This window comes from Sphaerodactylus townsendi, linkage group LG09 (genome assembly GCF_021028975.2).
Source record: "Sphaerodactylus townsendi isolate TG3544 linkage group LG09, MPM_Stown_v2.3, whole genome shotgun sequence".
Classification (NCBI taxonomy): Eukaryota; Metazoa; Chordata; class Lepidosauria; order Squamata; family Sphaerodactylidae; genus Sphaerodactylus; species Sphaerodactylus townsendi.
The window spans coordinates 36,123,307-36,267,485 of NC_059433.1; the positions used below are offsets into that span (position 1 = coordinate 36,123,307).

A 144,179-nucleotide genomic window follows, 5' to 3' on the forward strand; every position below is an offset into this window, starting at 1 on the left:
CCAATGTCTGGGCACTGTCTGGGATGCCCAGCCATGACACCCAGCTCTCCATCAGTGCTCTCATGCTACCCTGAGCTGCACCAGGGCTTCCACCACCTGTTTAGCCCCCTTACATTGGTGGGCCCAGGCTCTGAGATATGCCATGTTTTCCATGGCATATCTTTGCTTTTCCCTATGGGGGATTTTCAGATAGGGTTTTTGAAAAACTTTTTGGGCTTTTCATGCTGTGAGAAAGCCCCTTGGTGGGGGAAGGCAGTGCTGGAATAGTGCTGTCCCTGCCTACCTACCCAGTCTGGATTGGACTGCCCATCTTGTTTGCTACTAGTGAATAGCAGAGGTCACAGTTTAGAATTTTTACTGATGCTTGATACCAGTGCAAGACTTTATATTACTTTGTAATCTCTAGAAAAGGAAAGGGGGAGAAGCTTCTGATGAGGGGGATCTTCAGAATGAAATATGAATTAAATTGATGCTAAGACTTGTTAAGCCATTTTAATAGATTTAATTAAGCAGTCAAGAACAAAGAAAAGGGCTATTGACATAGAAAGAAAAATAAGTTGTCCAACAAAGAGCCTATATAATTGCAGTGATTGATGTTGGCAATACATGAAAAAGTCATATAGCTATAACAGCGCAACATTTCAAACACTGGAAAAGAAACACAATCCAGTGCTGCACCAATCTTTTCTCTGGAATGCAGAGAAATAAATTTGGGACATCTTACTATAAGTAATTAATGAATAACATATTCTTTGAAACTCTGTTGGTGCTTGTTGTCACACCTTTCAAACCACTGATGAAAACAATATTTCGTTATGATCATTTCACCATTTAGTAACAACTAGCGTGGCCCGGCCACGCGTTGCTGTGGCTTATTGTGGTGAAATGGGAAAGGAACAGTAGCAGCAAATCAATTGCAGAGGCCAGCAGTACGTGCTCATGCAAACACGTAGCCTGATACTGTGCAATGCCATTGATGTGTGTGCCTGCATTCCTTGGGGGTGGGGGATGGAAAGGAACCCCTTCCACACATCTAGGCTGGCTGGTCATGATCCTTTACCTGGAAGTAAGTTTGGTTGGTGGCAATGGGTGTCGCTTCTGAGGAAACCCTCTGAGGGGGCCGACACAGCCATTCAAAGTATGTCACGGTTGCTGTACCGAGCTTACTCCTGAGTCATGCGTGCCTGGTTTCATAACTGTAACCACAGTATTCAGGGAATCTAGGATGCCTGGCCCCTCCCTCCCATCCCTTGCATGTCACCCCTCACTCTCTTCCCTCCCTCACTTCTCTTCCCTTGCATGCCACCCCTCCCCCTCCCTCCCTTCCCTTTCCCTCCACTAGGGTGGGTGTGTCATATCAAGATGCTGGGTCCCCTGACTCCCTTCCCTTGCATGACACCCCTCACTCTCTCCCCTCTCTCACTTCTCTTCCCTTGCATGCCTCCCCCTCCATCCCTTTCCTCTCCCTCCATCTCTTCCCTTGCATGCCACCCCTCCCTCTCCCTCCCTTCCCTCTCACATACACTCAAGTGTATGTGAGTTATACTATCATTAACAAAAACACTGTTAGCTTTTTATATAGAGAGATGGCAAGAGCTGCTAGTTTAATTATGACTATTAATAATTATATTAATCATCCCATAAATGGAATTTGGGTTAGTGAGCAAGGATCAATGATTAACATATGGGCATATGGTTCAAGGAATTGTTACTCAAATTGGTCCCCATTTCAAGGCTATCACATGAACAGCGCCCTTGCTTTCTATTGTTTTTACCACAGAGTTTGGGGGGATTCCTATAGTGTTGTTGATGCCATAGTTTCACTTCTGGGTACGTATCCAGAAGTAACATCATAGCATTATGCATGTTAATCACCACCTCATTTTTTTTGCTATCACTACTACATTAAGTTAGAAAGGAGGCTGAAGCATGGGGATGGGAGATTGCCAGCTCTGGTAGGCAAGTGGATTACCCTAGTTGCATATAGAGTTCTGATTTTATCATGATAAATGTCCAGAGGAAAAAAAACACAAGAAAGGAGATGGATATTTAACCATAAAGTATGTTTACTGGCATAAACAACATACAGAATACAAAGACGTGGAAGCAAAATAGAAGCAATACAAGACAGCAGGATTAACTATTCAGTAACAACAATGCGATAGCAATTTACTTGTGACAATCCCATTAAAAACATTGACTTTTATGCAGAAGTGCATGGGGGGAAAATGGCGCCTGGAGACAACTCCTTCTCTGCACATCCCCCTGCACTTGGGGTGTAGCTCAGGGATGTTGCCCTGCCCACGAACTCCACCCTTCAGGGGAGCCTGGGGAGAGCAGGAGCAGAGCTGCAGGGAGTTTGGGAGGGGGCACTGTGGGGGGTGGGCGCATGCCATTTCATCACAGTGTCCCCATGTCTCTAGGCTAGCACATCCCTATTTTTTTGTAACCCTACTTTTAATCATTTTACATTAAGCTAAATTAAAGACCAAGATAGGCTTGCACTCCCCTCTGAAGGAACAGATTCATAGCTTTGGTATGCTGCTGGATCCTGACCCATAGTTTGAGGCCCATGCTCCCCTCTGTGGCATGCATTTTATCTTTTTCAGTTGATAACACCAACTATTAACCTTCCTCAAAAAGCATGGTCTGGACATAGTGATCCATGTTCTGATTACATCCAGGTTAGATTACGGGAATAGACTGTATGTACAGACTAGTCTGGAAATTTCATCTGGTTCAAATGCAGCAGCCAGGAATTCACAGGGCTCTTATCTCTCTGGTGCTGAAAGAGCTTCACTGGCGACCCATTTGTTTTGGGCCACAATGCAAAATGCTGGTTTTTACTTTTAAAACTGTAAATTACATGGGACCTGGATACTTGAAGGACTTCTTCCTCCCATGTAGTCCAGTCCAACTGCTTCACAAGCCCTGCTCTTTATGTTCCTTGTTCAGAGATGAACAAATACAGAGTTTTTTCTAGCATTGGCATCTACTTTCCCCTTGATGCTTGCCTGGCACTGATGTTGCTCTTTTTGAGACACCAGACCAAAAACTGATGCTCACCAGGGCTGTTAATTAAAGGGTTCAGTGTTGTCATGGCTGAGATGCTTCCAATGTTACCCAAGGTGGAGACACAGTCTCTCAATAATGTAGGGAAATTAGCTTAGAGCAGGCTGCTTATTTGCAAGAGGCTTGGGTAAGGAATCTTTAGTTCCAGTGTATCTGAAGATCAGCTCTCAGAAGAAAATCCACAGAGAGGAATGTGATACAAATTTGACAGGCTTTATTGTAGGGAGAATCGGTTCACAAGTATCTGATTCAATTCAGCAAACATGCTCACACAGAGTTCCTAAGATACAGATTGGCTGAAAAAATTGATTTTGGAATAGAAATATGGTATGGAGGATTTTTTTCAGGCTTCCAAATCAATCAGTGTTTATTAGCCTTAGGCCATACACACATAAAGAGGTACTTCAGCCAAAGCCCTACTCCCCACAGTTTACAAAAAGTATAAATGGTATGGAGTATATGGGTGATTAGTGAAGTGAGGGAATAGTGAAGTGAACCTGATAGTGAAGTGAAGAAGATGCAGGGTTCAGAAGATGCCAGCCACAGAAGTGTACACTTCTCTCTGTGATACATCTCTGAAGATGCTAGCCACAGATGCAGGCGAAATGCTAGGAACAAGATCTACCAAACCACAGCCACACAGCCCGTAAAGCCCACAACAACCAGTTGAGTCTGGCCATGAAAGCCTTTGACAATACACTGCTAGAGAAACCAGGAATACCACCAGGATCCTAGCATTTGGTTAATATGAGCCCTTCAGGGATTGGGTAGGATATAAATCCAACAAACAAACAAACAAACAAATAAATAATATTTCTCATTAGTTCTCTATTTAAATAAAGGTGACTTAAACATTAAAACTGGTGTTTTTCAAATATGTCCCATGCATTAAACTTCATTTTTAGATGCAGGTGAATCTGAATTAACTGGAATATGATGCAATGTGTCTTAGAACCATGTGTCTTACAATTTTGCACAAACAAAAATGCATCACTAATTTGAAGAGAAATATTGTTGGAGAATTACTGACAGCAAGAGTGTTGAGAATCATTAACAATCTGGTGCTTATTTTTGAACAGGTGTACAATTTCATTATCAAAGCCAATGGGTAATATCAATGCCAATTTCGGAGGAGCAAAATGCTGCTTGAGATCCTGAGCCAATGTGTTAATTTTTTGCTATTTAAGCCAAACAATTTAGCTTAATAAGAGAAGTCTACAGTTCTGGGGAAAATATTGTAGACATGGTATGAGACAGAGGGATCTTTTGTCCATAAGGGCAGAAAGGGACACCTATTTACAAAGCAGTGTTATCATTAGCTATCAAAGTAATTTCTGAACATGAACAGTATATCTCTATCTAGAACAGGGGTAGGGAACCTGCGGCTCTCCAGATGTTCAGGAACTACAATTCCCATCAGCCCCTACCAGCATGGCCAATTGGCTATGCTGACAGAGGCTGATGGGAATTGTAGTTCCTGAACATCTGGAGAGCCGCAGGTTCCCTACCCCTGATCTAGAACCTCATCTAGGGAAAGGAAGTTCAACACTTTGTTCCTTATGTGGATCCTGACCCTGCAAGCTTATCCTGACTTTTATGATTCTATTCACATCACTTGAGATGACATTTCCAAGTTTCTTTCCATTTTACTAGCCACAATCGAGTTTCTCTGGATCAGAATCACTTTCTTTACAGGTTTCCATTAAAATTATTTTATTTTACATTAACGAGTGCTAGTGTACAGATTCTAGACTATTTCAAGCAGCAGGGTTTTTTTTTACAATAGAGGAAATTGGATCCAGAATCTCTCATCTGAATTTATGGTATATTTAATAGTTTCCTCTTTGAAATATAGTCCTTTTTAAGTTCTGGCAATTATGTAGTTTCCTCTTTCTTCTTAATAATTCAGGCTGTATCTTACAGAACAAGGAAATTGTACTAGCTGATGTTTTGTAAGGAATCTTATTTCATTATATTTAGGGAGAATACCAAGTATACACACACACAGTTACTTTGTGGTGAGAAAATTGCTTCCTTTGGAGGAAGAATGTGTGGCCCCTTCCGCACACGCAAAATAATGTGTTTTCAAACCACTTTCACAACTGTTTGCAAGTGGATTTTGCTATTCCGCACAGCTTCAGAGAGCACTGAAAGCAGTTTGAAAGTGTATTATTCTGTATGTGCGGAATATGTGTTCCTAATGGATTAAAGCCTCTGTCCTGTGATGGTCTCCTTCAGCCAATAGAATATTGCTTCCTTGGAAGATGAGAACCAATGGATCCAACTCAGACTGACTTCAACCATCTGCATTAGTCCACTCCAGAGCCTTGTGGGCAGCAGCTATTCTTCTTAATAATTCAGGCTGTATCTTACAGAACAAGGAAATTGTACTAGCTGATGTTTTGTAAGGAATCTTATTTCATTATATTTAGGGAGAATACCAAGTATACACACACACAGATACTTTGTGGTGAGAAAATTGCTTCCTTTGGAGGAAGAATGTGTGGCCCCTTCCGCACACGCAAAATAATGTGTTTTCAAACCACTTTCACAACTGTTTGCAAGTGGATTTTGCTATTCCGCACAGCTTCAGAGAGCACTGAAAGCAGTTTGAAAGTGTATTATTCTGTATGTGCGGAATATGTGTTCCTAATGGATTAAAGCCTCTGTCCTGTGATGGTCTCCTTCAGCCAATAGAATATTGCTTCCTTGGAAGATGAGAACCAATGGATCCAACTCAGACTGACTTCAACCATCTGCATTAGTCCACTCCAGAGCCTTGTGGGCAGCAGCTTAGCTCGTCCAAGCAGGTTCCTACTAGCAAAATCCCAGTGCTGAATTTGGACAGTTGTCATATGTGGGGAGATGTTTGAAATCTTTCCTCTGTGCATACAAGATTGGATCCTTTAGTTGCATGAGCAACTGCTCTTACTCAAGGGTGAGAAAAGGTGCTATTGCCAGATTCTGCTGCTTCACTGGCTACCCCAAATACTATGGCTGCTGAGAAAAGAGGGAGACAGGAAAGTCCTTCTACTTGCACAACCATAGGCCAACTCAAGCATCTTGTCTAACATTTTTTATGCAGACACTTGTTTTCTGTGTACATCTCTTTTGCTTGACATGTGCTTAAAACTTAAACATTTGAAAAAATTGGCTAGATGTAAATGTAAACAAGGACACCTGGATACTGTAGACTACTGAAGCAGTGTATCATGTGTTATATTTACAATGAACAACAACACACAGAGTAGCAATGCAATTTTTTATTGAATATATTGAACAAAACACATAATATATTGAACAAAGCACATTCACCAGCTTCTTAAGTTTCCCACTAAAGTGAAAAAGGTAGAGTGTTAAACTTTGGCAATGTCATACCTAATGACATGAAATTATAATCACAAGGGAAATGCAAAAATATAATTTTGAGGTAACAAGCGTAAGCAGTTGTAAATAATGGAACTTTAGAACCAAATCTCTTCTAGCTTATTATTTCTTCCAGATATCTTTCTTTGCCGTAGGTATTCTTCTTTCTATATTTACCTGCAAACCACCTCTGTTCATTTCATCTTTTTATTCTTGTCAGTGTTACACCTTAAGCCAATTCCATCCTTCTTCATGTATTTTGCATCTAGCAAGAAACAATGGGTTGACTCTAAAGATATGCCACCATTTTGTGTGGAAAATTAGGCTATAAATGTCCATTCTTGTAGAATTGGTCTTTCCATGTTTTCTGCAGACCTCTATACCCCTGAGTTCCTGGCACAGGAACCTGAACAAAGCACAGGAGCTATATCCAAAAGGTAGTATCTGTGGAAATGGGGACTGAATTATTATTGAATATCACAAGTGCATGAAATGGCATGTGGAATCATCTCAAGCTGAGCAAATTTTGCTGTTTTGAAAAGAGTCAAAGTAGAAGAAGAAGGTTAGTCACAGAAGAGTTAGAAGAAGGAGAGTTAAATTCAAGTTAATTAGCATCTTAGAGACAATGATTTTGGACGTACAAATCTAACATTAAAAATCACCACTCAGTGCAAGTGGGGGAACATTTTAATTTTCCAGAACGTTCCATTGACCTAAGAGTGGCAATCCTCAACAAAAAAAGCTTCAAAGGTTTATTGCAATGTGAGATTGCTGAATTTAAGAGCATTCACAAAGGACACCCCAGGGCTGAATAGGGACATAGGATTCGAATCCCATTTCAAATGCAAATTTCCTGCCCTAAGCATTACTTCTCTGCTCTAATAATTCCCTTCTTTGTACCCCCCCCCCAAAAAAAAAAAAACTTATGTAGTCCCCATATCTCCCTCAAAGATTCTGTTGAGGGTCAGAGTGCCTGGGAGAAAATTACAGAACAGGGGACATCTTAGGTGGAAAATGTGCAGAACTCATGGACCCTCCAGGTATAGATGGAAGTGCGTTCTTTCATTCAACCTAAGGCTCTTTAGAATGGAACCCAAGATTAAGGTATTTTAAGACTGCTATCCTAGACAAACTTTACAGGAAGTTAATTTTGCTGAATTCAGAAGGATTAACTTCAAAGTAAGCAAACTTACAAATGTGCTGTAGATGCAAATAAACTAAGGAAATGCAAAATTAAGCAATTAATGTCTCTAACAAGGAGTACAACTGTTTACTCTGTGCTGAAAGCTGAATTGGCAACAATTGAAGATTCAGTATCAGATTCCCAGCTTCCATTGAAAAGAATCAAGAACAGTATCAGCTGAATTGTTTGCATCATCAACATTCCTTTAAAATATGTTATCTCTATCTAGAATTACTTTTACTTTGGTATTGTTTCATTGTTTCATTCATTGTTAACTATTAACTAATGATTAAGAGTTACAACAACTATTATTTTAAAATCACATTCTGTTGTGAGATACATGTCTATGATTGATTTGGTGAAAATGTCAAAGGAGTAAATTCCATAATATATTTTTCCAGAGATGCTTGGAGTACACAAAGTAAGAACCATTGCCTCTCATTTCAAAATTGAGAAAAAGTAACTACAACCCTGAACATTCTTTTTTTAAAGATTGTTTTTGTTGTTTTTACAATCTAAATCCTATTTTATTCTTTCTTGAATGTCCCATCCTATTAATTGAATTGACTCACTCTGTGTAATTCTCCTAGCATCCTAATGAGAAAGAAGAACTATAAATAATATAAATAAATAAAAATTGAGAACTATTCCTGAATTTATTGCCAACATCTTCAGCAAGGGCCCATGAATTCTAGTATTATAGTTCTAGTTCTAGAATTATAGTATGTCTAGTTCTAGTCTAGTTCTAGTTCTGGAATTATAGTATGTCTAGTTCAGGGGTCTGCAACCTGTGGCTCTCCAGATGTTCACAGACTACAATTCCCATCAGCCCCTTCCAGTATGGCCAATTGGCAGGGGCTGATGGGAATTGTAGTCCATGAACATCTGGAGAGCTGCAGGTTGCAGACCCCTGGTCTAGTTATAGTATTGGTAAAACTAGACTATTGGTTTCCTTCAAACTATCTTTTTTCATATTCAACCTTGCAGTGGTTGTAGCACTGTAACTTTAAGACAGCGATCTTCGGACGCCAAGTTTGTTTGGGAGCAGCAGCTTCTGATTTAGAAGGCCAGACCTTTACCCTGGTTGCATAGGTTGCTGTATCTATGTGGGGATATCATTCTTCATTAAGCAAGACACTGCCATATTTGCCTGTGTGAGAGAGGAATAAAGAGTTTTATCAGGTTGCTTTCCCAACTATTTAGCATGCTCCCATCCGTTAAACTTGATACAAACATTTCTGGTACCGATATAAGAACCAGGTACTCGGAAGCAGCAGCAGGAGGAGGCCATTGCTTTCATATCCTGTGAGCTCCCAAAGGCATCTGGTGGGCCGCTGCAAGTAGCGGAGTGCTGGACTAGATGGACTCTGGTCTGATCCAGCAGGCTCTTTCTTATGTTCTTAAGAATGAAAACACACAAAAAAATTCAAAGCAGTCTAATAGCACAAGCATGTGATCCCAAATGTATATAACCAGAGCAACTTTTAGAAACCTGGTCACACACTTGGATGTTTGCATTAATCAGCACTATACCAGGAACTTTTCTTCCTTCTTGAAAAATAGCAGTCTTGTCAAACTTCAAAGCAATAACCTCTCTGACTTAACCAATAATAGTATTATATGGTAAGGGCAACATCAGCCTTGAAAACATCATCAGTCAAGTTGGCAATGCAATACAGAAGTGGAAAACCTATTACAGCAAAAGAAAGAGGCATCCTCTTGAAAGCTGCAGCCTTTTACCTAGGAAAATCTTCACTTGCGTTTCTCTTGGGAACTGCTGTGAGAAAACCACAGAAAGGCTGAGCAGGCAAGTGTCTTTGGATATCAACAACTAGCAAAATGGTTATCTCCCCTATCCACAGCTATCTGCATGATTAGAAAATCCTAACGATATATAGGGCTGGCTTTGCAATGAAGTGTGGTGATAGTCTTGGGCAGTGGATTCTGAGAGACAGCAAAAATAGGCTGACTACTCCTGAAATACTGGTATGTTGCACTGGTGAAACAGTCTCTTCACAGGGAAGCAGAGAACAAGCAGGAGTCTGGTGTGAGGCAAGGAGGCTGTAGAGCAGTGGTGGCGAACCTATGGCACGGGTGCCAAAGGTGGCACTCAGAGCCCTCTCTGTGGGCACAAAGAGTTTGTCGTGGGGGGGAATTGCCCCCCACACTTACACGCATCTAGGCTGGTGTGGGATGCTGGGCTCGATGTGTGCGCACCTCAGTGAGCAGGAAGGATTCGGCTGGCGAGCCTGGTGCCTGTGCTCTGGGTGGCTGCTGCCCGTGGGGGGGTGGGGGCAGAGGCGGCAGAGATGCTAGAGAGGTCTTTGCTAGAACTGCTTGTATTTTTCTGTTGCTGTTGCATTTTTGTGGGAAGTCAACTGCTGTGATTACACGTGAAGGAAAAACTGCAGATCAGATGGCTGCTCTACCATTTAGCTTTCCTGAAGTTATCCCACCCCTCGCACAGCATTCTTGCTTAGGATTGCCTTCCTTTACTGCCTTTTTACTTCTATTTTGTGGTGGGGAGTTTATTGGGTTTCAGAAAGTGAATATGTTACTTCCCTTTCCCTGCACATACCTCCCCCTTTCCCCACCAAGCTCCCATTGTGATAATAGTGTAATTATTTCAGGGAGATTATTAGCATTAAACCTAAGATCTAGTTTTGGGGAAGCAGTGCAGGTAACCCTGTTAAGCACTGTTAAACCCCACTGATTTTCATGGGAAGAACTAAAGTGCAATCCTTTACCTGGGAGTAAGCTCGGTTACTGGCAATGGGGCTTGCTTCTGAGTAAACCCTCCTAGGGTCGTGATTCACTCATTCAAAGAGTTGCATGGTTGCTTCAAAGCAAATCCACTGACTACCACCAAGCTTACTCCAAAGTAACACGCACCTCAGAGCCAATAATTTTTTCTGAACTAAAACCTCAGTATTCAGGTTAAATTGCCGTGTTGGCACTTTGCGATAAATAAGTGGGTTTTGGGTTGCAATTTGGGCCCTCGGTCTCGAAAAGGTTCACCATCACTGCTGTAGAGCTTATACTTGCATGGCAAAGTACAAAAGTTCCTTGAGGCAAGGCAGTACTTGGAATATGGAGGCAGTATTGGAATGAATGAAGGTTAATAAGCTAAAACTTAATCTTGACAAAATGGAGGTGCTACTAGTGGGAAGGGAAGGTCTGACCTAGGACATGGTTCTGGATGAGGTTGCAGGAGGAGCAGGTTCACAGTTTATGGGTATTCCTGGATCCAAGCCTTCTGTTGGGTAAACAGGTAGCTGCAGTTATCAGGGGTGTCTTTCACCAGCTTTGGCTGGTGCACCAGCTGTGTCCCTTCATGAGCAGAAAAGGGCTTACTACTTTGGCATATGCCCTGGTAACATTTACATTAGATTACTGCAATGTGCTTTACCTGGGACTGCCCCTGAAGGTTGCCCAGAAGCTGCAGTTGGTAAAAAATGCTACAGTCAAAGTATTGATTGAGATCATATCATTCCAGTCTTGTTTCATTTATCTATGACCTGGGACCAACTTAACTTAAGGACCATCTTCTCCTGTATGACCTACCCATTCACTCCAGTCATCTTTGGAGGCCCTGCTTAGGCTGACCCTGCCATATGAGGCTAGATCAGGGGTCGGCAACCTTTAACACCCAAAGATCCATTTGGACCCATTTTCCACGGGAAAAAAAACACTTGTAGCTGCAAATACTTTTTGACATCTAAAATGAAGATAACACTGTATATATTCTCATGCAGGGAGCAGTTCCCTTCTTTGGGGCCCATTTTTACCCATCAAAGCAAGAAAAAAAAGGGGGGGGAGCCTGTTGTTTTGTACATGATTCAAATGACCAGCAATAGAACCCCCATTTCACACATTTCTCTTTTCTTGTGTTGAAAGACACTGATTATGCCCCCCAAAGAACCCCCCTCAAATTCCACTTGGATGGTGGATCAAAACTGGTGCCTTTAATGGGGTTGTCAATATATATAAGATTAGACACAGCCAGAGTGCAATGTGTGTATTTTTGAGTTTATTTGGGCTAATGTTGACATTGCACTCTTAAAGATAAGGGTGGACTCGACAGCCATATTCCTCACTGAGCATGGCCCCCGCCCTGGTCCCAAAAGCCACAGCTTCTGAGAATCTACCCTCAAATGTCCTGGGATTTGCCCACCGGGAGTTGGCAACCCATGACAACCATGGCTGAGGATGATCCTGACCTTCCTCCCTTCCATGATCTACAATCTTACCCTCCCCTGGCTTACTCTGAAGTAAACTTTCCAAGATCCACATGCCAGGCTTTCCCCATGCGCTCCTGCCCTCCTTGGCAATGCAGAAGCAAACAATTCCCACCCACCCCCACCTCCCCATCAAACAGCCCCAATGAGTGCAACCTTGCAGGGCTGCAGGTAATATCTCCTTTTTAAAAGTTGACATAGTATTTCTCACCTGGACACAGCCAGGCTGCCATCTGCCAGGAAAGCCCCTGGAGCTCAGTGGGGCTGCTGGTGGGTCTGCAACCCAAGTTGGGCCCCCAAGAAGGACCCAGGGGAGGGGGAAATGAGGCCACCCAAAGCAGAGTTGACCCCTGACCCCCCCATTCAAGGGGGGCAGGACTGAGGTTAGGATTGCGCTGAAAATCTGTGCTCCTGCAACTCCCTCCCATTTCCTGCCCTTCGCTGCTCACCTGTTCAAGAGGATCCACCAGCGGTGCTCTGCCCTTGCACCGCACCAGCATCACTGGCATCAGCCAACCAGGCAGCTGGGACAGGGAAGCCGGAAGTGGCTTGGGATAGCCATCTTGGGCTGTGCCACTCTAGGAATGGGGACTCTTTCCCAATCACCCTTAGGGCAATTCTCCGAAGGAGGCTGCCCAAGCCACACAGAGCTGCAGTGCAAGGACGAAAGAGACACATTCGGCTCCAGAGCCGCAGCTTACAGACCCCTGGGCTAGATAAATGGTGACCCAAGAAAGGGCCTTCTTGGTTGAAAGCACCAAAACTTTGACCCTCCCTCTCAGTGCTGGTATCTTTCACTAGTGAATGAAGACTTTTTTGTTTGTTTGGCATATTCCCAATAGTGATCATTAACTTCCCTTTCTGCTCCCATCTCCATTCCCACTGAGCGAGATTCTGGGCAAACAGAGACCCATCTGGGTTCCTGTAGTGCTCTGGGTTGGCCAGAGGTGCCAAGGAGGTGCAGATTTCCTCAGGGTTTTTTTCTGGGCAGTTAAAACCCTAGGGATGGAGACCAGGTTTAGTTGTTCAGGATGGACTACAGAGTCTGCCTGTGAAACATTAGGAGATGACTGTGTTATGGTCATCTTGAGGCTGAAGGGAGACCCCTCTTCATTCAAGTAGTCAATATCAGCAGATGTCCATTGCTTTTATTACTGCTGCTTTGCCACCCCACTACTTCCACTTCACCCTTCTCTACTTCACTACTTTCACTTCATCCTTCTCTAGCTGAAAACAAACTCACTAAAGCTTTCCCCATTCTTGTTCCCTGATATCTCTAAATACAGTGTGCATGGCCAGAACTCTTGAGACATATTATGAGAGTTTTGGAAGTCTTATTGGACTTAGGTGGCTTGCCAGCAGTCAGGCATAGTGAAGAGAGTGGAAGGAAAAATGGAAGAAATATGAGGTCTCAAGTGGCATCCCTTGTTGAGCAGCTACTAAAGTTGCATTCAACTGGGCAAGATAGTGAAGAAATAGGGCACAGCAGACAAAGGCAGCAAAAACATTAATCAGTAAGAAGGCCATTAAAAGAATCTAATAAGAGATCAAGAAAATATTTATCCCATTTAACTCAGTTCACATCTTATCAGCATTGTTTTTTTTCTGGAATTGTTAGGGTATATAATTAAGTTGCCTTTCAGTAAAATATAAAATAAGTGCCTACATATTAGTCTTGAGGAAAAAAAATCAGTAAAATCTGGGGCTAATTCTGCATGGGCCAAAAAAAGCGGTGCGAAAATGGTGTGAAAACCCTTTAACACCATGTTAAACACTTTTACACCATTTTCACACCATTTTCACACTGCTGTTTTTAGCCCATGCGGAATCAGCCTATGTTTTTTTTCCCAGCTTGAAATTATCAGTAAAGCCACCCCCAATACCTGTATCAGTAAACCTGAACTAATACATGTCCATTTTGTGTTATGGGAAATTTGGGGAGTTTCTTTTAGATTTAGAGACCTTTATTAGGCATATACAACATGAGGACAAAAGGAAAAAGGAAAAAGCAAATCTAATGGGGAACAGTGAAAAATAATGTGAACAGAAGCCAAGGGAACCTAGTTCATAGTGCACAGCAAAAATCTGACTACAATTTCCATTATTTCACCCTCAGGATTATTGAACAGAAGAATCATCTTTGCATTGGTAGAGAGATCTGAGAACCCAGTCGAGGTTAAGGCAGAGAAGTCAGGCCTAAAGCTGTTATACTTGGCAGAAGAGCAAGATGTGTTCAAGGGAATCAGTATAGGAAAGGCAGAAAGAATAATGTCTATCATGTCAAGGGATGTTTGAGAACCGACCTTGAACTAAAGATGATGGAAAGGAATTGCATCTTGCTCTTGAAAGTGCCCATCTAAGTTTATGGTTTGGGATTTGGTTCAGATAGTGGGCAACACAGAGCTTTCGAGGAGTGATCCCGAAGTACAAGGGTGGACGTTGTGCCTTGCTCAAAAGGTATTGAAATTCCTGATCAAATAATTTATTTTTTAATTGGTAAAGAACCTCGTTGGCAGTGGACATCAGGAGGAAGTCCCAGGCAAGGCCCAATGAGGAGGGGTTTCTATCCATAGAGGAGTATTTTTCAAGGTAGAAGTATCAAACTTTCAGGCTGGCTTCGGAAAATTATCCTGAGAAAAACAAGTCAAATTTGGTGAAGTCTGGTTCAGAAATAAGTAGAAAGAATGAGAGATGGTGACCTCCTTTGGAAGGCAGATATCATTGGACCCCCTGAACCAAAAGTCACCAAACCTGGGTGCTCTTCTCAGGAGTCTCCCAAAGCCACCCTGCAAGTTTGGTCTTTCTACCTTGATAAATATTCCCTGTAGGCTACAATGGAGCTAAAAGTTCCCAATTTTCACATGACAAAAGGTTCCCAATTTTCTCACCATATGCTTACATGGGGCTTGCTATTGTGCTTTAAATGCATTGTGTTGAACATTTTGTGGTGGCTTGGGTGAAAATGTTGTACCAGGTGGGGACACCAAGTTTGCCACACAGCTGCTGGGGATTCTCCTCATAGGAACCACCCAAGGTTGGTGAAGTTTGGGTGGGGGTCCGATTCTTTGTGTCCAAGTGACAACAGCTTATCAAACTGTTAAAGTGGGTTTTACAGCCTATCTCCTAATTTGCATGGAGCATAATGGGCACAACTCTTGCCTATTATGGTTTTGATTAATAAGATGAACTATTCATTTGCATTATGCCATACTGGCATTGTCACTATGTTACTGGTCACATGCTGCATGCATGAGGACACCCCTAAAAAAATCTGAAAAATTCCCCCTGACAAAGCTGCATACAATACATGTAGGGCTCGTTTCATTCATTTCTCTCAGCAGTGTCAGCAACATTTGTTTCCTTGACTTTGTTTTGCCCTGGTGCAGCTCCTTCTATTCCCCACTCAGTAAGGCAAAATGTTCTGCTGTGCTTTCCCATCCAGAATAGATACACAAATCTTTCCATCTATCTATCTGCTTTAAATAATAGCTCCTTTTCAACCACAATGGCTGAGACCTGGTACAATTATTAGAGGCTAGACTGGCAAAGGATGACAGTTTGACCAAAATATGTAAGACAGCTCCCCCATGGTGAGCATTTGAAACTATTGTTTCATATTACAGTTAGCTGTTGAGAAGGATCTGAAGATTCACAATGTAATGGTCTGATCCGTGTAGTGTGTGCTGTTAACCTTTGCTGGGAGTGAAGATGATTTGGCATAGGGAGGCTATTCCTGGCAGCATATCCATAACAACCCTAATGTGGTCTCCAGCCCTTCATGTCAAATCGTGTGTGTGTTATGATGTTTTTATTTTATTTTAAAAATCAATATTTTCTCCTACTGATTCTCAAGTTAGCTTGCTTGAAAAACTGGTCAATAGGTGTTTTGCCTCTTAAAAACCTCCTTCATTTCCCAAGTCAAATCAGTCTCAGGTTAAATCCATCACAAATGTCTTTCCCCTCTTACATGTGCTTTGCTTAAATGAACATCTTCCACAATTCCTCGTCTCTTTATTACATATTTGCATTTAAATTACTCTTTTAAAAAATGGGAAACTCATCCTTATTTAACTTTTTCCTTTTATGAAAATCTATCGCTATCAGTATTCAATTACTATACTTCCTTTGCTATTAGCACAGCTGTACAGTGAGTTGATTAGTCATATTAATAAAATGTGAATATTTCTTAAAATATAATTGTTAAATGGAAATGTATGGCCTAACAGAAAAATATTAGCTTTTCCCTCTCTTGAAATTAATTTTGAACTAGATTTGTCTCTATAAAAGACTATTAGACACCTTCAATTTTCTCATAGTTTATTGCAATTTTAATGTCAATCTTAAAATGCAATAGTTTCCTAACTATGCTTTAAATAATGAAAAAAGCCATCGAAGAGGAAAAACACTTTGGTTTTGAAGTTCACTCAGTCTAGAAATATATGTATGATTTGATACTTGTGCTATTCTATTTTTATTATGATACACTGAAAATGAGTGAAAAATAGTGCTAGTTTTATTCAGCATCAAGATTGAGATTGGGAGTAAAAGCAAATGGGTTGAAGTAATTGCTTTTCATTGGAATGAAGGAATTGGATAGAATAACAGGATAAGCATCAAGGAAGAAAAATAGCTATTCCTTTGAGAATTAACACATTTCTATAGGTAGAGAACACTAGAACTTATGAAAATAACGAAGTATTGTAAAAATATGTGGATAAATCCAAACTTACATGAACCAAAAGAGTTCATGTAAGTGAATTTTCCCAGACCTCCCATTTCCCTTAGCAACTCATTGTGCCCCTCCCAATTACTGCAGAATGCTGGGTGACCTTTATGATTAACATTTGAGAACATCAGAAAGAAGTGGAAATGGAGAATTTTTTTTGTTCCCTATGATGAAAGCACAGCTGCTCTGGAGCTAAGCTTCTGTTGGTGGAAATTTAGATCCAGTCACGGTTTCCATTTGATCCTCTTCCTTTTCCTTGCAAAGTCTACCCCATTCAGTTCAGAGAGCAAAAGAGCTGTGGGCACAAAAAACAAATGACTAGGGAAACTCACATAATCCACATATGCATGTGGACTGGAGTCATGATCCTTTAGAGGAAAATATTTAGGTTTATCTACATAAGCAGCAGATTGCAAGGATAGCCGTTCTTGGACTCCTTCACTTCAGTCTGTTTGATTGGACTGAAGCTATAATTTGGAAATAATCTCCTGCCTCAGTGATCATCATAGACAGGTTGATTGGAACATATAGATCAAGGCTGAAGGAGAAGACAAGGTGGCTTCCCCCTGCCCCCATATTGCAGTTTTCCTACCTTTCTGACCCAACCCACTGCCTCTCACGGGATAGAAGAGAGTTGTTGTATGTGAACATCTCACTCATGCTGTGGCATTAGGTTGTTGCATAGATTCACTGGGCTTGTCCTAGATGCAAAGTTGCTGATAGTGAATGTGAAGTGGATGGATCTAATCTGGCTTTTCCTTTATCGGGTCAATATAACAGGTAAAATGTTAAGAGTCCCCAAGTATAATAAAAAGTATAATAAAAATGAGATGGGCTTCACTGCATACCTTACTTGTTACTTTTACTAAGAAATCATTAACATTCTATTTTTTTGCTGCTATGAATGTGACAGCTTATTAATAATAAAAATGATTAATGAAGAGAGCTGCATGAAAGAAAATTTCCAATGCAGCTGAGAAAGGGGAGGAAAAAAATACATACTTGGACTTGTAGAAAGCCAAAGATTTTCTTAGGGAGTACTATTAGGAGTTCATTCCTTGAAAGGTCATACAGGAAATAAAATTTCACAAATGATCTTTTATGACCACATGAAAAGATCAGATGGCAAAACCAAGGTGGGCTTCACAGGCAGACCTGAGGGTAGATGAAAGCCACTTCGCATCAGCAACTGAAGTAAACAATAATTTAATTAAGGGAATAGCTTGTCATTAGAAAGTGACAGTAAAAAGTACAATGAAGTAGAAGCACTTTTCATTTGCAGAGGCAGTTGTACTGTCTAGTCTCATTCACCAGTACTAATTATTATGTGTGAATTGTGATTGCAAAAAGATGCAGCCAAGGAAGTGGTAAAATAATGCCAATAATGCCAATGGCTGCAACTAATAAGATGGCTTGCCAGCTTAAAAAAGAAGGCCAGAGGGCAGGTTATAAGCCTTGATGATTAGCACTGATTTCCACACTCCACCTCATTGCATAGGAGCTTGTACATACAAATAAACCACCACTAGTTAAATTTTCCACAACGCTTTTGACACAGCCTTTTAATTACCCTTCCCCACTGTAAGTAAGCCAATTATCAATGAGGATGATTGCATATTGTTCTCCATGTTTATCTCTGCTGGGATTTTCCTCCCTTTCTTTTGTTATTTTCTCACATAAAATTTTAGATTGTAAGCACTTCTAGGTGGAGAACTGAAAGGGCCTAGAGTGTTACATATATGAATGTCATCAATATTGCTGATCCTAAGTTCTTCAGCATTATCATCATAAGTATCACAGATTAAATTAATATCGGTTAAATGTCATCCTTCCAATATCCCAGGTGCAATGCACGCTTGACTGTCAGTACACCCACCCACACACCCACATACACACAAATGTAGGGCAGGGCACACATTTGAATAAATAAATAAATGAAGAGCAAGATTAAAGTCCAGTAAAAGACCAACAAGATTTCTGGGTAGAAGCTTTTGAAAGTCAACGTTCTTTCATCTGATGAAACCTGGACATCTTGTTTGTCTTAAGGTGCTACTGGAGCCAAATCTTGCTTGTGTACTAAGAACCATCTGGGAAAATGGAGTAATGAAAATGCATGTTTGTATCTAAATCCTCAGGGAGACATATCCCACAGGTTTCATGTTTGGCAATGTTTACTGCTGTGAATATTTGGTTTGGAACATTCTTTCTGATCCTTCTGTGGGCTTCCTTACATACAATGAACAGGGACAGCTCATAAGACAGTAGCTGGGAGTTATTACCCCTTGAAAAACAGCTGTTAAGTGTCAAGCGAACAATGTTTTCTTCAGATGCTACCACAGAGCCAGATTGTGTAAGCTTCTGCCAGCTTTCCTAATTCCATCATTTTCCCGGTATAATGCATTTTAACTGACAGCACTCGCTAATGTATTAAGGTAACTAGGCAACACATCAGTCTTCTGTCATTAGACATTCTTCTACTTTGAAGACTGTCATCCACTATTACAATCCATTACCTTTCCTTTCCAGATCTTTCACTGATATTTTCTTGTTTCCATAGGTATTATTGACCTGTTGTTGCAGCTTGTGGACAAAAGGGGCACTTTATGTTTTACCCTTTATCATTTATTCCTTTATTCCTTGGGGTTAAAGTTGGGTGGAAAGGTAGCATAAAGGTGTGCTCCCCCCCATCTATGGATATCTAAAACTTTGAATTGGGGACCACACTTATATTAAACAGATTTCCTGCAAACTGGGGGATCCCTCATGTTTGCAAATAATAATAATAATCTGAAATCTTTTAAAAAACCTATTCTGGGGTTTTACAGTTAGAGCTTCATAGCAGAGTCTGGGAGACCCACGTTCAAATTTCCATCACATGGTGATTTTGGCCAAGTCACATACGTTCAGCCGACCCTTCCTGGAAGGTTTGCTATGAAGAGCATATGATGTTGTGGGGGCATATGATGTGCCCCCACACGTCCTTGAGGATTCACAACTGGGTCATAACTGTCCTAAGTAGAGACTGCTGAGGGAAGAACTGAAGACAAAAGAGCAGGTAAAGATAGGTTGCTATTAAGTGGAAAGGACAGAAGGGAGCAAGAGGATATGGGAGCTTTCAGGGAAGAGAAAGGAAACATTGGGAGAGGGGAAAGTGAGAGGTCCCCCTACCAACAGGGTGAAGTGGTTAACAGCAATGTACTCTAATCTGGAGAACAGGGGTTGTTACGTCAACTTCCACATGAAGCCTGCTGGATGACAGTCAGAGTTTTCTCAGAACTCTGTCAACCCATCTACTTCCCAAGGTGCCTATTGGGGAAACAGGAAGGGATTGTGATTGTAAGCCACTTTGAGACTCCTTAAGGTAGAGAAAAGTGGGTATAAAAGTCAGCTCTTTTTCTTCTTCTTCTAGGTTTCCACTTGTAAAAAACAAAATAGATTCCTTTTATGCATATGTGTGTGCATGTGTAGGTACATACCTTTTACTACTTCTAGTGATATTTCTTTCTTGTTTGCATCAATGATGTCTGAGCAAGAGCTGATTCTTCATGTTTCCAATTACTCCTAATGCTTATTTTGGGGGAGAATTGAAGCTCAGGCCGTTTCCGCAAGGGGAGAAAATGATGGCCTGGAGACGGTAAAAATGCCGTCTCCAGGCCGCCATTCACACGGGGGGCGCAGCTGCAGCGCAGCCGCGCCGCCCTCGCGCCGCCCGCCCAGCCTGAAGCCGGCGTTTCCCCAGAGCACTTCCCAGCGCTCTTTTTGGGGAAACGCCGCAGTGAAGCCGCTGCCGCTGCCGCTGCCGAGGCGCGCAGGGCCAGGGGGGCATGTCCCCAGGCCTCGGCGATGCGCCGGAGGCCCGGGGACATGCCGGGTCGGCCGGGCGCCAGTGCGAGGGCGGCGCCGGCTGCCTGGCTGTTCCCAGGACCGTCCATGCGGATGGTCCCAGCGTCTTCGGGTCGGCGTCATAAACACCGACCCGGCTGTTTCCGCCTTCGTGCGGAAACGGCCTCATATAGGCAATTAGTGTCTCAGTAAGTGGCAGATGCTATTGTCATACCAAGGATCCAAATTCTCTCTCTTTCTTTCTTTCTTTCTTTCTCTCTCTCTCTGTATGTGTGTGTGTGTGTGTGTGTGTGTGTGTGTGTGTGTGTGTGTATGAAGTGCCATCAAGTCACTTCTAACTTATGGTGATGCATCAATTAATGATCTCCAAAACATCAAATAATTAACAGTCTTGCAAACTGAGGACTGTGACTTCCTCTTTTCCTGCTGCCTTCTCAAGAGATTTCATCGTTGATCTTATATAGAACCCACTTCTTTGTTTTTAGCAACCTACAGTATCTGTAAAAATCTCCTCCAACACCTCATTTCAAATTAATCAACTCTGTTCTTATCAGCTTTACTGTCCAGCTTTCACAACCATAAATGGTAATGGCAGTGACGAAGGGAGGGGGAACTGCGCCCAGGGCATGAACTGCTCGCATTCGCCTGCCCACCCCCAAAATGCCCCCAAATACCCCACCCTGCCTCAAAACACCCCCAACATGTCCCTGTCTTTGCCTCCCCATGTTACTGCAATGTCACCGCCTTGGACAAGCCACCCCAGATGTCCCTATTGCAGCTATGTGCCTGGGCAATGGGAAATACTATAGCATGATTTATCTACATCTTGGTTACCAGAGACATATAGTTACACTTCAGAATATTTCCTAGTTCTTTGAGAAGTCATTGAGAAGTGTGTTGTAAGTGTCGTTGTAATTTTTTTGTCTGCTTGTTCTTTGGGGGAGCAGGGACTGTGTGTGGGGATTGGGGTGCTTTTGGTTGGTGGGCTCAGTTTTTTGTTTGGGAGGGGGTAGGATGTGCTGGGGGTTTGGGAAGGTGATCATTTGTTTTGGGATTTGGGAGGGAGAGTGTCCACGGGGGTTTGGGGAGGCTTTTTGTTGGGGGCCTGGGTTTTCTTTTGTTTGGGAAGGGATAGGGCATGCTGGGAGTTCAGGAGGGTGGTTGCTTGGTCTGGAGGTTGGGAAGGAGAATGTGCATGGGAGATTGAGGTGCTTTTCATCAGCAGGTCAGGTTTTTTTGGTTTGGGAGGGGGTGGGGCGTGTTTGCAGTTAAAGGGATGATTGTTTTGGGTTTGGAGAGGGGACTGCACATGGGGGATTGGAGAAGCTTTTCATCAACATGCCAGGATGTTTTTGTTTGGGAGGGGGTAGGGTGTGCTGGGGGGTTGGGAATGTGGTTGCTTGGCATTGAGGTTGGGAAATGGAGTCCACATGGGGATTGGAGAGTCTTTTCATTGGTAGGCTGGTTCTTTGTTTGGGAGAGGGTAGGGCATGCTGGGGAAGGTGGTTGCTTGGTCTCGTGGTGGGGAGAGGGAGTGTGCACAAGCGGGGGGATGACCAATGGCAGAAACTGAACCAATGGGTTAGCAGGAGTCCTATGCATCCATTGGTTGAGGGTTCATGGTCGAATGTTCCAAACCCTTAGTCAATTATACAGTTTAAGATAAGATTACAAATACAATGTTCAAATGCCTTTAAAATCTACTCCAATATCTTCCCTGGGACAGAGGTAAGACTGACTGGCCTGCAGTTTTTTGGGTCATAAGTCACATAAGTTGCAGTTGATTTATGGCAACCCTGTACAGTTTTCAAGGCAAGAGACATTTATAGGTGGTTTGCCATTACCTGCCTCCATGTGGGCTGAAAGAGTTCTGAGAAAAGTGTCACTAGCCCAAGGTCCTCCAGCAGTCTTCATGTGGAAGAATGGGGAACTGAACCCAGTTCTCCAGATCAGAGTCTCCTGCTCTTAACTACTATACCATGCTGGCTCTTAACCTCTTAATCTTACTGTGTGCTTCACAGTTGCAGCAAAAGGAGCCACTTGCAGGCAAGGTGTGTATTTCTGCATACTCTGGAGATTCTCCAGGTGCTGCAAAATCAATTGGTTTGTAAATTAATAAGATTCTTCCCCCACCCAATAAAACCTGATGATGACTAAGCATATTGACCTTGGAATGCTGACAACAGACAAGAGTCTTTTAAAGAAAATCTCAAGAAAACAAAGGGAGATGGAAAAGTGACCTGCTCAGTTTTCCAAGTCCTTATGTTATCATAGAGAGATTTAGGGTTGGATCACACTCCAGTCTGAACTATTACTAATAGTAAATTCTAAACCCACAAACATATGAATCAATCCTATGGCAATCACAAAAATGTATTTAATTTAGAAATACTATGATCCTAGCCACAAAGTTCATTTCTAAAATAGCATGCAGCAAAATTGCAGATATCTAAAATATGAAAACAGTAAAGCAGATGAAAAGTGTATTTGTTAACCATATTAGCAGCATTTCACCAGTATTCTAATTATCCTCATGGGTCATGCCAATGTAAGACCTAAGTCACAGCAACACCAATTCTAAAATATTTCATTACAATTTAAGAGGGGGGGGGGCAATTAAGAGTTAATGTTCAGACTCCTTGCACATTCACGAGACTTGATTAATTTAAATTCTTTTATGACATGAAGGACTTGAGCAGCAGATCATTGAAAGTTTATCTACAATTTAGTATCAAATAACTTGAGCAATGAAAATTGGAGTTATTTTGTCATTGCATGGATTGATACTTCAGCAATGATGTGGAATGGTGACCTTGGAATAATGTCCAATTTTTAAGTTGTCCAAAATAATTGCATCCAAAGCTGCCTAAAATGGTCAATAGGCTATAATAAAAAAATCATTATTCAACCTTCATCTAGTGGCCATTCCTTTTCTGGTATTTATTAGCCGCTCTGTTGGAGCGCATGAGTGCCTGGGAGATGCTCGAGTACGGGGGCACACCCCCAGAAAAGGGTATTCCACACTCCCCCGACTGACCTCTCCTTCCAAAATGTGGATTCGGAGAAACCGCTGAGGTTGCAAGACCTCCTAGCTCCAATGTGTACGTGCAACTTCCAAATCCCCGGCCCAAATCCCCCTGCGCCCTTTGCTCTGTTCATTGTCTTGTATCCAACCCCTACCTGCCTTGTTTGTTTTTCCTCTTGTAAACTGTCAATAAAAGGGCTTGGGGAGAAACGGGACAGCAGAGTTGCCCCCTGCATCTCTCACTTGCCAAAACGACATGCTGTCTCCATTGCTGTAAGACTACACCGCTCCACCAATTACATATAGCAGCAATTAGAATAATACAGGACTGGGAAAATGTATGCTGAATTGGTGGTGTTGTGAGTATAAATTTAAACAGAAATTTTGTGCCAAATAACTGTTCTGGAAATCTTTGGAACTGCTATTTTAAAAATACATATGAATCTTTGGACACTGAGAAACAAATCAAATGATTGAGTCTCCAGTGCATCATGTTTACATTTACACAAGTATATCCTGATATGGGTCTCCATTTGGTAACAGTGTGGTTTTTCTGTTTTCCCCATGCAACTTTCCCTGAATCATATGGCCAGTGAGCAACTGTTTGCCCCAATGTTTGTATGTTTTACTCTGTAAGGCAAATAGCAGCTACAGAGGTGTTACAGACTGGAAACTGGTGCAGAGGCAATTACATTCTCCCCGTGCCACAGGTCTGATTCAAATTAGGGGGATCTGTTACTGTAAACCTGAGACAGAGACCTGATTACAAATCTTTCAGCATCTTGTCTGGTATGAAGCCTGGGAAAGACTGACAATCAACTAGACTTCTGTTTCTCTCTTCACTGACTCCCTGCAGAGGAGACAGCTGCATACTTAACTACTCCCTTGGGAAAGAAAGCCAAAGACAGCACTCCCGACTTGTACTTTTTCACTGGCCCTTGAAGATAAACAGGGAAAAAAATGTGTGTACCACAATTCTTGTAATGCACTGTCTGTCATTTTTCCTGCTAGCTCCACTGCATGGATGGTAAGTCAGGACAGGTAGCTCAATGCATGACATCATACTCAGGTGAGTTTATATAATGGCAGATAGGGAAGAAGCCAGATGGACTGTACAATAAAATGGTGCACATGGAAATGGATCTGGGAAAACACTCCCCAAAACAACAAAAATATTCGCTTGAGGAACATGGCCAGTTCTTATATATTTAAGTCATCCTAGAATTTGTGCCAAAAGAAATCAATTTTCAATGATCTGCAACAAAACAAAATAAAGAAACCTACTGTGTTTTATTCTAAACAGGAAATGTTTATTTTACCTTTATATTATTTAGATCATGACAAATTTTTAGGCTTATGGAGAGCTTGAGCTGCAATCCAGTTAAATTCAAATACTTGCTGTTTAAGCAAGTTCTCCCACTGACCCATGGTTAGTTGCTGGAATATTATTGTCCCTGATACAACCCTTTGTTTCCTGTCTGAGCCATGCATGCCAGCAGTTTTTTATTATTATTTTGTACTATGGTCCTGAGTTAAAGGAAGACTAATACTCCAAAGACCACTTCCAAAAAATAAATAAATGTTTGGTTATTATACAAATGTCAGGCTAGCTGGCAGAACACTACCTTAAAGAGAAAATGAACTGGCAAGGATTTAGGATGATTTATGGTCTATGTCCTTTCTGAAGTGAGATAAAATGCCCAGGGAGATAAGCAAGCCACTTGCTGACCTTGCAGAGATATGTCAGAAGAGCAACAGGCATGTGAAGCAAACTTGTAAATGACAAAGAATAACTTGTTTATGATCTGTCAGCCTTCTTTACTGGACAGTGCTTAACCAACAATATTGTCCTTGCTTACCAATGCAGACTGGACACATCATTCACGCCATAAGTAATCTATGCTGTTGATACATGAACACACACAATATTTGGTATATGTCATTTTACAGAGAATGATCAGATAACAGCATGTTTAATTTTAGCGAACTTATTTCTTTACCATGAAATACAGTTTATATGATTTGGTAAAGAACATAGAAGATACACATCATTCTTTGATAATCCATTATTGAAGCATTAGGTTTTGCTTTAGTTTAACCTGATTTCTTCACATGAATGGAGCAAAAAAGAAGTATGTATCGTAGATGAGAAAATAAATATACTTTGAAATTTTGTTTTTCTTCCCAATTCCAGTAATTCTTTTGCTACCAGAAAATTCTAGGCATTTATAACAGTTGATTAAGCACTTTTCCGTATCTTTAAAGCCTGTTCAGAAGAGGATATGCCAAACATGATTTACCTGTGAACTCCCTTTCAGTGTCATTAGATATTTCCTTTATTCTTACATATATTTTTGAGTTTTGTGTAATGTAAATCATTTACAGCCATAACATTAGAAAATCAGAAGTTTTTTTTCCAATTTCTTAGTCTTTATGCATCCTTCCCTCCTCATATTTTAATATGGGATGTAGTAAGGTGGGGAAGGCTGTAAAGCAATGTTCCCTTTAACTGTGGTAGGGAACTGCATGGAAGTTCCCTAAATCTGTGCAGAAGTGAGCCACAAGAGCAGCTGATATTTATGCTAAGTGAAGAAATCCAGTGCTACTTTCTGCCTATCCAATTTTGTAAACTGTTCTAGCCACATAACATTCTGAATGTTTATTTTCTGCTAGCACATGCACTAGAAATAAGTGAAAGGGCAACTATTTAGTATTCTGAAAATGCTTCCATGGACCATTTCACACATTATTTTCTCTGTATTATGGCTGCAGTTTCTAAAGTCCCTGCTTGTCTTGTTCAGATTGCTGTTAACTTTGGCAGCTATGCAGCAACTTCTGTTGGAAAAGCTGCTTTGTACAGTTGCGCAGACACGATTAGGCAAGTTTTCTCAAGACTGTTTGGTTTCATAATATATTCTTATGCTCCTAATCATTTGCTGCAATGTACAGATGGCAAAAGCACAGTATTTCCAACAAACAAATCACAAGTGAATACCCACTGCTTAGCAAAGGTAGGCAGTTAAACCTAGCCAAAAACATTGGCGCTCAAAATAACTTCAGAATCATTTTCCCTTGGTAACAGGCATATGGAATGTAAGATGGTATTTATAGTACCAATAGCTGTAGTCATCTACCCAAATATATTCAGAAGCAAGCAACCTAGTTACACTGAAGATTATCATATATACAGCAGTGACAATATACAAAGAATATTCTCATATTTTGAAGAGCGACAAGAATTGTTCCATATATATGCCGACATTGAAAAAGTCTCATGGTTTATAAATATTACCTTCATTAATTATTAGTAAAAAATAAGGTATGCTGTGCCTTGTTAAAATGATAGTAGATTCAACAATGTTGAGTGAGAAGGGGAAGTTTGTAAGATTCTTGAGTGAGGAGGGAGAAGTTTGTAAGATTTCTTTCTTTAATGTACATGAGGCCTTGTCTAGTAAGGATATCAAAATAACATATAAGTGAGCACAGAGTATATTTATGGTACAAGATATGATAATACAATTGAGTATGCTTTATCAGGTTCAAAAGAGTAAAAGCTGTGACACTTGGAGACTATCAGGCAATGCTACACAGTTCATATTGCCCACATAGTCTTGAGCAGCATGATGAAGGCAAAGTTGGTTTCTACCTTTTATACCTATGGGGAAAAAAAACAAGGTATGATTAGCCAGTAATTTAGTTTTTTGACTATAACAAAAGAAAAAAACTAAATGAGAAAATATGGCATACAATGAGATGGGAAGATAGAAATAGTAATGTCAGCACAGTCAAGTCAATTACAGTATAGCAATATATAGTATGTGTGCTATAAATTATAGCTATTGTATTAATGAGTCTTCCCTTTGAAATGTATTTTCATTCCATTTTTAGTTCACAAAACCATTTATTTTTATGTGGTCTCAAAATAATAAAACTCTATTATTGTAGTGTTAGTGTGCTAGACTAACATGGAAAAGACTCTAGTTCAAACCTGTGTTACCTACAGTGGTGGGAAGTCTCTCCCTTTTAGACTGAGGAATTAGCAGGAGCAAACTGTTGGCTTTAGCTAGAGGATGGGCATTGCAAGTCCTTGATTGTCTATGTATATGAGAGTCGGATTTCACAAGAAACTCAAAGGAGAGTCAATAAAGTTTAACAATTTTTATTAATGGGGGTACACAAGCACACAATAAAAATCAAAGCAGTAGAACGCACACACACAGTCCTGGGATATAATCAGTTGTGAAGGGATAGGTCAGTAATAGATGAGAAATACTGCCAAGGGGGTAATAAGAGTTATAGTCATCTGATCTTGGAGTGGAATGGTCTTATGAACGGAACTAAATGACCCATGATTAGTTCTGGAGGAACAGCACACTGTGGAACAATATCACAGACAGAGAGGTGTCCAGATATATTGAACACTGACTATTGGGATAGATGGCTACTTATAGGGAAAAATGGACCCTCAGGGTTATACAGAGTGATCCTGAATCTCCCAAGACAAAGAGATTTCCTGCCTTTCTGGGGAAAAACAGGAGACAGACATCAACCTTAATGGTTGAGTCATTGATCTAATGAGTTGAGACATCAGTCTGATGTTCCAGGCTCAGAAGTGTCTCCAAGGGGGAAGCTAGCTGATGAAATTACAGCTGTCAAAACAATGACAATGTAAATGAGGTGGTTGTTAAAGGGATTAGTCAGAGGAAGAAACATTAGTTAGTGCAATACTGGGCAGGTAAGCACATTAACACATCCACAGTCTTCACCGAGGTGTGTGGTCCAGTGCTGAAGATGAGAACTCTCTCCAGAGTGAGGTCTTTATGTTCACTTAACCCATTCAGGAAGGGTGTGAGAGAATCATTGTGGAAGCCAGTTTGGAAGGAGACAAATCTATTGTTCTTTCTCCTTAGAATGCAGTGAGTCAATGCATGGAATGGGCTCCCCATTTTGGCACTTCACTGCTAGGTTCCCTCAAGGGTCTGCTGAGTAGGGTAGAGATGCCACTGCCTTTTAAACAGGGTCCCCTTGGTTCATTACAGATCAGTATGGCACAATCACAAGTTTTGGGGTAAATTTGGGTCATTCACTCTTTATCAGTCCATCCTATCTTACAGAGTTGTTGTCAGGATAAAATATAGGAAAAGCATGACTGGTACTCTCAGCTTTTGAGAGGAAGGATGGGAAAAATTATAATAAGTAGGACCTTGTACAACAGGCCATTAATATTCCTATTATGTTATGGGGGAACCAAATGATTAGTTTTTAAGACTCCATAAAGCACAAGGTTGAACACTAATGCGAACTTAGTTTTTCTGGAGTCACATCCATTTTTATATCTGCAGGGGTATGTGCTTCTGACAGAAGGTAAAAGAGTACTGTCTGTGGATCAGGCTGCAAATCAATCAAAGCACAACTTTAGTTTTCACACTGAAGAACATAAGAACTACCCTGCTGGATCAAATCAGTGGTTCATCTAGTTTAGCAACCAGTAACTCTGGATGACCAACAACAGGACATATAGCTTTCCTGAGGTTGCTTCCTGGCACTGGTATTGAGCCTCTGAATGTGTTGGTTAGGTCACCAGGATTAGTAGGCACTTATAGATATATCCTCCATGAATCTGTCTAATCCCCCTTTAAAGCTGTTTATGCCTGTGACTGAGTAAAAGTATACTTAAGGGAAGGGAGAGGCATTATCTCACACATCAACACTATGTATAAACCACATTCTTAAAGAACTTCTGTATCTCAGTTCACCACTACTGGTCATTCTAATGATTGTTAAGTGGGCCTGTATACTAAGTACGAATATCGAAATCACATATCTCTCAAAATGTTCATCCTGCACAAATATTACTTTGGTCATTAAAAGTGACAAAGAAAATAACTGTAGCAAATGTCATTTATATTCATAACAGCTTTTCTCAACAATCTTGACCATCAGAAGAGCTGTAAACCTCCCAACTGCTAAGTTCTCTTTCAACTGATTAGTAACAAGAGATACTGTATTTTTCTGGAGCTGATTTTTGGCAAGCTGGTCTCCCAGGGGTTGAATGCATATGACTGGTATAATGGGCCATTGTTGGTGCATGAAAACTAATAAATTAGAATTTGATCAGTAATATGGCTGCATGCTTCAACTCCAGCTGGAAAATTCTGGCAAAAGCAGGAGTACAATACTTCAGAGTCTATTGTACTTAATCCTACAACATTTTTACCGTGATGTCAGTGTAGGCATTATTGAAAGTATGCCTTTTGTAGCTTTTAATGACTAAATGTCTGATTTTGCTTCTCTGCTTTATGGAAAACCTAACAATAATTTTAGAAATTGTTACAGAATTGCCATCATTTTTCTCCTGCATACCTGCTTTCTCTTATATTTGGATATTTTTGTGTAGTTGAGTTTAGAATGAGAAGGGCAGCTGCTGGTTTTATTATCTAATGAAAATGCTTATATTGCCATGACACAATGAGATTTTTCTGGCCTTTCACAGTGTAGTGTATGAAATATCCATTACTGCCAAGAGCATGCCATTAGGTTTATCAGAATAAATTTTACATTTAAAAGCAAGCACTTGAATTTTATGGAGATAGTCCACCAGTACCTCATCAAATGCATTACTGGAGACAATGGGACTCCAATATAACATTTTGTCTCACAATAAACATTGTTAATTACAATTCAAGATCATGTAAAGGGAAGCTAATTCTCGAAGGATTTCAAGCATGTTCCCTAATGGCTTCCATTGCTTACAGAATGATTTTGAACTACACAATGACTGGGAGGTCTACCACTCATGCTGTTGTAGAGCTCTACCTCTGCATGAAAATGGCCCCAAATTCACTCCCTGGTACATCCATTGAAAAGCTCCTGGTTAGGAACACAAGAAAAATAGTTCAGTCTCAGGGATTTATGGAAGTTAAGTACAATGCAAATGTTCCATGAAGTGTGACACCAACAAATTATGCCTAGGAGCTGTTTCAAAAATGAAAAGAGATTCAAAAATTGCATGTCTGTTAAAAAAGATGATTGCCAAGCTTCATAGGTAAACAATTTTAAAAATAAAACATATATAATAGCATAACCCTAAAGAGAAGTAGTTGGGCCGTGGCTGGACAGTCATGGCACAGTCACACCACCTTCAAAGAGGCTTGCTGCACCATGGACAGCAAGCCTAAAATGGTGCTGCCCCTTCTCTAAGTGGTCTATCAGCTCAATGGTTTGGGCCACTCATTTTGCTTGCATTGGCAAATGGAAGCATTCCTGGGCTGAAAGGGCTCAGGAGGTTGACAAAAGCTGGTCCCACCCCAGGAACACCTTCTCAAAGCCAGTGTGGGCTCCTATGCGAGAGGAGCATGGCTGTTCTGGTGCCTGGGTATTACACTGCTTCACAGCCCTTCAACACTAGTGCCTCTGTGGTGCAAGTGGCAAATTTGCTAGCACTAGGGTTATGCAACCTCAAGAGCAGTTCTGCCCCCACCACAGGATTACACTGTAAGCTACTCAGAAAAAACTCTTAATAAACAGCCCCAATACTATCATCTCTTTGGGATGCTGGATCTCTGATATGCTGCAGTGTGCCTTGTGTTTAAGAGTATGTAAATGCACATGCTTTTGAAGTGAATATTGCTATGGAAGAGATCCATACATGTATCACAGAAGGAATATGCTTCTAGACCTTTAGACAAAGGCATCAAACAGCACGGAATACAGTGAAATGCAACTACAAGGTGTCAGATTCTTCACTTAGGCAGATTCTGCATGGTCGAAAAACAGTGACCTTGGAACAGTAAAAACACCATTCCAGGTGTGCTGTTTGCACCGTTGCCACTTCTGAATTGAGGCAGCACTGTGCTTTCCCCTCCTGGCACCATGCAAACAGCACTGGAATGGAGGCGCCAGTTTTCGGCGCCTCCATTTTCCCCCACACTCACCTTCTCTCCTTGCTGAGCTCTGCAGTGATGGGGAGGCATGCCTACCCTGCCCTGCAACTGCCAGGGATCGGTGGGCAGCATGGGTGTGGCTCCCCATCACTGTGGAGCTCTGCAAGAAGAAAAGGTGAGTGTGGGGAAAGGAAATGGAGGTGCCTCCTTGGGCAGCAGCTGCTCTGGGGCCGCTCACACTTCAGCGTGCAAATGGCCCTGGGGCTCCATTGGCAAAGTACAAGGCAAATAATTAGAAAAGCAATGATCTCATCATGAATTAAAAGCCCTTCAACTATAAAAACATGGAGTGGTATCTAACGATAGTAAATACATTTTAACAAACGTCCCAACAGAAATAATCATGGCGGCATTCAGTTTCATGGGTCACAAATTGTGCAAGCTTGCATTAGAGTGATTGCTTAGGACTTTCCTTTGCCTTCCCTGACTAGAATAGTTTTTTTTCTGGGAGCCTCAAAAAGTAATGAACAATGGTCCTTTCTGCACAAACCTTTTAAAATGTTTTGAGGCAGGAAATAAAATGTTTTCTCCATGGATTTCTGCATTCTTCCTTTGGTTCTGAAAACATTTCATTTCCAACCTCAAAATCTTTTCAGTGAATCCCCTTTTTAAAACAAGTATTTGGTTGAAACGTTTTCAAAACTGATTCACTTGTGCAATCTTTTTACTACATTTCCCATGCCTCTGTGCTGTCCTGAATTTCCTCCTCAGCACCGTGCTGAGCTGTGCTGACCTCGCCCCTCTTCTGTTTATTTTCAATATTTCTATTTGTTTTTTTTAATTTTGGGGGGCTTAATCTTCGAAACATCAATTATACAGGGTGCAGAGAATCAAAACTATGAAATGCTGAAGAATCGATTCAATGATTAACTAAAAAAATGTTATGGCAGCCATGAATCATTTCAAGGGGGTGAGTGCAGACATACATTGTGGTAAAGGTGGGGGAGGGGGTTGAAAACATTTTACAAACATGTTAGGTGATTTATGTGGAAAAGGTCTGTACTTAACAGCTTGATTTGACTTCTTTCCCAGTTATGCCAAATGTCGTTTATTAGTGAAAGTATGTTCTTACCCTCTTCATTGTCAAGCTATTCTGCTTGAATAGTAGAAGAAAATTCTCATAAGGACATAATTCCAGATATTAAAATACCCCATATCTTTTGGACATTTTTAAAGAGCTGGAGCACAGAATCATTTTCTCTGGATGAAGTTTCTAAAATGATGAACAGCTCAATGTAAAACACAGTTAAACAGATAGGAATTTAATGAGGTTATTTAGCTCATGAGATATTCAGTCATCTTCCAAAATACATTTATGGCTGCAAACAGATGATTGTTTAAAAGTAGTACAAGACTGCTGTTGGAGCCTGCAATATATGCATTTTTTCTGTTGTAGTATTGGATATTGTGCTATCATATTACTATACTAGTCATTTACTTCCAGAACTCTTTAAACAAACGAACATCCAGTTAACTAATGACTGCTGCAGAACATCACACTTAAGGGGTCAGTGCTATCAGTCACAGACCAGGAAAGGGATTTGGGCGTCTTAGTTGATAGTTCCATGGGAATGTCAACTCAATGCATGGCAGCTTTGAAAAAGGCAAACTCTATGCTGGGGATAATTAGGAAAGGAATTGATAATAAAACTGCAAAGATTGTCATGCCCTTATATAAAGCAGTGGTGCGACTGCACTTGGAGTACTGTGTTCGGTTCTGGTCGCCACATCTCAAAAAGGATATCGAAGAGATAGAAAAAGTGCAGAGAAGGGCAACGAGGACGATTGAGGGACTGGAGCACCTTCCTTATGAGGAGAGGCTGCAGAGTTTGGGACTCTTTAGTTTGCAGAGGAGACATCTGAGGGGGGATATGATTGAAGTCTATAAAATTATGCATGGGGTAGAAAATGTTGACAGAGAGAATTTTTTCTCTCTTTCTCACAATACTAGAACCAGGGGGCATACATTGAAAATGCTGGGGGGAAGAATTAAGACTAATAAAAGGAAACACTTCTTCACGCAATGTGTGATTGGTGTTTGGAATATGCTGCCACAGAAGGTGGTGATGGCCACTAACCTGGATAGCTTTAAAAGGGGGTTGGACAGATTTATGGAGGAGAAGACGATTTATGGCTACCAATCTTGATCCTCTTTGATCTGAGATTGCAAATGCCTTACCAGACCAGGTGCTCGGGAGTAACAGCCACAGAAGGCCATTGCACTCATATCCTGCATGTGAGCTCCCAATGGCACCTGGTGGGCCACTGCGAGTAGCAGAGAGCTGGACTAGATGGACTCTGGTCTGATCCAGCTGGCTTGTTCTTATGTTCTTATGACAATGATGTGTGGGTGCAGTCATAGTTTATGGTCCAACACATCTTGTAGATCCTATAGTTCTACCCCACCCCTGCAACCACAAACTCACTTAAACAAAACAAAGAAAAGAAGGAAGAAAGCACAAACCAATAATGATTCTATGATACTGTTTTCATATTGTTGAAAAAATTACCTGTACACAGCATAACCTAAAACGATTCTGTTGGCTTGTAGATCTCTGTATTTTCTCATATATTTTCTGTATTGTCACATATATTTGACTAGTTTGGAGGGAAATAGCAGCAGACCTGTGGCGAATCTCATTAGCTACCATTTTAACAAGTTTACGGTCACAAAAGCTTAGAAAAATACAGCATTGTTAGTAGAGTCCCTAAGAAATAATAAAACATTCCTCAGCCAGATGGCTCAGTCACACTAAAGGAGCTGAGAGAGTAGAGCTCTACAAAGTGAAATAATTAACAGAACTGCCAATGGGCACACTACCTTTCCTGTTTGTGACCTCTCCAATCCCTCAGGTTATGGAAAGAATTTATTGAGGATGTATGTCTAAATGGCAGAGGGAGAGATTCTGCTTTTAGATATGCATCCATAACCCCATTCAATTTAATCTAAAATATCACATGGAAAGGATAATTCCAGCATTCATTTCTATGGAAATATATTCATAAAGCATGGCTTGGCCACAGTTGAGTAAAAATAAGGGCCCTTTCCGCACGGGCACTGAGCAGGGGCGTGTCAGCATAGTTCATGCTGGCACACCCCCTGGGACCGTTCGCACAAACTGCGCTGTCCCCAAACAGCTCCTCACCTTCTGCTGTCCTCCAAAACTCTGTGGAGGCCAGGGGACACGCCCCATAGCCAGAGCAATGGCTGCAGCGATGGAGGCAGGAGGTGTGTCCCGTCTCCTCCACAGAGCGCTGGAAGACAGCAGATGATAAGGAGCCATTTGGCGTAAATGGTGGATTCCACCCGCTGCCTTTAGCATGGCAGCAGGTGGAAGACAGTGCTTTTGAAAAACCTCGCTCAGGGAGCGAGGTTCAAAAGGCGTGTCTTCGTGCCGCTTGGGGGTGGCGAGACCAGCGCTGCTGCGATGCAGCAGCACCAGCCATGCGAACTCCTCCCCAGGGATGCAGTTTTTAGCGTCCCTGGGGCGCTGTATTCCGCCTGTGTGGAAACAGCCAAGGATTCTATACAAAAATCCTATGAATGTTCTGAGTTCAAGCTTCACAATTAGTCAACAAAAAAGAACATTAATAGATTTATACATTTAAAGGAGTATTGTTGATTTCAATTTAGTGTATTGGGTACAAAGACTTGTTTTGAGACATCTATTATGCCGGTGTCTTCTAGCCATATATGAATTTAACAATAAAATTTTAAAGAAAGTCAGCAGCCTGAAAATAATCGGATTCATTGGATGATTGATCAGCTTGAACAGATCACATCTAAGCTATTTGTAAAGTCAAATATTTCTTAATTTATAAAGTCTAATAATACAACAGAATGTGATTTGGTATGATGACAGGATCTTTCAATGTCTAACCATTTAAGTTTGCATTAAAACAGTATGATCAGACTTAATGCATATCTTAAACTTTAGCACACATGAATCTCATAGAACACTGTTTTAAATGGATTATGTTATTATTTATTTATTTATTATTTATTTATTATTTAGATTTTTATACCGCCCTATCCCATGGATTTGTAGACAGCTAGGAAAGTCAAAATGGAGATCTATTAAAAATGCAAGAGGCATGAGGTGCCTTGATTTTTTGTTATCTATTGTTGCTTTTTGAGTGGTTTTCCTGTGTAATCACATAAGGATTTGTACATGTGTAATGATAGATGATTTGGGCTATTCCTTCCACTGGGAACAATTTTTTGGACTTCATCAGAGAAGGGTTATGGCAATCCCATCAGTCACATATTGTGTCTCAATTAGTGGATTACTCACAGTTCTGCAAGAGAGGGCCAGGAAGTAAAAGGAAACCCCACTTATTTGTCTGAATCTTCCTTGCTTATCTTGGAAGCTTAAGACTATCAAGCTAAAGTAAAGATTTTTATACATGCTTTACTTTTGTGTTTTATTCTGCTGATCCAAGGAAGTAATGAATGATACATGTTTTTATTTGTAGTTTTAACTGATTTTACGATCAGTTAATAGTTGATAGTAATAGTTGATAGTAGATTGTGACTGTGTAATAGTAGGGATAGTAGACTGTGTAATAGTTGATAGTGGACTCATGAAGCAAAAAACTATGCAAGTTAGTTTTTCACTGTAAAGGTAAAAGAAGTTCCCTGTGCAAACACTGTGTAATTACAGATCACTATACCTGAAAAAAAGTCTCCTCTTTCTAGCTGTAAAAGATAAAGGGTATTCATGTTGAGCTAACCCAACCCTTTGTCTGTGGTAGTTTAACCAAAAATTGATTATGGTAAGTAAAAGGGGAGGACTACCTCACAGAGTGTTCTAGAAAATATTTGTCATCCATCTGTGTGCCTACAAAAGTACAAAATAGGATTGGACTGAATTAAAATGTTTGATAAAATTAGCAGAATTAAATTTTAAAAGGTAAAGTTTTCCCTTCAGTTGTGTTCGACCGTGGGGTACCACTGCGAGCAGTGATTTTATAGGTAAACCTCTTTGTGGGGTAGTTTGCCATTGCTTTCCCTGGCTATTCTTTACCCCCTAGCTATGAGCTAGGTCAGGGGTCTTCAAACTATGGCCCTCCAGATGGTCATAGACTACAATTCCCATGAGCCCTACCACTTGGCCATGCTGGCAGGGGTTGATGGGAATTGTAGTCCATGAACATCTGGAGGGCCATAGTTTGAAGACCCCTGAGCTAGGTACTCATTTACCGACCAAGAAATGGATGGATTGCTGAGTTGACCATGAGCCAGCTCCCAGGATATCTGACCCACAGGGGGCTCGAACTCCTGACCGTGTGAGTGGCAGTGCAAACACTTAACCACTATGCCACGCAGCTCCCAGAATTAAATTACCCAGGTTGAAATTAAGCAAGATTCTGCCCTCAATTAAAACAGTATGACCCCCATTAAAATGAATGGACAGAATTTGGCAAGAGGTTGGTCAAACCTTTAATACCATGGGATTTAATAGCTAAGAGTGGTCAGGACCTCAGTTTTGTGTACCATCCAAAGACATATTAATGCACTTCACATTATAAAAAACAATCAATATATTATCTTCAAAAGCTGACCACTATAGAATTGCTTCCAATTTTTCTAAATTCAAAGAAACAAGAATCTTTATACTCAAATATATGTCCTGCCCTACTGGCCAAATACCAATTGCCTGACTTTCTTTTTATGGCCCTTCATGCTGCCATGGAACAGAACTTTATTGGTATACCAGTGGTTTAACTGGTTTTTTTCCATTGGTATTATAGAGTACAATCCTGTCCAACTCCATTTAACTCCCATTCATTTCAGTTCTGAGTGAATGAAACTGAAATTGACAGAAATCATGGAACCTACTTTTCTTAAGATGAACAAAGAGCAACATTTTTTTACTTCAGAGTGATGCTTTATTGTAAAATCCTAACCCATTTTTTCGTTCCTCCACTGAAAGGGAGGAAGGGGTTATATAATTATGCTTATGACATTTTCAATGAAATAACTTGTCAGTAGTTATTTTATTTCTTGGTAATGCACTACTAAGTGCCACCCATGCAATTTCCCAAGTATATATATCTTTAGTGCCTCCAGTTATAAAATTGTACTGGTAATTTACTGCCATATCTAATTGGGACAGCAACAAAAAATTCAAGTACCTCTAATTATCTTATATATTGGTCTTGCTATTAGCTGTATAGATTTTGAAGGCTTTGGGGATTCTAGGGCTACCTAGCTTGACCATAAACCATTACCTATTTTCCCCCTTTGAAAACCAATTTAAGTGAAGATGCAGACTGTGCCCACAGGCCAACAAAACAGAATTAATGAGCTTTAAATGAGTTCCTTAAAAAAAAACAAGTTCTGAGGCATGCCAAGTTGTAAGCTATAGAAAGCCCCAAAACAATTTTACTCTCAGCTTGGAAGTATGTGAGTTATATAAAGTCCTGGTCACTCCAACAATCCATTTAAAAGGAACTGCAACAAGTTTAGCAGAAAATAGGGTTTCTAGAAGACAGTAGTCTCACTTCAAAGAGATTTTGCTAATGTTGTTGTTGCGTTTGATGGGATTTATATACTGCACAGATTGGAATGTTTAAAGTCTTTCAGGATAAAAATGAATGTGTAATCATAAGGGAGATTCAAGAAGGACTGCCACTTTTTTTTCTGGAAGGCTTTGTGTTTTAAAGCTGCTTAACTGTCAGAAATGCAATAGGAAAGGCTTTTCTGGCTCTAAGAAGCAGTGATGGGAAAGCTTCCCATCTGTTGCCAAGACTCCTGGGACAAAGCAAAGTTCTTGTGGAGCAGGATAGAAGATGGTAGCCAGGGGATTGTCACAATCAGTTTGGCTGGACTCAAGCAGCAGGATCTCAAGACAGCTCCAAACTTGACAAACTAAGATTAAAGTCTTAAAGACTCAGGTACTGCCACCCCACCCCAGAGAAAGTAATGCCCATTAAGGGGTCTTGAGCATGGCGCTTTGAGCTGCTGAAACATTCTGTCAAAAGACCCTCTCATGTCTCCAGGCCAGTCTTCAGAGGATCTCTCTGTTTGACAGCTGCATGAGTTTGCATGTTTTGGAGGTCAAGAAACATAAGTAGCACTTCTGGTTCTTGTGTAAGATGTATGTTTCAAAGGGAAGAAACATGACCAAAGGTACACAAATGGTTTTTGCTTGAACTTATACATCTTTTCATCCCAATGGCTTTGAAATATCACACAGCTTCATTTGAAACCATGGACGTAGGTAAGGGGAGGCTTCTCGGGTTTGAACCCCCCATTCATGTCCAAAGCTCCGCCCCTCCGTTTGTGGGTTTTAAAAACATTTTAGTGCTTTTTCAGTTTGTGGCCTGCAGGGGGTGCATTGTTTAGGCTAGCAGTACCAAACTTTCAGCGATTTTTGGGGGAACTCTCCAGATGATACTACCCAGGTTTGGTGAGGTTTGGTTCAGGGGGTCCAAAGTTATGGACTCCCAAAGGGGGTGCCCCCATCCTCCATTGTTTCCTATGGGAGCTAATAGAAGATGGGGGCTACACCTTTGAGGGTCCATAACTTTTGACATCCTGAACCAAACTTCACCAAACCTGGGATGTACTATAAGAAGAGTCTCTTATTGACACCACCCAGGTTTTGTGAAGTTTGATCCGGGGGTCCAAAGTTATGGACTCCCAAAGGGGGTGCCCCCATCCCCCATTGTTTCCAATGGGAGCTAATAGGAGATGGGGGCTACACTTTTGAGTATCATTGGTATCATTAGGAGAGACTCCTGAAAGTTTGGTGCTGCTAGCTTAACAATTGCACCCCTGACAGCAGGCACCCCCCAAAATTTCCCCAGATTCTCCTTTTAAATCCACCCCCTTCGGCATGGATTTAAAGGGAGAATCTGAGGTCCTCAGTTTAGAAGAAGAAGAAGAGTTTGGATTTATATTCCCCCTTTCTCTCCTGTAGAAGATTCAAAGGGGCTTACAATCTCCTTGCCCTTGCTCCCTCACAACAAACACCCTGTGAGGTGGGTGGGGCTGAGAGAGCTCCGAAAAGCTGTGACTAGCCCAAGGTCACCCAGCTGGTGTGGGAGTGCACAGGCTAATCTGAATTCTCCAGATAAGCCTCCACAGCTCAAGTGGCAGAGCAGGGAATCAAACCCGGTTCCTTCAGATTAGAATGCACCTGCTCTTAACCACTATGCCACATTGAAAGTGATGCTGTTTCACAGTGGGGGATAATCCACCCCAAAACAGCATCACTTTCAATGTTGTTTAACTAGGGACCCCAGATTCTCCCTTTAAGGTAGATTTAAAAGGAGAATTTGGGCCCTCTAGTTTAAACACCATTGAAAGTGATGCTGTTTGGGGGTGGATTCCAGCATCACAGTGGCTGCCCGGGGGTGTGTGTGTGTGTGTGTGTGTGTGCAAAACTCAGATTTTGCACCAGGCTCCATTTTCCCTCAATGCCTCTGCCCAGAGAGGAGGGGCAGGGGAGGGCAGGGCAGAGAAGTCTGCCATCCCCGACCTCGGAGAGCTGCTTTTATAAGCGCTAGGCCAGGGGTGGGGCTTGGGGAGGTGTGGCCATGCCCTAGGGGCAGGTGGGGGTGTGGCCCCACTCGAACCCCCCCATAAAAAATCTATACCTACGTCCCTGTTTGAAACACTTCACATTTACCCTGTCTGGCTGTTGAGTCCTAATAAAGTCTTCTGATGGGAGTTGTTTGAGTAAAAAATAAATACTAGTTAAAAATAAGCTTTCATTGGAGGCACTTCTAGTTGAAAGTGACTACCTTATCTGCTTTCCTGGAATATTTTGGTGAATTAAGAAGCTCCCTTGGCAAAGGAAAACAGATGTAGCTCCGTGCAGGAGGAACGATGGGGCCTTTATTCCAGTGGAGGGGCAAATCTGCTGACAAGTAGCTGCTGTGACCCCCAGAACACCCAGACAAGGCACTGAGGTTTGTGTCAGTGACCCACAGTAGCAGAGGTACTCCAGAGGTGTGGCCAGGGGCAGAACTGACATTAGTCGGCTCCCATCCTGGCTTTGCCTCAGGATACACCACAGCCCTAGGCTCTGAACTATGCCACCCTTTTGGATGGGACCCTTTTCAGTCCATGGAGCCATATGGAGGGCTTTTCAGTGGCAGGGTTTTTTAATTTTTTGTCTTGTGTTGCCACTGAAAAGCCCTTTGGAGGCAGCAGGGTGGCACAGCAGCAGTGCTGTCCCAACCTGCCTGGGTCTCTAGATTGAGCTGTCAGAATCAATGCTTAGATGTTTTGGAGCTACAGCTTGTACATATTTGATTACTGGAGCTCAGTAAACAAGTGCCTACTTGTTTAGTAACATTGATCAAATGTATATCCGATAACAATATCAGCATTTATTTCCAACCATAAAAGCATTTGTCAATTATAACCCAAGTACCTTGTCTTCTACTTGCTTTAATTTTCTTCTCAGATCTTCAACTCTAATGCTCAGCTCCTTTGCTTCTGCCTTATGCTGTTCTACCCTCTTTCTTGTGTGCACAAGTTCTGCCAATATATCTTGCTCTTGCTTGTAGACTACACTGTCACTGAGTTGCAGATCCATAAAGTCCTTTTAACAAACCAACAGATCCTATTAAAGCAACAATCATGTACAATTAGTATGAAATTAAAACAGTATACAGTCACCTGTGATGCAATATGACAGCTGCTAACACATGGGAAGTCTCTCTCTCTCTAAAATTGTTTACAGCATGGGGACGGAGAGATTTCATTGCATGTTGAAGTATATCTTAAAGGGAAGATTTTGGTAGAATTATAAAAATCATCTCAAAATCACAGTGATCCATTGCATTCAGTGACTTGCCACATATTTGCAACACTCACATTATTTAAAAGTACCATTTCCACATTTAGCTATGTACACACACTTGATGATAAGAGTGCCACTGAAATTTCACCAAAAATAAATTTGGGATTCTTCAGTTTAAACATCTGTTTTGAGGGAAAATAAAATAGTTTAATAAAACAAATGAAATCTCTTAAGGGACATCTTTTAATAAATGTGGTATTTTACTGCAAGAAAAAAAATCAAAGTGAATTCTCCTCCTCTAGCAAAATATCCAAAGAATTTCTAGGGATGCTATTTTTTTTTTTAAAAAAATACTAATTAAGTTTTTGAAGGGGATAGTGGTGCTTCACGTTCCTACTTGAGATGAAACATGGAATCATTACTTATGGACTATTCAGAAGTATGGTTCTTGAAGAGAACCCTTGTGAAGGAAAATATCATGATACTTTATCTTGGCATTGGGGTAGTTCTGATGGTTAGAAAGAAAATAGCTCCATTGATGTATAGTCTGTAGGGAAATGTCAGAGTCATGTATGATAATGTCAGGAGTACAGCTGTGGAAAATTAAATGACATTTTAAACAAGAGTCTTAAGACCTGTTTTAGTTAAACTGGAGACTCTTTCAGTTCATGCATTTCTTGTTTCAAGACAAACACAACTGCTTTATTTCTGCTTCTAGAACATTTCACTACATGGAAATCAGTGCACATTGGTTTCTTTAGCCAACTGCTCATTTAAGTAAAATATTTTCTATTAATAACAATTTTATCATATAGCAGAAAATCAAGTCTAGTTTATTTTCCTGCTGATTTAAGTAGCAGCACTTTACTCTTGATAAAATCAGGTGAGATATTGAATTGTCCACTAGTGGAAGCAAAACACTTATGGAACTTTTTTTAAAAACAAAAACCTCATTGAAACAGGAACTTGGAGATAAGGAAAAAGAATGCAAAAACGCCCCTAGACTTATCATGCTGGGGGACTTCAATATTTGTTCCTCAGATACCTTGCCAGGGCTAGCCCAGGATTCTATAGCTTCTTTGACTGCCTATAGTTGCTCCCAAATTATAACTCTGAGCTGAATGTCAATTGTAACACAGAAACACTAGAAGAAAGTTGTAATACACCATCTGTTTTTTTGTTCCAGTTTCTGTGATGGATGTTGACAAGATTCTGGGATCCATGAAGCTACTACTTGTACTCTGGATCCTTGCTCATCCTGGCTGCTAAAATCATGTAAGAACCACATCAACAAACCCTTAGTACCTACAATAAATCAGTCACCAACTAAATAATCTTCCCTTAGTCACTCCATCAGCTGCTTAAAAAAAATTCCTACAGAAAAATGACGTGGCAATTATCATCCAGTCTCTATATTTTCTGGCAAAATTTTAGAGAACCATTGCCAACCATTTAGAGATCCAAGCTTTCTTTGATAACTTATCTGCTCTAGAGCTTTGTTTGTCTCGTTTCAGACACGGCACTACTAGCTTTAGTTAATGACCTCTATCTGAATGTAGACAAGGGCCTCGCATACCTTTATCCAAATCCACTGGTGAGGTGGTAAAGGTGCTGAGTAGCTTCCTGGATGCTATGGTTAGATGCTAAAAGTGAACAAGTTGAAACTAAACTCTGAAAAGACAGAGGTAACGCTGGTTGGGATGGGGAATGTCTTGAAGGACATGGTTGGGTTTAACTGTCCCTTGCTGGCTCTTTTTAAAGCTTTGGGGTTATACTGAATCCAACTTTAATACTAGAAAAGAAAGTTAATTCCACTGCAAAAAAAAAAACACTTTCTACCAATTCAGCCTAGCCTGTTAGATAACATCTTACTTTGATATAACTAATCTGGCCACTTGGATCCATGTCGCAGTAACATCAAGATTATATCACTGTAATGTCCTGTATACTGGTTTCCTCTCAAAATCAATTTGGGAAATCCAACTGGTACAGAATCTACAGCTCAGATATTATCAGGAACTAAATTGAGAATGCTCATTTCTCCCATTCTGCAGACTCTTCATTGGCTGCTTATTTGTTACTAAACTCAGTTCAAGGTATTGGCTATCACATACTAAGCCCTCATGGCCTAGGTCCCCCTTGGCTATGAAACTGCTGCTTTTCCTGTGTTTCACCATGACAGATTCACTTACTTCAGCAGAGGGTGCCAACCTACAAATGGGCAAAATGAACAACTGTCCATAAATGTGCTGTCTCCACTGTGGCTTCCATTTTAAGGAATGACTGCACAAGGAGGTCACGAGAGCTCCCATTACAGATCCAGGATTAGCCCACTAATTGAAAACCAGCCTCAAGGATTTACAAGGTAACAATTAGGATAGCATGAGAAGTCCTACCAAGAGGGGGGGGGGGGTTAGAACATGGGCAGGGCCAAGTGGGGCTTTAGGACTTCTGACTGGCTGGAAGATTTTTGAAAAAAAAAAAACCTTTAGTGGCAGCTGCTGCTGCTTCAACACAAGGATCTTTGGTTTGTGACTGAAGGCAAGCTATGTGTAAGCAAGAAAATGTTTTGTAAAGAATATGTTCATTTAATAAGGCTTTCTATTAGGCAGAACATATTCCTGAAATGTTGAATATTTACTATTATAATTATATATAACCTCACTCCCTGACATTTTATGGCTGGCTTTGTCTCCTGTGACAATCATTTTGTGTTGCACCCACTGTTCTGTGTCAGTATACTACAGGTTCCTACAGGCTAAAAAAAGGCTTGGAGCCCTAGCATAGGGCAAAGCAAACAGCATAGTTCTAAAACCCATATGTTAGATTGTAGGTCATGCAAATTCCTATAAAGCAAATTAATATGGGAGTGAAATCACAGCAAAAGCAGGAAAAAATGCTGAATCATTTACCTCTTTCTTCTACCCTTTAAAAAAGGTGCTTTCTATGGTTGTCTCCTGTGGAGGTTTCAGTTAAATAGGCTGTAGAACATTTCCATACTACTGGAATTCAACAGTGACCTATTTCTAATGGGTCGTAGTTGCTCCTGTGATTCAGGTAGAAGCCTACTCAAGGAAACAGTGAATATGTTGGCTGGAGGACTGATGGATGTAGTTCTTACAAGAAACAGAAGGACTTGAACGTTAATGCACAGTTGAGATAGCTCATAACAAGGTGCTGGAGGGCTATTCAAGATGAGCTGCAAAGATCAAGGGTGGGACAAAGACAGATAGAAGGTGACCTTAAAAGATATCCAAATAGTCACAGGACAAGTTCACTAAGTCAGTATTCCCATCCCTGTAGAAAAAAAAAGTTGGATGTATTTGCCCTAAAATTTGAATATTGCTTTGTAACATCTGACTCAGATAGGAAACTATTCCCAGATAGAAAGATGTTCAGGCCTATAGCTACAGGGGAATTAAATGAAAAATACCCCTTAGAAAAATATCATGCCCCCTTTCTGAATCCTCAGGCTTCATTTTTTAATGTAAAACTCTATCCTTTTTTTTGCAAAAAGCCTCAGAATTATGCACACAGTTTGTGTCTACCATGACAACAGTTTGAAGAAGGAAACTTTGATTCCTGAAAGCCTGTACTCCAGAAATTTTGTTGGTCTCTAAGGTGCTACTGGACTCCAGTCTCTTTTTTTGTCTCAGTTTCTTGAAAAGGAGATATTATGCTCGGGCAGGGTTAAATCCAGAACTTCTTACTACAAAAAATGAATCCCTGCAAAAGATCGAAGCACCGTGGAAGCATAATATCTAGACAGTCTTTGACTCTACCACTTCCCACTACAGAAAATAAGATATTTTAGAAGATTGAAATAGTTTAGATTCAGGAATAATTTCTGTTCCGAATGTGAAGATCATAAACATACTGCTCATGTGTTTTTTCCCTGTCTCAGTTCACATAACCTAGTAGTAGTATTAGAGAATACATTTCTAGATTGAAGACAACGATTTGCAGGAAAATATAAGGATTTTTCCATTTGAGTAATGAAAACATTAATTAATTGACATTTTCTTCATCAGCTTCTCCAACACAGTTTAGAATCCTACCTCAGTCTTTGTCCTGCAACTTCTATCGAAATAATACAGACTCACCAATTAAATGAACAAAAGACTCAAACAGAAGAAAAGACTCATCAGCAGATTTACTGAGTTAAGTCTCATTTATTTCATTGGGAATTACTCCCAGGAAAGTTCTCTCAGGATTGCAGACATAGTATGATTATGAGCATGTCACTTTTTCTCTAGATGATAATGTAATATAACAGATATACTATCTTTTAAATTACTTCATAGCTATATACTCTACAAACCAGAGAAATTGCTTGATAGTATAATGGGCTGTCCAATCCAGATGGGGTGCTGCTGAATGGGCTGTGGGATCAGCAGAGGGCAGCACTAATGCATTTGCCACCTCTGCCAGCGCAAGGCAGTGCTGCCAGCAGAGAGGCTAAAGGCACTGGTGGCTGGGCAGCCCTCAGCTCCATGGTGATGGAATCCAGAAGTTGGGGCCACCAGAGAGTAATGGTGGTATCTGATCAAATGCCAGCTTGGGGGGCGGGAACAGGAAATTCATAGGGGTGGGGGTGGGGCTCAGAATTACACCACCCAAAAGGGTGGCATAACTCTATTAAGCTGTATGGAGAGATTCTAGGCAGTGGGCTTTTTTTTCTCTTTTGGCTGCCTCCCCAGCCACCTGAGGGATTTGGATTGGACTGTTAATATTAGGTATTGCTAGCCCTCCTCTCTTTTTCTCACCTGGTAAAACTTTAAATATAATTCTTGGCTTTTTTGCCCTTCTATATAAATTTGTTTATCTGTCTCAGCCATTCCTTCAGGGTTTTTTTTTTCTTGTATAAGAGTTGGTAACATTTGAAATGTTTTAAAAATAATGTTTGCAGTACATTCATTTTTATGTTAGAAATAGTTGGGGTTTTTTTTTAGTTTGGACCATTTTTGCATGTCTCTCTGTCCTGTACTCTGAAAATATTATTGTACCATTCTACTAGGTGATATTCCCAAGAAACTTTGATCGTTTATGGTACAGATTCCTAGGCTAGAGCATACGTCACTGTTTTACAGCTGGAAAATAAGACTTCACATGGCCATGAAATATAAGAGCCAGAGAAAGAATGAAAAAAATGCGTTTGTTTTGAATTGGGCTCAGTGACCTGGTTCATACAAACTAAAATTCTCCATGTGGAGCAATTCTAAGCCATAGCAGTAGGAGGAGTAATATATGAGCTGAGGGGACTGCAGCTTCCTGGTGACAATTTCTGAACACAGCAGACATTTTTTATCCATTGTAATTGCCAGCTGGAAACTGCATGACACTATGGCTCATCCATTATTTCTACCCTGTGAATGCAGCACAGAGCTGCTCCAAATGGGAGAATCATTGTTCAATTGAGGGTCTACAAAAGTTTGCTCATGTTACAGAAAATTCCCTGGAACTCTGTATTTGAAAACAAAAGGCTGAAACAGGGCAATTAAAAAGTTCACACAAAACTTTCATTCAATCAAAACAAACAGCTGATTGGAAGGGAATTAAATATATATATATATGGAATCTGTCTGCTTTTGGTATGAAAACTCTTTAAAAGATGAGTTCATTTTTGCTCTAAAAATTTCTTCAGCAATATTCATTGAGCCATAATTGCTGCAGCTCCCTCTGTAGTTACAATCAGTGTTAATTGTACTGTTTTTACAAAGGCAACACACAGTCAGAAGACAAATAATAGTCCACAGTTCAGTGAAGGCGATAGAACAACTACGTTGCTATAACTGGAAACTGTTTGATTGCCTCATGCTGCTAAGTCTTGTTAAATTCCAGCTGCATTTAATAGGGCCACTCAGAAGAACAGTTATTCTTACATGGAAACAAGTTGACTTGAGTACACTATTTATTGACACTATAATTCAATCTATTTATTTCAAAAAGAAAAGTAGCTCAAGTCATCAATTTCTGCCCCATCTACCCTCTCCATTCTCTTAAGCAACAACAGCAACATGTAAACAGGAAACACTGTGGAAGAAATGCTATGCATGGGATGACCCTGTAATTTTCTGTGGGTACTTGGGCTGACAGATGGAAGATATGTAGCCAAGACTACTGGAATTAGCATCAAGTGGCATTCCAAAACTGACATAATAAAACAGAAAACAATATATTTTATTCTCCATTTTTTTCTCCAAAAATGAAGGGAACTTAAAAGGGCACTTGAGGATAAAAATACACTTTGCCAAACATCATATCTCTGTTTTATTGCATTTAAAACCTACAAATGGTGGATTTTCTTTGCTCTCTCACTTCCAGAGCCATTGCAGCTAACAACAGCTGGCAGGGGGCCTGTCTGTAGGATGAATTACAAATGGTGAAATAACCATTTAATAACAAGCCTCTCTGCCCATGAGCAGCAGCAAGAAAGTGTGTGTGGGGGGGGGGGCAGGAGGAGAATACCAGTTCTAGGAAATGGTCCCCTTCTTCAGCAGAATGTGGTCCAGGGAATTGCTTTGTCTCTTTGGGTTTTTTTTGGGGGGGGGGGTTATTTTCAGAAAAGGGCTACAATATCAGTATAACTGCAATTTAAAGGGCATTAGCAAATCCAGCAATCTTGCAACTACTGGGTGTGATGAGATTTAAGAGTGAATTGATGGGTGGAGTTAAGAGAACCAGGGAAAGCAGAGGCTGGAGAGAATTCAGCAAGTAAGCTTTGGAGTAAGCAGTGAGTGTTTCCTAATGTGTAAACAGAGAAATGTGAAGAGGACCCACTGCAGCCCCACTGTGCAGCTAAGAGCCCCAAGGTAAACATTCCATGCATAATGGGCCATAGTTTTAAGAACCCTTCTGAATTCTTGAGCTTTGGGGTGTCTGGGATTGCAGGAGAGCCAGGGTTTCATATTAAAGCAGAGGCATTAAGTTTAGATTATGTTTGTTTGTTTGTTTGTTTGTTTGTTTGTTTGTTTGTTTGTTTATTGATTGATTGATTGATTGATTGATTGATTGATTGATTGATTGATTGATTGATTGATTGTTTGGACTTTTATACCGCCCCATCCCCAAAGGGCTCTGGGCGGTGTACAGTATAAAATATTAATATAGGTAAATAACTAAAACCTTTAAAACAGCTATGCTACCAAGATGATGCTGCATAAGGAAATAACCAATTTTCCTGAGGACTGATACTCACAGGACTTTCTGGGACTATCCAGGAATCTACCTCACAATGTAGACTTCTCTGGAAACCTAATCAAAAGCAATGCCAGAGTCACAAATCTCTGCCTTTTATTTATTTATTGTTTAAATTTGTATCCAGCCATATCTATAAAGACTCAAGGCGGCTCACAACAAGCATACATAATAATTATAATAAATATATAAAACATCATAAATAATATAATTTAAAACAACAATTACAAAAAAGATGGCATGAAAATGGAGTCTAACGAGGTAGCACAGAAAGGAAAGGATGCATGCACTGTAACTAAACGAGGACCGGAGATGATTTAGTAAGAAAAGGGATGTCCAGCCCGTTTGGCAGAGAAGGCCTGGTGGAACAATTCTGTTTTACAGGCCCTGAAGAACTGAAACAGACTCCACAGGAAGAGTGTTCCACCAGGCCGAGGCCAGAGCAGTGGAAGCCATGATCCATGTCAAAGCCAGCCAAACATCCTTGGCTCTCCATTGTCAGAATGAGTTGTCATCTGCATATTGATGGCAACTCAACCCAAAGCTCCACACCAACTGGGTCAAGAGCTGCATGTAGGTAGTAAACAACATTGGGGAAATGACAGCCCCCTATGGCACCCCACATAGAATGGGGCACCACCCAGAGACCTCCTCCCCAACACAACATGTTGCCCATGGTCTTGAAGACACAAGGTCATCCAGCTCAAGGCTGTCCTTCGAACTCCCGCATTAGTGAGGCTGTGGACCAGCAACTCATGGTCCACCATATCTAACGCAGCAGTATGATCTAACAACACCAGCAGCTCCGCCCTACCCCGATCAAACTGGAGGAAGAGCTCATCCACAATGGTGACCAGCACAGAAGCTGGATTACACTTTAGCTTCATCCAGGAAAGACTGAAGCTGCTCCACAACCACTCTCTCAATTACCTTTCCCAAAAACAAAAGATTCAAAATCAGGCAGTAATTGGCCAGATCAGATTGATCCAAAGTTGGTCTTTTCAAGAGCAGGTGGACCACTGCCTCTTTCAGCCACCCTAGAAATACTCCTTGCTCAAGGAAGAGACGTATAATTTTCAACAGGAGGTCCCATATCACATCCCTGCTCACTTTCACCAGTCAGGAGGGACATGGATCAAGAGAACAAGTGGTTGCTCAAACTGCAGTCAGTATCCTGTCAACTTTAGTGGAATCAAGCAGGCTGACGTGGTCCAAACATGGACCAGAAGACAAACAAGGGGCCTCTAGTTCACTTACTGTATCAATAGTGGCAGGCAGGTCATAGCGGAGAGACAAGATTTTGTCAGCAAAGCAGCTTGCGAAAGCCTTGGCATTAAAAGCCAATTCCTGCATTTTTGGACCTATAGAAGAGGTCATAAGAGTCCAACTTACCCGAAACAATTGTGCCAGGTGTGAGCTCACAGAGGCAATGGAGGCGGCATAGAATTTCTTCTTAGCCTCCTTCATTGCCTTCTCCTAGGCCTTCACAAACGTCCTATACAAGTGTCTCATCTCTTCGCCATGACACCGCTGCCACATTTGCTCAATCCGTTATTCAGGTAAATCAATCATCTCATCCAGGTCTATCTCATTGCCACATTGCTTCATTAATACCAGCATGTTGCACAAAGAAAAGTTTGAATTTGCCCATAGGAAACAAATTATTTCGCCATTCAGAGAGCAATCCAAATTCCTCCAGAAACATGCAGAATTCTAAAAAATGGCCTGCCTGTGAAAAAGTGGAATTGGAGCATTGTTTACTAGTATCCTGTATGTTGTCCAGGTCGGTTATGATAGACCATTCTTTATCACCCTCTAATTCTGATACCAGAATTGTTTTTGATACTATTTAGATGTTGTCTTGTTCTACATAGCTGAGATTATGTAGCAACTAATTTTGTTTGCTGGCTACTTCAGGATAGACTTGGTGACAAAAATATAAAACCTAGTATACCACTGCATCCTCAGAAGTATAGTATTCTTGCAGCTATACTGTTGGGAAGATGGTAACTATTTAATAGTGCACTGTTCACTTGTATGCTTAGCAAATAGTGGCTACCTGTCAATTCACTTAGCCAATGTAGTGGAAATATTTCTTGAGTTGTAGATAGCAGAAATAAGTATCCACATCACAGCAGAACTTGACTGACTGTGGAGTTGTGATAAGGCAGAAGGACAGTCCTGGGAAAAGAACAGAATCTTCTGCCTGGTCCAGCAATTATTAGGATACTCTTGCAAACCTGAAAATGGAACTTCAGAAGAATTCCAATGTGGAGTTGTTCCATTAGAATTTTCAATACATTTAATTATACAAACAAGGGCTTACCCAATGATTACAACTTTCTTAGCCACTAAAGGTATTTCAATGCTTAACGGAACTAGGAAGATTTATGATCACCAGCTATGGTTTTAATAGTCACTGTGTTCATCACATGTATTAAGGTTTGCATAAAAATGCTACAGGTTATGTCTCTTGCGTTTTCCCCAGCCTTTAGACCCAATATTTTTTTTCTCCTTTGTGCATGCAGATTACATGTTGGACCCCCCCCCCAAAGATTTTCAGGTGTGCAAATAATCTATGCACAAATGGACCAGCTAAAATCACGTCTTGCTGTCTCCTCCTGCTTAGTAAAAGGAATTGTCTTCTTGCTATCTTTTCTGCATGCACAAAGGTGAATTTTCCTTTCCTCTCAAACACCACTGGATTCAACCCTCAGACTTCATTTCAGGTATTCAATAGAGTGGGCTGAACCTCACAAAAGCTTGTGCTTCCATAAATCAGTTGGTATGTAAGGTACCACAAGATCCTTTTTTCTGCTTTTTGCTGAATAACTATCATAGTTTACCTTACTAGAATCCATTAAAAAAAGATTGCTTTGAAGACAAACAGATATAAGAGGTCATTGTAACATATACAGTTAGGATGGCCAACCTCCAGGCGGAATTTGGAAATCTCCCAGAATTACAACTGAACTCCAGATAACAGATGACAAAAGTAATGACTATGGAGAGATTACACAATTTTAAGGATGGCAATGAAGAAACTGACATTGCTAAAGATTTTTACTCCTTGGTTTAAGCATAAAACAAAAACTTGCAACCAAGAAAACAAGAGACTAAGGACATGTATACATGCACTACTTATCCCATGGCTGATTCTCTAATTTTGCCCATGGCTTTTGTGTTTACACAGGTTATCTTCCAGCAAAATATCCCTAGCCAAGCTGATTCACCATATTGCCTGCCCATCCACCTCCTTGCTGTTTCCATCCAACCTCCATTTGGGGAGATTGCCTACTACCTTTTATGGGGGTGGGGGGTTGCTGCTGTATTTGGTCTAGCATTACTTTGCTACAATTTCACTAGGTTCACTGCTCAGTGACAGACCTTTATCAATCAATTAATAAAAGAGAACCCCTTCTGATTGTCCTGAAATGGTAGCCCAAAGAGTGGGAAGAACTACTATAGTCTGGTAGAGGGAGGCAGGGAGGAGTGAGAAAACTTGAGGATAGCTAAATGCATGGTGAACATTTCATGCCTTGGAAACACCATGAAGTTACCATAAATCAGCTGTGACTTGGCAGCAAAAAAAATCATAAGGTCAGCATAAGTCAAAAGTGATTGAGTGGTACATAACACACACAATATAAATATTGAAATTTACTTCTATTTAAATGTGCAGCACTAATAATTTTAATGGAAAAGTCAGACATAGGATTAGACTACTAGTAATATAATGCAAACTATCTTATGACTTTATTCCAAGCCTATTAAATGTATTAATATGTTCCAAGCCATATTACAATTACCATTTCCAAAGATAAATGTAAAGGAGCTATTAAGCTTTCAACATGCTTCTTTTTAATGGCTACCATGTGACACTTAAAGCTATTTACAGTGTTCAGTATGAAACCATTTTCTCTTAACTTCTTGATATCGCCACAGATGTACAATACATTAAATGAACAAGTTTTGATCCAAGCAAACAGTCTTTGGTAATATGTATATGCACTGTTTAGTTCATTGTCAGCTGAAGAGGTCATTTTGTACTGATATAAATTTTCATCAATTTATGGAAGCCCTTAGATCCCTGAGCAATTCATTGAAATGACCTACCCTCTGAGTTGCAATTAGGGGAAAGATAACTGATGTGAAAGAGTTAGTAACACATTTCAAATCAATAATCTTACCATGATTACTAGGACAAAATATTTAGTAGAACCCATGCCAAAGATCCAAGCAATCTTTTAATATAATTAATATTGCAGTCTTGAATCATAAACCAATTCTGTAAATCTAATTGATTTGCTTCTATTTAAATTGCTATTCAATTAGGTGCCTTTTACACATTCTTCAAGTCTTGTGGCAGCCATTTATCTACGAATATCTCCTAGATGGATGGGAAAAGTTGAAATAACCCAGACACATGAAATGGGGAGAATTGATAATGTTCCATCTTTTGCAGTTTACTGACATGTGTTAGTTTGGATATGTGCTTGACAAAAATGGTACTTTTTAGATTCAGATTTTGGGGAGGGTATCCTACTGATCTAGATGACTGTTCAGATATTTTTCTCCAGGATTCTGAAACCTTTTGGGTCTCCACAAAAAGTTCTCCACAAAAGTTTCTTTCTTGGGGCTTGGAGTGTTTGGACTTGAGCTGTGGGGGAAGAGATAGCCAAAATGCTTTTTAAGGCTTTGGTTGTTTAGCTCTGCCCAGATAGCCAGGTTTTTTTGTGGGGGGGGGGGAGTGATTAAAAAAACATAAAAAGCTTAATTGTATTTTTCCAAGGGAAGGAATGGTCAGCTTGGTCTGGCCTCTGTTGTACATGCCCTGATTACCTGATTAGATTACTGCAATACACTGTATATGGGCCTGCCGATGGAATGTGTTAGAATACTTCAGTTGGCACAGAATTCAGCAGCCAGAATGTTGATTGAGTGGAATCATATTACTTCAATCTTGGCCCATCTCCACTGGCTCCCAATTTGGACTCCCAGTCTGTTTTCTGGCACAATTCAAAGGACTAGCGCTGAACTACCACATTAATACAGTCATCTTGGGAGGCCTGCTTTAGATTTCCCTACTTTCTGATATTAAATAATTGACAATGTGATCATGACAGTAAAACTCTGGAACTCTGTCTCCAGGGAGACTTGCCTGTCCCCTTTTGTTTGCAATCTTCCACCAGCTGGTGAAGACTTCTTGGGTTTCTTTTGGCATTCCCTAAGTGATCCCTCATTCCTGTATAATATTTTAATTGCTTTTTAATGTATTGTTGAAGGCTTTCACAGCTGGAATCATTGGGGTGTTGTGTGGTTTCCGGGATTTATGACCATGTTTTAGTAGCATTTGCTCCTGACTGGCATCTTCAGAGGATGATTTTTAATGCTTTTGTATTTGTTCTAACACTGATTTTAATTGTTTTAGCAGTGTGTTTCTTGTTGGTTTTAAATGTTGTCTTATTATGTGATTTTATTGTTAGCTGCTTTGGTGACCCTTATGAGGGCAGATAGCCACAATATAAATTTTGTTTAATAAATAAAAGTAAATTACATAAAAGTAAATTATGCCAAAATATTATCCATGATTCATGAAACTTTCTACCTCAGCTATTTGACAATTTAAAAGTAGTATCTCATGTCTGATTTTCTGGTTCAGTTCCCCAGAGTTATGCTGGTATGCATGTCCAGAGCCATAGTGAGGGGGAACTGTGACCGGGGCATGTGTGTGCCTTGCACCCCTAACCATACCCCTATCCACCCCGGCCATGCCCCGGAATGCTCCCAGAATGTCCCCTGGGCACTATGCCACAGTGCATGTCTCCTTCCCAGGTCAGTGAATATAAAGTGTTAAATCAAAATCTGTATAGATATATTTCTTTACATTAGGAAATATTATTTGGGAAGATAATATTATGATGGTTGAAAACCCAATTCACTTGAAAAATCATTATTATACTAGAAATTAGTGATGCTGACTACATGAAAGCAAATACTGGTTTATAATTGCACCAATGTTTAAACAAGCTATTGGCTTTGCTGGTTTATGCATTTCTGTTTCAATCTCAGCTTCAATCTCATTTATAAAACTTTGTGTAGGCAGACAGATCAATATTACCACTTTAATCAATAAATATAGTCAGTATTGTAATTTGAAATGGCAATGTTCTCAGCCTGAAATCATTATGGAGAAGTAGTTACAGTAAATCGGTGTAATACCACTAGAGTTAAAATGGCTGTCTTCTGAAACTTAGGTACTGAACTAACCAATATGTGGATCACAATATATGAATATAAGTTTGCTATAATGTATACAGAATTCTACTGGAGAAAAACTACTTATAACTATTTCTATCATGCTAAGTAGAACACTAAAATAAATGCTCCTCCATCCTTCCTACTAAAAGAAAGTGTCTTAGATATGGTCAGAATATAGAAATAGAAATATAGAAAATATAGAAAAAATAGAAATATAACTCTGTGCACAGCCTGGCCTATCAGTGAAACATGCCAACTAGAGAGCATACAGATCCAGAACAGAATTGCCTTGCAGAGGGTCAAGAAACAAAATAGTACAAACTTATAATATACCTTTGTATAGTTTTGAAGCCACCTAATTATATCAATAGATATTAAATTTGTTGAGGTTCAAGTGTAGAATTGTCTGAGTATGCCAGAAACATGCAATATCACTAAAATAAATCACTAAAATTAAGTATACAGCTTCACTGAAATCATCTTTGAACAGTCAGGCAGAGGAGGAGATGCTCCACATGGGGGAAGGTGAATTGATGAGGAACTTCTTCTCAGAAGGGGGGGGGTGTCCTTGCCTGTTACCTGGTTATTTTGGGGGTAGGATACTTTTTGGTCTCAAGTTTCTGTTGCAAACCTGAGATGGATTATGGAAAAGGCAAGGAAGTACCAGAAGAAGCTCTACTTATGCTTCATTGACAACACCAAGGCTTTTGATTGTGTTGAACACAACAAGCTCTGGGAAGCATTGAAAGTGGTAGGAGTGCCTACACACCTAATCAAGTTGATCAAATCATTGTATGACAACCAAGAAACTACAGTGTGAACCAGTGTGAACCAGTGTGAACAGATCAAAAAGGGACTAGACATGGATGCATCCTCTCTTCTTTTCTGTTTGGCCTTCATGCAGAAGTCATCATGAGGAAGCTGGACTTAAATATTGGGGTGAAAATAGGTGGAAGAATCATCAGCAACCTGAGGTATGCAGATGATACAATCCTACTGGCTAAGGCCCTTTCTGCACGGGCCAAATACAGTGTCCCAGGGACGGCAGAAACACCATCCCTGGGAGAGCGTTCACACAGGATGCATTGCTGCTGTGCAGCAGCGCTGTCCTGGCTTTCCCCAGATGGCATGAAGCCGCCCCTGAAAACCTCGCTCAATGAGCGAGGTTATTGATAAACAGGGTCTTCCCGGCGGTGTGGTGTGAACCGCACCGCCAGGAAGTCACTGCTTTCTCCGTTGGCTCCACTCACCTTCTTGTGCAGCGTCCCTCTGGAGGGCTGCAGAGACCCGCCCACGCTGCCCTGCGACCTCTGGAGGTCGCAGGGCAGCATGGGCGGGTCTCTGCAGTCCTCCAGAGGGATGCTGCACAAGAAGGTGAGTAGAGGGGGACCACTGAGAGGCGGCTCTGCACGGAGCCGCCTCTCCAGCTGCAGGGGATGTCAGGGCTGCATGCACGCTAGCGTGCGAACGGTCCCTGAGCCTCCACCGGCATACTTCATGCCAGTGGAGTTGCATTTCCGCACATGTGCGGAAAGGGCCTAAGAGTGAGAAGGACCTGAAGAAACTGGTACTGGAACTAGAAGAAGAAAGCAAAAATATGGGACTTCTCCTAAACATCAAAAAGACCAAGATCATGACCACTGCCAACAAAGAAGTCCATATTAAAATCAATAACAAAGAAATAGAAGTGGTTGACAGCTTCATTTTCCTTGGATCCCTCATTCATCTTAATGGCGGCTGGACAGCAGAGCTCAGGCAATGCTTAGCCTTTGGGTGCACAGCCATGGAAGTGCAAAGATGTCTCAATTACCACCAAAGATTGATAACAGCCGTTGTGTTCTCAATCATGACATATGGTTATGAGACATGGACACTGTCAAAAACAGATAGAAGAAAAGTGGATGCCTTTGAGCTGTGGTGTTGGAGAAGACTTTTACAAATCCCATGGACAGCTAGAGTCACCAACAAAACTGTCCTGGAGCGTATTAACCCAGAGATGTCCCTGGAGGGCAAAATGACTAGACAGAAGCTGACCTACTTTGGACATGCAATGAGGGCAAATTCACAGGAAAAAGAGATGCTACTTGGAATGGTTAGTGGTAAACGGAAACAGGGTAGGCCAATGACTCATTGGTTGGAAATCATTAAGAGGGACATGGGCATGAACATCAACCAATTGAAAGAAGTTGTGGCAAACAGGGAAGCATGGAGGGGACTGGCTTAGAGTATCCAAGAGTCAGACACGACTAAATGGATAAAGAAGAAGTACTTAATATGTACATACTCATAGATGATAAATATCTTCCCAGACAACTTAAACAACACCGCTGCACCACAGAAGCCAACACCGGTGCCGAAGGAGGCATTCCCAGGGCAGAGCCAGTTGTAGTCAGCTTCCTGAGCCCTTTTGGCCTAGTAATGCCCCCCACCCTGGATTGCATTGTGACCCTACAGTCACAGCTTGATGCCATTTAATCATAGCAGTAGATCTGGAAAATGATTTTTTTGCCATTAAGTCATAGCTGACTTATGTCAACCCTTAACAGTTTTCAAGACAAGAGACACTGATAAATGGTTTGCCATTGCCTGTCTTTGCACAACCACCTGGTATTCCATTCAAATACTGACCAGGGCTAACCCTGCTTTTCGTTTATTCCAAGATCTAATTTGATCAGGCTAGACTGTGCCATCTAGGTCAAGGGACTAATACTAATTATTAGCTTAATGAAATTAAATACTAATACTAGGGACCGTAGTCTAATTAAAAGGTATAAACCTAACCTATAGTAGCATATTCTGAATTAATTTGCTTTCATTCCATTATGACTGAACCATATTGCCTCAAGGTGTACGTGTTTGATACTATATTATACATGACTTTACCGCAATACTCAGACTTGCTGACATTATTCAAATGTTTAAGAGAAAATGTACCAACAGCTGTATCAGCAGGACAGCATCAGCATAAATGCTCAATGTTCAAAATTTCACACTATGGCCGTTTCCGCACGGCCTCCCTGTCGCCTCCACACCGGCGAGAATTCCGCCGGCGTGGAGGCGAAGGCCGTTCGCATGCACGCATGCGGACGGCCTCAGCAGAGGCCGGCAAACGGCAGGCGGCTCCGCACGGGTCGCCTCTTCCTACCCGCGTCCCACTCACCTTGTCCCGTGTCGTCAAGCCTGCTGGCGTCGAAGCCCATGCTTCCACGCTGCCCTCTGACCTCCAGGGTCGGAGGACAGCGTGGGGCTTCGATAACCAGCAGGCCATGACGGACAAGGTTCGTAGTGGGACGGGGCAGGAGATACAGCGTCTTCCCAGCGGCGCGGTGCGCACCGCGCCGCCGGGAAGACGCTTTCCCCCCAACAACAACCCTTTAAAGGGTTGTTGTTTAGGGCGGCCTGACGCCGTCCTGGGGGAGGGGGAGGGCAGTCAGGTCGGCGCTGCTGCGTTGCAGCAGTGCCCCCTGTGCGAACGGCGGCCTGGGGGCGGCATTTTTACCGCCCCCAGGCCGTCGTTTTTGGCCCATGCGGAAAGGGCCTATGATTCTTCTCATAATGCATCAGACTCACCCTGACAATGAATGTGTTTTTAATTTCCAAGGTATTTTCAATATTAAAACCATATCTGCTATGGAACAAAGTAACTAATTCAGCTAATCAGCAGCACACATTAAGAAATAGCCTTCAGCCAATGTCATCAATATTACTCAAAAAAGTAAACAGATCTGCAATTGTTCGATTTATCCCAAATCTCCTTTAACTTTTTAAAAATTATTCAATGAGAATAAATTTCCACAGAGGAGCTACACTTGGTGGTACAACACTGATTTGGCATGCACAAATTTCCAGGTTCAGTCCCAGGCATCTCCTCTTAAAAGATCTTTAGCAGATGATGTGAAAGACTTTTGGCTGAGAACTTGGAGAGTTAACCCACTGATACCTCTGATCTAGTCCGGTGGTTGACTCCTAGATAAATAAAATATTTCTTCTCTTCCTGCAGTTACATGGCAATGGATATTAATATTACAGCTGATGAGTTCGGCAAAAGAACACAAATGAGAAGAAATACATTCAGAGCTAAATTATTCTAGTAATTTGTGCATAGAGTGCATTTGTTCTGATTAATACTTTATAGTGATCTGTGATGTATTCATTCTTAATTTATGTAATCAAGATCTGCTTCACATAATTTGCTTTTGTCTTTTTGGCTCCTGGACTTTAGTCTCACCCCTTTTCTAGATTTGCTCCATTGTCTGGGAAACTGAGTAGTCTACACCCCTCTATCTCATTAAGATCTGGGATGTCTATTAACATAGAGGCTTCCTGTCCAACAAGAAATCAAGGTGGTCTATTGGAAAGAGTGCTGGACTCATGCTATGGTGACATACATTTGGAATATCTTCACTGATGTCCTGGGCGTTGATCTGGCAAAACTTTATTCCCTAAAGGGTGCTGTGTGGTTTCCGGGCTGTATGGCCGTGTTCTAGCAGCATTCTCTCTTTATTCCCTAAACTTTTTTCCCCCTAAAATGTAAATATATTCATGTTTTGTGCTCCACACTACCCAAATGCTAGGAAGTGCCAGGGAGGCAGAATTGTGCATGCTCATTTTCCAGCTGAGAGTACTTCTCAGTTCAAGATCATCCCTCTAGTTGGCTGGCTCTGCAACACTGATCCTGTGCCTATTATATCATAAAATTATCTGAATGCTTGGAAGTAGAAAGCTTGAAATTATTTCCTAAACAGTTTAGAGCTATCTTGAATCCCTACTAATACATCAGTATTCTGCAGATCTTAAAAAAGGTATCTCATTGATCTATAGAAGCTAAACAACACATACAGTTCAGCAGCAAATACAACAAGCTTTTGTGGTACAACTACAGCAAGATGAATAACCTTACAATTGTGCAAAACTGGACACAGCAGGAGCCTTTTTCCAGCAATTCTGATTGACTGAAAGGAAAAAGAAGCCAAAACATTTCCTCACACAGCAAATGTGATTGCACTGACATTTTTCATTAAAGCTTGTGTAGTCAGCATATTCTAGCAGGAAGCATTTACTGATAGCAATAAGCTTTGATCGACTCACAGGGGAAAGTGAAGTCTTTGGAACTTGAATGAGATCAAAATGGATGAAGTAGTTTTACAATCAACAGGGTCGTAAAGAAGGAACACAGTATGAAAAAGAAGCAACAGATTTCAATTAGGTGAATCGGAGACATTCCATATATTACCACCCACCGCCCACCGCCACAAGCACACACACACACTTCAGATAGATTCTAAGCAAAGAACTTAAGAGCTCTGAAGATCCCTCAGCATCGTAAGATCTTAATGTGCTGACATATGCCTATAATATTTATTCAGGCCCTTTTTGCTACTCCTAAAAAAATTTCATGATTACTTTATATCTGGAAGGAAACAGCAGAGCTCTATATGAGATATGGATTATAAATATTCAAAATTTGAAGGTGAACTGGTAGTTGGAGAAGGAAACTGAAGAACAACAAAACAGAATAGTAAGGGCTGTTTTAGTTTTATCTTCTCCAAACTTAAAAAAAATTTATCTAAGGTAGTCTCCACACAGATGTTTGCCCTGTCTTGGGGTCCTTACAGTAGCAGTTTACTGGAGCATCCACATGATGCCATGGGCCGATCTGTCCTGTTTCTCTGGGCTTTTATGCCCATGTTGTCTCCTTCGCTTTGAGTGTACATTCCCTCCAGGTTTGATTCTTGGTTATACACACATTTTGCCCTCTTAGGAAGTCACCCCACCCTCAGATCAGAGAACCCCTGGGGTTTCCAAAAGCTCTTAAAGTGTGACTTTTTCTCTCCCTTCACAGGGAAAGTGAAGGAGATCACCATGTGCTAAGATTGCATCAGGTTTTCTCACTCATCCCCTCCTTCCTCCACCCACACCACAGCAGTTCCTCTTACTCTTCAGGCCACCATTTCAGAATGATCAGAAGAGCTTTATTTTTAAAATTATTTGAATACTGAAAGTCTGTCGCTGGAGCAATGAACCCTGTGAACCCCTATGCAATTGATAAAGTCTAGCAAAATACTGCTAGACCAAAGATGCTCCCCCAAAAGCAGGCAACTTCCCCAAATAGAGGTTTCATGGAAACAACAAGGAAGTGGTAGGTGGACAAAATGGCAGATTGGATCACCTAGGATTACTTTGCAAGAGAAGAATCTGTGTAAACAAAAACAAAAACAAAACCTCACAGGAAAATCGCACTGTGAAGAAATCAACTGCAGGGTAAGTCATGCATGTATAAATGTCCTCTCAGAACAGGCACCCACCTCAGCAGCACACCACCACCTAATTCAGTAGCTAGAATATTAGTTATATCTCTATAATGTAACTACTTTCTAAGCTTCTGTTATCTGACCTACATTTTCTAAGCAATGCCTTTGTTTGGCATGAGTACCTTTGGCATGTCGACCAACAAAAGCAAGTAAAACAACCTGTCCTCTTTTTGAAAACAATGTCATTGTCAAAGTAGAAAGAGAACTCTATACCATCAGTCTTGCTTTTGAGTAGCTTACTGACTAATTTTTTTTCTGCAAGATGTTAGTTTGTTGATGACAATATTAAAAAAGACATTTTGATTTAATATGCTCCAAGTTGGTGCATATCCATTCACATACATACTAATTATCTCCACGTTTGCACATTTTCAGCTCAATCATTTTTCAAAAGAATGTTCACAGGAATCCATTTTCTAGGTATTCTTATTATAAATGGAAACCAATGAGCCTGAATATCAAAGAAATAGAAAGGCAGCAACAGAGCAGATAGAATAATGAAATGATATTTACCATGGCAACTGTGCAAGTTAATAATTACCTGTATGATACCTTCATTAAAATATTTCATTGGTTAAAAATATTTTATGAAATATCATGTTCCTGATATGTTAGAAATAAAAAGGCGCTTTCCCTAAACAGAAAATCTAAACAAAGAAAAATATATGTAAATGCCACTTGAAAGTGGTTCATATGTTTCAGTAACGCAGTATATTTTTACCTATTGATTACCAAACAGTGAGCTAAGAAATGAAACAACCAAGGCATCCCTCTGTAAAATAATGCTCATAACACTCTGGCTGCTTCCACATGGCCACGCTGGGGGTTGGGTCGGCGTACATGACGCCGACCCAACCCCCCCCAGGACCGTTTCTACGAACGGTCCCGGGAACGACAGGAAAGATGGCACCGCAGAGTGCTGTCGCCCGATGGACGTATCTTCCCTGCGACCGTCCGACATGTCGCTGAGGCCAGGGAACACGCCCCCCTGCCCTGCGCGACCATTCCAGAGTTGCAGGGCAGGGAGGACATGTCCCCAGGCCTCGGTGACGCGTTGGATGGTCGCAGGAAAGGTAAGTCGAACAAGAAAGGGGGGAGGGATGGCGCCTTTCAGCTGCTGCCGTTCGTACGGCAGCAGCTGGAAGCCGCCGTTTTCCAAAAACCTCACAAGGGAGTGAGGTGGGAAAATGGCGGCTTCGCGCCACTGGGGAGGAGCGAGGGTGCCGCGGCTGTGAAGCAGCTGTGCCCCCATGTGAACAGCTCCCTAGGGATGACGTTTTTGCGGTCCCTATGGCGCTGTATACGCCCCATGCGGAAAGGGCCTCTATGTGTACCATGTGTGATGTTTTTGCCCCAAAATAAATTTTGGGAATCAGCTTATGACAGAAATGTACAGAGCCTCATGTTTTTGGTGTTGTGGCTCAGTACCTCAGTTATGATATGAATGGCACATATCAGGCTGCAAAAAATCCCAAATAAACAAACACAGTGTGTGAGAAACCATGATGTTGTAAAGTATACCAATAACCAGCAGGATTTTTGGGACCTTTTGATTCTAAAAAAGCATGCAATCTAGACAAAGCCATGAACCTTGGGAAGTGGCCCTGGGGTGTGTGTGTCTAAAACCAAACCCTCTGTTAAGTTAGAACATAAGACAATAAATTTTACAAAAGGAAAAATTCTTCCTAGAACTCAACAAAAAATTATAGACAGAGTCTATGAAGGAGGAAGGGAGAAAAAATGATCTGACACTTTCCCCAACTTTCCAGTCCCTATTTCCAAATTTGGAAAGATTATCTCTTAACAGGCATTATCCCCAGAGGTTTGAACTATCCCTTTGGTTTAATGGTGGCTGATCCTTCAGCAGTTCCTCCTGACTGGATTGGAGTACAGAGCAGGAGCACCAAAAGCTCACGAACTGATTATAACAACAACCTACCGTGTTTCTCCGAAAATAAGACAGTGTCTTATATTAATTTTTGCGCTATGTCTTATTTTTCCGCTCCACAGCTGCATGCTCTGGTGTTCTGTTCGACGGGCATGCTTCCAAACAAAAACTTTGCTACATCTTACTTTTGGGGGATGTTTTATATTTAGCACTTCAGCAAAACCTCTACTACGTCTTATTCTCAGGGGATGTCTTATTTTCTGAGAAACAGGGGCGTAGAACTGGAGAGAATAGCTATTATGGTTTACAGTAGTTAAGGCTGTAATTAAATTTTTAAAAGCAAGGCTTTTTGCAGGGCGTGACAATGAGACATTCTATCAATTTAACATCAAATCCAGCTTCAAAAATACACATTTCTATATCTCCAAAGAGCACATTTCTGTATTTTGTATCAACCATCTCAGTTACATTTATATACATTGTCCCACTACTGAAACACTAACTAGCATATCTAAATGGTCCTGTGTGCCAGCTGTATTGTTCCCACTGTTCTTAGCGCTACATAGTTTTAGAAGGTTTGCCATGTTCATAACGTGTGTTCCTTCACAAATTCGTTCCTCCATGGCTGAATGGGGCCATAGGATTCATAGGATTCTTATCTCATTACAGATGCTAATTTTCTGCTTCTAGCATTTTCCCCTGCTCTAATCAAATTGATTACATTTTGCACTGCATTCTGACTTCTTTTTTTGCAACACCCATTCCACCTATTAAGCTTAAGGAATCTCCTTTCCAACTTATATATGGTGAAGGGAACTTTGGTTCTCAAAAGCTTATACCCTGAACATGTAGTTGGACTTTAAGCTGCTACTGGACTGAAATCTAGGTCTTTGTGCTACAGAGCATTGCCAAGTTTATGTACAGCCTGAGTTCTGATTTCAAGAAAGAACTTCAAAGGGGTACTGTTTTTGTTTAAAGTTGATGTAGACTTACAATGGAAAGTGGACAGCTTATTCTAATAGGGTGACTTTTTATTTTTAATATGCATATAATATGAAATATACGTTTGCATATATTTCAGGGACATTTTTCTATTTTTTCCAGGAGGAAAGGTAAGTTAGAAATATACATATAGAATACAATAGTATCACAATCCAGGGAGCCTGGTTATCACAATAAACAAAAGCAGTTTCATGTTATTTCTGAAATGTTACATGTCAAGAGGTCCAATTTATCTTTTTAATTTTGATTAACATTTTGATTTAGAGGCTGCCCTTTTCTATAACTGGCTCAGGGCAGCTTGGAAGCATAGGTTATAATTAAAACAAACCAATTCCTATCAATAGTGTGCCACCACAATAATCACTAACTAAGGGGAGTGAATTAAATGGGAAGAGGAGGGAGAGGGAAAGGAGGAGAAAGGAGAGAAGGAAAGGGGGATGGGAAGAGAGACAAATCATGTTGGACATGATTACTGAGCTCAACTATAGGCCAGGTGGAATAGCTCTGACCAGTGGTGGGATCCAAAAATCTTAATAACAGGTTCCGATGGTGATGGGATTCAAACAGTGGCGCCGCCGCACACACGCACCTCCAGTCCCTATTGGGCAGGGTGGTTGCTTTAGTAACCCCTTCTCGGCACTCAGAAAAAATTAGTAACCACTTCTAGAGAAGTGGTGAGAACTGGTTGGATCCCACCTCTGGCTCTGACTTGCTGGCCCTGTGCTGCTGTGATAGATCTGGTAGGGCCCAGGTGTCATTCAACAGAGTGTTCCACCAGTAACCACAGCACTTTGGGCCTTCAGTTCTGTTGTTAGTCCTCAGTGCAAGCTAGTCAGTATACCACAGAAGCTGAAGACTTTTCATTCTTTTTTCAATAGATCTTCTCACCTTAATTTCTTAAGTATTTGCTGTGTATCAGGGCTGTTAATAGTATTAATATTATGGATTCATTGGCCCCACAGGCCACTACTGGTTAAGGCTGAAGATTATCTAGCTAATGAGGGGATGGTGAATAGCATTATAGAGAGCCATGCCTCCGCCTACACATACTTTTATTGCTGCCACTGACCCACCCATGCTCCTGTGGGATATTTTGCTGTCAATTCACAGCTGGCAACCATGTGGGGTTTTCAAAGCAAGGGGTGTTCAGGGGTGGTTTATTATTGCCTACCTCTATGTAGCAACATTGGACTTCTCTAGTGGTCTTCCCTCCACATACTAACCAGGACTGACACTGTTTAGGTTCTGAAATCTGATGAGCTCAGGCTAGCCCGGGTCACCCACATTAGGGCATCAAAAGATTAGCTGGTTGCTTTTATAGGGGCAAGAAGGAATTTTTGAGATTTCACTAGACAGATCTGAGGTGAAGGCTTTTTTCCCTGCTTGCTCTGAAATGTTCCTGAAAAAGGGTTGTTTAGCTAAACAGGGCTGGCCTCAGACTAGTTAAATCACAATTAATTGGAGAAACAGGACAGATTGCAGAAGGTAGTTGGGGATAATTGGGAAACATGATGAGGCAGTGGACATGATGGAAGTCATGTCTTGAACAGGTCATCACACAGCTTATAGTGCAGTGGGCTGGGATAGAAAGGTGCTGAGTAGCATCTTTCCAAATCTGGTGGGGGCCTTATGGCACAAGGATTGGCACCTAATGGCACATACTGCATACACAGTCAAGTATAAACAAGGCCATTGGAAGCAATTGTCAAGTTTGGGGCAAGAGTGGACCTCCGCAAAAGGCATCCACATTTGGAGGCCTAAGGCAGCTCTCTCTCAAATAGGCAGCTTGTTTAAGTAAGCAGCAAGTTAGATCAGCCACTTTGGATAAATAAGTAAAAACTAATTGAACTCGTGGAGGTGAAAGGGTAAACGATGGTCCATATGGCTAAGATTTTATTTAGCTAGTCCCTTCAACTTTTGTTTGATTGTCATATAATCTTCCACTTTCTGAAATGTAGCACTCTGTGATTTTTCCACATGGGGTTCATTGGCTCTTACAAAATGACAAAATTTAAAACAGCAATATGCTTGTGCATTTCATTCAACATGCATTTTTTAAGGCTGCATCAGTTGTTCACTTGCTTGCATTTAGATGCTGCTAAGCCTTACATACACTCTGAAATGTCTCCTTGCAAGCATCCTGTGTGCTGTGACCATATATTTGGGTCACTAGTAATAAATCCTTGATAATTTATTTATAAGATGGGTCTTTTGATCTGTAACATTTCAGAAATAGCAAGCACCTCCATGGAGATTGATATTGAGGTAGGTAATAACAAAAACTGTGAAAGGCAGTCTTGGAATTTTAAACGTCTCAGCTGACTGCCTTCCTACATTAACCTTTTGTACACCCCAATCTTGTAGAGGCAGAGAACTACATTTTGTCTACCTAGCTTTTTGTTTCTGCTTACCCACATGAGACATCTCTCGCCTATCATAATGGATCTTCCTAAGTGTGCAAGCCCATCTTTTTCTCATGTTGCATTACAGATTCATTGGTTAGATCCTATAATGAGTTTCTAGTTTATTTACTGATGTGATATACATTGAATCCTAGAAGAACTAATCTTTGGGCATAATATTGTGTTGTCAGGAAAGAATCATAACCAAGACTCAGTTAAATAGCAGGACAATAATGGGCATACTGTAGAACAACCATTTCCAACTTAGAACAATCGAGCACACTGTTACATTGTTTTCTTGAAAAAATATTTTACCCAGGTATCTAGATTAATCCTGATTACCAAAGACCACAAAAGTGTGATCATAATCCTAGACATATTTTATGCTTCAAAAAGGAAAGGCACAAATTGATAATGCTAGAAAAAAACCAAATTGATTGACAGGTGAGTAACTGCTAGATCTGTATGGGATAGCAATAACATCTCAACTAATTTGTAAAGGAACAGATGGCATACATGGGTGAAAAGCCACACATTGGTCTGTTCCGCACAGCTGAAATAAAGCATCTGGAGGATGCAAAAAAGGTGTCCTTGGAAGGCACTCCTCACAGCCTTTCCCCCAAGACATCCTTAGGATGCATTATTTCTGCTCAAAATGTCTTACACATATGGAAGAAGGAAATACTTTTTTCCAAGTGTGCATGCAAAAGACACATGATTCCGCATTTATTATATAAACAATCTTCAAGGTAGTCAGAACTAACCTTGGCTCTCTGCCATGTGGGGGGAAATTCACTTCCTGCTCTAAAATTTAATTCAGTGACTGAGGAACTTGAATAAGGCATAAATGTCTATTGACATGGATCTGAAACAGGAGTTTGGCAAAACTGTGTGGGGATCTTCGCTGAGTTCCAGTAGTACAAATACTACAGCACAATTAGAAAGATCATGAAGATATATTTAATGTCAACCGTAGTTCTTCAGATATTTAAATACAAAAACAGGCATTCACTTGGAATTAGATTAGTGCTTCTGTGGGCACAAAGATTTCTACTCACACAGCATATTTTCTCAGCCTACTTCCCACTGTAGTGCCAAATGCTGCTACAACCCAAGGAACAGGGATGGGGATGGGGGGCTGCTACAAGAGAGGAGAGGAAAGTCATGTCATGTGGCAATGATCCTTGCACCTATGGAAAGGCAAATCAGAACTAAGCTCTTGTCTATTCAGCTTTTAAAAATTTGTTTCTTATCCTTTGCACAAGTTTGACCCAGCTAGTTAATAACAAGCAATGGACTAAAACCTACTAAGAGCTTGGTACCCTTTATGCTGTTTGCAATCCCAAGCAAAGGGAGGGAAAAACCCTAGATTTCTCAAGCAAATGGATGGCCTTTTCACATGGGTGTTGGTCTGTGCACATCTTGATAGATCAGGAATCTTCTTGAATCAAATGGCAGAATTAAGTCAGCTAAGTTTTAAGGCTAATCATACATTGTTTTAAAAAGTTCACAACCTAATTCCATTGTAATTCTTCTACACATCTTATTCATCTACACTATTGTTGTACCTGATATACTCAGACTTGAACACAAGTTTAACAGTCCAGTCCAGAGCCTGAGGTGGCCAAGGACAGCACTGCTGCCACACCCCATGCCACCTCCAGAGAGCTTCCAGACAGCAGGGGAGGCAATTAAAAGAACACCCTCCCCCCAAGCTGCCTGAAAGCCCTTCATAGGGCTTAATCTGCCCTTTTGGGTGGCACAAGTCCAAAGTCCTGGCTGCAGCATTCCTGGCCCTAAAGTCCAGGAAGATACTAACTAAATTGCCCTTGGGAATGCCCCAGCTGTTCCTTCCCCTGTGCTGGCATCCAGTCAGATGTAGCTCTGTGGCAATATCCATTTCTGGGTTTTTCAGCCATGGAGCTGAGGGGCACCTGGTTGTTTGTGCCTTTGCCCTCTCTATTGGCAGGGGTGCCCCTTACACTGGCAGTCAGGGCAAACATGTCAGCACAGCCCAGTGCTGCTCCCACAGCCCATTCATCCCCACATCTGCATTGGGCTGTAAGTAGCATCTACTTTAAGGAAAAAACTCTATAAAGTTTTACAAGAATTACTAAATGTTCCACCAAAAATTAATGGCCATGTACTACAATACAATACAATACTTATTGTGAAAGGGCACCATTATATGAGCACATAATTCTGTTGTACTATAGGAATTTCTTCAACATTTATGACAAATACCTTGAGGCAAAATTGTATCATTGTATGCTCCAATAAGCTATATTATTAAAATCAGTTATGAACCATTATCTAACAGGAATCAACTACCTGTACTATAAACCAATTTGACTGTAAACACAGCATAGTAATGTAAAGAGGACTGTGCATTCGGCTCTTGCTTTTCCTATCTTATTTTACCAGGCTAAGGCATCCCATTGCACTCAACGCGGCTGGCCGCGAGTCATTTCCAAATCCAGGCCCGGCTGCTGAGGCATCCACGGCGTGCAGCCGCTTCTCCTGCTCCCGCACCTCGAACTGGACCAGGACCTGCATCCCTGGGAACTCACCCACCTCCAGGAGGTGGCCTGCCGATTTTTAAAAGGCCCCGGTCAATGCCGCGGGCCAACAAGCGGCAAATCTGCCGCTAACAGAGCCTTCCCGCCCCCACCAGCCTCAATCTGAGCGATCGTTGTCTGGCTGTGTAGGGTGCCGGGAGACCCTGCTCTGCTGCTTGGGGCTTTCCCCCCACTCCTCAAGGCCCACCCGTGCTGTTCCCACGCCCGAGCAATGCCTCGGGCCTAACCAGCTGCAAGCCGGAGCAACCGCTCCACTTGCTGGCAGCCTTGTAAGGAGGCTGGGCTGAACTGGGCATGGGCTTAAATAGCCTGCACGGCTCCCTCGTCACGTGATGGTTCCCACCCCCGTCACGTGACCCGTTGATCCGATGACAGGGAGGTGAGCTAATCGCTCCTTCCTCCCCTGCCGCAATGGCGCCCAGGGTAAGTCCTGGTGCGCTTTTTCTGTTGCTACATTTCTTTTAATGGACAACATTCAGCATTAAGGTTCCCATCATAAATACAGCATGACCTGGAGGGGCCTTGGCAATTTGTATGGAAGAAATACAATGCATAGTAGCTTCATATTGCACTTAGCAATAATTTTATTCTGATCTATTACATTCAAGCCCTTGAAAAACCATGATACATGGATCAGAGCTACTTAGTGCTCTCTTTACTTGCTTGCTTGTTTTCTACTAATTTAGCATTTTTGTTTATTTTGTCTTAAAAAATCTCTCTGCTAACATGAAGGCTATGAATTTGACCTCAGGCACATTTTCTCAATGTTCTTTTATGAAGGAAAGCATATTTAATGTTAAATCAAAAACATGTAATGTTTCCCAACAAACACATTAAAGGTAATTGTACAGGAAACACACCATTGATATATCATTCTGTTCACTGCAATAGATACTTTCTTCATTCAGATAAAAATATACATGGTTTGAAATTACACATAATACTGGGATTATCTGCCTCTTCTTATGTAATGTACTCAACTGTGCCTTTCTTTAAGATTTCACTCCAGTTTTCAAAGGGTCAGTCACAGACAGAAGGCAGCAAATGGCCAAGCATTATTTCATTGTGCCTTCATCCAATGCCAGCTGAAAGTCACATCAATATATCTGACTTACAAGGTGGTCTAGTCTGTGGATATTTAAATTAAAAATCCAAATATGAAACATGCAAAATAGAGAAAAGGTCAGTAGCCCCTACTTTCATGCTATTAAAAGCAAAAACATTAAACTAGAAAATGAAATGGTTTTGCAGTCTTTCCTAAAATGTCCTAGATGTAGTGCCACCACTTCTTTAGGAAAGCCACTGCATATAGTTGAAGCTATGATCTGATAGATATCAGGCATGCTACCTTAAGTAGGGGAACAAGCCAGTACGTGGCATCTTGAAGATCATAGCTGGCATATGGGACCTCTGGGAAGAGAAAATCCTTTAAATATGTGAGTATCAAGTCACGAAAGGCTTTGGAGGTCATAACCTAGAAACAAACTGTTAGTCAATGCAACTGATTTAAGGTCGATATGTTTCCATCACATAACTTCTAACAATAATCAGATTGACACATCCTGAATTAGTTGCACTTTCTAGATTGCATTCGTAGGCAGCACGCTACGGTAATCTAACTGCAAGATTACAAAAGCTTGCTTATAGAAAACTTGTGGACAAGAGCTATCAACTTTACATGCAGAAAAAGAACGAAGGAGAGAAATTTTACTACTAAAAAGTTCTGTGACAGGAAAATATTAATCTACGCCTTTATTCTTAATCATATTCCTGCAGCAATACAGTCATCATCCTGATTTGCTTCATGAAAAATGCTCATTCAGCAAATTATAAAGCGTGCATTTATCCCAACTTTGAATATTGGGACATGAGCTGAATAAATGATGATGTGGCTTTGAGCACTATGTAAAACATTTAGAAAAACAATGTCAAAATAACAGGTATAGTATCAATAACAAACAGCAATAATGACATCTTATACCCAGGTTACAGTCTCTACTCATAGACTCATGAGTGCCAACTATATGCATATACGTTTTTATTGTAACATCCTATTTATAATATGTCTATTCATAATTTCATAATTATTTTTGAGCCTACTCATATATAAAGATTTGGTATTTTTGTCACGATACTGATGATTATAGATAGGATGTTACAATAAAAAGTATATGGATATAGTTGGCACTCATGAATTTATGAATAGGGATTGTAGCCCAGGTATAGCATTTTGTTACTGTTAGAAGAACAATATGACATTGAGTTACTACTGACTCATGGTGACCCCCCATCCACAGAGTGTCCAGGCAAGAGACAAGAAGAAAGGTTGTTATTGCCTACCACCCCTGTCTTCCTTGGTTGCTGTCATCCAGATTAGCTGAGGTAGGTTATTTTGACTGCAGTAAAATGTTTAAGAAATTCTTAAAATATAGGTTCCTTTGCATTAGAAGTATAAATGAGTATTAAATGTATGTGTTCTTTGTTATATTTTCTTTTTCAATTGTGCATCTTAAACAGACTGTGAACACATTTTTTGTTCAATATTGTGTGATTCACAGTCAGATTCCCCATGGCAGATTCTGCCTTGCCCTTGCCCCACTCTAATGCAGAAGTCGCACAAGGAGTGCTCTCTCTTTCTGCAGGAAAAGCAAGAAATGCAGGCAGGACAAGAGAAGAAGAAAGAAGAAGAAAGAAGAAGAAGAAGAAGAAGAAGAAGAAGAAGAAGAAGAAGAAGAAGAAGAAGAAGAAGAAGAAGAAGAAGAAGAGGAGGAGGAGGAGGAGAGGAGTAGGAGGAGGAGGAGGAGGAGGAGTAGGAGGAGGAGTTTGGATTTATATCCCCCCTTTCTTTCTTGTAGGAGACTCAAAGGGGCTTACAATCTCCTTGCCCTTCCCCCCTCACAACAAACACCCTGTGAGGTGGGTAGGGCTTAGAGAGCTCTGAAAAGCTGTGACTAGCCCAAGGTCACCCAGCTGGCATGTGTGGGAGTGCACAGGCTAATCTGAATTCCCCATATAAGCCTCCACAGCTCAAGCGGCAAAGCGGAGAATCAAACCGGGTTCATCCAGACTAGAATGCACCTGCTCTTAACCACTACACCACTGCTGCTTCTTGCCCTGATGCGCTTCCTCTATCAGCACACCACAGGGAGGAAAAATGTTGGGACAAGATCCCCCCCCCAGATGCTTCCACTCCCAGTGTGTGCCCGGAAGAAAGCTTGTCAGGAAAGATTTCTTGTCTGATACACTCCAGCTGCCAGTGTATGGCAGCTGCCCGGTGGGTTATCACCCACAGTGTCTTACTAAAATTATATGAATCCCATTTTTTTTAAAAAAAACTTTCTTTTGCTTAGCTGTTCAGTACTTCACATATTATAAAACCTACATTTGTTAATAAAAGACTTGTAAGAATATAACCCATTACTGAGGTTACATCAAAGATCAGAATTATGGGTAAGATTTCACTTAAGTACATTAAAGTGAACTCTCGAATGAAACCGTAGTTAAAGCTTTGGTCCTCACAGAATTTTTGGTAATGAAAAATTTAAATAATGAGAAATTGTATCTTTCCTAATGAGAATTCATTAGTTTGTACATCACAGGCTAGTTTTCAGAGATTTTTGAGGGGCAAATTTATATATAATCAAAGAGTTAGGAGGCATTTCATGTAATGAAGCATGAAATAATGTTGGCTCTCCCAAGATTAATTTTCCCTGCATACACTGCGGCCCATTAATGTAAAGAAACAGACTGTGCATAATGACAGAGTCATCTGTAGAAGAGGTTTCATCTGTCACACAGAAAAATGGAGTGAATTTTTTGCTATGCTTGCCATAAATTTGGGAAATCTCACACAAAATGACTGCAGCATTTTTTAAAACTGAAATACCAGAAATCACTTTCTCTTTTGTCTTAGAAAGACAAAGATTTTACCTGTCACAGGGAAAGGATGCTAATGAATGAAGAAGGAAAAATGTATAGGATTTCTGGGAGATACTTGCATATTAGTAGCTAATATTATGCAGTTCCTTGATCAAAATTCAGACATACTGGAACGTTCTGGATTCCTATGATTTTACATCCTCTCCGATTACAAAATGAACATGAATTAGCAGGCTTCGCCTACACAACCACTCAATGGTTTAAATCTAATGAATGTAGAAGTTTGAAGTTAGGAATGTATCACCTTGTATTTATTAGTTATACATGTTTGTCATAAGGCAACCTCACCATCAGAAGCAAGTAGTGAGTGATGCCCTTAAAGGCTTCTGTGTTGGAGAGAAAAGAAGCTGCATGTAAACCAGAGAAACTGGGGAGGCTTCTGAGGAATACTGTGCTTTCATTCTCTGTTACGTTTTTTAGTCCACAAGAGGGATTTATATTGGGCGTACGAGGCAGACAAAGCACAAGCTAAAGTGTCACTTTGGTGTAAGAAGCTATGTCAGGAGTCTTTCTCAGCCTTTTAAAGCCTGAAGATACCTTTGAAATTCTGAAAGAGGATGATGAACCCAACCACAAAATGACTGACGTAGAAAGTGGAACCAAACCTAGGGACGGAGGGAGAGGGGAGGGAGGGGTGACATGCAAGGGAAGGGGAGTGAGTGAGGGGTGGCATGCAAGGGAGGGGAGGAAAGGGGAGGGGACCCGGCATCTGAACCTGGCCCACCCACCCTAGCGGAGGGAGAGGGGAGAGAGGGGTGGCATGCAAGGGAAGGGGAGGGAGTGAGGGGTGGCATGCAAAGGAGGGGAGAAAAAGGGAGGGGACCCAGCATCTGGACCTGGCCCACCCTAGCAAAGGGAGGGAGAGGGGAGGGAGGGGTAGCATGCGAGGGAAAGTGGAGGGAGTGAGGGGTGGCATGCAAGGGAGGGGAGGGGAGGGGAGGGAACAAACCAAAAATGTTGAGCAGTGAGATGATACATGACTCTAATAGTAATTCTTCTGCATTCTAGAATGAAGCTGTACTTAGCCGGATGCTTTTAAATAGAATGTATTGTTTTAAAATAAATCTGTATACATTCAGTTTACCTTCACTCTCTCAGTGAAGCTCCTTTACTGTTGTGCCAGATGCTGCTAAAGCAATTTTTTAAAAAGTGAATAGCCAATCAGATCTCTAGTGGCCAATCAGAAATTTTGCTGGGCGAAAGCCCCACCTGGCCCTGCTAATTTTCTTTAAAAAAAACATTTGGTGGATGCTAATAAAGGTACTCATGGGTGTCATGACACCCATGGGTGCAATACTGGGGACTCCTGAGCTCCATCAACAGGCAACACAGACAGTCAGCTGTACAAAAAAGAACTCATGTGGCAAAATTACATCACAATGTATCTACAAAATTACATCCTTATGTTATCTATACAAACATTATAATTTATAGAATTTTAGAGATTTTAATTATATTTAATTTTCTTCAATACAGTTCTTGAGAGAAACCTGCAGAAGGCACACACCACTGAATTAATAAGTCCAGAGGGATAACCATGTCAGCTGCAGCAAAACAAAACAAAAAATACCCCACAGGAATCTAGCAGGCTGACAGCATTTTAGTGCTGCACAAACTTTTACAGATTTTTGTAGGACAAACAAAACAAAGTTTAGTTAGTCTTTATGGCTAGATTTGAGTCTAGTAGTTGTTTGACTGCAGACTAACATGATGATCCTCTGCAATTAGTCTTTACAGTGCCATTAGGCTTCTGTTTATATTACAGGCAGGTCAAAGACAGGGAGTACTGCAGCAGGAGTACTGCAGCGCCATCTCCAAAGGGGGAACTGGTGGTGTGAGTGTCTGAGAAGAGGGAGAAAATACTCACCTCTCCCCAGGTAGTCCACTCTCCTGAATGACTTATGCCATGCTTTCTGCATGCTAAGTCTGTGCTGCAAAAGGGGGTGTTCTTGTGCTGAAACTGGGTGCTGACTAAAGTTGGTTTTGCCTTTGGAAACACCTCCAGTATGCCCTCTTGGTTTTGGGTGCAGGCCTGAATGGTGCAGAAATGGCAGTGTCCAGCCTGACTTCTGGGTCTGGGTGCTGCACTGCTGCACCACTACCCTGTACTGGCCTGTGTCCCTTGGTGTTGGCATCGATGCCACTAGTGCCATGCAAACACAAAGCATGATGCTGGGGTCATGCCACTTCCAATGCAGCATTGCCTCCCCACTTTGAATAGCACTTTAAGAGTATAACCCAAAAATCACTTTCTTGGGATTAAGACCATTGAGTAAAAGGGAACTTAGTATTGAGCAGATCTGCTTTGGATTGCTTCCTGCAGGATATATTTATACACCAGAAAATATTAACTCACTTATGGACATGAAAAACAGTACTAGCGTATACAGGAGAGAATAAAAACATTTGTTTGGGGGTCAAATGTTATTGGCCCCCATCTTTTCCTCCAAATGTAATTGGCCCCCAACCCAATTTTTATGAAACTCAGGGTTTTGTGTAAGCAGAGGCACAAGCAGCTATGCTGCAAATTGAATACCTTTACCTTTAAGATGAGGATGGGAGGTAACCCTGAAGAACCAGTGAAATAGCAAGAAAGGGAGACAAGCAGCAGAGAAAATAGGCAAGGAATTAGTCCCTTTCCCTTTATAGCCCCCCAGGTGGAACAGGTGGAATGGAATTAAATACAGGTCAAGTGGAGGTGGGGCCAGAAAATCCCATAAAAGAGAAGGTACCACAATGGGCTGAGGAGGAAAGAAAGGGCCAACCTACAGAGGCAGCTGAGAGATAAGGAGCCAAGAGGAAGTCTGTCTTGGGAAGAAGGAGAATTTGGGGGGTATAATCCCTTATTTTCATTCTGAGGCCTCAGGAGGTGGCCTGACTGACCCCAAACAGAATGACAGATGGTAGAAAGTCCACAGCAGGGCTTGAGGGGGCTCACAGCCAAATAACTTCTCTTTGAACTGTTTGGCTTCTGCTACTGGATATATTTTGTATCATGCAACAAAACATGTTTACTCCTTTTGCCTTCTAGATAATCCTTGCCTCAGTAATCTCCCACTCTATTGCTTTCGAACTTCTCGCTTGTTCCTACTCTCTTATCTTGCCTTTCTTATTTAATATAGCCTCCTTTTGCTTCCTGCATGGGTATTAGTTTGTGGTTATTGTACAATTTCCATTTGACCTATTAATACTTCAGGTCAATATGTTCTAAGAATAAATGCTAGCACAATCTGATTAAAATCTGAAATGGAATTGTGTAGAAAAGTGTACACTGCAAAGGTGAAATTGGACACAATGTAAATTTTTCATTCACATTTGTGGAGTTAAGAATCCTCTTAGTTGAATATTGGTGGATTCTGCACAGGGCAAATATAATGGGTGTAGGATTCTACATAATCCATTTGTGGGGGAGACTTTACAGGTCTTGCTACAGTGAACTAATGAAACACATGGGGGGAAAGGTGAATGAATGACCATTGATCAGTTCTCGATCTGATTTTGGATCAAGCCTGGTTTGTCTCTATTAAAAAGCCATTTGTATAAATATAGGCAATCATACTTATGTCCAAGAAATCTCAAAACATGGAAAATAAGCATGGCTTTAACATTTTCAACAGAACATATTAATTAATTATCAGAATGCCCTCAGCATCCTTCTGAATATCCGTGTCCCAATCTCTAGAATATAAATGTCATTTATAAAGTACAATCTCATTTTCATGTCTAAAAGGCTTTTAAAATTAAAATATTCTCTCTCTATATATATATATTTCAGAAGATTTAAATGTAAATGTAATGGGGCCATCCCGAAATGAAATTTCTTCTGAAGTTCTTGAAATAGGCATTCTAAAAGGTTCATTCAGCTACTAAAATTGATATTTCCATAGTTTCCCTTAACTGATTTAATCACAAACACTCAAGTAAATGACACCGCAATTATGACAATTGGGTGCATAAAACATTTTTGCCATGGCAAAACATAAGGCTGTGGTAAAATGAATATAAAGTGTGGAATAATGTATAAATGCATTTAGTATAATTACTAGCAAATGAATCTGTTATCCATTTGTCCAAATGTTTGACAATTACAATCTAATTGTAATTAATCTGTCTGTTTCCTAAGTGTGTATCACTTTCAGTCAATTCTTCTTCCATCTCCATCTTTTTCATTTTTGATTGGTTAATGGCAAAAATAAAGAAATGACTGACTCCTCTGGTTGATGCCAGCAGAAGCAAAAAAGGGACAATGTCCAGGGCCCATGGGAGTTAAAAAAGGACCATTCAGCTCAAATTTCAAACTCAGAACAATCCACTCCATTTCATTATTTGACACTGTCTTCCCTACTGTGCTTCAAGCATTTTAAAGGAGAGAAGTGTGTCATTTCATGGGTATTTTCTCCATTGAAATGTTAATAGCAGAGCAGGGGAGCCAGTTTTAAATAAAGGAAGTGAGCTGAAGCTGAAGAGTTAAATCTTCCCTCCCTAACCTGCAAAGCCCTGAAGCAAATTGGGACTACATGAACCAGAAATTTGTACCTGACAATTTGTTGGTATTTGACAAGTGCCAGTCACACAATCCAGTAATGAAGGAGTTAATGTTGTGCATGCTAATTAGTGAAATCAGAAGTAAGTGACCAGGTAATTGACCCCTATTAGTCAGTCAGGCTGGCATGAGATACATGTTGGTCCACATGTAGGAGATTTCCTTTCCTTTGTATATGTCCTTTGTTCACTCTCTGCACATGCTCTCTAGTAGCTTATTAGCCATGTGATAGCCAAGCAGAAGCTAGCTAATGGAGCTAACCAGTTAGAAAGATATTTTCTTGTTTTATATCCAAGGCTGATTCTGCATGGGCCAAAAACAGCAGTGTGAAAACGGTGTGGAAATGGTGTGAAAGGGTTTATACTGTTTTCACACCGTTTTCTCACCGCTGTTTTTGGCCCATGCGGAATCAGCCCAAGTTTAAGAACATAAGAACGAGCCTGCTGGAACAGACCAGAGTCCATCGAGTCCAGCACTCTGCTACTCACAGTGGCCCACCAGATGCCTTTGGGAGCTCACATGCAGGATGTGAAGTTTCCCCTTTCCTACTTTTATAGTTAGTAAACATTGTTTACTGAAAGCAGCTGCCTTTACTTCTTTATTTGTGCAACTTCTACATTTATGTGATATAATAATCACAACTGAGATTTACAGCAGAAATACATGTGAGGTGATCTTTGTCTTTTCAGTCTGAGCCCCAATAGTGAGGAGAACCTGGTTCAAATCCCTGCTAACTATAAAACTTGCTAGGCAACTTTGGGCCTGTCATTCTAACAGTGCAATCCAGTTACTCTCAAAAGCCATTGAAATGAATGAGTTTAGACTGGAGTAACCCTCCTTGAGATTACACTGTTACTGAGAGCCTGCACGATGTAGTGGTGGACTCTAAACTGGAGAACTGAGTTTGATTCCCCACTCCTCCACAGGAGTGGTAGCCTCTTATCTGGTGAAGCAGACTTGTTTCCCCACTCCTATATTCCTGCAGGGTAACCTTGGGCTACTCACAGTTCTTCAGAACTCTCTCAGGCCCCGTCTTCATGGGCCAATAAACATGAATGTAGGACAGTAAAAAACCATTGGGGGGGGGACTTTGCACAAATCCTGCCCCTAAAACGAGTCTACCCCATGTTATTTCCTCAGAACTGTTTTTTTGAAAATCACACTATTTGAGAGTCTTTTCAAAAATCCTGGTTGGAACCATGAACGAACGAACGGCGGGGCAGATGGTGCTTTATTTGCCTCCATTTCCCTTTTCTTTATTTTGCGGCTTACATCTGTATTGCTACGCAGGTTCAGATGGTCATATCATGAGACATCAGCATGGCTGTGGGGGTAGGTAGCTATGCATGGGTAGGAAATAAAAAAGATATGTGCCCCCTGCAGGCCAAAACCAGAAAAAAACACAAAAATATCCCCCAAAATCAGATGGACTCAAATTATTTGGGATACCTGAATATATTCGGGTATACTCCATATGAAATTCAGCTGATTTAGGTATACAGATTATTTTACACCCGAATAAAGCTGAATCTGAATTTTACCAAACAGTTTCAGTATTGCTCAACCCTAGTTCATTTATCCCAACAACAACCAGTTATACATTTGCTGTGTGGAAAGGGCCTCAGTCTCACCTAAGCTATCTTGAGTCTCATTACAGGGGAGGAAAGTGGGGTATAAATTCAAACTCTTCTTCTTCTAACTTAAAAATTTGATGTGAATGTAAAAGGGAGATGTGGACAACCCTGTATACCATACGTGTCAAACTCGCAGCCCTCCAGATGTTATGGACTACAGTTCCAATTATCCCCTGCCAGCATGATGCTGGCAGGGGATGATGGGAACTGTAGTCCATAACATCTGGAGGGTCACGAGTTCGACACCTATGCTGTATACAGTCCTGGTCTCCCTTGGTAGAAAGTTTGTATAAAGAAAAATATAATAAATAAACTGGTTATTTCCTCACTGGCAGATTAACTAAAGGGTACTGAATAATTCTAGCCTAGACTATTATTTCTCCAACGATTTACCTAAATCTAAAGTAAAGTTCCTGTTATTTTTTTATTCTTGACATGAAAAATCTAGCAAACAATGAATGCATTTAGAAATAATCTAAGAAGTGCCATGACTGCAAATACCATTTCAGGATATGTTTTTGAACACAGACACGACTCAGACAATATATTCCCTTCCTTCCCAGGCCTGCTTTCAAACTGTCAAAGGAATATTTGAAAGCTGAGTTCATAAAACTTGTATGGGCCACATAAAACATTTTGATTCCCGTGTTTTATATCTCTAGTAAAATATAGTAAATGCTCCACTTTCTACAGCCTTTTATAATGCATTTGGAAGAAATAACATGGTGGCATTTCTTTAAAAGTTTTGAGTACAGTGAAGATTATTTTTGATATAAGCTTAGATTTGACATCTTTCATATAAGCAAGGCAGCTGTCTGAAGAACCTGGCAGTAGAACCGAAGGGAAATATGATATATACCAGTCACAGAACTGTAGATGGAAAGGTAGAAAAGCAATAATGTATTATTCTTTCATAGTAAGAGGGTCAAGATAAAGGCCTTGTGAAAAAGTATTTGTTGTCAGTGTGATCTGAGAGTCTCATGTAACTGAAGTCTCTCTAAGGATGCAAAACACACTGTTGATCCCAATTCAAATATAACTTTACCTTCCCATTCACTCCAAAGTCAAGATGTTTATATAGCTCAGGAGAACTGCAAGCATATGACTTCCTCAAAGGTATCTATTAAAAAATTTGAAGATACATGCATGTACCAGAAGAATGCACAGACATTTTATTCAGGTATGTTTGGTTCATTTGTTCATTTTTACTACATTTATACCTGGGTTTCATTTTCCTTCTTTTTTATTTGCTTCTATGAGTTTCTCAAGAAACACATTTCTGCTGTAATTCTCTCCTGCTCCCTTCCTGTTGGGATGAACCATTCAGGAATGGCATCCCTCACCCAAAGGGGTCCTCTCTGCTAACTATCCTCACTTTCAGAGCAGGAACACTAAAGTGCTGGCTTTTCCTTCTTTCCTGAGTTTTTCATCCTTTTAAAATCAAAGTGAAAATAGTGTGAGAAGATGTTAAATTTGCTCTAGTCTTTATTTCCCCACCACCCATATATTCCTGCCTGTCTGTCAGCCAGCTACTGCAAGTGAAATGTCATGCCCTCCTGGGCAGGTGCTAGGGTTGCCAGCTGCAGATTGGGAAATACCTGGAGATTTTAGGGAAGGAGACTGAGGAAGATGGGGTTTTAGGAGTGACTTTAATGGGGGTATAAAGCCATAGATTTTGCCTTCCAAAGCAGTCAGTTTCTCTAGGGCTGATTCCACATGGGCCAAAAATAGTGGTGTGAAAACGGTGTGAAAATGGTATAAACCCTTTTACACTGTTAGGCCACTTCCGCACTGCCACGCTGGGGGTACGCCAATCCAACCCCACTGGGACCGTTTGCACGAATGGTCCTGGGAACGACAGGGAAGACGGCGCTGCGGAGCGCCGTCACTCGATCAACGTATCTTCCCTGCGACCGTCTGGTGCATCGCCGAGGCCAGGGAACACGCCCCCGCCCTGCACAACTGCTCCGGAGTCGCAGGGCAGGGGGGCGTGTCCCCAGGCCTCAGCGATGCACCGGACGGTTGCAGGGAAGGTAAGTCGATCGGGAAAGGGGGGCGGGATGGCACCTTCCAGCTGCTGCCATTCGCACGGTAGTGGCTGGAAGCTGTCGTTTTCCAAAAACCTCGCTTGGTGAGCGAGGTGGGAAAATGGTGGCTTTGCGCCGCTGGGGAGGAGCGAGGGTGGCGCGGCTGCAAAGCAGCTGCGCCCCCCATGCGAACAGCTCCCTAGGGATGGCGTTTTTGCCGTCCCTAGGGCACTGTAAAAGGCCCGTGAAGAAAGGGCCTTACAAACCCTTTTATACCATTTTCACACCATTTTCACACCACTGTTTTTGGCCCATGCGAAATAAACCTAGGTGAACTAATCTTTGGAGCTTGGCAACCCCAGCAGGGGGACTGGCTATTGCTTGGGCAACAGAGCTTAGATATTTACATCTATTCTGTCTATGAAACTCTGTCAGAAAATATATTTGTGTCTTTTACCCTCTGAAGGGTGGGCCTGCTACCTATCAATGGGAATGCAAGGAATAGGCACTTTTATTTTTTCCATACACACACATAGGTAGTTGACACAGCCCTGCCATGTACAACCAAAGCTCTGCCCAAACCTAGCCGGCACACCTAGAAAGCATAAATTGCTCATGTAAAGAGGGGCAAGGTTATGTAGAGAGAACGCTCAAGGGGAGAACATTTGAAGGTCACACTAATAAATTAGCTAAAGCTGGCAGCTCTTTTATTTTAGATATTTATTCTTCTGTGAATAGCAAAAATGTTTCATATCCAAACAAAAATTTGCTATATTTTGGAATTGCCATAAACTTGATGATTGTTCTGATCTGATGGTTATTCTGATACTTCAGTGTCTGATTTCAGGTCATGGGAAGCAGTAGTTGGGAGAGGCTGACACACTGAGAGACTAGAATGCAGTGATATATACATTATCAATGATTTATACATTAACATACACTAAAATATATTAAAACACAAATACTGTGTATCTAATTCTTTATACCAAAAGAAATTTGAGAGCATTTGGAATTACTACAAAACTGTGATGCATTAAAAAAAAAAGCTGGGTGTGTATACAATGGTTGTGCTATGCTGTTAAGAATCATACCTTGTTTTTTCCCAGAGGTTCAGTTTGTGTTGCCTGGGGATCTTCACACAAATTAATTGCAGACAGTTTTCTGTCAAGGAGATATTGAAGATCTTTCACATGGATCTTCAGTTTTCTGTTTTCTCTGTCCAAATCTTCATTTTCTGTTTCAAGCATTTTTCTTCTTCCCCACTCTGAGGCATTCTCAGACTGAAGTCTCGCTATCTGAAAATTAAATTTATTTGTTTACAAACTTAATACTCCTCCTTTCTACTGTCATCAAAGTGGCTGACAGATTAAAAGCATACATAATAAAAACATATCTTAAAAACCAACAAAATTACATAATTCAATCAATTAAAAGCAAGTTAAAGCACACATGTGGTACAATGCAATATACATACATACTTAAGAACACTTAAGGACAACAAAGGAAGGAGGATCTCTGAGAGAATTGCTAAAGAAACAAAAAAGTATTCATCCACTGGCAGAAGATGGCAGCAGAAGGGTACAAGTGAGTCTTTCTGAAGAGAAAGTTCTAGTGTTTTGGTGCCACAACTGAGAAGGCCATCTTTTGTTAGCCACTTGGCTAATCTTAGAAGGTGGTGGCTAATCTTAGAAGGTGCTGGTACCTGAAGAAGGGCTTTGGAAGATGACTGTAGCACATAGATTTTATTTATTTACTTTGGATGTATATCCCGCCCCATCTCTGAAGGGCTCTGGGAGGGTCACAACACAATTCAGATATTCTACAATTTAAAAATATAAATCCACATCTAAAATCAACATTTTAAACAATCTAAAACAATTTAAAATAGTGCTATGATGGTAGTAATATGGTTTATCTTTCCCGTTGTCCCTCCTTCCCTCCTCCTTCCGGAGACCAAAAGGATGTTATAATAAGTTCAGACAATCCAGCTGGCTAGTTGGAAAAGGCCCTGGTGGAACAACCATGTCTTGCAGTCCCTGCAGAATTGACATAGTTCCTAATGTGATAGGTTTGTGAGCACCCCTTTTTAGTCTGACTCCACAGTTTTTTTGTGTGTGAACTGCCTCCCTTTTATCCCTCTCAGAAGGGTCCCTCCCTTCTGGGAGCTCCTGTTCCAGCCTACTAGTGGCCAGTGGGCTGTCTATAGAGCCCTGTCAGTCAGGAATTGGCCCTTCCGTTTTCCTGTCCCTTCCCCTTGAATTCAGCCTGGTTGGGGTTGTGCCAGCTGGTCCCTGCTCTTGCTGGTGAATCTGAGGGTGGGGCTGCTGGTTGTGAGGTGTCCTGCAGTCCCTGGGTGGGCATCTATGATGGGGAGGAAGGTGGAACAGACTGTCTGGTGATGGCAGGCAGCCCCATCCCTGGACAAGGTTGTTTTTCAGATACGCTGATGCCTAGCCTTGTAGGTCTTTAAAGGTCAACACCAGCACCTTGAATTGTGCCTGTGCAAATGAGCCAAAGCTGGATTGACATGACCCTCTTCAGTCAGCATCCAGGCTGCCACATTTTGTACCAACTGAAATTTACAAACACTTTTCAAGAGCATTTTCCTATGTAGCATAGAGAATCTAATTTAGTCGTAACTAGACCATGCACCACAGTCATCAGCTACACCATCTTACAAACAGAAAAATGACAAAGGTTTGGCTCCAATGCTACTCTTCAATCAACATAATGGCATTTATAGTAGCAAAAAGTACCCTTCCACTGGGGAAGGAGACTGATTTTTGTCAAATCCCTTCTCTCCATTCATGAGGGTTCCCTGGTTGCCAGGGACAAAATTATGAGGTGCTCAGTCTGCATCAGGCAAATCCCATTGAACAGCATCACAACACTTTTGCTCCCTTTCAAGGAGAACAAAGCTAGTTTAAACAAACGAGAAGACTTCCCATGTAATATTAGATGTGACAGGCAAATAAATCTTAAAGTGTATAACATAATTATAAAGCCACAATTAATGGAAGTGCTCTTAGTTCTGTGCCTTAAATTATATGCCTTGTCTCAGAAAAAGATACATGCTTTACCTTCTCTATATTGCTCCCATACATTAGAAGACAGATGTGGACTTTTGTAGCTTCTATAAGAAATGTGAGTGTTTCTGTCCAGCGTTAGTGCTTTTAAAACCTACTTTGTATCTCTTATTCCATGGATCCTGTGTGGCATAACAGAAACACTTCTGCAGATGCACTGAAAGCTTTTGGGAGGGTCATTGTTATAATTTATCTATATATATAAAAAGCTAACAGTGTTTTTGTTGATGATAGTATACCTCAGTAACTGCTGGGCCAATTCCTCTGAAAATTCCCAGCCACTATAGTCAGCCAGGCAAGAGTGTTTTTAGATGTTCACATTCCTGACATTTCACACCTGGCCCAGGTAAACCGCCTTTTTCCTGGTGCTCCCTGGTGAAGGACATGCAGCTGCCTGTGTGTAACTGTCACCCTTAGAATGTTCATGCTGATTAGAATGTTCACTCAGATGGCCAGATATGAGCAGTGGAAACAGTACATAGGCAGTAACTCGAGTGGAAGTGAAACACATACACACACATACACACGAGGGAGAGGGAAGGGAGGGAGAGGGAGGGGTAGCATGCAAGGGAAGAGAGGGAGGGAGAGGAAAGGGACGGAGGGGGAGGCATGCAAGGGAAGAGAAGTGAGAGAGGGGAGAGAGTGAGGGGTGGCATGCAAGGGAAGGGAGGCAGGGGGCCCAGCATCTTGATATGACCCACCCACCCTAGCGGAGGAAAAGGGAAGGGAAGGAGGGGGAGGAGTGGCATGCAAGGGAAGAGAAGTGAGGGAGGGAAGAGAGTGAGGGGCGACATGCAAGGGATGGGAGGGAGGGGCCAGGCACCCTAGATTCCCTGAATACTGCAGTTATAGTTAAGAAATCAGGCACACATTAGCCGTAAGCTCGGTACAGCAACCGTGACATACTTTGAACGGCTGCGTCGCGCCCCTCAGAGGGTTTCCTCAGAAGCAACACCCATTGCCACCAACCAAACTTACTCCCAGGTAAAGGATCATGACCAGCCAGCCTAGATGTGTGGGAGGGGTGCCTTTCCATTCCCCCCCCCCAAGGAATTCGGGCACACACATCACTGACATCGCACAGTATCAGGCTGCATGTTTGCATGAGCACGTACTGCTGGCCTCTGCAATTGATTCGCTGCTACTGTTCCTTTCCCATTTCACCACAATAAGCCACAGCAAAGCGTGGCCGGGCCACGCTAGTTGTTTACTATTATGCATAGGCAAAAACTGAAGACTTGAAGCAAGTAATCGTTTCCTGGTTTAGCAATAATTATGTCTGGGATAAGAGCAGACTTCAGGAATCTAAATTAGAACATGACACTTCTTTAATTTTCCAGTTTGGCACAGCTTCGGAATGTTAAACAGTGCACAACTGACAAAAGCAAATCACCAACAAAAAGCCAATAAATAAGTTTTAAGGAATGAGGTTCTGAGGAGTGAATGCATCTGCTTTAAGGGTGTATAGAAGGTTATGTCAAGGTTGCGAAAAATTGGTCCCCAGATTTCAGGAAACAGTCAAGGTACCAATGATTTGATTTTTAGGCTAAAACCTCATTCCAAGAGATCTTCCAAGAGTGTGAGTACCCTCCAAAGCCTGTATCCCATATCAAAACTTTAACATTATTCTTTTTAAGCACAGCAAAAATAGTCAGGTCTTTAGCGAGCTTGGATCCTCAACATTGCCAACATTTCTGGACTATGTTCTCTTGCATTATTCACTAACACAGTTTGCAGAATAAATGATCATAAATACTTTTAATCATCTTCAATTAGAGGAGGTGAGGGGATCATACTGTAGAGGTGGTTATAAACTTTGAGTAGAAATACAGCACTAGCTTATACAGAGTAGAACTGCAAAGTATTATTGATGTATATGGCATAGGTCACGGTGATGATATTAGTAATACCTTGCTATTTCTTGATTGTACTGCCATCTTAAACTCTCCTGCAAAATGAACTTTTTCCTCACTAAATTTTAAACAACCGATACTGAAATCAGAGGAAACATCCAAAGGAACGATTAAGTTATCAGTTCAATTACAGTGGAGAAAATGAAAAAGACAGAATATACTTTTGCAAAAAATTTTTTTTTTCAGTTTTGCAAGTTTGCTAAAATGAAACATTGGTATCAACAAATCACAACTGCATTTTAAGAGCAAATTAGGCAATTGCAAAGAGAAAACCACAAGAAGAGAACAGAATGCATGGGTTATGCTGGAATCTATTGCCAAAAAGCACCCAACAACAGAGAGAAGAAAGGATGTTCACTTTAATTAATGCCTTACTTCCACCATTTTGGAAGGCATTATTTAAGCTGAACACTTGGCTAAGCTTGATAAGCATATACAAAAAGACTGAGAGCAACAATGGAACTGAACAGCCCTCTCATCCTCCAGCTCTATATCAAGTGGAAATGCCCTTTCACTGTGCAGGTTAAACTATGGGGTTGAGTCTTCTTTGCTAACTACATGCCTGCAGTACAGAGTCTTCTCGGAACTAGCTACAGAACTTGGTGACAAAGGAAAGCAAAGAGCCAGTCAGTTTCACTTCTGTTTTTGGTCACCTTTTGATACAAATATCTGTGTTTATGCGATTCACATCCAACCACACCTGCTATATTTTCCATTGAGAACATGTGAAAGAATGTATGTAAGCAGCTGCCAATATATTTTAGAATTAAGATCAAACTACACATTACCCACCAGAACCATAATTCTTTTTCTCTGGGACCTTTTGAACAACAGGGATTATCCACTGGAGCTTCAGTTTAAAGCAATGGGGGTTTCAAGAGGGTATTTAACTCCTTTTTTCTATTGCCCCACAAAAAGTGACTATTCCTGTTGTGTGTTGCTTATTTTCAAGAAAGCAGTATGAAGTAAAATAATTGACTCGCCCTTCTTCTGCCCGGTCCACAGTTTTTCCTTTAAACTGCAGTTATACCAGCTGCTGCATATTTTAAAACCTCATTGAGAAAACAAACACAGAACTATATGGAGAGGATGTGGGTATTCTTTCTCAACACTGTAACTATAACATCTGTATAGGGAAGTTGAATCTAGTATATTACACAGGTCAAGCATCTGATACTTCCAGTGGGCTGTGAGAGAAATGCTTCCATTTGCTTTTTAGTCTCAACATTGCATACCATTTTGCACTCTTCAGATATTTGCATAAATCATTATTGGAAAAGAAAAGTAAATACTACTGAGGAATAACATGACATGAGAAGTTAATTTATTAATAAAAAGGCAAAGTTGTCTTAAAAAATGGTATGTAGCAAAAGAAGAATTTTGCGGTCTAATTTCACTTGGAAACCATACAGTTAACGAAGGGAATTTTCTAGGTTTGGGATCAATAGTTGATGGAAAGATGAAAAGACAGCTTGGCATAAATTCTGCCAAGTTTCTTTTTTGTGTTTCAGAGCTGTCTCCTTTCATAACTCATAGAGTTGCCAGCTTAATGATAGCAGCAGGGAACGGAACCATTTTCTTCTTTTTTTGTCTAATATTCAGCAGAATATAGGCATAAAACAATTGTCAATAAAAAGTAAAAATAGACGTGTGGTTCTGTATACAATATTTTTGCTTGCAAACATATGGAAATCCAGTAGTTCTATGACATTACTTGACAAACTGCTACAGTTGAAAAATGTAATAAATATCCTGTGAAGAAGCCTTTAAAATCACAGAAATGTGCAAGCTATTTCAAGTTTCACCAAACAGATTGATTATGGGGGAGGCTTGCTAAAGGAAAAATTAAATGTAGAAGTAAATAAATAATAAGGAAACAGAAATAGGCTTTTATATTACATGATGCTCTTGGGTCCAAAATTTAACTGTATAGTTGGAAAGATAAAATCGAGATAGTGGCTTGAACGTGGGCATTTACAAATTTTAGCAGGGATTAAATCATGTATTTCCAAGATGCAAGCCTACACAGCATGAACCACGATAATCAGTGATTTGAATAGTCAAAGAGTAACACATGCGAGATTAGATCCTGTAGATTAGAAAGATCTCTACATGGAAGGAGAGGAAGAGAGTGACCAATTTTCACTATTTCCCCCCTCCTATAGTAATGCTTGAAGTCAAGATTCTTGTTTATTTAGCTAAGGTATCTTTCACTTCTGTTGTTCAGTGCTCAAGGAAGCTGTGATTGGAGCTGTTTCAGATGGAGAGAATTTATCTGAGTCCTAGTATGTTAAAAAAAATTCTGGCCAGTCCCCAATCCTCTATTCCTGGCAAGATGCTGAAGTGGGTTGTTGCCTTGCCTCTCAGCTCCTCGGGCTCTTTGAAGAGACTGATTTGCTGGACCCATTTTAGTCAGGCTTCAGGCCAGGATTTGGAACAGAGATTGCTTCAGTTGCTTTGTGTGATATCCTCCATCAAGAACTGGACAGGGGGACTGTGACCTTGCCTTTGATACTATCAGCCACAGCCTCCATATTGAGATGCATCTTCGCCCTTGGACAAAAGGTCACCACATATTACAATGGTTTGAGTCCTCTCTAGGGATGGTCTTAAAGGTGATGCTGGGGAATTCATATTCTGCACCATGGTTGTTGACCTTTGGAGTCTGCTTGTTCTTATTCTGGATTCTGGATTGTTTTTATTCCCCAGGAAGTTTGTACTGTGGTGTTGCCCATTCTGCAGATGATTCCCAGCTCAACCTCTTCCACCCATCTTATAGGATGCTGTTGAGTAGCTTTTGAAGTCAGTAACAGGCTACAATTTAATCCTGACATGACAGGGGATCTTTGGACTGGTAAAAAGGCAGAACGTGGACTTCAGATCTACCCAATATATATGGAGTTAAACTCTCCTGGAAAAGTTAGAATCACATCTAGGACATACTGCTTGACTCAGCAGTCACCTTAGAAAACCAGGCAGCTGCTGTGGCTCAGAATGCATTTGGGCACTCCAGGTGGTACATCATTAGCTATTGTGATCCATGTCTTGGTTATATCTGGACTGGATTATTGCAATGTGTTCTGCTTGGGGCTATCTTTGAAGGGTTTTTGGAAGATGCAGCTATTGTAGAAGGCTGTGGCTAGTTTACTCATTGGGGTTGGCTGCTGGGAGCATATGTTCTCGATACTGTGACAATTACCCTGGTTACCAATTCACTCCCAAGCCCAATTCAAGGTATTAATTTTGTCTTTTAAAGCCCTACATGGCTTGGAACCAGGCTATTTGAAGGACTGCCTTCTCCCATGAGTTCCTGCTGGGGAATTGAGAGTGTAGAAATAAGTCCTCCTGACAATTCTACCAATTAACAGTGCTTATTTAGTGGGTTCATGAAAGAGGCCCTTTTCTGTGTCATGGAACAACCTTCCCAAGGAGGTACAGCTAGTCTTTGCCCCTCTTCAGGAGGCAGCTGAAGAAACCTGTATTTAGGAATGCATTTGACTGATATAGTTTTCATTATTGACAGTCCTAGCTGGAGCTTTTAAATTGGTGACTTTTACTGGTTTGCATACTTGTTCATTTTTATTGTGTCTTTTATAATGTTTTACATTGTAAGCTGCTATGAGTTTCATAAAGGAGAAAGTTAGTTAATAAATGTTTTAAATAAATGCAATAAATAAACAGATATGAAGTAAGGAAATAGGCACCATCTTTTGCTTGTTTTGTTTTTTTGCTGTGCAGATGACCCTTGCAAAATTTAAATATCCTCCCAGCCAGGGCTTGTACCATTTCCCAATCATGCTCACATCACAAGCAAGTGAAGCTAACCAGCCTCAACCCAAATTAATTACCATGGACTGATTGACTAACTGCATTTCTTTGGCACTGTGTGTAGACCAGAAGCAAGGTAAGATGTATACCAAAAGTCTCATATAGAAGGAAAATGCCCCTGAAATGTGCTAGCAAGTTTAGATGGGGTTTCCACTTTTCTTCCCTGACCCAGTACGGAACATTAGGCTACCACATACAGCTCTGTCCACATTACTGGATATTGTGCTGTAATAGCAATAATTCCCAACTGGATTTTCCTGTGTGCACAAGCCAACCTAGATGTGGAATGATTACTATTGAGAAATAATGTAAAAATGAATGTATGCAACATAGGTGTCATATATCCTTGATGCCTATGTGACCTGCAAATACTTATGAAATGGAACGAATCCTTACAACATTCTCCTTTCTTATTGCTGTTTATAAGATCTATACAAACAAACAGGCCAAACAGGCACTACTGGATGGGAAATGCCCAAGCAAAAGTTGTGACCATTGTCTTTTAAGATAGTTTCTCCTTGTTTTCTCCTTCATAAATAGGAAAGTTAAAAGATCATAGAAGTCGTATCTCAAGTTTTTTTTATTGATTCATTGAAAAGGCTCAAACAGCATGATGAAACATGATAGGCCTGTTTGTTTAAACATGGGGCTGTTCTAATTATGTAAAAAAATGAAAGCACAGAGATTATTATTTTGATTGTAATTACTAAAGGAGTGTGTCAGTGGCCATTCTCTACTTACTTGCACTCCAACACATGCCAGCTGGGTGACCTTGGGATAGTCACAGTTCTTTGGAGCTCTCTCAGCCCCACCCACCTCACAGGATGCTTGTTGTGGGGAGGGGAAGATTTTAAGCCTCTTTGAGTCTCCTTACAGGAGAGAAAGGGGTGATATGAATCAGTGGCGGGATCCAAAAAATTTAATAACAGGTTCCGATGTTGGTGGGATTCAAACAGTGGCATTGCTGCACACACGCACCTCCAGTCCCTATTGGGCAGGGAGATTGCTTTAGTAACCCCTTCTCAGCACTCAGAAAAAATTAGTAATCACTTCTAGAGAAGTGGTGAGAACTGGTTGGATCCACCTCTGATATAAATCCAAACTCTTCTTCTGCTCCTTCTCCTTCTTCAGTATAACTTCTCTCCCTGAGAGGGTCACTTGTACCACAACAAAATGGTGTCCAGGGCAGAAGTAAGTGGCAGATATTGAGAACATTCAGCTATCTTCATGTATACCTTTGCACTTAGACCTCAACCAGTACTCTATTTATGATTAAAAAAGATCCAGGTTTAAATAGTGAACAATCAATGTGGCAAAATAATCAAGCTAAGATTCAGGAAATTTGGGTTGAAATAATTAGGTATCAAGCTTATTGGATGAACGTAAACCAATCAGTGTCTCTCAATGAGTTGTTATGGAGTTAAAATGGGCAGTGGGAGAACTGTGTATCCTGAATTCCAGGATAAAAGGGAAACAGATAAATAAACAGGGCTGCTGTCATAATATACAATCTGAATGACAGTAATAACCATTTGTAGGTTTGTTGTATTAAGACTGTTTACTGCAGCACAATCATGTAGCTACTTTTGTTTCATTTAAATTATACCCAGCACAGTCAGGCACAGTCATCAATCTGCACGCTTCTCAGGAATCTTAAATTTGGTAATCCTCAGCAAAATATTCATTTTTTAATGTGATACTTCTTCATAAACAAGGAACCTTAACATGACATTATTCCAGGGGTCATGAATCCTAGTTAAATACAACAGAAAGATGCCTCAGGCTATCTCACTCAACTACTGGCAGGACACCTGTTTTAAATTTCAGGAGTTCAACAAGGAAAAGATAAAATCGATACAAGACTATTAGCGTTTAGAAGAGCTGTGTTATAGTTGTTCAGGTTTCAAATGAGCATTGTGGGCACTCTGTAATGGAATGTCATTTAGAAATCAAAATGTTGGAATACTTTTTGAGATCACATTGCTAATACAATGACAGGAGGTAGCACAAGGTACATAACATCCATGCTGCCCTGACACAATTTGGCTCTCCCCCTCTGTTACATAAACTAGGTAAATCATGCTGTGGACTTGATTCACTTTTCCTCCTTAATACTTTCCTACTAGCATCTTAATATAGTTCCAAATTCCATGTCCATTAAAAAAGGACGAAGAAAAAACAACAAAGTTCTTGATAGCAAATCTGTTGTAAATCTTATAGAAAAACTTGGTAAGTTTGCAGAGTTACACAAATAAGGAGCAGAGTCAGTTGCTTTTGTAAAGAAAAAGTTTACTAACTATAAGGGAAGGGTAACCTGGAATTAAAACAACACATTACTTACTAATTGGCTAGCTATATAAGCTAGCTGCTGCTAACTATCACATGGTGTACAACTTCATCTGCACACAGGCAGAGGCACAAGCACACAGACACAAAAGAGACAAAGTTACCTATATAACCTTTGTCATATGTGTGGCCTGGCAAGTAAGCAATGCCGGACTCCTCTGACCAAGGACGTATGTAAGGGTGGGTGGGTTAATGGGTTCAACACCCCCCCCCCGCATTACATGTCCAGTTTGCTCAAGAGTTAACAATACATATAGAATAGAACCGGAAGCATATCTGCCAGGTGGTCCTGAAAAAAAAGCAGCTTCAGCAAGCAACAGCTTTGCCAGAGCAAGCTGTGAATCTATTTTTTACAAGCCTCCTCCAGGCGCCCCCTCCTTGTTAAAGGGAGCTAAGAATGCCCAGTCCCACCCCATGTGCAGAGCCCCCCCACCGCCACTGCCGCCTGGAGATCCAAACCATAGCCTTGTCTTTTAGCAGGCCTGGTCCTGCCTTGAACTATTGTTTCAAGTTATGGTGAGCATTTTAAAAATAACTTGAAAGGATATTCCAAGGCAAAACTGGAACTGCTAAAGACAGGGAGACAGGGACATGTTCCTGATCTCCAAGGTCAGTACCTTGGACTATGTTTTCAAGTTATAGTGATCATTTTAACAACATGCCCATGAGCCATTGCTACTAAAATATATTTGCATATTTAGCAAAGGCTCATGGGTATGTTGTTAAAATGATCACTATAACTTGAAAACATAGTCCAAGGCATTGACCTTGGAGATCAATATTGAAAAAAATTGGGAAAATTCGGATTTGGCTTGATTAATCTGAAACAATTATCAGTATGGCCGAAGTAGCCAAATCCCCAATATATTCGGGTATACCGAAAAAAACGGGTTTGTTAGCATTTTTTGTCATTTTCCCTTTTTCGGTCTGTAGGGGACACATTTTCCCTTTTTCGGTCTGTAGGGGACACATTTTTAAGTTAGTAGGGGACACATTTTTAAGTTAGTAACACCAAAACTTCAGGTTATCTTTTGGAGACTCTCCTGATGATATCACCCAGGACAGGTGAAGATTGGTTCAGGGGGTTAAAAGTTATGGACCCCCAAAGGACCCCCCATTGTTTCCAGTGGGAGCTAACAAAAGATGGGGGCTACCCATTTGAGGGTCCATAACTTTGCACCTCATGAACCAAATCTGGCTGGTGTTATCAGGAGAATCTCCTGAAGATACCCTGAAATTTTGGTGCATCTACCTTTAAAAATGTACACCCCACATAAGATGCCCAGAAATTGCTCACTGGCTGCAATGGAGCCACTTCAGAGCACAGAATATCCCAGCTCTTCAGCAAGTTCTATGGTGGGAAAGATTTTTTCTCAACATAGACTTCAGTGGGACCTGCTGTTGTGCCCACTTGGCTCTGTGCTGCAGATTTTATTGGGGCCTCTGGTGGGGGTTTTATTCTGGGTAGGGGCACCAAATTTCCTGCAGGGCTGCTGAAGAGTCATCTCAAAGAAACCACCCAACTTTGCTGAAGCGTAGATGACTGGACAGTCATTCTGTGGGCATCAGCTTCACCTTCAATTAGGCCCTCAGTACTTGCCCCACCCATGCAAACTTCAGCAAAGTTGGCTGGTTCCTTTCAGGAGACTCACCAGCAGCCCTGTGGGAAATTTGGTGTCCCTACCCAGTGCAGGACCCCCAGCAGAACCCCCATTGACATCTCTACCACAGAGCCAGCTGGCCATAACAGCAAGCCTCACCCCATCCCATACCTCCCACTGCTTTTTGCACCACTGCGGCGCCACAGAGAATGGGATGCATGATTGTTGTGTTCAGACATGTGGCTAAGGGCTCGGGCTGTGATGTGATGGTGGTTTGGGGGTGACTTAGTGCAAAAATCATGAAGATCCACAAGGATTCATGTTTTTAAGCAGGTTTTTGCACCACTGTGGTGCCATGGAACATGGGATGCATGGTTGTTGTGTTTAGACATGTTGCCAGGGGCATGAGCTGCGATGTGATGGTGATTTTGGAGTGACCAAGTGGAAAATCAGGAGAATCCATGAGGATCTGCATTTTTAATCACCTTTTTGTGCCACTGTGGCGCCATAGAGCGTGGGATGCATAATTCTTGTGTTCAGACATGTGGCTAGTGGATTTGAAAGAAATTTAACATGCTAAATTTTCCAATATATAAAACTGTGAATATTCTTATTTAATGGGATTTTCTTTTCATTTAGTGAAACCTACAAATTGTTATGTTCATTTTGTCTTTTTCTTTGTTTACACTACTCAGAGCAGAACATTTGTTTACACTACTCAGAGCAGAACATGCATCGATCAAGGATCAGAAAATCTACCAGGAAGAAACTTTCATTGAATATAAAAGAACTTACTTTCAGGCATATAATATTAGAATACCATGTGGCTGTCATACATACACAACAATGTTTAAAGGCAATGCTATGGTCTCTAATTTTTTAGTTGGATTTAGTAAGCCCAGTATTCAGAAATGAAACATACCTCTGCTTGTAAATCCTGGATCTTTATATCTTTTTGGGCCCAGGTTCCATTTTCTTCTTCTAGATGATCCAAAACTGTTTCCTCCTTGTTCTGATTTATACCAAACTGAAATACAAAGTACAGATTAATTATCTTTTGATTACTGTATTATGGGGAATGGACACTGTGAAGGATTAGGTCCAGGTAAAAGGGTTAATTTTTAGAAGGTGCAGAAAAGCTGGCCTTAGCAACACTTAATGTAAATGGAGATACCTCCTGATTGGCTGGCAGAGTCGCAGTTACCTAGAGCCACAGGTAGGGGGAGCTAGGGACTATAAAAACAGGGAACAGCCTGTCAAAAGGGGAGAAGTAAAAAAGGTTTTGTGAGAGAAGGAGCTGTTTGATTTTTGGGAACTGAGCTCTTGAACGGGCAGACAGAGGGTCGCAGTTCTGGGCAGGTGATCAGGCAGACATTTCGAGAAGAACAAACCAATTGCAGAGTGTTGTCCTCCCTGATTGTAACCATTATTGTATTTTGAAAAACCCTGACCTGCCTTTAACAGCCGTGAAGTTTAACGAGGCCAGTTGGTTAATTATCTAGAATCTGGCTAGCTGTTATATTTACATTGAGATTACATTGCCGTGCCGTTCTAACTTATGTTTATATATATTACTCCAATGGGAGAATGATAACAATTTTTCCAAAACATTTGGTTACTGTTTTGTAAAATTATAAATTTATTTTGGTTACTTAAAAGTAAATTGCTACTCCAGTGGGAGAACTAATTTTTGAAGTCTTCATTGTAGCCTGTTGGTACAAGGAATCCACCCCCAAGCAGCATCACTTTCAATGGTGTTTAAACTAGGGAGCTCAGATTCTCCTTTTAAATCCACCTTAAAGGGAGAATCTGGAGTCCACAGTTAAAAAAGCATTGAAAGTGATGCTGTTTTGTGGTGGATTGTCCCTCACCCTGAAACAGCATCACTTTCAATTTTTAAACTGGGGACCTCAGATTCTCCCTTTAAATCTATGCCAAAGGGGGTGGATTTAAAAGGAGAATCTGGGGAAATTTGGGGAAATTTGGGGGTGCCTGCTGTCAGGTGTGCAATTGTTAAGCTAGCAGCACCAAACTTTCAAGGTATCTTTAGGAAACTCTCCTAATGATACTACCCAGGTTTGGAGAAGTTTGGTTCAGGGGGTCCAAAGTTATGGACCCTCAAAGGTGTAGTCCTATCTTCTATTAGCTCCTGTTGGAAACAATGGGGGATGGGGTCACCCCCTTTGGGAGTTCATAGCTTTGGACACCCTGGACCAAATTTCACAAAACCTGGGTGGTATTGGTAAGATACTTTCTTGATGATACCATCCAGGTTTGGCAAAGTTTCGTTCAGGGGTTCCAAGGGTGTAGCCCCCATCTTCTATTAGCTCCCATTGAAAACAATGGGGGATGGGGCACCCACTTTGGGATTCCATAACTTTGGACCCCCCAAAACAAACCTCACCAAATATGGCTAGTATCATCAGGAGAGTCTCCCAACAAATCCCTGAAATTGTGGTGTTGCTAGCCTACAAAATGCACCTGCTGCACTAAAAACATTAAAAATACAAAACCCACAAAGTGGGGGTAGAGCTTCGGATATGTAATGGGGGGGGTTGAACCCGAGAACCCCCCTTACCTACATCCTTGGGGAGGGCTATGTAGGCACTAGGACTCAGGAGGAACATTCTACAACAGGGGTCTGCAACCTGCGGCTCTCTAGATGTTCATGGACTACAGATACCATCAGCCTCTGCCAGCATGGCCAATTGGCCATGCTGGCAGGGGCTGATGGGCATTGTAGTTCATGAACATCTGGAGAGCCGCAGGTTGCAGACCCCTGTTCTACAACAAAGAAGGTCTGGCATGTAGAGTTTTGTGGTGAAGTAATCTACAATCCTACTAACATCTTTCTCTGAGACAGACTACAGCTGAGTCTGGACCATCTACAGACTAGGTGTAGAAAATCATCAAGCAACTCATCTATTTTGATGTTCATAATCCTAAACCTGCACTGAATGATGGAGGGTTTTTATCAAGTATGACTATACTCTAGGAATTATACTATGGCTCCTTGGTTTACTAGCCTTCACAAAACCAATGATGAAATCCTTATCAGTATTTATGGATGAGGATTATACCTATTAAAAGGAAAACACTGAGGGAAAAAGTAATAAGATCACTTTGAAAATATTCAAAGTAGGAGTAGATAGTTGTCAGTTCAAATTTTGACCTCTATGTCTAGTCATGAAGGACTAGATCATGAACCATTAGTTATACTGATAGTTTGTGGATCTGAAATTCATTTATCAGTACTAAAGCCTTAATTTTAAAGCTTTTAAAATATGTTATTTCCAAATATTTTCCTTTATTTCAGATCATATGACTGTTAACGAATCACCATGTAATAAATAATTCAAAGAAACTAATTTATAATTGCAGAATTGACATATGCACATAGACGGAAAATACCTTTTAAAACTAGCATAAATATCAGGGAAATAAAGGCAAGCAGAAAAAAGGTAACACTAAAGGTGGTCATAAAAATCTGAAGAAAAACAAACTATATGTATTGTCAAAGGCTTTCACGGCCGGAATCACTTGGGTGCTGTGTGGTTTCCGGGCTGTATGGCCGTGTTCTAGCAGCATTCTCTCCTGACGTTTCGCCTGCATCTGTGGCTGGCATCTTCAGAGGATTGGCATTGCTAGAACCCGGCCATACAGCCCGGAAACCACACAGCACCCAAACTATATGTACATACAACATCCCATTGCAAGGATTCCCATAAATAGATTTTATTCTCTAGGGGTTCTCTCTCTCTCAAAGGACTTGTATACCAATAAAAATTGCTAACCAGAACTTGAAGTATCTTTGTTACTGTACTCCAGTAACTGTTACTGTAATAACATTGTATTAATGATGATAATAGAACTAATGATTGAAGACACATAACACTTTGGAAGAGGAAAGCAAGCAAGCAAGCAAGATTCTGTTGCCAAAGTCTGTTAGTGAGTCATCCACACTAGAAAACCTCCTCCTTAATCCAGAGTATTTGAGAATTTAGGCTAAAATCTTAAGTACATTTATTTAGTAGTAAGTCTCATCAAAGTAAGTGAGAACAAGTGGTTATTTCACATTTATCCAGACTTAATTTGATTAGGATTTCTGTATTAGTCTTGCAGTTGGAAGGAAAACCTCATTATGTAGGAAATCATGACTGTATTTTTTTTCTGTGATGCACCATATTATAATTTTTGTTATTCCAATACAACAATTGGAAGAAATTCACCAAAGAATGGGGGGGGGGGGACCTCATGTATTAACTGTAGATTCAATTAGACTACTTCTGAAGTCAACTCAGCTTTACATTCTGCTACTACACAATTGATATCTTGGACCCCTGATGTTCATTCCAAATGGGATTAAAAAAAATATTAGCATGTTTTTCTACTAGTTGATTGGATTATGACAGAAGAAACTGGCAGGGGTAGCAGTAGCAATATATTATGCAAACTGTGTTCAAAACCTTCTGTAAATTGTGAAAATTGTTTTAGGCAGAGGGATTATAGCAATTATTTCTTCTAATTTAATTTTAAATCTCAAAAAGGCAGCTGCTTTCAATCATTCTGATGCAAAAGATCTGAAGTAAAAGATGGGCTTTTATTCCTTAATTTCCCTGAATGACATCCTAACATTGCAGGAAACACAGAGATTGTTCACTAATTCCCACATTTGTTCAAGGTTCAATATCAGAGATTTGCTTCACATTTCAAAGGACTGTAGCATGCTTCCATCTCAGGCAACATTTTAATGACACTAGAAACAGTGAAGCACGACTGGTACTCATGGTCCTTTCTTAACAAATAATATGTAAGTGATAAAACAAAATGCTTCATCTCCACAATTTGAAACAGAACAAAATGCTTCATCTCTATGATTTGAAGCTACATTTGCTTGTTCATCAGTTTTTTTTTTAAATTCCCACTTTGTTACCATCTTATTGCAATGGAAAGGAGGAAGAATGCTTGAGACTAAGTATAATAAGAATTTACACGCAGGACTTACCTTACCCAATAGGGCAGTAACTGTGTGGTTCTATTCAGAAAATCAACTTAAGAAAATCTTTACTTACGATAATGTAACGACTATTTTTCTTAAACATCAAAAGTAATCTTTTTAGAGCATATAAGCTTTACACAAAAGTAGACAGAAGTAAAGAGAAAGCAATGCTCAATGAAACATCCATAACTTATAGTCAAAGATGCCACCTCCAGATTGACATAGCATTTAAATGTTCTTCATCAGGTTTGACAAACTATAACATAATATAATGCAGTAGAGTTAATGAGTGTACATCATTAATTAGAAATTATTATTGACAATATGTGTATCATTACTTACTAAATAACAGAAGTAAAAATGATTCCTTTCAGGATATAAGGACCTCTCTTTGGTCTGCAAATAAATAATAATATATCCCAAAAAAATCCATAAGCAAAATGAATTGGCAGATGTTTTGTAAATATTCCAAAAGTAATATTCAATTAATTTTAATAAAGAAAATCTAAATTTCTGAAGGGTCAATTTTTAGGACCTCTTTTAAGCTTTGCAAAATTACAATCAAAGTTTTTAAAATAAAAATAATATTTTTTGAAACAGAAATACAATGTACATACCCTTCTCTCATAGCATAAGCTCTCACAATCTTCATATGGGATATTGAAGTAGGAGACAGAGAATAATACAGATAGTTATTCTCTGTTTTGTAAATACTTTTAACTATATCATTCTCATGTAATTAAACACAGGTGTTACGAGAAAACTGCAAAATCTATGGATTGATTAAGTCCCCTTGGAGTAGTAGTTGCTAACTCCAGACAGTACTTGATTTCAAGTCTCCTAAGTTTAATATCAATTTGTTCTTTAGAGCCAATGTTGTCAACATGGTCTACAACAATAACCCTCATATCATCATATGACCATTCTTAATGAAATGTTCAACAATTGGAGCATCTAAATTCATATTTCTGAGATGTGAACAGTGTTCCAAAATGTGTGTGCATAATGGGCATGATGTTTTTCCTACATATAAATATTTGCAAGGACATTGAATTATGTTAATTACTCATGAGGAGTTACAATTACTGAAAAAGTTTAACTGTTTTTTGTAACCCTGATGTTCAAAAATTTATTTGCATTCCTAAGTGATCTTACATACGGAGCAATGATCACATCTGAAATGTCCCTTGATAAGTGGAGGTATTCTGAAAGTATATTTAACATCTGCTTTGACTAACAATTCCCCTAGGGAAGCTGCTTTTCTGAATCCTATCAATGGTGGGAGATGACAACCTGGTAAGTCAGATACCAGAGGTCAGTATTTATAGCAAGTCCTAAATCTTAAAGCAGTTCTACTCAGAATCCTAACCAGATCAATTTAATGATTGCACTGCTAGAAAACAATAATCCTTTAAATCATCTTCAAATATTTCTTTAGATGAAACCTAACAGCAAACAATAGAAAGATGTATGGCATACCTGTCATTTTTCCCCCCTAGCCCTACTGATTTTTTTTGGTAGAGTCTTTAAATTTCCTTAGAAATGTTACCTCAGGAGGATCCTTAAAGAGTGTATAATGTTTTCTTTCTGCAAAATTGCCTTGGCCATCTCACATAAGAAATGACTCTACTGGACCGACTGTTATGAGTGTAGGGATGTGACTGAATTTTGATTTTTTTTTTCACATATGAATGATATCAAAGCACAAGCCTTTTGATGACCATCCCCAGTAACAAAAAAAGCCTTATAAATAATGGCTTCAGATAGAACTGTGACCTTCCAATATCACTACAGCATTGGTTTGTCGTACCATCTAACGGGGGAATTTGCTTTTTAATGTTTGAATTTAAAGTTAAACTCAAGTGTGTGCATCACACACAGACATGCACACAAGATTGAAGTTGTCTTTAAATTTGAGTTAATATTTAAAAAATTAATTACATAGAAATAGAAATTATGCACAAACTTAAACACCTGTTCCTGGAAATGAGAAGAGATCCCTTAATATAGAAGTTAAAAACAAGCGCCTCTTAGTCAAATGAAACCCTTGCATTTGATTGTTAGTCATTTTTTTTATTTGTTGAAATTGACTGGCTTCCAGGGCTCTTGGTATGTGGACAAGGCCATGCCCATGGGCTGTTCTATAGCATGTGCAGCCTTTGAAACCTTGCGTACATTCTTCGAATGGGCAATACGTGACAGAATGACAGGGGCCTTAGTCACTCACTATTTAGATGATTTTTTTATTCAAAGGCGCACGAGATTCTGGGGATTGTGCTGCAACCCTTGCCTCCTTCCAGGTTTTAGCAGCTGAATTAGGTGTCCCTCTGGCCTCCGAAAAGACCGAAGGTCCCACAGTGCGCCTGACTTACTTGGGAATTAAACTAGACACTGAGGTTGGCACATCATCCCTCCCGTTGGACAAATTGATGACGCTTCGATCATTAATAGTAATTACCATACAGAAATGGGAATGTAAGCTATGGGACATTCAGTCCTTATTAGGGCATCTTAACTTTGCTTGCTGGGTAGTACGGCCAGGTCAGGCTTTTTGTGCTCACCTGGCAAGGTCCCTGTCAGGAGGCCGAGAACCTCATCATTACATTCGGATTACAGCAGGTTTGAGGCAGGATCTGGAAGTATGGCTGCGTTTTCTGGAGGAATGTAATGGGTGTCACTATGGCAGTCAGAATTGCCTTTGGGCAAAGACTTCCAGGTGCACACAGTGGCCGTTGGTGTTGGGGAGTGTGGCTGGCTGGATGGGCTGAATCGGGTATACTCAGGGATATGACATTTTTAGAGTTATTCCCTTGATTGGTAGCTGTGCATATCTGGAAGAGCATCTTTCAAAATTGGGTGGTCCAATTCTGGTGTGACAATCAGGCGGTGGTAAGGGTTGTTAATAGGCAATCCAGCCGCTCAGAACGGGTCATGCGGTTGGTGCAGGAGATGGTACTGTTATGCCTGGCTAATAACATCTCTTTTAAGACTGTTTTTCTCCCAGGTGTCACTAACAACATTGCCAACGCCTTATCTCGTCGCCAGGTGGACCACTTTTGGACCCTTGCCCCCGAAGCCAACCTTCAGCCAGACCCATTCCCAGAGGAACTGTGGCTACTTGGCAGCACACAATAGCAGATGGCGTCTTACAATCCTTAGTCCCTGCCACGCGACGTTCATACAAAGGGGCAGTGGCTTCTTTTCTAGCATTCGCGGCTCCTTTGGGATTGGAATCACAGAATGGGATATCAGAAAGTCTCCTCCTTAGCTATTTTGCCAATTTGAAGGACAGGGGGTTGGCTATGTGGACAATCAAAGTCCATCTAGCGGCCATTTCTTTTTTCTCCAAAACCTTGGGGATTCCTGACACGACTAATTCCTTTTTCACACGTAGGGCCGTTGCGGGTTGGCGCCAGTCTTTCCCCCAACCCTCAGATGCCCGGCATCCCATTACAAAAGAGCTTTTGCAAACATTGAATCCATTTGTTCGTCCCCCTATGAAGGGGTGTTGTTTAGAGCAGCTTTCACACTGGCATTCTTTGGTGCATTTTGTTGCAGCGAGCTGGTGGCCCCATCTTCCACTTTACCAGGGGATCGGGCTTTATGTCCGGGAGATGTGACATTAGAGGACAAGGACCTCCATGTCTGGCTGTCCAAGTCCAAGACAGATCAACTTCACCAGGATGCATCTATTTATTTGGAGGCCTCTCCACCAGGGTCCCCATGCCCAGTGACCTCTGTTAGAGATTACATTTTAATAAGGCCAGCGGTTCCAGGCCCATTGTTTATCCATAAGGATGGAACAGCACTGTCCAGATTCCAGTTTGTGGCAGTGTTGCGCAGATGTTTGGGGAAGATGGGTTTGCCTGAGGGAGAATATGGCTCACACTCATTTCGAATTGGTGCAGCCACTGTGGCTGCACAGGAAGGCCTTTCCTCAGACAGGATTCAGGCCATCGGCAGGTGGAGGTCCCTAGCATATCGGGCCTATGTCTGGCCGCATCTGACATTGTAATTTGTTCATTACAGCTGTTTCAGGTCAGAAGGCTCGTGTGTGGATTATAGGTCACAGTATTGTTCTTCGGGCTGGCCGATATGCACTTTCTCTCTGGTTGGGGCTCCAACCTCGGGATGGATAATGTATTGGACATTCAGTGGCTTGGTCATAGCGGCATGCATTGGGACACCTTGGTGCCAACAATCTGGGACCTGGTTTTCTGTTTTGGTCCTCTGCAAGGTTTGGTGCTCCAGCTCGGGGAAAATGACATTACAGCAGTCTTGAGCTCTCCATCCCCGGCAGGAGGGGGTGTCACAAATGGGTAGGTGCCCAAGTGGCATCTAGAAACCTCCTGTCCCAGTCCCCTTTGGGGGATGGTGCTGGGTTCAGCGGTTCGCTGCCTGAAGGGCCAGGGGTCAGCAGTGGGCTGACTGGGACCAGGTTCAGCGGTTCGCTGCCTGGTAGCCAGGATGTGCCCCATTATGCTTGCCCAGCTTCCAAAAAGTTATGTGTTACTGTTAATAAACTGGGCTGTGGCCATTCTCATTCCAACAAGCAAAGTGTTATGTGTAGTTAATTAGGGTAGCGAAATCCACACATCTGCACGCAAAGGCTGGGCAAGATCAATTTGTGTTGCAAATTAAACAGAGAAACAATGTTTGACTGAGTTTCTTCCCTATCCTTTCCACAAATGTCTTTCTGCCTCTGTTTCAAAGTTGATACAGCTCTATTTACATTTCAGCTTGATTGGAAAAAAAAGTAAAAAACTGTTTCAGGAGCTAGAATGAAAAACAAATCTAATTTATCTTCACCAACATACTTAATCATGCAGGTGTGAAGGCATGTTTACATATGCAGCAGGTGCAGGTACTTATCTGAACATTGTACACAGAATGTCAATGTATGATTGTAGGGTAGTGTGTTTGCATTCTCTATGCCAAGAAGAGAAGAAAAATGCTTTTTATTTCACATTTTACAAAACAGTAAGGGCCCTGAGATGATAGCACTTTTGTACCCCCTAGTGTCTAAGTTTTCATTTCTGAGTAACTCAGATTCAGTAATGGTTGATCAAAAAAGTTAGTCTTATAGCCTGATAGCCTGTAATGTGTCAGTTACTACTGAAGTAAACAGTTGTTCATCATCGTGCCTCTGTGCAGGCACATGTGAGGACGTTGCTTCAGCAGGCCAGCCACAGAGCTTTCTAGTTAGCTGTAAAAGAAATTTCCAGTTGTAAAATGAGTGCTCCCCTCCTCCTCAGTTATGAGCCTGAATAATCTGATTTTCCCATCCAGGGTCACATGATCAAGGGGGCACACTCTCTCCCTCCAGATCTTTCTTCGGCGCCATGTGAAGTGGGTGTGTTCTGGTTAGCTGAGCCTTTTTCAATGTTAGCAGTTGCTTGCTTCTGCTAGTCAGCTGTTTTTCTTAGTTTAGTTTTTGTTTTCAGTTAATTTACAGGGTAGATAGGTCTGTTTTTCTGTTTTTATTTTTTCAGACTAAGGCCATTTTTTAACTTCTCTCAGCTGTGTCACAAGCTTCAAAGTGGTGCCATCGAAATGCTGCTCCTCTTGCAGCAAGAGCTTCTTATCACTTCAATGGTTTTGTCTGCTAAGGGTAGGCTCACAGTCACCTCATGCAAGTCATGCAGCTGGTTTTCTTCTGAAGAGCAGAAAGAGAGAGTGCCTTATCTGTGTGCTGCCCTGTGTGAGCAGGCCTTGTGGCCTGATTCAGCTGGAGAGGGAACATCCCTCAGAGTCTGCTACCTCATGCTCTCTGGGGAAGGCCTCCATTCCACTGAAGAAAGCCAGGCACAAGAGTTGGCACTCTGCCCTCTCCACTGGCAGAAATTATTCAGGTGGAGGGAAGGGGGCCATTCGCACGTTAGTGTGCGAGCGGCCCCTGCAGAGGCTGGCATAGAAGAGACAGCTCTCTTCTGCATCCCCCCCTCACCTCGTCCTCCAGCATCAGTCTGGAGGGCTACAGGGACCCACCCATGCTGCCCTCCGACCTCCAGGTGTTGGAGGGAAGCGTGGGCGGGTCTCAGCAGCCCTCCAGACCGACGCTGGAGGACGAGGTGAGTGGGGGGGATGGGAAAGCGGCATCTTTGGCATAATGCTGTTCGCACCACGCTGATGGGAAGACGGCGCTTTCCAAAAACCTCCCTCGGGAAGGGAGGTGGAAAGTGGTGCCTTCACGCTGCTCGGGGCCACATAGGACAGTTTTGCTGCATTGCAGCAGCACTGCCTGTGCGAACAGCTTCCCAGGGACCGATGTTTTTCCGTCCCTGGGCCACTGTTTTTGGCCCTGTGCAGAAAGGGCCTCAGCTTCTTCTTAGGAAAGTACCTCCCTACTCCTGGAAGAGGTTTGCTGTCCCTGAAGGCTAACCCTGCTAACCCAGGCAGTGGATTGTCCTTTCTTCCCTCAGTGGGGAAAGCCTCTCCCCCCCCCCCACAGCAGACTAAGGACTCCATGCAGAAGGAGTCCACTCCAACTTCTTCTCCAGAGAAGTCACAACCTACTGGAACTGAAAGCAGCTAGTCTCTAGGATCATGGCCAGACGTTGTGAGTGCCTGCAAGGCATTGTCAATGCCTTTCCACTCTATATGATTCATCCTGTATTATTTCAGTGCAGACAGAGGATCCGGGGATGACTCTGATTCCACAACAGGTCAAGATGGTATGTGGCCTCTTTGGAGGCTCTCAGAAGCTACATGGACCAGATCATCTGCATGGCTAAGGTGCTGGGCATGTCCTACATCTATGAAGTCCCATGGATGGCTGATCCTGTGGAGGAAGTAGATACCTCCCAAATGAAGCTCTCCATCACTGAAATTATATTAAAATTATTGTTCCTAACAGATTGTGCATGTTGTTTGTGCCTGTTATCATGCCCCTGCTCAATGCAGGAGACTGTTTTGCAGTCATTGCAGCTTATATTCATGTAGCCATACGTAAAACCAACATAAATACTTCAGTACTTCGTCTTATACTCAAGAATATACAGTATGCTTTCTTGCACAGTTAGGGTTGCTGTTTTATTATAGGCAAAGATAACGATCTAGTGGCCTTTCTAGATACGCTTGTATTCAAGAGTTCTAAAAAAATGCTGTGTTGATTTTATACAAAGAACATTCTGCTTTGTATCTTCTGAAACAGCTTCATCAAGCAAGAACTTGTCAGCTTTTCTACAACTAAGGAGAAAGGTTAAATCTGAAATATATACACTTTAATCCATCTAATACTATGCTTTAACAAAACTTTTTATCTATAAAAACTAAATTCTAATTCCTCCCCACTTCTCACAAGATGTGGTTCTCCCAGTATGAAGACACATGTCCCTCCCACCTTCCCTGCTGTGGGCTACCATCTAGCAAAAGTGGTAGCTTCATGTGGTGGCAAAGGGGATCTGGAGGGAGTGCACCCCTCCTCCCTTAATCATGTGGCCCTGGGTGGGAAGGTCAGATTGCCTGGGCTCATGACTGAAGTGGAGGGGAACACTCATTTATGGCTGGAAAGCTCTTTTCAAGCTAACTAGAATGTTCCATGGCCGGCTTGCTGGCCTGCTGAAGTGCAGTCCCCATATGTGCCTCCATAGAGAGTCACTAGGTGAACAAACAGTTCTAGTAAGCAACACTGTTTTTAACCAAAGGATGGCTATTCAGTGGAATAGTTTTTTAAATGTAGTACTAACACATAAAGTAAATGATCCAAAGACATGGTCAGCTACTTTCATGTGTACAATACAATTTATCCATCCTTGTCATAAACTCAGTAAATCTACAGGGGGCTCAAATTTATTGGCCTAGCCTTTGGGGGATAGGGCACAAGAGCAGTGTGGTGTGAAGACAGTACTTCAGAAACTCCACAAGATGTGTAGAAGAATGCAAACACAAAGGTTCTGCTGCAGCTGTTTGCATCCCAACCAAAGTTCTGTTAGAAATGACAATACAACATAATGGGAAGCAAATTTTCAGATTTTACTTACTTACCGGTATTTCACCTAGATGTACTTCCTAATAATGGGCTGGGATGAGAAACTATTAAAACAGAGGCTGTTTCCACACACGTGTGGAAATGCAGCTCCACCGGCTATTGTGCGAGTGGCCCCAACTTTCCCCCCAGCCGGAGAGGTGGCTCCGTATGAAGTCGCCTCTGGGTCAGCCCGCTCCGCTGACCTTCCTGTCCAGCATCACTCTGGGGGGCTGCAGGGACCCACCCACGCTGTCCTCCAACTTCCAGGGGTTGGAGGGCAGCGTGGGTGGGTCTCTGCAGCCCTCCAGAGCGATGCTGGACAGGAAGGTCAGTGGAGGTGACGGGAAAAGCTGGCGAGGTGCGAACTGTGACGGTGGGAAGACAGCGCTTTGCAAAAACCTCACCTTTGCGCTTCTCCAGGGTGGCCAGGACGGTGCTGCTGCATGTGCAAACAGCACCCTAAGGACAGCATTCTTCCATCCCTAGGGCGCTATTATTTGGCCATGCGGAAACGGCCAGAGTTTTCTATGCTAAAAGCAAATCCAACTAGGTGGCAATTGATAGAATAAAAATGATTTTGTAACTCTAGAGGCAAAACATCTTAATATTTAGATGAACAATTGCATAATTCAATAATTAGGGTTCCCAGTTAAGTCTGATAAAGGGAAAATTGGGGGTAGTCTTTTTTTCCCCATTCATACTTTAAAATACATAGCACTGCTGAAAGATTAAAGTGTCCAGCAGCCCACTTCCAGAGGGCTTCCAGGTGGCTTAGGAAGGCAACAAGCTCCAGAAACTTTCCGGCTGCCTGAAATCCCTCCAGACTTTGGAGTGACATAAGTCCAAGGCCTGCAGTGGGGGCATTACCAGATCCAAAGCCCAATGGAAGCTGACTAAAGCTGGCTCTATCCCTGGAAATGCCCCTAGCCCACCCCCAGCCATGCCAGTGTACAGCTTTAGGCTGACACAGCTCTGTGAGGCATAGCCTCTTCCAGGTCAGGCACCACAGAGCTTTATGGTGCCTGTTTGTCTCCCAGTTTGCCTCCCTGCCAGTGTAAGTGCCACTCATAGAGCAGGGTGAGCAAATGCGTTGGTATGATCCTGAGCTGGGTCCAAGGGCCAATTCCTTCCCCCACCTGAATCGGGCTGTCTGATTTATTTTTGTTAAAAAAAAAACTTAATTTTTCAGCAGAGCTATCTATTTACTCATCACAGATCCATGTGTCTCTGGCTACTGGAGCCCTCTGGATTGGGCTGTAATAAATAGACATGTAATGTAGATCTAAGATTTCACAAATAATATAAATGTAGATTTTAATAAACAAGAAGGTTATTGATTAAATTAGCATCTGAAGCATCCTTGGGAACAATGTGGTAGGTGTACACACACTTTACATGAAATTAACTCAAAGACGAACATACAATATTTCAAAATGCTTTGCTTGATCATAAACCCTGCCTTCTATTTGTTAAAAGTTGGGCACAGTAGTGCTATGCTGCCTTGTATTTAATATGTAGAGACTGACCGCATTTTCTTAGATTTACAACATATCCTATGCATGTTTACTTGGAAAAAATGTTGCCAAGTAAATGTCAATAAGATTGCTGCATATAAGTTCTCTCTCCCTCACTTCATGTATAGCTGTATATTCAAATTAGAAGAATGAACAGCCGTTATTTCATAATGAAAGTATAGTGAGCTAATTCATTGTTTCCCAAAAAGAGGGAAATGAAATGGTGCTATTTTAAAAGCATTTGTAAGACTACACTGCACACCAGTGGCCAATAAAAGAACCTGCACATTATTGCAAAGCTTCCTAACACCCCTTTTCAATGGATCACTGTAAGATAGCAGAATTCCATATTAGCAGAGTTAAGAAACTTGACATTGAACTTTAAATATCTATGTTCTCTACTTGGATGAGTGTTTCAAAAAGATGAGAACTTTAAAAAAAGTTTTTCTGCCAGTGAAACCCTGCTAACTGTAAACAAAGTGGTATCTTAGAAATGTAAAATATTAGAAATCATTAGATTTAGTTCAAAAAATAATTTTTATGGCACATAACCAGTATACAATTTTTATATCTGAATGGAAATACAAATCTATTGGGAGTGTGTATATTCATTTTTGAAAAGTTATAATAGAGAAAAGAAGATTATCAAGGCAAAACAAAGGCCAGGAAACAAATGGTGCAAAGGGAAACAAAGGGTTGCAGTCATTATAAAGGAATCTGTTTTCCTTTTTCCCATTCACATGAATGCAATGCAGGCAGTGATTGGAATCCATGGAAACAATCCAAGTTGCTTTTGCACATTCGCATGGAGATGCATCTCTTTTTTAAATTTCCTGCAATACATGCATTGCTGCACTGGCATACAGAAATGAACCCCCGCAGCCATCATCCCACAATAGAATCGGCTGCACCTGCATTCCTGCACATGTGCAACACACAAAAGAAAAAAAGGACCATTTTCACCTTCCACCTCGCCATTCATGCAGGAGTGGCTACAACCAGTGGTGGTATTCTAATTCTTTAACTACCAGTTTGTCCCACCTCCACACACACCCCACAGCCTTCCTGCTGCCCACTTACCTGGCTGTTGCACCCCCTTTCGATGTTGGGGGGAGGTGAGGAAAGGTGGCGAATGCAGCTTGGCTCGTGTGCCACCCACCCACTGAATGGGCCAGGCTTCTTTCACCAGCCAGCTGCAGTGAGGAAAGCCCATTGGGCCCACGGCAGCACCAGGCCAGCCGCACTACCTCAATCGTAGCCCGTGTCTGCTTGCAGGCACAGCCTCCAATAGAGGCATGGGGGTACTGCAGCCTACCGCAGGCCCACTGGGTGCCCCTCAAGCTGAGAAGCACCCAGCAGGCTTACGGCAAGCTGCTGCCAGCCTGGCCCCCTGCACCTCCATCGGAGCCCACACCTGCCTCCAATAGAGGTATGGGGGTGCGGCACTGATGCTCTGGGGCTCTGAAACCCCTCGCTCCCCCTCCCCTGGGAGAGGGTAGGATGGGGCTTTTCGTGCCTTTTCTTGCCTGTACCAGTGCGAATCAGCTAAATCCCAGCACTGGCTACAACCCAGAAATTTGCAAAAGAATTGATGGTTTAGCAATTTTCAAAATCCTGGGTTGAGGGAAACTCCTGGGCAGTGGTGTAGTGCCAAGTGGGTGGGGTAGGGCACGATGCACAGGTGCGCACTGGAGCAGGGGCATGGCATGGGTGTTCTGGGGCAGGCAGGGAAATGCCAAGGGCGCAGGATGCAGGCATCCCCTGGGTGCAGTTCCCCCTCGTTCTGGGGGAAACTCATTTTGGGGACATGATCTGTGTGGTTCCCCCCCCCAAAAAACAGTTTGTATTGCACTCTATACTTGTTATATTTGCCCTGTGCAGAATCCACCATAGCTCTGCCTTGTTAGTCTGTTATGGTATTATGCTATTCTGCTCTGTTCTATTCACATTTATTACCTGCGCTGTTCCATAGTCTCAGAATATTAGCATTTACTGTTATTTTCTTCCTATGGGATAATACAATCGAATTATTCTAATATAGTCTCAACCCAAACCTGTGTTATACTTGTATGCTCAACATCATTAACTAGCTACCTTGAACAAGTCTCTGAAAGGTGCAAATACATTCTCTAAATAAAATAGTTAATACATGTATACATTTTTTAAAAGAGACAATGCATGACAAAATTATTCTTTTAACTATTTATAAATGATTTTTTGAAAGAACATTGTTATCAGGTTTTCTGTTTTGGTCTTCCTGGTGATCTGAAGCTTCTATTCTAGGGGAAATGTTACAAGGTATATGGAAAAATATGTGAATGTAAAAATAAAGATGAATATAGATCTATTATTTATAGGCATACTGGATTATACAATAATAGAACACAGAAAGAGAATGCTTTTTAAACTTATGATCAGAGCAGTCCATGCAGTAATAGCATTAGGGTGGAAGGACAAAAGAATCTGGACAATACAGAAATGGTTGGAATATATATGGGAACAAATACAACTAGAAATTTTTGAAATAATGTCAAGAAACCAAATATGGCAAGAAAAACAAAAAAGATATGAAGTGGATCTGGACTGAATTCAAAGACTGGTTAAACAAAATTGGAATCACAGAAGAAAACTGGAAAAGAAGAATAGAAAGAATGGACCTGCTGCTGCACATTTAAAGAAGAAAAGAAGCGGGAGGGGGGAAGGGGGGGATAAGGATATGGAGGATGCAATATAAAGATGTATACGATAAATCTGTAACAATCCAAAATATCAATAATTTTTTTTTTAAAGCTTCCATTCTGGTGATACTGACTAGAATCCAGAGCAACAAAAGAGCTGAGCTCAGGGAATGGATTTTGCAGACACCACTTACTCATCACAGATCCTTGTGTCTCTGGAAGGATTCTTTTGATATTTGGGGGTCCTCAGGAATGACACAATAGTGATTCCCAACCTGGGGTACATGCCAGAACATTTGGGGGTATGTAAAAAATTACATAATGGGGATACAATTTTAGAGAAATCAGCTGTCAAGGGGTACATGAGTGAAAAATGGTTTGGGACCAACAATAGAATAAGGCCCTAGGGTTCTCTAGTGGTTCAAAGTGCCCTTCTCCTAGGCCCCTTCCGCACACGCAAAATAATGCGTTTTCAAACCACTTTCACAACTGTTTGCAAGTGTTACTTTATGTTACTTTCCTCAAATTACGAGTTCAAGATACAAGGATAGTTATGAAATTCTCCTTATTAAAAGTTCTCCAAGGATCTTGGTGTTTCAAATTATCTTGCTCTAATTTAGCCACCTGCAAATCTTCCATTTTTTAAAATTTCTGGACTTTGTAAAGATGATGGAGCACACATAATTTGCCACATCTTTCAGCGTCTTCTGCTTATTGACATTTTCCCTATCAATCTTATAAAATTTGCACAAACAGGTGTGCCTTTATGAAACATAGTGTAAAAAAGAACATATACGATTGCTTCAAAATTCCTTTTAAGTATTATATTTCATCAATCTGCAAAAGTCACCTCAAATCTCAGTGAGATGTAAAATGAAGCAAGTTAACAGAAGAAGTAGAATACTTTGGCAGACTTCATATACAGAAACACTGGAATTACTTTGAATTGTTTTCCGTGTTAGATCAAGAGGTGAAGGGAATGTAGAACAGAATCAACCTACGGAATAACAACCGAATGGAACAATAGGATTTCCCTACTTTAACATAACACATACTTTTAAAGACAATGCTTAGGGGTTTGGAAGTGGGTTATATGAAGGTTTCCATTTATTTTACCCATAGCTATTTCATTCTGTTTTTTAAAAATATACCTGTTTTAAGTTTCCCTCTTTGAACATTCTCAGTTCATTATATTTCCATTTCCACAGAGATATATCAGATTTCAGTTTCTCTAGTTCTTTTTCCAAAGATGAGTGGATTCTACAATGAGACAAGAATGATTACAAAACAATACTTCATCAAACAGCAGCAGCCAAAGTCCTGCCTCTGAACAGAGACAGAGTAGAAATAGGCAATAATGGCTTTTCCAGGGTGGACCAAGGCTTAGGATTTTTCCACACACCAAATGTATAGTGGGTTGCAGTCAGGATAAAATAACCCGCTTTCCTGCTTTCGCGTTCACATGCAGCCTTGCAGACAGTGATTGGAGCCCATGGAAACAATGCAGGTTGCGGTCGTGCCTTCATATGGAAGTGCATCTATTTTTTTTATTTACCGCCAACTGATGCGTAGCTAAGCAGGCATGCACAAATGAACCCCCACAGCCATGCTGACATCTCACGATACTGCAATACGACTATTTGCACCTGCGTGACTATGCAGATGTAAGCCAGGAATTTTTTTTAAAAGGAAAGCACAGCCAAATAAAGAGCCTCCTGCCTTGCCATTCGCTCACAAGCAGCTGCAACCCAGAATTTTTCAAAAGACTCATGAATAGTGTGATTCTTAAAAAACCCGGTTTGGGGGAAATAACACAGGGCAGACTTGCTTTAGGGGCAATATCCATGCAGAGTTCTCCCTCCCTCTCCAAAATGGTTTTTAAGGACCCTTAAGCCTTACTGGTTGTCAAGAAACCAGGGGGGAGCGGGTATACATATGTATTATTCTGTACATTCCAGAACCTCTACTGTCTCTGAGAAAATAAGTAATCATGGTATTGTCAATAGTTGGCAGAAAGCTTCTGTGGCCACGGAAAGAGAAATAATACCATGAATATAAAGGAACACTGTTGAAGATCACTTTGGCCCAAATGCTATTTTAAAGCAAATGTACACCAGGACAGTAGTAATTGATGCAATTCCATCAGACAAGTTGTGTGAACACCCATGACATTATTCTGTGTCACTGTGTAAACATATAAGCTTCAGAACTGGGACAGAACTAGCCATCACTGTTATGCATGTGAGTTGATTTTCATAGGCTGATTCCGCGTGGGCCAAAAACAGCAGTGTGAAAATGGTGTGAAAATGGTGTAAAAGGGTTTTAAATGGTGTAAAAGGGCTTATACTGTTTTCACACTGTTTTTGGCCCATGCGGAATCAGCCATAGTTATTTTGCTTGAGGAGGAGCTATTTCTCTTTGAACATATTTGTCACCTAGTAAATATTTAGTAGCAGTGACAACTGTCATCATTTTATATCAGAATATTTCACGCTCAGGTGTGTTCTACCAATCAAATGCTTTAAAATGCAACAACAATAAATTGGTTGTAAAACAGTGCAATAAACACAGCCTTGCTACAGAAAACCCTACTATATAAAAGCCCAGCATGTTTCAGATGACTCACTCCTTAAAGCAGAGGACTCTGGGTGATGTCGTCCCATTTCTAAAGCAAAGGAGCTCTGACTGGACTACAACACTCACAGTCCTTCTCACTCAGCCAGTGACACTTGTTAAAGTTCTGGGGTTCTCGGGGCTGTCCTATTCCTTGCCTGAGCAAAGTCTGAAGTAAGTCAGCAGCTTCACTTCTCCCTTTGCAAACTAGGGGGAGGGCTGCTTATGGATATGGGAAGAACTCTCCCAATCATCAGGGATACCCTGCTCCCCACCCCCACCCCCCGCCCCAGCCAACTTTGGAATCGTGGGATCCAGCTTTGCAAATGGAAGGGGAGTAAGGAGATAGGGAAAATCCTCTCCATATTCACAGGAACCCTGCTGTCCCCACCTTGCAAAGCTTGGGGGTGTCTATGCAGACACCCTGAGGTCTTGCAAATGGGAGGTGACTATAGAGTTCTCCACATCTTTGCAGGCACCCTGATGGGATCCAAACAGTGTGGGGTCCTATGGAGATGGGGAGAACACCACATTTTCACAGACACCCTGATGCCTCTGCCTTCCTTGGCAAATCTAGGCTGTTTGGGAGGGTGCAATTTCAGTGTTTGCTCTGGCTACCGTTTCCTGTAGATATGTCCATGCCTTTTGCTCTGAGAGGATTTGTTCCCTAGAGCTCATAGTACTTTTTTCACAACAAGTGTTAATGCTAGTTTAAAATATAAGCCATAGCTTTTCCTAGTCCCTATTGTCAGCTATAAACTTGCAGAGAGATGAAGAACTTAACAGAACTGATAGATTTAAGTGAAAATGTCGATTATATTCCTGAGTGTGTGCCTTCACCATATACCAATGAATATAATTTTATCTTAAAATGGACATTTCCCATTTGAAAGTATTTCTTTAAAAATGTTTTGAACTTACTTTTGTTCCTTCTGCAAGATTTTCTGCAATTCATGAAGTCGTAAATGTAACACAGAAATATGCATTACTTCATCTTCCTGAGAATGCAGTGCATGGTCCTTGCTTGGGTTAGGGTTTTCCAGAGAAACTGCAGGTGTACATTTATCTCCAGAATTAAGAATTTCCAGACTGATTCTTATATCATGATGTTCTGAAGTGTTTTCTGTTGTACAAGTATCCTGAGAAGAAAATACATCAACTTGTCAGCAAAACAGCTCCATCTGACTATCAGAAAAATACACATTCACTTATCAGTAGTTGGTAGTACCACTGTGAGAAACTGTAAAGAACAATTGCCCTTCTCAATGGTTTAAAAACTGATTTTTAGAATTCTAAATGATATAATACTGTGCCATTCAGTACTTCACTACTGTAGAATGGATGAGGTTAATAAGATACTGTGAAAGCAAATTGAAATAGGTCTGTAGGGAATGATTATTTCCCTTTGTGATTTTCAAAATATTTATTCATGGCTGTTTACCTCATGGGCACAGTCTTCATTACAGATCTCGTCGATCTGTACGTATTTAAGAGGTTCTTTCTCCAGAAGCCTTGTATGGTCTTCTTTAATCCAGCTCAAGTCTGAAGAATCAAAATTATTTTTCCAAATATTTTCAGTTTCTACTTCTTGATTCTCACTAAGTATACGTTGGTTATTTTTTTTCAGGGCTCTCAGCTCTTTCATTGCGGCTTCCAGTCTTAGCTTGAGCTGCCTTCCTTCCTCATGTGCTTTATTTCTTTCTGCCCTAACTTTGCTCCATTTCTCCCTCCAGTTGGCAGTACAGTCTGACCACCAACGCATGGTCTTCTCCATTTGAGCTGTCCTGGCCTTCGCTTCTTCAAGCTCTCGAATCCGTAGCTCCTCACATATTTCCCAGTCACTGCTGTTATAAATATACTTATAGTGATGATAGGCTGAAGAAGGAAGAACTTTTTCTGTAATTATATTTGATTTACATATTTTATATGTTTTTACATGGTTCCCTTCTACAACTTCTTTCTGCTGGCTTTTTAGAAGTTGTTTATCTTCCATTAAATGACAGACACAGTCAAAATTCATATCTTGAGATGGTTCACTTGTTCATTTATTTCATTAAAAATATTGGTTGTCCAATTGTGACACTGGAAACAGTTCCTATCTGGAAGCTCTTGGTCCTAACCCATCCAAGTTAAAGCAGCCAATTCCCTCTGGGTTGGGAAACGCAAGTCTCCCTCAGGCCAAAGATTTTTGCTCCTGCACTGTTCTCTTCTTAGCCCTTCAAGGGCAAAACCCCCCAAACCTCCAGTCAAAGGGGAGTGAGACGGTAAACGATCTTCTTCCACCTTTAATGATGTTGCAGATGTGTTTTCTTCACCTGAATTAGAAATGGATAATTAAATACATAAATATGTGAATAAATAAACGAATAAATAAATAAATAAATAAGATCATTAATGACTATGTGTTTTAGGTTGCAGTAATCAATTCTTTAAAGTTAGTTGACATCAAATTTAATTAGAGAAGACAACATATTAAACAAAGTCATTTTTTTCACAGATCTGACTTCCTTTTCTCCCTTAGAAGATGATTTTTAAAATTTCCTTAGAGTAGAATTAGTCCTAAATAAATTCAATGTTATTTTTCCCTAGTCTCCATTTTATTGGTCTTTCCTGCACACCACAAATAAATTGTCTTGTGGATATTAAAGCGCGGCCGTGCCTTACCGCAGCCGCCATTGCGGGAGGCGGGGCCCGGCAGCGAGGCTATTTGCCGGGCCAGGTGAAGGTGGCCAGCCACAGACGCTTCTCTGTGCATGCGTGCTGGTTTGGGCGCATGCGCAGATGATCCAGCGAGGCTGGCTTGCCCTGGGAAGGGAAGAACAGCCCGTCGATGTAACCGTCGGGCTCGTCGATCGAATGGGGGCCGGGCCAGGGGCTTATTAAAGGCCCTGCCTCGTGGCCAGGCCCCATTCGGAGCCTGGACACGGAGGTTTTTCCCGCCCACCCATACCTGTTATGTTGTGAAGATTGTAATGTTGTTATTGTCATAGCCATCAGCGAGTTGTGCATGGGGGATGATCCACTGGAAAGGGGAGCTGGGGGAGCTTCCCTGTGTTGTACACCTCCTTAAGAGGTGGGGGTGGAGCAAGCTCAAGGTAGGGACACCCCGCGGGGGACTTAGAAGCTTGCGCCCCTAGCGTAAGTTGGAGAGGGCCTCCAGTCATGGGCACTTCACCGGTCTGGACTTTGTCTCACTCCAGTCTTTCACTTGGTTTATTCCTCCAGCAGCTGGGCTGAGGAATTCTGTTCACCCTCGGGGTCAGCACTAGTGCTGCCCAGAGGCTTGGATCACCCCTCAGGCTGCACCATCTGTTTCCTATGCTTTCTGTTAATAAAGTTCTTTGGCTATGGCCTGTTTTTCTTATCCACTTAAAAATGTGTTTGAGTCTTATTGGGGAAAGTATAACCGAGCGGGAAGGGCCACATATCTACCTGCAAAAGAAGCATTTTGAGGAGGAACTTTGCACACCCAGCTTTTCCCCGAAAATGCCTTCATGACATTTTATTTTAGCTCAACCCAATGTATCTTGAAAATGCTAAATTCTACTGTCCACACTCTCCCCCCCAAGTCCTTGTCACCAGAGGCGTAGCTCCAAGGGGGTGTGGGAGTACGTGACACACTGGGTTCGCACCCTTGTGGGAGTGTGGCAAGGACGTTCTGGGTGTGTTCCAGGGGCGTGGTGGGGCATTCCCAGGAGGGGACAGGGGGTTACAGGGAGGGATGGGGGTAGAGGACGCACCAGTGCACCAGATGCTTTCTCCCCTTACTATGCCTCTGCTTGTCACCCCATTTTTAACTTGCCTATGCAGAACGGGGAAGTGTTTAATTTTCCCCCACCCAACTTAAAAGCTTTCTGCTTTCATTTCCCCCTGCTCGCCATATTCTGCTACTTGACTCCTCCATGCCACCTGCCATTTGCTGAAGATTCCCTGGGATGTTTGCTCTGCAGGCATCAAGGCCACCCACCTTTTTAGTCAATAAAGTATATGGTTGAACTCAATCTCTCCTGCTCACTTCAGCAATGTATGACTTCCTTATTTTTTAAAAAAATTCAGTAATATGTCTTTGAAGCCATGATGACTCAAAATGAGAGTCCATGCCGATTCTTATTTCAAGTTGTCATGGCTTTGAAAACACATCATTGAATTTTTTTTTAAAAAAGGGAGAACTATATATTGCTGAAATCAGCAGGAAAAGCTGAGTTCAATCATGTACTTTATTGACTAAAAAGGTGGGTGGCCATGATACCTGCAGATCAAACATCCCAGGGGATATTCAACAAATGGCAGTGTCATGGAGTCAATTGTAATAAAATGGCAGGCAGGGGAAAATGAAAGTAGAAAGCTTATAAGTTGGGCGGGAACAAAAAGCGCACACATGGTAGGCGGGGGGGGGGATGCACTGTTTCCTCAAATGCTTTATTTTTGTCCATGCTGTTTGGACAAAAAATGAGGAGAGGGATTTGGTTGTATGGAAAAAGTCATTGCTAGCTATCAAAGGTTATATTGGTTGTTGCATAGCATGGTTTGTGTGGCAGCTGTGAAGCCAGGTAAACTGTGTACTCTTTCTCAAAGCACAAATTTCATCTATCATGGTCTGAATAGCATAGGGGAAACTGCCACGCATTAGGGGAAATGCATAGATGAAACTATATATGGAAAACTGTCAGAACAGCATTTTAGGTTTCTCTCTACTAACTGCTTATCAGTTACTGAGAATGAATGGTATTCCATATAATAAATTTATGATTCTGTTTTTTAAAAGTTCATATTAGAGTTAAAAAAGAATTCCCATCTTGTGTTATTTATTATGGTAAAAATGTTTCCAAGCACATAAAAGATCAGTTCAAATGCCAACGGAAACAAGATCACATCCATTATCCCTAACACCAACAATTCCTAATCCAAAATGTAAATAAGACTCATCTATACTCTGTTTCTCCCACATGGTTTGATGGATTGTACAGCAGAGTTCAGCATTCAGGACTGAAAGCTTGAAGACCACCCAAATGACTTAGAATATTGTCAACTTTATTTCATGGAAATTTTTTCATTAAAAATTGTCACATAAAGTCCAAAACCCTCAAAAACCCAATTTCATTTTTAGAATTTTCTACAAAAATGTACAATTTTTAAAAGAATTTTGTACCAAAATGTAAAATATAGTTTGGTAAAATATAGTTTGGTATAGTAATAGTTTGGACTGGAGTGTTATGGTCGGTTGAAAGGTGACAATTTTCACCAATGTTCTCCTCCTGCTGTAGATCTCTTATCCTCCTTGTGCTTTCTTGGAGGTTATATCTTCTCCCAGGAGCCAACTTTCAAGGAACATTTTAAAGTGTGGTTGGAGGACGTCACACTATCTTTCATCATCAGAAAATACTTGTGGGTCGAAACCAATTTGGATAAAGATAAAAATTATACTTTTGGTTAAAGGTTGCAACTGGTCAGTACATTGTCAAATAACTAATACAGTGCAACAATCAAATTTAAAATGTCATACATCCAAATTTTTGGGAATAAACTTTATAATCTGTAAAGCATTCAATCTGTCCATACAATCATCTGTTTGGACTTTCTAATTTTCATGTGAAATTTCATTGGGTGAACAAATTATCAAGGATGCTTGATTAACTGCTGGTTCAATTTCCTAATTGCCTGAGCGTTCTGATCAGAACAACCGTTCAGCAAACCTTTGCCTGTATTCAAACTGGTTCAGTCATGCTAACAACTGAATGACTGTTTGCGTTATGATAAAGACTGGCTCTTCTTGCCTGCCTGCCTTTATATAGCATTTAATGAATGAGATTACACATGAAAGCCTATGCAAACCAGTTCCACATGAAATATAATCAAAAGTTTCAGTACTCTAACAAGGAGTTTGACTCAAATGTAAATAAGCAGTTTGATCATGCATTTTTGAGGGTGGTAAAGATCTCTGTATGCCAACACAAGAGACAAATACATCAGTGTGGGGCATTTGCATCAATGGCAGGTCTCAGCATACCAACAAGCCCCCTAAAACAGAAGTTGTCCCTGTGCTACTGCTCTTCCAACCACAGGAGCCCATGCCTCCACTGGGGGTGGGGCTGTCAAATAGACTTCCAAAGGGCTTTCAGCCTGAGAACATCCCCTATGCCAGCAGCTGACATACAACACAAAAAAGGATATACCGTATATACTCATGTATAAGTCGAATTTTTCAGCACATTTTTAATGCTGAAAAAGCTCCCCTCGACTTATATGCGGGTCATTAAAATTTTTGTGTGTTTTTATTTTGCCGGCCAGCAGGGGGCGCAGTTTTTATGCTAGCGGCACCAAAATTTCAGGGTACCCTCAGAAGATACTCCTGATGATACCAGCCAAGTTTGGTAATGTTTGGTTCAGGGAGTTCGAAGTTATGGACCCCCAAAGGAGGTGCCCCCATTCCCCATTGTTTTCAATGGGAGCTATTAGTAGATGGGGCTACTATTTTAAGGGTCCATAACTTTGGACCCTCTGAACCAAACTTCACCAAACCTGGCTGGTCTCATCAGGAGAGTCTCTTTACGATACAAGCCAGGTTTGGTGAAGTTTGGGTCACGGGAACCAAAGTTATTGATCCCCAAAGGGGGTGCCCATCCCCCATTGTTTACAATGGAAGCTAATAGTAGATTTTCCATTTCTGATAATATCTCTCTTAACATCTAAGTTGGGTTACATTTGGACATACAGATGATGATGAGGAGGAATCCAGTTTTGAAGGATTTTAACTCCTGTGTTTTAGCTTGGTTGCTGATTGAGCTAAGGTTTTTGTAGTTTTAAAGTTATTGTTGAGACCATATTGTTTTTGTTGACTCCCTTTTCCACTTACAGAGCCAGTTTACTGTTTTTCTTTGAAATAAATATTCAAAAACATTTAACCTACTGATGCCTCAATTGATGTAATTTTATTGGTATCTATTTTTATTTTTGAAATTTACCAGCAGCTGCTGCATTTCCCACCCTCGACTTAACGCGAGTCAATAAGTTTTCCCAGCTTTTTGTGGTAAAATTAGGTGCCTCGACTTATATGTGGGTCGATTTATACACGAGTATATACGGTAATCACCCTTTCAGCCTCATGGGATTTTTCAAGTGGCTAGGAATTTCTCTTGTTTTCTTGGTTTGTTGAGCTGGCAAAACCGTTGTTGGAAGTGGTGCAGCTGCACTGTGGAGGTGTTGTCCCCAGCCACTGCAAAATCCCACCCCTGGATTGCACTACCCAAATGATTTATATGTTTGAAATTTTTAACTGTATCCCCATATCTTTCATAAATTAGGCCACCTTTGTCTACTGCAGCCAAAACAACACAGCCAATCTAACCGTGACAGGGGTATGAGTAATGAGGGAATAGCACTTCTTCCTCCTCCATCACATGACCATTTGGGCAAGAATCTTACCTCCCAAGGGGGAGGGAGAGCAAGTGCTTTTCAGAGCTGCAGAACAGACAAAAACTTGAAGCACTTTCTGAGGCAGGCCTGCACAAACACAGTCCCAATGTGTGGCTGCACAGAAACCCACTCGATGAACTACAGTTACAAGGAAGTGCAACTCTATATTTACATGTATTTGAGTCTTGTGTTATATTGAGTTTATGGACCTTAATTGAAAGAAATTGTAAAATAGAAGTTGGTTAAGTTACAATAAGCAGATTTTTGGTGATTACTAACCTCCAAGTAGAACCTGGAGATCTCCTGATGCACTGATTTTTGATCTTCAGAAATCAATGCCTCTGGAGAAAACGGCAGTGCCACTGCTGCCTCCCTCAACACCACTTGGGTACATTTGCCCCAGAAGCAGAAGCATGTTGAGCCAGGGCTAGGCTGAGCCAGGGGTGGAAGATGGATCTGTAAGTGTCCTTCCACAAGTCCTGCATGAATTATTTGGATGCCAAGGAGCTGCGAGACCTGGGCTCGCTCCCAGGGGAGCTGCACTTTCCCACCATGCCCCCCAGAATGGCTCCAGCAGTGTCAGCAGTGGTGGTGCTGGGCCTTCTGTCAGACTCCTCCCCCGGTAGCTGCCCTCTGCCCTGTCTCTGGCCAAGGCAGCCAGCCAAATGTGAATGGCAAGCACTGGGCAGCCCCCATCCACTTGCTTAGCTCTGGCGGCAGGGTTGGAAGCAGGGCCAAGCACTAGCAGGTCAGCTTTTTGTTGCACTAGCAGGACAGAAATCCCTTCACTAGATTTCCATGAGCCCCTGTAAATAAAGTTATCTAGTGTACATTGTGTTCTTTAGCACAACAGGCTTTACTGCCAGTTTCACATAATACATGACAGAATAAACACTGCCAATATCACTTGAAATGAAGGGGGTTTTTTTGCTACAGTTTACCGGAATCAGATGGATCACAGTAGGCCTTTTACAAACAGGGAAGAGAGCCTCATTACTCAGGTTCTCTCAGTCATGAAGTGCAAAATTGCAGGCACTTGTCTATCCATCACATTTTCTTCTCAAATCAGGCATACAATTGTAATTACTTCCAGGAGACTTGGAAACAATAATAAAGATGGGTTCTTAAGTCAAGTACACTCCTTAAATACAAATCCTTTCTGGACTAGTGCACTAATCACATGCAAATAAGGAACTTAAAGTTTAAAAAATGTACCAGTTATACTATTCCTAATTGTTTCACAGATTTAATCACCTAGATTCTCTCCCGTTAGAATTCCTAGCTTATTATTTTTCAAATATTCCTACATTTGTTCAGAGAACAGTTTCCATTGAAGCCTGGATGGCTAGCATGCCAGTTGCATTAGCAATTATAGCTTAGATTAAAGAGAAATGGAGAGAAAACTTTGTCCTCCCCTTTTGAATTGCTATTGCACACAAAGCAAATTAGGCGGATAACCAAGAATACAAAGAGGGAGGACTGGCAGTGGTTTTGGTCTCTTTACATTTGATAGATATATATATATTTCTAGTTCTTGTAATCATTAGTTCAATCTTGGCGGTGGGAGGGGAGCTGCAAAGCAAAACACTGTGGCATAACAGGTTGGATTCTGTGAACATGTTGCTGTATGGGTGGTATTTCTGTTCAGCACAAGGAGTCTTCTCTAGAGCTAAAGGATTCTTCCCCTGCAAAATGTAATCCATTGAATTTTCACATTAGAAACTGCAAAAAATCTGATGTATGCTGCTATGCATCGAAACATGTTCTTTAAAATCATATATTACATGTCATAGGGAGCTATGATTGCTGATTGTTCTCATCCACAATGTATGTATATTTGCATTATATGTGTGAGGCCAAGCAACATTTGTATACAAAATATCCCAACATTTCATGCATGTTCAGTGTTTATTTTGTAATAAATATGTATTGGTCACAGAAATTAAGTGATGAGTGAACTGTGTGTTCATCAGTTTGAAATTAGCCTCTAACTGAGAATCCCCTCCCCCCTCAAACTCAGAGCACAGTCCAATTAGCATCCAATTCTGAAACAAGTTTCAGGCCTGAACTACCCCATGGCCAAATCATTTACCCTTGATCTCTGTCCCATCATCCTCTTGCCTTCTTCCAAGCTTTACTTAGTGTTAGCAGCAGTGACTTAAAAGCCTTTTTTAAAGAATTCTGCTCCTTTCTTATTCCTATTAAGCACCAACAAAAATGTCCCTTGCCTGGTGCATGTAGCTTCCAGATGACCAAATGTTCCTAACGAGTATCGGTTTATGTCCTTCTCAATTTACTTTCCAATCAGGAGGAGAATGACATGAAATTCATAATGTAGTCAAGCATTATGCCCTGGAGTAATTTGAATTAGAATCAGCCTGGTAACAATGTGCCTCAACTACATAATGAAACAAATTGGCCTCCCTAAAATTCCCCACCCTTAAGAGACACAAGACAGGATTGTCCTGAAAACAGGCAGTGTCCAGAAAATTCTTAAAATATGGCTATATCGGTTGTTTATATTAGAATCCATTATGCAGAAAGTTGGATCTGTTTTCAAAGGAAGTCACTTGGGTTTGGCTGTCACACACAGCAGGCTTTAAAATTAAAGAAAAATAAAATACAAGGAAGAAAATACCACTTGCATGGGGCGGAGCATGTTTGTAAGTGAATTAGATGAAATATAAAGCTAGCATGAGGAAAATAGCGAATGTTCATCCAGAAAATGTGTTATTCAAAGCTGTGTGCATTAAAGAAACATCTGGTAAGCCACTTGGTTTTGAAAATGCTCCATTCATTACTAATCTTATATAGAGTTGATCTGTATATCATTAGATCTGGTACATGACCCGCAAACTGATTATTATTCGTTTGGAATTTTGAGACCTGTGGTTGACCTGTCACCCATGCATAAAGAAAACAAAGTTCCATGGTCCATCCAGACAATGTTCTAAATGCAAGTAGAGTCATATGAAAGGTTTGTGAAGATATGACTGCCTTTTAAGCACAGGTATGTAGGAGTAAGTCCACAGTGCCAAATGGGATTTTCTTCTGGGTAGTAATCATGAGACCAGGCTTTTGGCTACAAACATGTATCACTTGGTTAAAATAGCTGGCTTCTTGTTTTTGACTCTCAGAGGCAGTGTTGAAGAACTTAGTTTGAAACTCAACATCTGCTTCTTTCATCTTATACATTTCCAGATGTTACATCCAGTTTAGGGACGTATAAATTGATAATGCTATTTTATGTAAGCAACCAAGCATCTAATAATCTCAAGTAAGAAATACCCAGTGTGCATGTCTACAACTATTTATAAAGAGTGGGAACAGGCTAGTTGAGAGGGAGATTTCATAAATATTTAGACTTTCATAATCAGAGATGGTTTTAAGGTTACACAAAAGGTTAAAAAAAGCCACTGAAGGCTTAGAATGCTGTGTTCAAAGTGCATGAAAGGTCATTCCAAATTGCATATGAACTCTCTAGTTCTACTATCTTTTGCATCTCCTCTCCTTACTATGAGCAAAACCAGACATTCACTCTAGGTTCCTGCACCTGCTTATTTTTCTGCCAAAAAGACCCCCCCCCCCGCCGCCAAAAAACCCCTTTGCTATGATCATTTTAATCATGAACCTAATTCAAACTATTCCTGCCTCGTTTTTCAGTGTGATGTCATGTCCAATAAGTAAGTACTTCTGTCACAGAAACTAGTATCAGCCGTGTCATAAGGGGTTCATTTACCTAGTCATCCTTGCATATGAAATATGCAGTCATCTGGCAACAAAGCCTTACATGAATGTATAGGACAGTCTATATGGAAAAGAATAAATGCCAACATGACGCAAAATGGCAAAATTCAAAACCAGGAAGGTTCATTTGTGTCTCCTGAAATATCCTGTTGGTGAGTTGAAAGTCATCATTCTTCAACAGAGGAACTTCAAAGGGAAATTCCAGTATGAAATTGCTGAATCAGAATCTACTAGCAAATTACATTCTGGGGTGCTATGTGGTTTCCGGGCTGTATGGCTGTGTTCTAGCAGCATTCTCTCCTGACGTTTCGCCTGCATCTGTGGCTGGCATCTGCAGAGGATCTGATAGTAGGAATGGAAAGCAAGTGGAGCATATATACTGTGAGGTCAAAAGGTGAGGCTTTGTTGCCAGATGACCCCTACCCTAGAAAATGCCTAGGCCTATCCCCACTTCACTTGTGTACAATAGGATGCCAGAGTACAATAGGATGCCCACTTCCAGGGTTTCACCACTGCAAAGCTGATGGATGCCCACCTGCCAGCACCTTTGCCTTCTCACCAGCAGGAGTGCCCCCTGCACTGGTTTGGCTGCCCAAGAAACCACTAGACTCTCTGTAATTTTTACAGTAAAATACCAACATGTGACCCTTCTGAAAAAGAGAAAACAGTCTCTGAATAGAAAACATAACCAACCATATTGACCCATTATTCTGTTGAAGGAAAAGGGCCAATCTCATTCAATTACTCCCTTTACTGCTGCTTCCCTGACCTATGTGTCTTTTTGTCTTTGTGGGTCCTTTTCTTTCAGCAATGCCTTTTAATGGATCACAGAAGGAACGGGAAGACAGAGGTAACATTTAATTCTGCCCAAAGGACATCTGTAAGATACAACCCAGTGTCAATGTGATTGCATGAAAAAGTGGTAGACTTAAGTAATATATGTCTGTGATATTGCCTTTTTACAATAACAATTTATTATGCTCTATTTAAGAGGGGAAGTGAGAAAGATCCTGAAATAAAGAGGATAAATAGCCTGGGAATTAATTGAAAGCAAAACATTTGAATGATACAGTCACTTCATCAATACAAACAGCAATCTTTAAATATATATATATATATATAATTTTCAAAATATATCTGCCAGCTTTTTAAACCCTCTCTGCAATATTTAAACCACCACGAACATTTCCTTCATCAAATGATTGAAACACCAGAAGGATAGAATGGAAATATGATAGCATTTCCCCTTATTGCACTACTAATCTCCTAGATATCATGACAGTGATAATGGAAAATATGTCATTGCATTTCCCACTCAAATTCTTCCTGGATAGTAAAACACTAAGTGGATTTTGATTGAGAATCCAGGTTTGCAGGGAGGAAACAAACTGTACTTTGCCCAAGCATCGACATTCAGATGTCAAAGCAAACTGGGATGTGATTGAGGGTTCTTTAAACCAAGAAGCTTTCAAACATGCTTAGTTATGAATGAGGGAGATGTGGGGCTGTGGGGACCACATTAACAGATAAACAAACTGTCTTTGTGCCATTCACATAGGGTGCCAGCCTCCTGGTGGGGCCTGAAAATATTCCAAAGACCAATATCAGTTCACCTGGAGGGTGGACTCTGTGGCTGGACTCCAGACTGGACTACTGTAACTCACTTGACACAGGGCTGCTCCAGAAGTCCAGAATGCAGCTGCACAGACGCTAACAGGAACTCCTTGGAGGGCATACATTCAAACAGTGCTCCACCAGCTTCACTGGCTTCAGATTGAGTTCCAGATCAAATTCTGGATATTTGTTCTTACTTTCAAGCCCTAAATGATATGGGACCATTGTATTAGTGGGACAGCCACTATATCCCTCGCTCCACAGAGTCTTGTGCTCCTATTCACATAATCTCCTGGTGATCTGTGGCCTAAAGACTATCCAGCTGTCCTCAACCAGGGTGATGGTATTTTCTGCTATGGCCCCTGCCTGGTAGAACTCTTTGTCTAAGGAGGCCCAACCATTGACAGATCTTTCACAGTTGTGAAGGGATTGCAAGATTCAGATATTCCATCAGGCTTCTGGTTGAGGATAGTAACGGCTTCATTATGACAATTAAATTGATTCCATCAGCTGGTCCGGACACCTTAAAGACCCTGAAGCTATGTTCTGTGACATCCTTATCTGGACCTTCCCAAGCCTACCACTCCCTACCACTCCACATTTTTAAAGTATATTAACTATGTGTTTTTCCTCCTTGTACATTTTTTAAAAAATTTATGAACTAGTTATGTCTAATACTAGGAAGTGGTAGTTTATTTAATGTGTCTAATTTCTGTTGTGTATAAGATAGGTGATGTATTTTGCTGTGCATTTTGTTGTGACTTGCCCTGAGCCCACCTTGATAGACAAGTAAATGGTGAATCCATTTTCTATCCAACAAACATTCCAAGGAAAGACCCTGCAAGACCCTGCGCTGTAGCATTAGTATAATAAGCATGGAGGCTATAAGGTCATTATTGCAGCCAGATCCAGGAAAGGCCCTGTTCCTGGACAATGACTTTCTCTAAGGATTCAGTGTGTATTCCCTTCAGGCACTATTTTTTTTCCTCTGCAAGCTTGCAGGTTCAAAATGCAATCCAATAGCATAAAAATGGGACAGCTGGGTTTGGGGAATGGTTGTGGTTGTGTGTCAGAGTTCATGAGCAAGGGCTTTTTAGTACTGAACGTTATTAACAAATGAGTGCAAATAACTTACTATTTATCACCCTCAGTTTTTGGAATAAAAGTGAACAAGTCTATATTGACAGTGAAACATAAGATTATGCCTCCAAACAGATTACAAATGAATCCCTACTTATGCCTGGCTAAGAGCTTCTTTTATACTATAGAACGGTATGATCATGTCACTCTACATTAGGCTCTTCTTTCAGTGCAGAAAGGGCTGTAGAAAACTTTCAGGAAGCAGCTTGTTTTTGTGCTGGTCCATAAATTTGTTAGACTGCTACAAGTTAAAAATCGAGCCCATCTACTGTAGACATCACCAGCAATCTTTTCTAGCTGCTAGTTTCCTGGGAAAAATATATGTTTATTTCCAGTAATCCAAAAGCATTCTCCTACTCATTTTAGTCATATTCTAATGAGGATAGTTTAGTTTATGATTTTTGGAGATTTTGAAACAGCTATAGAAAAACCCAATTGGAAAAACACACAACCACACAGATGGCCCGTAATTCTTTTGTTATTTAGGTCAGAACCCTTACTGACAGTAGGTTTTTAAAAGGAAGTCAAGCTACAGCTATTACTTATTGCACATTTTATTTCATGAACTAAGTCTCACTGTTTCCTCTAACAGTGATACCAGAGTCTCTGGATACCTCATGATACCTAATGATACCTCAAAAAGGTGCTAAAGTGGTCTACACACTGAAACCTGTTTTTCTATTTCAGAAAAAAGCCCTTCAGTGTTTAAAATGTATTTATAAATATATTAAGAAAAGCAGAAGACCTTTAGAGAACGACAAATGTATACTTACTGTATATACTGGCGTATAAGACTACTTTTGAACCCTGGGAAATCATCTGTAAAGTCTGGGGTCGTCTTATACGCCAGGTACTGAGTGGGTGGTACTGAGCAGGTGGTACTCTATATTTTAACTGGAAAAGTGGGGGGGTCGTCTTATACCCCTAGTCGTCTTATACGCCGGTATATACGGTAACAATGAAAGCATTTAAAAAACCCAAAAGTTTTAAAAGAAGTGCTGAATAAATGAACAAAATTTTTAAATATTAGAAAAATGCAGTATAATGTAAAAAGGCTAAATAATAAATGCATGAGACATATAATAGAGTTAAAATATACTCAAAATGGTCTGTCAGATTTTCTACACTTTGCTGTGTATCCCTCCTTCATCCCACATATATCCAACCAACAATGCAATTTCGTTAAAAAATATTAAAACTGAATAGATAATATACACAAAAAGATTCTTACCCGGTGGATAGGCAGAGGAGCTCTTACTTCCCAGTGTTACAGACACATGTGTAAACAAGAGAATTTCCTGCATCTTTTTCTCATCTGCAGAGCTCTGGGGGCTGGCCAGCAGGCTTATTTCCAGCATTTAAAACCATTCCACACTAAATGGAAAAAAAGATTCCTATTGGCTAGGCTTTATCAAAACTAACACCGCAACACATTTTGTTTAATCACAAGGCATCAAGCCAATATATCTAAATACATGTATGTATACTAACATAAGCATAAATTTCTTCTGGTCCCCAACGCTGGGAAGATTTTTATAACCTTCCTCATCCCATCCCAAGCCGTGTCCAGGATAGAGTCTTTATTTCACAAAAGGTATCCCTTCTCCTCCCCCCCCTTCTAAAATCATCTAACTTGAAAAAGCATGTTTTATTTTGTTCTGATGGCTTAGAGAATAGAAATAAAGAAGAATGCATTTTACTCATTTTCAACTCTAAATTGCTAATGTTTTCAGCCTAAATATTACAGCCAGACACAAGGCAAATTCAAGAGAACGAGCTTTTCATTCATTTTGGCTTATACAGTTAAATAGCACAACTAAAACTGTGAAAACTATTCAGGGAGAAGTAGCTGTTTGATCAAACGGCATGCAGAATATACTGACAGTTATACAATATTCTAAAGATACATTCTACAAAATGGAGATCTTGTACCTTGCAGTTTTATAGTACAAGAATAAACACTTAAGACACAAAGACAATTTATACCTAAGAGGCCTTATTCAACAACTCTTCTAAAAAATGTGCAACTGAGAATCTTTGTAATAAATCCCACAAAGACAGATTTGCCAGAGAAGACAACTGGGACTTCTTTAGAAAGAATCACTCATCAAACAACTGATTAGAATATAATGTTTCTAGTTCCAACTGCACTGATAGATGAACTGATAGATGAATGTTTGATAGATGAATGTTTCTACAACCACATCAGCAGGACTTCTCATCTCTTTGCTACGGCAGGATGGATTTCCTTCGGTTCTGGTACATTTCATCTCTGAATATATGCCAGATAAATTTTAACAGGGCAGCTCATATTAGCAGACCCTCGCTGGGAGTGCTAATACGAAATAGAAAAAGCAAAACTCTGAATCCCTAAGATTTGGCTCCAGTCTGCTACGAAGGGGAAAAAATGGTCAATCCAAAAATTACTAAGGCAAAGAAACAGCATTTCATTCCCCTACCCCCGCCCCCCCACCAAACGATTAAGCTAGGTCAAACTTCTCTTATAAAAACAGAAATTAGTAAACTGATACACATTTATCTCCGTATTCATTATTTTTGTTTGTATAGTTTCTTACATTCAAAGCACATTTACAACATGGTGGATTAAAATTAATACAATGGGTATCATGTGGACAAAATTAAGAAAAGTCATTGAAATCTAAGAAAGGGAGATTAAAACATGGCTTCATTTCTTTATTAAAATCAGATGGACTTCAATGTACTTGTGGAGGATTGTGCTTATCCTGAATACTTTAATACATGAGGCAGACAGAAATTCTGAAAAGTCACAGGTATATCTATTTTTTAAAAAATTAGCATCCCAAAACTTATTGAATTTTTCCTTAGCAGCAACTAAAAGAATGCTTGTATCTAAGTACTGAATGGCTTTTATTCATGATGATGGAATGAATAAGGACACAAATGACCTTTCTCAAAGTTCAGTCTTGCAAGTCATCTTGCTTTTAGCACTAATCCCTTTACAGCATACAATTTAACTATTTGGCTGGAAAGATTAATGTAACATCTAATTTTGCATCACAGAGGCTTATTTTGCAATAGTTTAGTAATTACAATCATATGTCTTTCTCCCAGGCATAGGGTTAGAAAATGGGAATATTCATTCTAAATTCAGTATTTTCATTCCTATAATCTCATCATGAATCGAAGTATTGCTTCTAGCAAAAAACAAAACAACCCCCCCTCCAAAAAATCCAGAAATATTAAAATGGATTGGGATGTGATCAGCAACCCAAGAAAACAGAAACATGAATTTTTATAACCTTGTCTTGGAGTGAGTAGACATTGTAATGCTTGTATAGTATAGTGACTACAGCAGGACTAGGGAGTCCTAGGTTCAATTGAGTGACATTTGAACCTTGCTGGATTTTATTTTTTTAAAAAGGTGACCTTCCTTATTTGTTTCTTCTTCCCAGAATGCAAGCCCTCCAATCTAACACCTACAACAAACTGTGAGCCTCCCAGCACAAAGCATCAGAGGTTAGCATGACAAGGTATTAAGTTTACAGGTTTCCCAGTTGAGATCCCTAAAGATTTTAGAGGTGGAGTCTGAGAGGGTGGAGTTTGAGAAGGGGAGAGACTTCAACATGGTATAATGCCATAGAATCCACCATCCAGAGCAGCCATTTTCTCCAGGTGAACTGATTTTTGCTGCCAAGAGATGAATTGTAATAGTGGGAGATCTTCAGTCACCACTTATAGTTGGCAACCTTATAAGATTGGAACCTGGAAAAATGGTTTTTACCACTGTTCTTTTAAAATTCTTTGGTAATATCTGCCTGATGAAGGGTTCTATACAACGCTTGCACAATGTTTTATGTTATTTGGGTTGGCCAGTCTCCTCCAATAGCCTCTTGTTTGTCTCAGACCAGACCTTTTTTATAATTATAATTAAATATGAAGTTTCCATATTCTTATCCAGGGAAAAGAGGTCTTTATTTAGCAGAGTTACAGAGAAGGCTAAAGAAAAAGATGGCTTCAGACTGCCAGATGTTGGCCAGAGTGTAACAACATCTACATAATGATGATAGAAAGTGAACAGAAAGACAATAGATGTAACATTTATATAAGGATGGACTCATTTGTTTTCTCTATTTAAGAAATCGGTATTTTATTTCAAGTAAGATTATTGGCATTTAAACATCTCTGTCCCATTGCTAGAGGATCAACAAAGCACTTTGACAGCTATCTCCATCGGGAAAAAAGAGACAAACTAGGTCGGTTTACAAAGCTGCGGGGCAGGACAAGTTTATGAAATTCTGATGAATGTAAAGTATTTTTAATTATTCTTCTCAGTGGTATCGGAAAGTTATAAACCATTAACAAAAGATTATCTCCAGGAAAATTGACAGCGGTGGAAGACATCAACCAAACAATTGAGGTGCCGCATAGTTCCCTATCCTCCTACGACCAAACTATGCTGTTCAGGCAGGTGATTTCTCCTTTTTTAAAAATGCAAAATGGAATAAATTAGCCAGACTTCACAGCTAGGGCTGCAGGTGAAAAGAGACCACATCAAGGGTCAGGAAGAGGATTTTCACACAACAATGACATGACTTCTAGATAAGCCTTGAATAGATACATCGGCATACATTCAAAAGGAGAGAGCACATTCTAAGTAGCTGATTGGCTCTGCAGACTGTTGACAGAAAAACTTGAGACTGATCTATGCTGGTTCCTGCCTGGTATTGCGGATTAAGCCACAATAAATATACACAAACAGTGACAGCAACAACGAATCACATTCAGGTTTCTTGGCATACCAGATCCTGGACAATGGAGTATATTGCAACTGACATGGGTTGTGAGGAAGCAACATTTTTTTCCTTTTTTCCTTTTTTGTTTTAATGACAAGTCTTCTAGTTATTCCAGTTAGTCAGCTAATTATTTTTTTTAATTGGGTGTAGATTTATTTTGAATTGTCCTTTTATATTTTAACACTTTTATACTTTAACACTTTATTTTATAGATAAACTATTAAATTGTTGGCTAAGTAATAGATAACTATTGTGGGACTGGTTTTCAACACCAATGGAATCTGCAGAAATATAAATTATTCTTTGGCATACTTTCTAGTTTTTCATGTCTTGCTATTGACAGAATTTGCCATAGATGTTATTTATTTATTTATTTATTTATTTATTTATTTATTTATTTATTTATTTATTTATTAATTATTTTTTCAATTTATATACCGCCCGACCCCCGATAATGTTATGCTAACATTATTTCTACAGTTACACATTAGATAGAGCTACTTGAAGAAATGTAGATTTTACTCCAGCTTGTTATCCTATTTATCTATTTAATTATTTATCAATTCTTTATAATCTGTTTATGATTCTTAATCCTTGATATATCAATATTGATTACTAAATAATTCAAACTTCATCAGAAGGAATATTATTTTTAATCCATTTAGATAGTTAAATTTTACATAGTTCTATTTAGAGATACTTAACTGTAAACTTAACTTATTATCCTATTTATCTATTTATTAATTTTTATTATATAATCTATTTATGATATTTAATTATTGATATATTATTATTTATAGCAATTTGTTGTTTACTCTTCATCAGTAAGGACACAAATATATTTACTCTATTTATAGAGAATTTACTGGATGTATATGAAGAAAGAGGAGGACATATATATATATATATATATATATATATATATATATATATATATATATATATATATATATATATATATAAATGGAACCATGCGTTTGTTGCTTCGAGATTAACCCCGCACCTGCTGGGCCAAACACCCTGAAAATTTCACAGACACTTATTCATTCCCCCGACTGTGTTCATATGTACCTCCTGCTGTCAGACAACACACTTGAGCCAGGTAAAACATCTTTTTCCTGGCGTACCAGGCCATGAAGCTCCCTGTGTGTAACTGTCACCCTTAGAATGTCCGTGCCCTTAGAATGTTCGTTCAGATGGCCAGATATGAGCAGTGAAAACAGTACATAGGCAATAACTCAAGTGGAAGTGAAACACATACACACGTTGCCATGTGAGATGTCAGGTAGGGTTCACCCCCCTCACATGCAGGTACCTTTCACTCTCTTTGCCTCACCCACTACTACCACACAACACACCTACTCTCATACACATTTAGCGGAGGGAGAGGGAAGGGATGGAGGGGGAGGCATGCAAGGAAGAGAAGCGAGGGAGGGGACAGAGAGTGAGGGGTGGCATGCAAGGGAGGGGAGGGAGCGGGCCCAGCATCTGGATATGACCCACCCACCCTAGCAGAGGGAGATGGAAGGGAGGGAGTTAAGAAGTACTGCTATGTTAACATATATGGGTCTGTGGAGCTCTTTTTGCAATTTCACATGCTATTTTATTGTTATTGTAATGAAGTTTGTCTTAAAATTCATTTCAAAAATAATTTTTTTAAAAATCTCACTTTTAAGAAATTTCCATACATCTTTTTCTCCCTTCTCTTTTAATATTCTCACACATGGGATCACACCCAGTAGTTTTTTAAAGTTTACTAAAATCAGCTTTCTTAAAGTCTAGAACATGTGTCCGACTAGATTTGGCATCCTCTTTTCATTGTAAAATGAAGTCCAGGAGAACATGGTCACACCCACCTAAGGACCCTACGACCTCTACCCCATTAATCAGGTAATCCTTGTTGGTTATGAGCAGATCAAAAATAGCCAATCCCCTTGTTGCCTCGTCCACCTTCTGGACCATGAAATTGTCTGCAAGGCAAGTGAGGAAATTGTTGGATCTGGTAGCCTTGGCAGAGTTTGACTCCCAGCAAATATCTGGATAATTGTAATCTCCCATTACTACTATTCCTTTTCTTTGTGAAAGTTTGGTCATCTGCTCCAGGAAGGCATCATCAAACTCTTCTCTCTGGGTTGGAGGTCTGTAATAGACCCCCACAATGAGATCACTGTTGTTTCCCTCCCCCTTAATTTTAGTCCCAGATGCTCTCAACCTGGTTCCCAGGATTTAACTCATGGACCTGATTACAGGTATAATCATCCCTGACATACAGTGCTACTCTTTCGCCTTTCCTAGTTGATCTATTTCTCTGGAATAGGTTATATCCCTCAATCATTACATCCCAGTCATGAGATTCATCCCACCAGGTTTCAGTGATGCCTATTATATCATATTTATTATGCCGTGTTAAGAGCTCCAGTTCATCCTGTTTATTACCCAGAATGCAGAATAATGCACTTTCAATCCACTTTCAATGCACTTTGCAGCTGGGTTTTACAGTGCAAAACAGCAAAATCCATTTGCAAACAATTGTGGAAGTGGATTGAAAGTGCATGCGCAGAAGGGGGCTGAGTTTCTCTCATAATCTCTGGACATCACAAAAATCCATATAGAACCAAACTTTGCATGTGAATGGGATTGTGAAAATCAAAGATTAGGTATTTAACATACAAAATAAACTACACCACTAATATAACCTCCAGATAAGTTATTAACTTAGGTTTGGCTTCCAGCTCCTGTATTTCTTTAAGGACTACATTATGAAACACAGTAAGGGCTGGGATATCTATCCCAGATATAAACATAGGTTTTGATTTCAAAGAATTTCTATCTGATTTCAAAGTATCTTTTTAAAAAATAGCTCCTTAGTTTTTATAAAATTAAATATGATGGGCATGTGCTGTTCAGGGTTTCTCAGTTTGGGACTCTTTAGTTTGGAGAGGAGACGTCTGAGGGGGGATATGATTGAAGTCTATAAAATTATGCATGGGGAAGAAAATGTTGACAGAGAGAAATTTTTCTCTCTTTCTCACAATACTAGAACCAGGGGGCATTCATTGAAAATGCTGGGGGGAAGAATTAGGACCAATAAAAGGAAACACTTCTTCACGCAACGTGTGATTGGTGTTTGGAATATGCTGCCACAGGAGGTGGTGATGGCCACTAACCTGGATAGCTTTAAAAGGGGCTTGGACAGGTTTATGGAGGAGAAGTTGATCTATGGCTACCAAATCTTGATCTGAGGTTGCAAATGCCTTAGCAGACCAGGTGCTCGGGAGCAGCAGTGGCAGCAGGCCATTGCTTTCACATCCTGCATGTGAGCTCCCAAAGGCACCTGGTGGGCCACTGCGAGTAGCAGAGTGCTGGACTAGATGGACTCTGGTCTGATCCAGCAGGCTCTTTCTTATGTTCTTATGTTTAGGCACAAAGCCTATTTCTAGGCACAAAGGCACATTTCTAGGCACCTATAGGCACAAAGCCTATTTAAAACCTCCAGTTGTGAAGGAGATAATTGTTTATGTGAGATATTGACTGTTAGGGTTTGCTTTCTCAATCGGCTCTGAAGACACCTCTGAAAATCCCATTGTTGGGCTGGCCCTTCTTTTAGCCATCTTATCTAGAAAACTGTGAGGTTCCTTTTTCTCTTCAGAACTGCTAGTAGTTTCAGTGCTATCAGAATCTGTGGAGAATTCATCCCTATTCTCCCAATCCCTCCATCCCATCCTCTTTTTAGGTCTCATTCTTTGTTCCTTCGAATCAATTGTAAATATACCCTTTCATATAGTCTGCAGGATCTCAGATAAATTTGCGTTTTTTGCCTCTCCTATTTTAACACTCAATGTGATCATTTCATCTTCTGATGTTTTAAGGTGAGAATCAAAATAATTCTGAGCTACTATTCCTTTATGGGTACTTGAAACATCATCTATTTTTGAATCCAACTTATTGACTTCCTCCATAGAACTCTCTACTATTAACACCATCAAATCATGTGAGTATTTGTTCACAATAGAAGCCCACTTATTCTTAAATGTTTCATCATCAGAAAATAAAACAGGTGCCTTCTGAATCCTTAAACCTCTGTGGATTCTTAGATCTGTTAAGTAGTCTGACAGGGTCTGTGCATGCAAACAGTATCTCACCCTTTTTCTCATATTCTGTGTAATACCCATTCATAAAGCAGAATCTCTATTACCAATACTTCCCATAATCCTATTTCAATCTGTGTCTATATAAGCACACATATTAGCAATCAATCCCATCAGTAAACACTATGACATAATTTTCTTTCTGCTCTTTTTTTTAAGGTTCAAATCTCCATGTTTCTAGGAAATCTCACTGTGTGACTATGGGCCAATCACACTCTCTAAGCCTAACCTATCTCACAGGGGTATTGTGAAGAAAAAAATTGGATGATGAAGAACTATGTATGCCTCTCTGAAATCCCTGGAAAAGAGTAAGATGACAAGATACTTCATAAGTACATCTGGTTGAATTATCATGGCTCCTCTTGGAAGCTGGAGTATCTATGTGTACTGTGTTATCTAGAGATCAAATACTGTGCACACATGATTATAAGAACAAATATGAACAGAATCATATGGTTGAGCTTCTCTTGCATTATGGCACTTCACAATAATTACTATCACATACTTTAGAGAGCTATTTTTTTTCTGACTACATAGGCAACAATTCTTTCACACAGTGTATAGATTTTTATGGGGGGTTCAGGGGGCCATGCCCACACCCATTCCTGGGGGCGTGGCCACATCTCCCCAAGCCCTGCCCCCGGCCTCAGTGCTTATAAAAGTAGCTCTCTGAGGCCAGGGACAGACGACTCCCCTGCCCCACCCACCACACCCCACCCACCACACCGGCTGAGCTCCCAGCTGGCAGCTGGCAGTCCCTTCTGCCCTCACCTCCAGGCAGAGGCATAGCTAGGGAAAATGAAGTCCAGTGCAAAATCTGAGTTTTGCGCCCCCCCCCCCCCATGGGCGGCCGCTGTGATGCTGGAATCCACCCCCAAACAGCATCACTTTCAATGGTGTTTAAATTAGGGAACCCAGATTCTCCTTTTAAATCCACCTTAAAGGGAGAATCTGGGGTCCCCAGTTAAAACAACGTTGAAAGTGATGCTGTTTTGGGGTGGATTCTCCATCACCCTGAAACAACATCACTTTCAATAAACTGGGGACCTCAAATTCTCCCTTTAAATCCATGCCAAAGGGGGTGAATTTAAATGGAGAATCTGGGGAAATTGGGGGTGCCTGCTGTCAGGGATGCAATTGTTAAGCTAGCAGCACCAAAATTTCAGGATATCTTTAGGAGACTGTCCTGATGATACCACCCAGGTTTGGTGAGGTTTGGTTTAGGGGGTCCAACATTATGGATCCTCAAACTTGTAATTCCCATCTTCTATTAGCTTCCATTGGAAACAATGGGGGATGGGAGTACCCATTTGGGAGTCCATATGCTGCTGCTAGCCCAAAAACTGTGTCCCATACGACTCACAGCTATTGCAAAACAAAAACAAGAAGCATAGCAATGAATTAACGTATAGCAGTCAGTATCCCATCTGCCCTTCAAAAATTCACTGCCAGTTCAATATTTAATTCAACAGAAAATTCTCTGAAACAAAATGTTTTTGCAGCATTTCCTCAGAGCCAATAATGTCAGCACCTCCAAACTTTCTCCAGCAAATTATTCCAGAAAACTGGTGCCATGACTGAAAAGTTCCATGATTTGACTGAGGACAATGAACCAGTGAGCCAGCATGGTGTATTGGTTAAGGGGTGGGAGGACTCTAAGCTGGAGAAACAGGTTTGATTCTCTACTCCTCTACATGAGACTCTTGTTTAGTGAACTAGATTTGTTTCCCCATTCCTACATATGAAGTCTTCTGAGTGACCTTGGGTTACTCATAACTCTTCAGAATTCTCTCATCCCCATCTACCTCACAGGGTATTTGCTGTGGAAAGAGGAAGGGAAGGAGTTTGTAAGCCCCTTTGAGACTCCTTACAGCTGAAAAAAGCAGGGTATAAATCCAAACTTTCTGCTGTGCAGAAAGGACCAGTGAATAAGAATGTATAAAGCTGCTTTTTAAAAGGTTCATTGTGTTTTACTTTTTTCTGCACTGTTGTGAACAATTACACTTCAATAAGGGGGAAAAGTACAATAGGATATGTATTGTATGATATATATTGTACACTTGCAGTAACACACCATTTGTTCTGTACTTACATCCCACTACACTTTGAAAAGTAATTCAAATTGTCAGAAGTAATGTGAAATCAAAACTCTTACCATCTAATACCAAGAATCAGTTGTAAGGGAATCTGACTTTTGGCTAGTATGCTGTAGAGAATCCTTTAGAACATGCCTAGAATTCAAATATAATTTAATTTTTAAACTTTAAAAAAATAATGTAATTCTTCAAGTAAACTCCCCTACTGGTGCAGTTGATTTCTATTGTAATAGTTGATCATACAGTGGCATACTAACACCTACTGGAAGTGAAAAACTGCACTAATGGGCTGCACCAGAAAAGGTAAAGACAAAACAAAACAAAAGATGCACATAAAATCTTCAATACATAAACAGCATTTTCCAGTGACCACTGCTTTCAGTTTTTTTAGTATTCAAATGGGCAGTCCCATCCAAGAGGCCAGGTGGCTGGCTGGGACCACAATGCCCTGCCGCTCCCATAAGGCTTTCTGGTGGTGCGGGGGGCAGGCTTGCAAAGTGAAAAAGCCTCATTGCTGCCAAATAGCCCCCATTGGACTTAATAGACTTAGGCCACCTCTTTGGTGTAAAGCCCCAGCCACCATTGTAATGCAGCAAATGGCCAGGAGAAACTCGACTAATGTCGGCTCCTGTGCTACACTGCTACTTTTTAGATGGTCTGTTTCATTGTATCAGGCTCCTTATGCTGATATCTATCTATTTTAACAGTGCATGTACATGAATTGTTGTGATTTTACTTCCTTCGAAGGCTGCTAGCCTGTCAACCTTTTATTTACGTGATTGCCAATGACAACTGACCTTCAAAAAGTGGGGGAAATTCCCACTGAAAATACTTTTGTATATTTGTTTTTTAAAGTTCATAATTCATGGTTATTTTTTTTCTAAATGGCTCCATGTGATTTCCAAACAAATCCTAAAGAGAATAACTGATCTAGGAGGGATTAGAAATCAGGATTTATTCACTTGATGAATTCTAAAGGTCACTAAATCCAAATCCTAATACAGGAACACTTGGTCATGTTGACTTGTGAATTATAGATCCCAGTAGATACTTTATTTTATGCATACCATAAAATGGAAAGAAAATACACACTGCAGATAGAAAGACAATTGTTATGCAATAGTTTGCAATTCATTCAATTTCCATAACCTCCAATGTATTTTAAATTTACACAGCAAGAGTGTGCATTTAGGGTCTCTTAATAGTTAAGCCATAACTAATCTGTGTGAAGCAAGTGTACATTCTTGTACAAGAACCACAGATGTACCTTGCCCACTAGGAACTGGCTGGTAGTTCACCAGTGGATTCTGACTCAGTCTACTGTGTGCCTGCCTCTGACAACAGAGCTTTGACAGGAAAAATGAGAATGGCTCTTACAGTAAAAACATTAATTATTCCCCCTTGTCTTTTGAGCCCAGACCATTGTGGCAAGTTAAACTGAGAGATTCAATTCTTGGCACAAAATATTCCCTTTGAAAGCATGAGGTTCCCACTGAAAGGCAAGCCAATTCTTGTGGTGGTGGTGGTGGGGGGGTGGCTTTTCTTTCCAAACAAGGTGCATAGCAATTCCTTCTCACATTCCTGGCCAGCTGCTGTGGCAAGAAAGGACAAGGATCATATGTGCATTTTCCCCACATTTCCTTGCTGCAAAATGGTAACTGTCAGATGGCAAAATATTTCATGACATATGTCCTTCCAATTTGATTCAACACTAGTTCCAAATACATCAGCATACAGCCTGAGGAAGATTCCATTTGATCCACTGGAGAGTTTGCTCACTCACTTTGCACATTAGAGTTGACATCAATAAATACATTGGGTTGGACCCAAGGTCAGTTTCCTCCAATAAACTTTGTGTCAGCAGAATGAGACCTTCCTGACTTTTCTCTTCCTTCTCCCTCACTGAGGCCAAAGCAACTGCAGGAACTACCTCACCTCAAAATATGGCTCTTAGAGAGGATATCCTCCAGAACAACACGAGGGGCAAATTGGGAGGCTGCCATGAGAAGAAAAATATAGCAAAAATTGCTTTGCCCCCTTCCTCTGACAGAAACAGACCTTAATCTATTTCCTGCAGTTGCTTTGGCTACCTGCCATTTCTAACAAGCCCCTGCTGTACTTTACATTTAGTAAATACTTGTGGCTTGAGCAGCATCTAGTCTACCTCCTGCAAGTTAACATTTGGTTGAGTGCACTGGTTGACTTTTCTTTTGCAGCTTTTTTGAAGCTCACTCTCCTTTGGAAACTGCTCCTACCTGGTCATGGCACTAAGAAACATGATTTAAAAAATTTAAGTATAGTTCTCATTTTTCCCTATGAAAGAGCGGCCATGAATCACCATGGCTGCAGTTGCTGCATGGGAAGGGCAGGAGGAGGCCCTAGTAAGGGTGGATGAGGGGCTTCTCAGCCACGCCCCATGAGGGCAGGGTAACATCACCAGGGAAGGCTAGCCAGAGCTTACATAAGGCCAGGTCGGCCTTTGTGTTCAGACCATGTGCCCTGGTCGGCCAACAACTCACCACCCACCTCTCCCCTTTTTATATTTTGGTGATGTGTTAATGCATGCTGCTTTGTCATAGCCATTCAGTGGTTTGGCACATGGGAATTGATCTGCAGGGCTGGGCGAGGGAAGCTAGGAAGCTACCCCCCCCCCCCCGCTGTGGTATGGAATGCTATGGCAAGAGGCCGACCACTCAGCTTAGCATCGCAACGAACCCCAGTAAGAGGCTGATTGCCTGCTGGAGCTCTGCTGCATTGGCAAGGGCATCTGTCAGCCAGCAGGGTGGCGGGAAAAGCAGCTTGCCCTGGAGGTACCCCTGGGGAGGGGCTGCCCAGTGTATCAAATCAGATCAGAATCCCATGCTTCACCTCATGCCAGAGGCATTCCTCCCATTGGGCAAAGTGGGCAGCTGCCTAGGGCGCCACCTTGTGGTGGGTGACAGAATTGCAGGTTTGTTTGTGAGGAATTTTGTATTTTCAGTGTTTTTTCAATTTTTGGCCTGCAGGGGGTGCGGATTTTAGGCTAGCAGCACCAAAATTTCAGGGATCTTTTGGGAGACTCTCCTGATGATATGACCCGGGTTTGGTGAGGTTTGGTTTTGGGGATCCAAAGTTGTGGACTCCCAAAGGGAGTGCCCCATCCCCATTGTTTCCAATGGGAGCTAAAATAGGAGATGGGGGCTACACCTTTGAGGGTCCATAACTTTGGACCCCCTGAACCAAACTTCACCAAACCTGGGTGGTATCATCAGTATGGTCTCACAAAGATACTCTGAGATTTTGGTGCTGCTATCTTAATAATTGCACCCCTGACAACAGGCACCCCCTAAATTTCCCCAGATTCTCTTTTTAAATGCACTCCCTTCCTGCCAATGCTTGTTTTCTTTCTTTCTTTTATTCTCTCAATGCCTAATAAAGGTTGTTATTGTTGTTGTTGTTGTTATTATTGTTGTTGTTGTCATTGTTATTGTTATTGTTAAATCCACCCCCTGCTATGAAAACATTTTATGGTGTTGTATCCAGTCTGGGGGACTGGGGGAAACAGCATCACTTTCAATGTTATTTAAACCCCAGATTCTCCTTTTAAATCCACCTTAAAGGTAGAATCTGAGGTCCCCAGTTTTAACATTGAAAGTGATGCTGTTTCCCCCAATTGGGGGGACTGGATACAACACTATTCATAGCAGTAATAAAACATTTTGAAAGCATTTTGAAAATGTTTTCCAAAAATTATTTTTGCTGTGTGGCATGGCCCATTGCTGTGTTCAGATTTGTGAGTTGGGGGATGTTCTATAATGTGATGGTGACTTTGAAACGACCTGGTGGAAAAAATCATTGTTTGGTCACGGTGGGGGAGGGTGGCTGCCCATGGGGGGGCATCAAACTCAGGTTTTGCCGAGGGCTCCAGTTTGCCTGGGTACGCCTCTGCCTCACACTTCTTACTGTGCAATAAAACGATTGGCTATGGCCAAGTAATTTTTCCCAGCCATGAGTGTTGTGTGATTATTGGGTCAAAGGGCTCCGAGAAGGGGTGGTCCCATCCTCGGGCAGCAACAAAAAGGAACATACACTTATTTCCACAGAGCACAAGACTCTATCTTGAAAGTTGCTGTCTGTACAATAAAAGCTACACCTCAGAACCAGAGAACTTAAGAAAAGTAGAGTCTGCTGCAAGTGATTGTGAAAGGAACTTGCACAGAAAGGGGAAAAACACATGGACACAATATGTTACCTTGCAAAGTACAATAGGGGAAAAACCATTGACAACTGTTTTTCAACAATATAATTCCAAGCGGATATCATTTCTCGGAGATTAAGGTATTCATTACAACAATGTAGTGTCTTTAAGTTAAAACAATATGGCACAACAGTTCTGTAAATCAAACACTTTGAGGCAGCATCTCATTGTAAACACCACATCGGGGAGAGGGTTTGTGTTAGCTGCAGCCAGAAGTCATCAGCATTTTTGGACACATACATAACTGATTGTAAAGTGCCTGCGTATGCAATGACAGTTCATTTCCTGCTGAAGTATAGCCAATGATGATGTTCGTATTTTTGCTCTAAATTTTCAAAGCGTGTACCTGTGTGATTTGGGCACTTATTACGGTCTATGTCCAATTCTAGATTAACTTCCTATCCATATGTTCCATCCTAAATAATCAAAAGTCGCTGCAACCATTTTTTTGTTTCTTGTTTCCAAACAATGGTGCTATATTAAAAACTATCATTTTCATCAGTTCTAAGAACCATTTATTAAATTAGCAGATGAATCAACTCATGTAGGGATTTAAAAAAAAATTAAAATAGTATGATCAGTTGATTCAGGAAAACCCAATTTTAGCCAGCCCCTGTTATTTCTGTTCATCAGGTTAATAAAATATCATGAATTAAGCTCCACATTGTACATTTTCAGGGGAATATGTAAGATTTTACAGGAACTTACATTTAAAAACATATGTCACCATCCACTCTTCAACATAATTTTTTTATTTGCCAATAATCAGTTATTTCGGCTTGTTATAGACATTATAGACCAGTAGTGGTGAACCTATGGCATGGGTGCCAGAAGTGGTAATCAGAGCCCTCTCTGTGGGCATGCACAAACAGAGTCCTCCCCCCACCTCTAGGCTGGCCTGGGCCACTGGGCTCGATAATTAGCATTAAACCTAAGACCTAGTTTTGGGGAAGCAGTGTAGGTAACCCTGTTAAGCGCTGTTAAACCCCACTGATTTTCATGCGAAGAACTAAAGCATGATCCTTTACCAGGGAGTAAGCTCAGTTGCTGGCAATGGGGCTTGCTTCTGAGTAAACCCTCCTAGGGTTGTGATTCACCCATTGGAAGAGTTGCACAGTTGCTTCAACGCAAAGTCACTGACTACCACCAAGCTTACTCCCGACTAACGCATGCCTCGGAGCCAACCGTTTTTTCTAAACTAAAACCTCAGTATTCAGGTTAAATTGGCACTTTGCGATAAATAAGTGGGTTTTGGGTTGCAATTTGGGCACTCGGTCTTGAAAAGGTTCGCTATCACTGTTATAGACTAATGGAAAATACTACTGTTCAATGCTGAGAAAACAGAAAGCGTACTATTAACTAAATAAAAATCCAGCATGAATGCTTAAGCCTAACAATCAGACTGAGTTATCATTTCTGTTCTAGGCCTTAGGTATATACACCACCACAAATTCAAAAAGGAGACTATTGCAACACAAATTTGTGAAAACATATTGCTTCTTAAATCAGGCAATGGTTAAGC

The 144,179-nt window shown here is 40.9% G+C and overlaps 1 protein-coding gene across 1 annotated transcript; it reads right to left on the bottom strand.

The window, feature by feature from the left end:
* Positions 1-25,272: 25,272 nt before the first annotated feature.
* On the bottom strand, positions 25,273-115,507 carry CCDC102B (coiled-coil domain containing 102B). The gene is made up of 7 exons (XM_048508530.1): positions 114,929-115,507; positions 114,409-114,626; positions 112,026-112,134; positions 94,637-94,741; positions 82,032-82,235; positions 40,786-40,956; positions 25,273-27,108 (listed from the first exon to the last, which is right to left on the bottom strand). Exons 1-7 carry the CDS (start codon positions 115,505-115,507, stop codon positions 27,103-27,105), a joined length of 1,392 nt encoding a protein of 463 aa, XP_048364487.1. The 3' UTR covers positions 25,273-27,102.
* Positions 115,508-144,179: the final 28,672 nt, after the last annotated feature.

Bases quoted from the DNA above. Each gene is read 5' to 3' on its own strand.
- CCDC102B (XM_048508530.1), bottom strand. From the start codon at position 115,507: ATGAATTTTGACTGTGTCTGTCATTTAATGGAAGATAAACAACTTCTA. The intron at 114,627-114,928 runs GTAAACAGCCAT...TTTTCTTCTCAG, and splicing joins ATGAAGACTGTGCCCATGAG to GATACTTGTACAACAGAAAA. The intron at 82,236-94,636 runs GTATGTTTCATT...TTTAATTTTCAG, and splicing joins TCCAGGATTTACAAGCAGAG to ATAGCGAGACTTCAGTCTGA.